We start from the raw sequence: 144,179 nt of genomic DNA, 5'->3' as shown, positions 1-144,179 counted from the left end.
CATAAAATTGCATTCAACATTCACAGATAATCCACCACAGCCAACCAATTTTCTGGCTGACATGCACTTAGCTGTTATTCCCAAAATACACAGAAAATGGCAGCAGAAAAGCACTTTTGGAACATTTTTCAAGTGACTGCTGACCTGGACTGAGATGTTATTCCCAAGATGTTCACGAGATGGCAGCAGAGAAGTACACTTAAAACTTTTTTTTTCCTGTTCTTTTTTTTTTCTTTCTTTTTCTCCATATCCACAGCTAAACTTATCCCCAGGTCCCAGGGCAGGGACCCAGAGCCCATGAGCAGTGGAACCTGCTGTAGCAGCTATCTGGGCCAGACCCTAGAACATTTTTTTTTTTTTTTTTTTTTGCATTTTTCTGAAGCTGGAAACAGGGAGAGACAGTCAGACAGACTCCCGCATGCGCCCGACCGGGATCCACCCGGCACGCCCACCAGGGGGCGACGCTCTGCCCACCAGGGGGCGATGCTCTGCCCATCCTGGGCGTCGCCATGTTGCGACCCTCTTGGGTGTCGCCATGTTGCGACCAGAGCCACTCTAGCACCTGGGGCAGAGGCCACAGAGCCATCCCCAGCGCCCAGGCCATCTTTGCTCCAATGGAGCCTTGGCTGCGGGAGGGGAAGAGAGAGACAGAGAGGAAGGCGCGGCGGAGGGGTGGAGAAGCAAATGGGCGCTTCTCCTATGTGCCCTGGCCGGGAATCGAACCCGGGTCCTCCGCACGCTAGGCCGACGCTCTACCGCTGAGCCAACCGGCCAGGGCCGACCCTAGAACATTTTTTAAAGTGACCATATTGTTATTATAAAGCAAGTACTGCCTGACCTGTGGTGGTGCAGTGGATAAAAGCATCGACCTGGAATGCTGAGGTTGCCAGTTCGAGGCCCTGGGCTTGCTCGGTCAAGGCACATATGAGAAGCAACTACTACAAGTTGATGTTTCTCTCTCCTTCCCACTGCTCTCTCTCTCTCTCTCTCCTCTCTCTAAAATAAATAAATAAAATTAAAAATTAAAAAAAAATAAAGCAAGTACTATACCATTGAACTTCAAAGGATTAAAATTATATAAAGTATATCTCTCACTCTTATTGCAGTTAACCTATAAATCAATAACAAAGGGTAACAAGAAAATCTTTATATTCAGAAATCAAAAATATACTTCTAAATAACCCCCAAAATATATCACCATCACAGTTACAAAATAATTTCAACAGAATAATAAAAATACAACTAACCAAAACTTATGGGACAATGTGCATTCTTAAATTCAAACATTGGAGAAAAAGCTGAAAATTCTCAAGTTTTGTCTCCTTCTTAATACCTAAAACACCTTCTAAATACCTTAAATCCACCAAAAATAGGAAAAAAGGAAATGTGCATATAGAGTTGTCTAGAAGGGTATACTTAAAAAAATAGCTGTTTACTCATTTTGGAATAATTTAACTTTTTTGTATTATTAAAGTAATCTGCAACAAAGAAAAACCAATTTCATTTTGGGAGAAAATGTAGTAGAGAAAACATCTACATTTAAAAATAATTTAAAAATAATGAGAATTTAGACTGTTTTAGTAACACCACCAAGAGCCTTCTGCTTTTGGGACATAAAACCTTTTTCTAATTATTTAGCCCAGTTGGGTCCAATTCTTTTTTTTTTTTTTAATGAGAGAGAGAAATAGAAGAAGAGAGAGAGAGCGAGAGAAAAGAGATGAGAGGCATCAATTTGTAGTTGTGGCACTTTAGCTGTTTATTGCTTTCTTATATATGCCTTGACCGAGGGCTCAAGCCAAGCCAGCGAAACTCCGCTCAAGCCAGTGACCTTGGGATCACGTCAATCATCCCACGCACAAGCTGGTGACCTCAGGGTTTTGAACCTGGGTTCCTTGGCATCTTAGGTTGATGGTCTATCTACTATGCCACCACCAGTCAGACAAGGCTGAATCCTTATTACTCAGTCAGGTTCTGTATATGGTTCCCCAAATACACTTTCTTCATAGCCTCCTGTTGACAACTCTGGTCAATTCAGGCTCGTGTGGGCTGTGCTCTCTGAAAGCCACCCCTGGAAGAGCTCCCTGCAGCCACACTCTGCTGCACAGTCTGCCTTGTGGCCACAGCTGATGGGATGGGGGAACACGGATGCAGGGCAGAGCAACCCCGGGTGAGAAGCAGACACAGACAGATTGTTTCAGGGGTTGGATTGGTGGTTGGAGATTGTCCTAATTTCACCTGGAAGTGGGTGTTCCTGTCATTGATCCCATCCACTAGAGGGGAGGACACTGCTACTGTGCAAAAAGGGTCCAGGGGACATTAGTGCTGGTCCCAGGGTTCCCAAATCCCAGCTGTGCCCTTCCCCAAAACTGAGTCAGCCCTGAAATTCCAAAACAATGACCTTCACCCACTTTCGTTTTTTTCTGTCAGTTCTATTTGGGGCATTTCCGTCAATTGCAACCCAAGAGTTCCCAGCAAGCGCAAGCTCCTGGCCTTGTCATGAGGCCATGGTGAGAGTGCATGCAGCATGGAACCCGTGGCTGTGGGGACTTCAGTCTCCGTGCAGAAACCTAATTTAATCCCACTCGGCAGCTCTTGGTGAGGAGCCACCTGTGTGCCCAGACTCTGCCCAACAAGCTCGCATAGCTTGAAGAGAGTCTATTTGTCAAAGACCCACCCAGGGCTAGAATTCCGGACTTTCTCCCATGACTTTGTTACAGTGACATCAGCAACACTCCAGGACCTCTCACAGAATGACAATGAGCAGATCCGGAAACCCCAAATAAAGCCCACTGTACACACTGGTCAATACCCATGTTAATCGCTGTTCCTCGGAAAGAAATACAAGCTTCTTAGCAGTACACATTAAGTCTTTTATTAAATTAAGGTTAACACTGTATTTGCTCTGTGGGTTTCCTCTTCGGAGTTGTGGATTCAGCCAACACCTGTTGGGTTACCCAGCTCACAGGGACAAGTCAGATGTGTACTAAGGGGGAGCAGAATCAAATGGAAAAGTATAAGCTCAAAAAAATTTAAGGCAAATGTTACTCCCGTCACAGGGAGTCAATCAAGCAGATCTGTGCATTTCAATGAAAATATATAAAATTACTTGTCAAAATAATTAACATCGGTAAAATCAGAACCCATAGCTTATAAAATACCTATGCAGGTTTGACAAAAGAGACCCAATCATGCCATCGGCTCCTGGGACACATGGACACAGGGACATCACCCTGGAGAGCAAGTCTCCACAGGAGCAGCGGCCACATGGGCTTCGATAGCTATTCTGTGACCTGGGACGTGTCAGGTGAACAATTCTGGGTAAGAGGAATCAATGGTCACTGAGGCACCTTTGCTCGCCCCCAGACGCCTCCTGGGGACCCTCATCAGGAGGCTCTGTGTCAGCTGACGGTGGGCGTTCCGACCATGAGAGCCCTAGAGAGACAGGCAGGCAGGAGGTGGTGACAGGGGGACTCGCTCACTCAAAGGAGAATGCTTTGGGAAAGAGTGTTACAACTTTTTTTATGGTTTGGACTCAGAAGGAGTGAGACACATTAGATGAAAGAAGTACAAGCAGAGGGCTGAAACCCAGAAGCGGAATCCGCCCCGAGAAACTGTGCTACTGCATATCACACTGAGTTCCACAAGCCAAAGCCCAGCAGATGAAACAAGAAAGCTACAAAAAAGCCTTTTTTCCCAACATCCTTAATCCTGCACATCTACTGTTTTGTTTATGATCAATGTCACAAGAATTAGTCTTAGAGTTTATCAATAGTAAAGGACATCTGGTTCTTGATGGCATTCCTCCAAGAATCCCGCGTACTTGCATTCAAGTAACCCCAGGCCAGTCTCCTCCTGTCTCCAAGTAACCCCTGCTCTGAAGTTAACTATTGTTCATATTTGTGCAGGGTCTTTCCCTTCAAAAGAGAAGAGCCTCCCCTTCGGGGTCTAGAAGCTGACTTTCTGAGCCCCTGCAGCAACTTCAGAAGCCACTGACTAGGTAGAAATAGATGCTCTATCCCAAGGGGTCAGATGCTTTACCACTTCACGCCCTCAGAGCTATCTCATTTACAGTTTGATCAAACCATCCCCCACACCGCTCTGTGGCGGCTGGAGGAGGCGGCGTGGGGCTCACCCTTTTTTCTGCCCACACAGCCAAGGTCTGTGGGCTGGACCTGGTGGCCGAGATTGACAAAGTTACTGCTCAAAAGGCCGGGGAGAGAGTGATGTCTGAAGCTGTGTCTTGACTTTTCACTTTGGTCTTGAAGGTTTCAGTAAAGTCTTGGTCCCAAAGCCACCTTGGAGCTGGCACTGTAGACTCCCAGGATGTGCATGGCTCCCATCTGGGTTTGCGAGAGAATGCAGCCAGCAAGAGGAGTTTGAGGGTGTCGCTGCCCCAGAAACACCTCATGAAGGCCCCTCTGGTCTGGGTGCCCTGAGATGCCACCAAAGGACTTGCTCCTGGGAGGGCAGGGCTGGCAAGTCAGGACGCTGCCTGGAAACAGGTTCTGGGCCTGTCTGGAGGCAGGTGGATGGACAGACAGATGGGCAGGAGTGGCAGGTCCCTCTGCAGGTGCAGAAGAACTGAATGAAGAGCTTTTATTCACTGAGCTGGATGGATCTCACCATTTCATAGAACATTTCATCAGCTGGGACCCCGCCCCCCCCCCCCCCCCCCCCCCCCCCCCCCCCCGAGAGAAAGTGTCAGGAGCCGATCAGCAACTGCTGGCTGACAAGGTCACAGCAGAAGAAGATAAAAAACTGCTGACTGACAAAGTCACAGCAGAGAAGACCAATGGCTGCGGGGTGACAAAGTCACCGCAAAGGAAAGGCACAACGATACTTCCCCCTTTGACTTTTTGAATTAATCTGGCCTTATATCCCCCCTTTTTCTGGGTGTGTGCTATTATTTATGGCACAGGGATAATAATACCGTGCTTTCCCTGTAGATTCGTAGTGATTTCTTTGGAAATGAGACAGAGGGTGTGAGTTCCACAGAAAAGCCTGTAAGCCCCTTGAACTGGGCTCATAGACATAAGAGGCTGGCTATGATATCCCTCGTAAAGGATTAAGTCTGTAGGAGAATTCTTTCTTAATCATGTTAGAAAGAATAGATTGTGACCTGTGAATGGGTAGGAGGCAGTGGCTGTGCACAGAGCACCCTTCGGCCTTCACTTAATTCAACATTTTTCCTCCCTAGCCTTTTCATGTGATAGAGTAGAGAAACATTCCTTTCTTCTTATTTGATCTGCAGATAGTGGTACACTCTGAGAAGAATAGAGTTAGAACTTAACTAGTGTTTAAATACAATAAATAAGTAATATTTGACTAGACAATAGTATCTTAGGTAAGGTATAGTAGAATGGCCCATTGTGTGGTCTAGGATGAGAGCATAGTCAGCAAGAAAAGAATGTTTTACTAAGAGAATTGTCTTTTGACTAAAGGCAATTGCTAGGCTTTCTCAATGAGATGTTCTCATGAGATTTACATACTTTCCAAAATTCTGTAATAATGAGAAAAATGTAGGGAAATCCATGGAAGTAATAACAGTTAATGTCTTGTGTTGCTGCTGGGCTATCTTGCAAGTGCATTCTGCATATCTTTGGGTGAAAGCTATTCTTAATGTTATGTTAATTTCTTTAGAGGCAAGCCTTTTAGAATCTTGTGAGAAAAAGTAGGACACTGCATAAACTCAAGGCCATTTACCTGAGCAAGCGGTGGTCCATTGTTAGTCGTCCATTGTTAGTCGTCTGCTAAATCTCTCTCTGCCCCTTAACTCACAACAGCAGTAAAGTTAGTTAACTTTTAGAACTAATACTCTAAAAGCTTTTACTGATGTTGTTATCGCTATTCAAGTTATTTTGTATTTTGAATGATTTGCTACCTGGTTTGTGATTCATAGATGTAAATTAACTGTTATCTGGAAACATGCAAACATAGTGAAACAAAAGCAATAATTAACACCATGTGATTGTAACTCGGTGTGTGTATAAAAAGGGAGCTATACTAGCATTTGGCAGAGATGCCTGGCAGTAAATGCTAACCAGAGAATAAAGAGAAAGAAAAGAATTCGGCTCTCTCACTCGATTTTCGCCGACGCCGTCTCCTCCTGTGGGACCCCTGGATCTCCCCCGGGGCTGGACCCCGGCAAGAAAGGGCACATGTCAGACTTGGGGAGCCGTTTGGTTGTTCCAGGCACCCGATGGTGCTGGCCCTGGTGATGTGCTCGGCCAAGCCGGCCAAGGGGACACAGAGGGAGGGAGGGTGGCACCCAGGTCAGCCCTCACAGCCATCCCTTTGACATGTGACTAGCCCAGTGTGGCGGGGGTGGCACATGGCACACAGGGGCTCCTGCTGAGTCTGGGAGACAAAGCATTCAAGGGGCCTGAGGGGCCAGACAGGGGGCAGTGTCAGTGGAGCCTCAGTGCTCACATGCACCTCTGTCCAATAACGGTGCTAAGGGTGGGGGGCTCAGGAGGGGGACTGGGGGAGGCAGCATATAGGCTTAGAAGGGGCAGGGGAGAGCCATGCAGGCCAGCCCTGCCCTGCCCCCTGGCATTTGAGACCCTCCTGTGAGCATCTCACTGTCCTGGCTGAAAATGCAACCTGAGCACGTGACTTCCTACACGGGGAACGTCCTGGCCTTTGAAGGATCCCCAAATGGATCACAGGTCTCCTCTGAGTTTGTTTTCATGGCCTACACTTGCCTCCCAACCTACTGAGAGAACTGGGGCTATCCCACATCAGCGTCCTCAGTTGACCCTCAACCGTGAGCTCTAGTCAGACACAGACCCTTGGCCTTCTGACTTGACCTCCAAGGTCAGGCCTGTCCTAGTGGAAGTCACCATATGCAGGCCACCTGGGGTTGAAGGCATGAGAGTGGAGTGATACAAAAACAGAATCGTTTTTAAAAGGCACTCAACAAACCATCCAGCAGTAGCTGGGCTGTGGCGGGGATGTGTCTGGTCAATGTGAGCGGCCTGAAGGGAAGGGAGAGACTAGAGGAGGCCCAAGATGGTCAACCCAGGGAAGAGAACATTTGCCAGGAGTTTAAAATATACACATACAGACTGGACTTCAAAGCCTTCTTAGCAGAAAGAAGAATGTAAGATAAGTCATTTTTTTATATTGACGGTAAGCAAGTCTGCTTGGGGATGTCTTTTCTGCATGTTCTTTTCCTTCCCGTTGTGACCTGAGGCCAGAGGGCTTACTCCTGCAAGGGAAGTCCCACAAGTAACTCGGGGCAGGGTGCATCCATCACTGACGGGGAGCTCACTACTGCGGCAGGTGTGGTTGGTGATGCACGGGACCCCTAGCTGCATGAAGCTTTGCTTTACATCGGCTTCTGTTCTGCTGAAGCCCTCACAACTCAGGCAGTTCCCGTCAACCCTGTGTGGGGACATGGGTTCCGGCCACCATACAGGGAAGAGGCCCATCTGCTCCAGGTCCCTACCCTCCAGACCAGTGCCCTTCACTGTGACTATGTTCCCCACGATGGCCTGGGACCCTGGTCAAGAGCCTACACACCCTTCCTCTTGTCTGACCACTTTCTTTCCTGGGCAGGTGAGGACAGTCTGGCCAGAGAGCAGAGCATCCTCGAGGCTGACTGGCCTCGGCTTCTGAAGCTCCGTCTGTTGCACCTGGACAGCCCCATGCACTCATGGGGCTCTGGATGAGGCTTCCCCAGGGATGTGACAAAGCTGATCCTGGAGCTGGCCTGGGGACTGCTGCTCCCACCAGACTGACCTTCCCTGGTGGTGACCTTGGCCTCTCCCCTGAGGCAGGGGAGGGGCTGGGGGGGTGGGGGTGGGGGCAGGAGTGCTCTTTTAATCCAGCTCCAGAAATGAGACCCAGGGCTATTTCTAAGAAGGAGCACCATGTCCTCGGGGAAGGCTGGCACCCTCAGGCCACCTCTAGCAGTTTCCTGTAAATGCCAGTGTTCATCTATCTACGAGTTCCTTGGGACTGTTCTCACAGCTGTGGGATTGAGTTGCTGGGACAGAGACTGGAGGGCCTGCTGAGCCCAAACTGCCTAAACTGCTGACCGTGGGCCTTCCCAGAAAGACTTACCGCCACGATCCTGGGCGCTACCTGCTGCCTTTTCTGAGCCGAGCTCCCAGGGACTGGTCTCCCCAGTGCTCTGGCCCGCTGTCCACCTTCTTCCTGTCCTACTGCATGGATGCGTCCTGACTGTGGCGCAGGTGGGTGTCCCAGGGCTCTGCCACTGAGGTAGGAGCACTGCTGGGCGGGCGCTCAGGTCTGCTTCCTGCCCTCTCCCAGCTACACGGTGCCTGACACACAGGAGGTGAGGCTCTGCCTGCAGGGCGCCCTGCTCTGTGAACGGTTTCTGCTTGCCCACCGCACCCACAGTAAGGGTGAGATGCTGCACGCCTCTCCCCCAGCTTCTGGGGAAGGGGCTGCCGGCCCTGGCTCTCTCACCACCCCTCAGGTGGCACAGGCACCACTGTACCTGGAAGTCAGGGTCTGACTAGGAGGTGTCAATGGGCACATACCTTCGGGACACTTTGCGGGGTAGACCCGGTATCTCCCCTGGGCAGTAGCCCTCGCCACAGGAAGGCACACACTTCCAGTCCTGGAAGTAGAGGTTTGTGGCACAGTGAATACACTTTTCTCTGCTGGGTCCTGAGGGAAATGAAGTAGCTATCAGGGACTGCCCGCCCACCTTGTGTCCTAGGCCTGCTGCAGGGCCTCTGAGAGTGACTGCTGCTCAGCTGTCCCATGGCCACCACCCCAGCAGGACTTCAGGTGCCCGCCATGCATCTGTGCTGGGCTCTCCTCACCCACTCCTGGGAGGTGAGCTCACCCCCATCTCACTGCTGGGGGCGTGGAGGCCTGAGTGATGCTCAGGACAGAGCCTCACGTCCCTCCCGACCTGAGCCATGTACACGGCCATGATTCCACAGGCTTCCTTTCCCACAGGACCAGGCCACGCGTGGCTTCATGTACCTGATATGTGGCCGCACCAAATGGACATTTGCCAGGAGTTTAAAATATACACATACAGACTGGACTTCAAAGCCTTAGCAGAAAGAAGAACGTAAGATAAGTCATTTTTTTTATATTGACGGTATGTTGAAACAACAGTATTTTAGATACATCAGGTTAAATAAGATAGATTAAAATTATTTATACCTGATTCTCTAGAAAACTTATAATGCATCCTACTTCTGTTGGGCAGAACAGTGTACATCAGCGGTTTTCAACCTGTGGGTCGCGACCCTGGCGGGGGTCGAACGACCAAAACATAGGGGTCACCTAAAGCCATCGGAAAATACATATTTCCCATGGCTTTAGTTGCTGAGAAGCCGCGCTACCGTCTGCAGCAGTGCTATTCAACTTGAACGCACGCCGTAGACTGAAAGAGGCCTCACACTGAGGAATCTGCTGTGTGGATTCTGCAGTGTAAAAGATCTGCCTCCTATAGAAGTGCAGATTCCAGCTTTGGAATTTTTCTGCTCTAGGAAAAGTTCTAGCGTGGAAAAAATTAAGCAACATGCTCTATATTTGAGCGGAATCTGCTGCGGCCTCCCATTGCCTTGAATAGGAGAGGAAGAAATGTGTCGAAACTGCATTTCTGCCGTACAGGGGATCTCTCTTCTGCGGAATCCACGGGTCTCCCATTGAAGTAAATGAGACGTGGATTCCACCACAGAAACCGCTGCTTTATAGTGTGAAAGAGCCCTGAAAGATACCATGCTGTGCAGAAACTGCAGTGTATCCTATGACGTAGTTCACACTGTTCTATATAGAAAACTTGCCACTAATCTGGAAAAAACAGATCCATTAGTTAAGCAGCTATTTATGGAGCTATTTATTTAGTGTATTGGTAGCCCCAATACACTAGGTAAGGAGGTCCATTAGTAATAAATATTTCTCAATATATAATTAAATATTGTTTTTGTGATTAATCACTATGTTTAAATTGTTTGATTTGTAGCAACGAGAATACATAATGCATATCAGGTATTTACATTCCGAATAATAACTGTAGCAAAATTACAGTTATGAAGTAGCCACCAAAATTATTTTTTGATTTGGGGTCACCGCAACATGAGGAACTGTATTGCGGGGTCACGGCATTAGAAAGGTTGAGAACCATTGGTGTACATGATGACAGGGGAGATGGGAAGAAGACATTTGATGGGAAAGGTGTTGACAGGTGTTTCGTACAGATGACAGGGACATTCTCAGTGACAGAAGAAATGAGTGGGGGCTTCTGGAGTGGGGTGTGGTAGCCAAGGATGGGTGCGTCTAACACAGCCCACACCAGACACAGAGCAGGGAAACGGGGTCCTTCCTCCCAAGGCTGCCATGGGTAGACATACATCCCAGGGTCTTGGAAAGAACCCAGCAGACGGGCACCAGGAGGAGGGCAATGACCAGACGCTTTGAGACGGCTGATGCAAACCCTGCAGTGACAAAGGGGCTGCACTGCGGTGAGCCCGCAAAGGCTAGACACTGTCTGCCACCAGCCATCCGCAGTCACAGGGAAAAAGTGAATGGAAATATTGACAGAAAAAGTGTTAGTACGCCACAGGCCTGAGTTTTACGGATTCAAGTGCCTATGACATTTGAATGAGTGACATCAGCAATGCTCCTCAATCAACCTGGGCCAGGCACTGAGTCTTAGAAACAAAAGAATATGGAGATAAACAGGCTGCAGGGCAAACAGCTGGGAGCAGCTACTATGCTCCCCTTGCAGGGCCGAGCTCTGTTAGCATCCTGGGGGCGGGGGTGGGGGGGGCGCAAAAAGGCACTTCTCCTCCTGGCTGTGGCTGCGAGGGTGCAGGGGTGCCCACTGCTGAAGGGCACAGCCCATGCCCAAGTGGGGTTGCATGGGCACACCAGGAGGGGCACCTGTCATGCCCCATCTTCCAGGACCCAGGCTATGGCCACTGTGACTTGGCACAGACCTAATTCTCCAATGGTGATGGTAGCAACAAGCTCCACCTAACGTGGATTCTCAAAACAAAGACTGAAGTGCTGGGTGAGGAAGGAAACTCGGGGGAAGACAACTGGAAACACATCTGAGCCCACAGACTCCTGACGTGTTCCCATATCCCGAGTACAAGTGACTCGCAGCACGAAGCCTAATAAAATGGAGGCATTCTTGCTGTTCTGCATAAACACTGTGCTTGGAAGGCATCTGTGCTATCATAATGGGGAATTATAAGACACATAAACTTGCTTATAGAAGTAGTTTCCTTCGTGAATAAAGCATTCAAAATAAGTAAAGATAGGTACACAGAACAAGGGCAATGTTTTAAAGCCTCTTGCCTTCATCACCAGAACTGCCCTTGTCTCTGAGTCAATAACATCGTGTCTAAGACCATGCCTCCCTGTGCAAGTACAGAGCTGCAAACAGGACAGCTCATGAGCAATCAGCAGCCCGCTTAGCTGGGAAACCCAGGCTGCTTACTCTAATAGCACCCTGGTGGGTCCCCGGCAGGTGGCTTGGCTCAGAGTGGAGAGAGGGGTCAACCTGGCATGCCAAAGGTCACAGGTTCAATTCTTAGGGCATGTAGAAGAAGCAACCAATGAATGCAAAACTAAAATGGAACAACTAAGTAAAATCAGTTGATTTTTCGCTGTCTTCCCCCTCCCCATTTCTCTCTCTCTCAAGTCAGTGAAAACAAATTCTTTAATTTTTTAAATTGATTTTAGAGGGAGAGGAAGGAGAGAGAGAGAGAGACAGGAACATTGATCTGTTCCTGTATGTGCCCTGACCAGGAATTAAGCTGGCAACCTCTGTGCTTTGGGACAATGTTCTAACCAACTGAGCTATCTGGCCTGGGATGCAAAACATTTTAAAAAGTATGACATTCTGGCTTTTCTTTTTTTAATCTGTAAAATTGTAATAAACTGTCTGTAACATAAAATTATCATATGAACCATTTTTAATTGTATAGTTCAGTGGCATTACATACATTCACGTTGTGCAGCAATCACCACCACCACCCATCCATCCATCCCCAAATGCTTTCATCTTACCAAACTCAAACGTCATACCTATAAACAGTAACCCATCCTCCCTCCCTCTCGCCCCTGCTAGGGCCTGAGACTTACTGCTACAAAACCCATGGCAGACTAAGAAATCCTAATTCTTGATTTCAAGAGAGTTCAGCCACCCACGCAGGTAACCCAGGTCCCAGGACGGCACGGCACAGGGCAACCCAAGCCTGTGCAGGCCACGGACTCACCCATGCGGAGCCAGCAGGTGTGGTGGCCCTCCCCGGATCTGACCAGCTCGGAATCGAAGCAGGGGCCCTGCTCACACGTCAGGGATGCAGCTGTCCGGTGAGAGGCAGTCGGAAGGGGGAAAAAAGCAGATTTTTACATCCTTTCTGAATTCTTAGTAAATTATGATTTGCCCTCAAATGTCTTCCAGGAGAGGAAATAAAAGTCGCCAAAGCACAGCTTTCGGAGTTGATAAAGATTCTGAGCTGACGAAAGCAGGAAAATCAGTTCTGATTTCAGCAGAGGTCTGGCTGGGAGGGCTGTCCTGGGCCTGATAGCAGGACCCCTGCCTGCAGGAGGCCAGTGGGACCTGGTTCCATCTCCAAAGCCCCAGGACCTGGGTCCTGGTGCAGACGGCCAGGTCCTCCCATTCTCTCCTGGTCTGTGATGGCTTCTCCTCACTGACACTAACCAAACCAGAACCTGAACCCCAAGAGAACTTGGGTATGTGAGGGTAACCCCTGGTGACAGGTGGGTAGTCTCACTGCCTCTGAGCCTTCTGCAATGTTAGCAACACTTATCATGAAACCCGGTGGGGTCCTGCCTCTGCCCTTCACCATAAACTTGAACTCAAATGCCCTCCTGGGACCCAGCAAGTTCTCTCTCTGTAGCTCCCGCCTCACTCTTGCACCTCCAGGGTTCAAGACTTAGGGAAGAATCTGTCACTGGGCCATCCATTCTAGGTCCTTCCTCTGTCATATCCTAGCTGTGCAGCCAGACCCAGAAAAGTCCGCTAACCCTTCTGAATCTCCATCTTCTCTCCTTTTTGTTGGGACAATCATGGCTCCTGCAGAAAGGCTGCTTTGGGGTCTAAATGAGCAAATACTCGTAAGATGTTGGAAAGGGTCTAGCACCCAGCAGTGAGAATGTACGTCAGACACTCTTGACGTCTTCACTGGCAAGAGCACACTGTGCTTGATGCACACACTGAGTGCATCTGCCACTAGACACATGGGACAAGCATTCTGAGTGTGTGAGATGCACCAAATCCTGCATGAGGGACATGGCAGGGGTACCAATGGGCAGCAGACACCCAGAACCCTTTCTCACCATGGAGCCAGGGCCGCTGTGACTGGCAGCGACATTCAGTCCTTAAATGCACCTTCTTTCTGCACGTCTGCCCCCACAGAGATGAGTGGCGGGAGATGCAGCTCTAACAGGGCAGCAAGATCGGAGCCTCCGCTCATGAGGATATTGGGCAATAAAAGGGAGCTTCCTGTGGGTTATAGCCAGCGGTAAGAGCCCTGCTCCGTCTATGTGGCTGTGTTTTCTCCCTGCGACACTGTGAGTGGCTGACCTCCTCTCTTCCATAGCACCCACGGGAACAGAGAGGAGCCACCCAGGACTTCCAGCACTTTTCCACTTGGGGATGGGACCCAGTGACTTGGAATGTGGAGCCTCCCTGACACCTTCAGTTTCCAGCCTGAAGTCAAGGAGCCCTGGGCAGAGGTGACATCACAGCTGCAGCTTCCAGGCCCCATGCTGTGGCCACCTCAATGTCCCTTTTGTCTTCTGGGAAACTGGTTCTTCAATATATCCTGTTACTGCTGCAACCCTGCTGCAACTAACAGGTTAACCTTTTGAATAGGGAGCTTTTTTCATGCTCACTGACCCCTGGCAGTGAGTTGTCTTTTTTTATTTTCAAAAAATGAAATTAATTCCAGTTACAGTTTTATTAATTTAAAATCATGTTTGTTTGATAACCAATTTATGGAAACAAGAAGAACATACATTTGCCTTTTTTTAATTTTTATTTTTAATTTTTTTTTATTTTTCTGAAATTGGAAATGGGGAGGCAGTCAGACAGACTCCCGCATGCGCCTGACCGGGATCCACCTGGCATGCCCACCAGGGGGCGATGCTCTGCCCATCTGGGGCGTTGCTCTGTTGCAACCAGAGCTATTCTAGCACCTGAAGTAGAGGTCACAGAGCCATCCCCAGCGCTCAGGCCAACTTTGCTCCAATAGAGCCTTGGCTGTGGGAGGAGAAGAGAGAGACAGAGAGGAAGGAGAGGGGGGGGAGGGGGGGAGAAGCAGATGGGCGCTTCTCCTGTGTGCCCTGGCTGGGAATTGAACCCAGGACTCCTGCACACCAGGCCAATGCTCTACCACTGAGCCAACCGGCCAGGGCCCATTTGCCTTTTTTTAATGTTGCCTTACACATGTATGATCATATTCTGGATGGTCAGGAGGCACGAGGACATGCATGAACATTCATACTACTCAAAAGATTAAAGAACAACAAGTGTGCACTTGACGGCAGGTGTGCATGTGACAAAAGGTGAGAATGTGGCCCTGGGGGCGTGCTTCTCTCCTGCCTTTACCTCAGTCAGAAAAGAAGGTCAGGCCCACAGAAGCCACTGCAGCAGCAACGTGCTTCCTGAGGAAACACTCTCCTGGCAGAAACATATGAGTGATGCTAATGTCCACATCAAAGGCAGCTGTGAAGACCAGACACAGGTGTACAACTCTTCCTCATGCCCTACACTCAGTAATCCCTCTGTCGGTGCCCTCAGTCCTGGTGACGCCTGGACAACAGGAGGGCCTGAACCTGGCACAGGCAGCCCCCACCCCAGAACAGCATCTTCCTCCTCCATGGGAGCCTGTCAGAAACACAGAGTCCCAGGCTCCACTCAGAGCTGCTGGGTCAGAATCTGCATTTTTTTTTTCCTTTTTGTATTTTTCTGAAGCTGGAAACGGGGAGGCAGTCAGACAGACTCCTGCATGCACCCGACCGGGATCCACCCGGCACGCCCATCAGGGGGCGATGCTCTGCCCATCCGGGGCGTTGCTCTGTCGCGACCAGAGCCACTCTAGTGCCTGGGGCAGAGGCCAAGGAGCCATCCCCAGCGCCCGGGCCATCTTTGCTCCAATGGAGCTTCGGCTGCGGGAGGGGAAGAGAGAGACAGAGAGGAAGGGGGGGGGTGGAGAAGCAGATGGGTGCCTCTCCTGTGTGCCCTGGCCGGGAATCGATCCCGGGACTCCTGCACGCCAGGCCGACGCTCTACCACTGAGCCAACCAGCCAGGGCCCAGAATCTGCATTTTAACAACAGCCTCCGTAACTGGGGTGCACTCCATAGGGTGAGAAGCACTGTTCTTGTCGACCTTCCCCCAAATACTTCTCTCCTTTCTGTTGTTGTAGGGAAACAGCGAGAGTATACAGATGTTCTCCACACCAAAGTTCAAATTTAAAGGAGTCTTTTATTCAAAGCCTGCCACCGCATGGAGACCTAAGTCATTCAAATCATGCGGCCTCGAACACAGTTTGGGGCTAGCCTTTAAAGACAAAATTACATGCCGATGGGAGATGGGGAGGAAGGGAAACAAGCAGTAAAACAAAGCAATGAAACAAGCTCTCTTACAATGTTTATCTATAGGGTTAATTCAGGGAGAAACATTCTGAGAGCACCTGCAACCTTGTGGAACTATCCAAGGCCACAGCCCGGGAAACCAGACTCAAGGCCAGAAGTAGAGAGTCTTTTAGAAAAAACAAGTTCTGCTAAAAGTCTCTTTGTTTTAGAGAAAGTAAGTTCTGCCCAAAGTTACTCATGCTACGAGCCTTTCTTTTCTACATTTCATTGGTACCACTGCCAGTTCTCAGCTTCCTCCGTGCTTGTCCCCAGTGCCTCCATCCAAGCTGCACCCGAACTCGGCCACACCACCTCATCCCCACACGCCCTCGGCCCGGACAGGCTGCCACCTCAGGCTTACCCTGCAGCAAATCATTTATGGCCCCTGACATAGCTCATCTCATTTAATCTTCCTGAGGCGGAGTCGCATCACAGCCCCATTTTACGAGAGAGGGAACAAAAATGACTTTCTAGGAGGCGCATGCACACTTCCCTTCTTTAACACGAAGAACCTGTTTCCGTATCGTGGAAGTGTTCACAGCATCATTTCAAACAGCTACTTGGAGGAACAGGTAATGAGCATTTGGTTGCAGTAAATGTGGTTTGGTTGCATTAAATGGGCTAAACAAAGATTTTAAAGTACTGTATTCCAATAAAAATTATTAGCGCAGTACAGTGTTTTTTAAAGAGGTCGTGGTTGTGCTTGGTAGAAGAAAGAAAAAAAAAGTCCAATTTGGACAGACTCTTCATCTTTACTCTGAAAAGCCTCTCTGAAAATTTGGCTTTCCATGAAAATTGGCAAAACATGGCAAATTATTGAGCAGAAACAAGAGAGAAAGAAGACAGAAACGGGAAGAAGCAGAATTACATTTCCAGTCTCAAGGTGTGAGGCAGGGTCTCACCTGAATCCCTCCTGGCAGATGGTACACTTCTGCGTGTCACTGACGCACTTTTTACAGCGTGGGTGGCACTTTAGGCATTTTTTCTGACCTGGAGGAAAAGACAAGAAGGGAAATGGGAGAATGCCTGTGAATCAGACCTGGGCCCACGAGACTCCAGTCCCCAGTGTGGCTGACAGAGTGGCTCTCACCAGGCATTGTCTCCAGGATGGATGATGCAGGAATAAGGCAGCCACGTCGGTTCCACATTCCCAGTGTCAGATGTTAGGGGTCTCACTTCTATTTTCTGCAATAAACCAAAGTCCTCAGACAACCCAGGAGGCCCTGTGCAGAGGAGAAAAGCTTGGTCCTACTAATTTCAACAGGACAGAAGCCAGTTCCTGGCTGACTGAACAGAGACAACTCAGGAGCCTTTATTCATGTGACAGGGTGGAGTCTAGGGTGCCTCTGAGCTCCCCACAGTGTCCTCCAGGTGTCTTTACTGAACACTTGGTGGTCACGGGCAGAGACGGGCACCATCACCACAGCAGAATGGTGACTTCTTTCACCTTGTTTGAGAACGACCCTCCATCCATTTGACCCAGACGCTCTCTTTGCCTCTTCTTGGGGAGCTGAGTTGGTGAGACACCGAGTGGGTGAGACACGGAGTTGGTGAGACACTGCGTGGTGTCTTGGGCCCCAGAGCCCCGCCCATCTGCTCACTTCCTGGGTCTGGCAGAACTACCCACCTGGCTTCGCTGCTCTGAGTTCAGGACCCAACTGTGCATTCACTAGCTGTGGGCCTTGGCAATGTTCCCGCGTTGTCCCCTGAGGGGTGTGGTCACTGTGTGCTGAGTACACCACAACCGCTAACCGTCTCTTCTGGCCAGTGGACTGCGCTGCATTTCTGGAGGGGACTGCAAACTGTCCATCCACACACACCCAAATTTAGCCCAGGAAGTCTTTCTAGCAGAGCTTCTCACCCAGTTTCGACCACCTAGTGCACAAGCAGGTGCTAGTTCCCCACCCCCCGCTCCGCCCCTTCCCATTCCCCGCCCCCACCCGTGCACACACCCCGGGCTGCAGGGCAGCAGACAGTGCAGACAGATGGCAGCACATCCTGGAGGCCTTCCTCTTTTGATGTCTGAAATCCCACTGACCCGAGAGCCGCTGGCCCAAGCTGCCTCTCTGCCCATCCTCAGTAACAGAGACTGACTTCAGAAGTGAGATTCCACAAACCAGCAGGTTCGTATCGGCATGGGTCCACCTGCTCTGACCACATTAGTGTGAGACTGGTTACGAATCACAGGTCTGAAGGCTCTGATGTCACCACTGCTCCCTCCCACCCGTTTAGGGTTCTTTCTCAGAAGGACTGAGTGCGCAGGGATCAGAAGGCAGGAAAGTCCCACCGGGGAGGGAACCCAGCCGAGGGAGGGGCAGGCTCATCATTTCAATGCCCAGCAACATGCACTTATTTTCATAAGCATAACATCTGGCAGGACAGAGGGTCACACAGGTGTCCATTTCCTGACAGTGGTAGAACCCTTGGCAGCAAGACAGGCACTAGGTTGGACTCCTGGCCGAGCAGGTCTCACACCCTCTGTGGCACTGGCAACAGCGTCCGGTTGCTGTGTCCCTGAAGTAGTCCCAGGGACACACTCATGCACTTCCTGGGGGACCAGGAGCAGAGAGGACCTTTACAACTCAATCAAGACTTTGCTCACACCCTTCCCCCCTGCCCTTAGCACAAGCAGCACAGCCAAAGTCAGGCAGAGGAAGGGCAGGGAGCTGCTGGGAACCTCAGCTGTGCAAGTCCCACCCCCAGCCTCCCAGAACAGAGGCCAGGGGTGATGAAGGTGAAGCCATTCCTGGGACAGCAGAGGACTGGGATAACAGCCTGGAATCCTGCCCTTTCTGTGCTGCCCCAGGGAAGCAGCCTGTGACTGTCGAGTGACTGAATTTTGGAAGATTCAGCACCAGCTAGAGCCCACTCTGCTTCCCTCTGACCTGGAGTCTCCTGGCCGGTAAGCGAAGTCTGTAGCGGGACTTCTCTGCCTGGCACAGTGACCACAGCTGTGTCTGACCTCCAGGACAGGGTGAAGTCAGGCCTGCATCCTGCCACACCCCTGCCTATGCCTTGCTTGGAGTGTGCCCCCATGCATGCCCACACCTCTGCCTGGGCACTGAGGCTCTGGAGACCCCCAGGCATGACGACAACACTGACTTTTATAACAGTACTGGCACCTAAAAAGACATCTGTCTACAATTCCCACGTGGTCAACCTTGGGATGCTCAATATGATCCATTAGTTTAACAAAATAGAAAAATTTATGACCACCAACATCATCATGTTACAGCTTTTGGTTTCTGTCATGGACATAAGTTGCTTATGAGTACAAACCAATTACTAAAACTGATGAAGTTCCAAAGGGGTGAAACTCACTGGGACTTCCTTTTTGGGGCACCACATGAATTCCTAAATGGGGTGGCAGGTGTGCGGGGGAAGAGAACACGGCTTTAAACAGGACCCGGCATGGTGCACTGTGGGTTCCCAACACGCTGCAGGAGCCCCAGCCCTGCTGGTCTGGGAGCTCCCCAGGCTGAGTGGGCACAGTTCAAGCTCTGGTCTGCATTGGGGCTGTCACAGCCCTTGTCCTCACACTCTGGATGGCACACACCTTAAAGAAACAAGTGTATTTTTTTCAGCCATTGAGATACTTTGAGTCAAGTCTAGTCTCCCATGACCCTGTGTCGGGGTCAGGAAAAGCTTCCTTAGATGGTGGTGGGCCTGGGGTCTATAAGGCCACAGGGGAATGGTGGCCCCAGCTCAGGGTGCTATGTCAGAGAGGGTCTGACACTCTAGGCAGGAGAACAGCAGTGCTGGGTGGGGACCCAGATCAGTGGTGAGATGGACACTGTAAGAGACCAAAAGAGAGGCTGGGTGGGGACAGGTGAGGCCACTTTTCACAATGCTGGACCAGCCAGCTGTTCATCTCTATTCAGAGGACAAAGCAATGTGACGTGGGGGTGTGGAGGGTGTTTGGGTAGCTGCTGGGAGCACTGCTGATCCCACAGGAAACAGCAGGAAAGATGGGTGGGTGGGGGGCCAGGCTGAATGTCCATGTGCTTGTGATCGAGGGTGAGGGGGGCCCCTTCCAACCGTCCTCCCTCTTGTCCTCACAGGGCCCCACTGTCTCCCCTCAGGTCCCCCATCACCTCTCAGGTTAACTCTGGGGCTGGGTCTTGCTGTAATATGATGAGACATAGCAGGAGCTTACTGGACACTAGTAGCCTCACCCTCTGGGGGCTTCCCTCTGCACATGCCGCAGGAAGAGCCTGGCCTGAACCTCGGTCACTGGAGGCATTGTCCTCTCCGCCCTGGCCTCACACACATGACCACAGCCAGCAAAAGCTGGTGCTGCGGGGGAGGGGCTGCCCCGTCCACCTGTGCCTGTCCCTCCTCCTCTAGGATGGCACTCAGGAAAGCCTGCTGGCTAGGGGGGACCCTGTGGGCCATTCTGAAAGCTCTTGACACTTTAGAAAGAAAAAAATAACCTTCCATAAGGTTTTAGTTATTGGAGGAGGTGGGAGTGAGTTCAGAGTAAAGAGGAGGTGATCGGCTGACCACCAGCACTGCATGGGATGGAGGCCAAGACAAAAGTCTCCATTATCTGCCATCCACTATGGGTCTCTGCTGATGCACACAAAGCCCTCTTTGGGCTTCTGCAAGGCCTCCAGCCCTTCCCAGTGTCAGGCTGGTTTATTTTGCTTCTCTCCCTGAAGGTTTGCTGTTGATATTTCTAAAGTTTCCATTGTGGGTCTCACTGTGAACCCCTTTTTAGCAGAGTTTGTCCCTGGGGACATTCTGGACTGCACCTCCTGGTCTGTCTGGGTGGGGAGGGAGCGGCATCACCTGGTTCTCGCCCGCCAGGCCAAAGCTCTGGCCCTGTCCCTGGCTCCCGACTCTGTGCTGTTTGAAGTCAGTTCTCATTCAATTTTGTGCTTGTCCATGTCAGCCCAGTCCATTCATGGGGACAGCCTCAGAAATACTGCCTCCTTGCATTGTTTGGGCTGAACACTCGAACTTGACTGCCAGGCTCTGGGCTTCTCGGCCCATCAGCCAGCAGCGGCCTTGCACACACACACCCTCCTTCTGCAGTGATCTCTCACTGAGCCCAGAGTCACAAGTCAGTCTCACTTAATAAAGTCAACATCCTCAATCTTAAGAAGATCTGGGGGGACAAGGAACGGAGAGACCATTTCCTCAAAGGAAAACTGCACGGAAAGCAATCAAAGAAGACAGTGTTTCAATAATTCTTGACTAGCTCAAGTGAGACATAGAAACGGGAAGGGGCAGGAAGCCGCCACACCTAGTATGGATTCTCTTACATACCTTGACCAAACCAGGGAAGTTGTGGGTCTCCAACCTACATCACATCTACCTAGCAACTCCTTCATGGACACAATACTTAGTATTATTGAGACACCAAAGATATAAAATGTACACAAAAATCATGCAAAACATGTTCAAACCAACTTCTCCCTATATCCAGTGTTAGGTCAGCCAAAGGAAGGGGCACAAATCCTTCTAACTTTTCTAAAAAATTTACTCGTGCACCTGTGAACAGATGGGCTGGACGCTGGCGACATCACTGAAGAGCTGCAGGAAGGGGCTCTCTAACATATGAACTCCTGTAGGCATTTGCTGACAGGGAAGGTTAGTGCACTGGATAGGACTGGAAGAGCATATCCTGGTTTGCAGCCTTGGTCACAAAACTATGTTTTTCCCACCCTCAGGCTCCTCCGGAATGCCCTGTCTCAAGGACACCTCCCAGAACTTTCCCAGGGTGGGGGTAGATCCTTAAGGGAAGGGGAAGGTCTGGTGAATGAGATGCTTGATGAAGAAGCTGCCCCAGTGTGAAGTTGGACGAGGGGAATTCTAGTTTAAAGGTGCTTTGGGTTTAAAAGAACTCTGGACCGAAACCTAACACACAGCTTTACACTTCATGAGGAACAAAGGATAGAAAGTATTCAAATGTCCATGATCTACAAGAAGAATGAGACACTGCAGACATCCCATGGTACGGAATGGATGGGTGCTTCCGGTTTAGCAGGAAGACTTGTCAAACATGACTTTCACAGAATACATCTTAGAGCTTGAGAAAGCAAAACAGAGGAAATACTTCAAATAAGAGACCCAGGATTATGTCACTGGGATTGAATCTACACAGCCCTGGAGCCAGGCTCACTGCAAAGTGAACTAGAGCTATATCCCTTTGAGACAGCTGCCACTGCCCACTGCTCCCCTGCTTGCAACTCACAGACCTGCACAGCTTCGCAGAGAAAGCAAAAATGCACTGCTGCGGACCAGTGCAGCCAGTCCAGGTCCAGAGTGAGAATGGCGTGGAATGAAAAAATAAACTCAGAGGAAAAAAAGGATGGGATTGGGATGACTCTTTGTAATGCCAAAACAGCTTACAAAAACCGAGTCTCTACCCAAAACCTCTTTATTTATAGGGCAGAGCCATATGCAAATAAGGAAGTCTTGGATACAAAGTCCCACATCTCCAAGGGAACCCAAGAATTCTCCCAAGTGCAGAAAACCCTCCACCCTGCATAGCTGAAATCAACCAACATCAGAACAAACAAAGGGTGAAAGGAAGGGCATGCAAATTGCTTCTAGCAACTTAAGGAAGCAAGTGAATGAGTACAAATACTCAGCTACATAGCTAATATGGAGGTACGGGGGAAGAACTTAGCCTTTGGCTAAGCCTTAAACTGCAAGGGCTCTGCCAACTTGCAGTCTCCCACAGCACACAGAGACATGGGGCCAGAGATTCCACAAGCATGATACAATCAGAAATGAAAGGGAAAGACGACTTAGAAAACAAAGGTTCTCATGATAAAGACTGCCTTCAGAACATCCAAGTCTTTTTTCCAAACAAAATCAACAGAAGGCAGGCCATTTTTCTCTTCAGAGGTGCAATTTCCAACATGCCCACTAGATGGCAGTAAAAAAAAGGTTTTCTATCCCAGTGGCCTCAACTGTGGAGCTCTTCCCAAGATGATGCACAAGGCATAGAAGCATGCAAAACGTGAGAAGAGATGGCATCCTTGGGAAACAAGAAGATCCCATCACCATAGCTCTGGGACATCTTAGTAAATTAACAAGCCATGACACAGAGCAGATACCATATCCCAAGTCAGGACCCCGAAGACACATCCAAAGCACAGAATATTACTACAAAGCACTACTTATGGTTGTGGGTCTTCAATGTAAAGCTGTTGCCTACACAGGATGCACAGAGTTAAGCCTAAAGGCCAGAGAGGCTGCGGCAGGGACAGACATCAAACCCCTCATGCCAGATTTCCTACATTGGAAGCAAGATCTCTAGCCTACACAGAAACACAACACATGAAGCCTCATCCAAACACACCCAGGACACTGAACACACATAGTCAGAATACAGAATTGACAGGAAACCGTAGACTGCCCTAACAAAAGCCATCTCTGTCACTATACCCAGAGAGCAACCCAGCAGATCCCAGATGCCACATGGGAGACCTCAGACAGATACTCACATTGGAAGCAAATCCATCATTCTGTAACTAATGTATGAATAACTGAATAATGGAATAGATTAATGAACGAATGGATGAATGAATGAATGAATGAATAAATAAATAAATAGAGGAGCACATAAACCTACTTTCCTAAATCCACACAGCAAGCCTCAGAAAAACTTGATAAAACCAAGGCAAAGACAGAAGATGAAGACATCTCAATCAAATCTTCCAAATGAACAGAAGTATCACTTACCTTTGCTGGAAGACACTTCTTTTCTGTCCAGGAGAGCAGTTTCAGGAGCTAGGAGTGTCCCAGGTGTTCATGACATATCCCCAGCTGTTCTCACCTGAGGGAAAAAAAGTGAAGCCATTCTTTTCATCGCATCTCTTATGACTAACACCTAAGTTCACAATCAACTCAACACAGTCAAACACTAGACATCCAACAGTCACTCTAAGAACATCTGGAACAGTACTACATACAAGCAAACATCCAAAAACATAACGGCAAACCGAGGAAAAAGAACAATTTTGATAATAGACAAAAAGGGTATAGCATCACAGAAATTGTTGTAAGGTACCAGAAAGCTGCAAATTAATATTGATATTCTGGAAGGAAAGGTCAGGCTTTCCTGTCCCATCCCTCCTTCAGAGAGAGGAGGGAGAAGAATGTAGAAGTTTCTGACTTGCAAGAACAATGGGTCATTCAGTTTTAAATCCAAAATAAAGGTTAATCTAGAAACTTCTTCTCTTTCAATAGGAGGCAGAATTTATATACCACTTTGCATTGATTGTAGTTCCTCCCCCTTCCTGGAATCTTAAGGGTAAAATACCTCTAGGCTAGTGAGGGAAGATGAACCCTGAAAGATTTGTAAACATCTTTGATTGTGTTACCTTGAAAGTCTTAATGTTTCTGTGTATCCCATAAACAAATGTTGTCAACCTGTGCCATGATGTCATGCTCTCCCCTGCCCGTGTGTGATCAAGGGTATATAAGCAGCCCCTGAACTATTTGGGGACTGCACGATTTGCGTCTGATGCCCTGTGTCAGCCATATGCAGCCAGCATATTTAATAAATCTCCTCCTCTAATAAAACTCTTCAAACCTTATCTGGACTGGGTGTCTCTATGTGAACTCGATGAAATGAGGGACAGTGCCTTTCAGAATCTGGGGTGCGGTACTTTATAACAAAATAAGGTAGATGCTATGCAGATGAATTATGAAAACTGACTCAGACATGACATATTCTTTTTTGTGTGGCAGAGACAGAGAGAGTCAGAAAGAGGGACAGACAGACAGGAAGGGAGAGAGATGAGAAACATCAATTCTTCATTGCGGCTCTTTAGTTGTTCAGTGATTGATTTCTCATCTGTGCCTTGACTGGGGGAGCTACAGCAGACCAAGTGACCCCTTGCTCGAGCCAGCGACCTTGGGCTCAAGCTGGTGAGCCTTGCTCAAACCAGATGAGTCTGCGCTCAAGCTGGAGACCTCGGGGTCTTGAACCTGGGTCCTCTGCATCCCAGTGCGGAGCTCTATCCACTGCGCCACCGCCTGGTCAGGTGACATATTCCTTTTGATTAGGTGTAAGATCAGTGGCTGCTGCCATGGCCATTCAGGTTCCCATTGGATCCAGGTATACAGTAAAAGAACTGTGGAGCCAGAAAATGGTGGGCCATTCCATTGATTAAAATCTCCTAGTGGCAGATGAGCAAGCAGGTAGGAAAAACTGCCTCCTTTTCTTTCAGGGTTCCCAAGCCCCTCAGCATTCCAGACTCCCTGGACTGATTCTCCAGACTCCCAGGCCCCCAACAGTCTCAGCACTCCCCAGACCAAACAGGCTCTTGGAAATACTCCTCAGGCAAACAATAGTTAACAATTGCCCCTCCCCATGCAGGAAGGCAATACTCAATTTGTAATCTGCCGCCCTGAAGGCAAGCACCTGCAGCCTTCCACAGACTACACATACACGAATCTGTCCCAATACACGTGAACAAACCTAAAAAACACGTGTTACAAACTTGTTTGTCCAACATTAGGCAACCCCCCAAATGACAGCACAGGGAAAGTTAGGCAACGACAAACTATTACTTATAGTGTTAATGCCTGAAACTGAACTGACCGCCAAAGCTGCCCTCTTGAAGCGGGAACTTCAAAGTAAGTCTCTCGATTGACATGGAGGGAAACCTTTAGGTTCGCTTTAAAGCTTCCACATTTTATTTAAGCCTGCCAAAACTTTGGATCTTTTTCATCCCCTTACAAACTGTGAAAGAAACCTCAACATCTGCAATAGAAATCAGCAGACGTTGCACACATGTCACAGTCATTGTCAGTCAAGTGAGACAGTCAGTTAAAATGGTTGACACCAATGGTAGGAAATGGCAACATGCACATACCCCCAAATCCAACCTGCATGCTGTGCCTCAGTATTTCCTTCTGTAGAGGACAAAAAAACCTTCCCTTACACCGCAGGGATCTCTGAGCTGCCAATGGAACACAGAATTGCAGGGCTAAACAACTCAATTCAGGACACCCACAGTCAGGGATGCCTCACTTCTATGAAATACACACACACACAGCACACGCAGCAGATAGACATGAGAGGAAGTAGCACAGAAAAAGGTCAGAAGAAATGATAATGGAGGCTACCTTGGCGGCTGCTGAGTATTTTTACAAAAGAAAGCCAACAGAACTCAACAGATTTGCTCTGTAAAACATGTGATTCCTAAATGCCCACTATAGGGCAGCCAAAAAATTTTCCACCAGTGGCCTATACTCAGTCATCTTCCCCAGATACACACTCCATGGCAGCTTGGCAGATTCTGAAAACTATCACAGCCTGAGTCTCAACCCTAACCTTGAGTTTCAAGTTCTAACCCTAACCCTAAACCCTATCCCTGAGTCTTAACCCTAACCCTAACCTTGAGTCTTAACACAAATCCAGACCCAGTGCTAAGCTCTAAGCCCTAAACCCTAAACCAGGGGTTCCCAAACTTTTTTTTTCCCCATTTTTCCGAAGCTGGAAATGGGGAGGCAGTCAGACAGACTCCCGCATGTGCCCGACCAGGATCCACCCAGCATGCCCACCAGGGGGCGATGCTCTGCCCCTCTGGGGCGTCGCTCTGTTGCATCCAGAGCCATTCTAGTGCCTGAGGCAGAGGCTATAGAGCCATCCTCAGTGCCCGGGCCATCTTTGCTCCAATGGAGCCTGGGCTGCGGGAGGGGAAGAGAGAGACAGAGAGGAAGGAGAGGGGGAGGGGTGGAGAAGCAGATGGGCGCTTCTCCTATGTGCCCTGGCTGGGAATCAAACCCGGGATTCCTGTGTGCCAGTCCGACGCTCTACCGCTGAGCCAACCGGCCAGGGCCCCCAAACTTTTTACACAGGGGGCCAGTTCACTGTCCTTCAGACCGTTGGAGGGCTGGACTATAAAAAAAACTATGAACAAATCCCTATGCACATGGTACATATCTTATTTTAAAGTAAAATAACAAAACGGGAACAAATACAATATTTAAAATAAAGAACAAATAAATTTAAATCAAGAAACTGACCAGTATTTCAATGGGAACTATGGGCCTGCTTCTGGCTAATGGGATGGTCAATGTGCTCCTCTCACTGACCACCAATGAAAGAGGTGCCCCTTCTAGAAGTGCGGCAGAGGCCGGATAAATGGCCTCAGGGGGCCGCATGCAGCCCACAGTTTGGGGACCCCTGCCCTAAACTTTAAGCCCTATGCATACCTAGTCCTGACCCTCTTAACCAAACCCCAAGTTTTTTCCTAACAACTCTACCTAGTCCTCCAACTTAACCCCTCAATCCTAACTACCTCATGTTATCACCCTAGGCCAGTGGTTCTCAAACTTTTTAAAGTCAGGGCGCATTTAAAATCCTAAAAATAATTGTAGGCATACTATATACAAATTTCTGAGAAATATTTTATAATAATTAAGTCAAATATTAACGGAAAAATATAAAGTCCAAGTGTGCTTTTATGGTAATTAAATGAAATAAATATGATAAAATTAAATTTATTCTTGACATTAAAAAACATGTTTATGTTACATATTTTGAGTTATGCTTTTTAGAATTCGTAATAAAGAGGGGTTGAAAAATAAAAAACGACAAAATGTTATCTTTTTATATATATAGATATATTCTTAGTAAGATTTAGTAAATTCTGCAGATCCCGGCACGAATGTGTTAAGTTTTTTCATTCTTGTGTTCATGAGAAACATGAGCCTGATATGTCCTAGTGATTTCTTCAATGTTTGGGTATATATTTGAAAGGCAAACTCTCATTTCCTTGTCAATATGTTGAAGAATTCCTCTCTTTTTACTCTTCATTGTGTTGAGTGCAGAAAACCCCCACCATACATATCATCTTAACTTTACACCAAACAAAGGGTAGAAGAAACTCTCCTTCAGTCTTTCCAGGGAACATGGGGGGTAGTGTAAACGATCCAGCACCACAGCTTAACAGCCTTTTGCAACCTAATCAGGCAAGTGAGGTGGGGGGTTGGGCAGACTGTCAGCTTACAGCCAATTCCCCACACCTCTGTCCCCCAGAAATCTAAACTCCAAAAACTCTGTTGGTTTTTTGGTCCCCAACAGACACATATTTCTCTGGAATACCATAGGGCGCACCTGGAAATCTAGGGCGCACCAGTGCACCCTGGCGCACACTTTGAGAACCACTGCCCTGGGCCACGGCAATAGCTAGAGCCCTGCAGTGAAACCAAAGCCTATCCACTGTGATTCCCCTAGCTCAACGACTAATTCTGAATACCCTACCCCTTGGCTAGACCCAAACACACATCCTGACAGGAAATAACCCACTACCAAGATAAGTGACTGAAAGAAAGCCCAACCTTGCATAAATATATAAACACAAAAGAGCATACAGACATTAACAGACTAACTCTAAGCTTGGCCCATCACACTTCCCTTCCATAAGTGACTTCAAACTTCTCACATGCTGCTGAAGGGCTCATGTCAGACAGGCAGACATGGAATTCACCCACAGTCTGTGGCTGGAAGGAATCCAGACATCTGACGACAGATGTAAGGCACCAGACGCAGAGCCCGGATGATGGCTGGAACCCAGACTCGCCCCGCACGTCTGATACTGAACACCAGACAGTGGACCCGGAGGCCAGACCCCTGATGCTGGAAACCGGATGACAAAGTCAGAGTCTGGGCAACAGTCCCTGAGCCCGCACACCAGGGCACAAACTCGGAGACTGAAGGATGGGTTGAAGCCGCGCCCTGAGATGGGTGCTGAAGAGCAGGCAGCAGTTTCAGAGCACGGACTAGTGACAGAAGTGACGCCCCACATTGGCATGTCTGATACCAGACATCAAGCCACATACCTGGAGGCTAGAACCCTGAGGCTGGACACCAGATGTCAAACTCCTAGGCTGCGTGCCTGATGACACATAGTGGAGCCAGAGCTTGGACGACAGATGAAAACTGGACCCCAAGCCTGGACCCCTGGTGCCTCACACCAGACCCTGGACCTGGAGCCCAGTCAACGGACCAAAGCAGGACCCCCAGCCCACATACTAGGTACCACACACCAGGCAACAGACCAGAAGCCCGGGCGATAGACTGTGACAGGAGCTTGAACCAACGTGTCTCGTGCCTGACAACAGGCAGCATGCCTAGAGGCTAACCCCCTGAGGCTGGACACTAGGCCATGCACCGGAGCCCTGGCAACAGATCAAGTCAGATCCCCCCGGGGCCAATATCCCTGATGCTGGCCACCAGGTGGTGGACTCAAGAGCTCTGATGATGGCTCGAAGAGAGACCCTGACCCCAGAAGCCTGATGCAGGACAACAGACTCCAGCCCCAGGGTATAGACTAGGATCTGAAGCCGAATCCCAAACCCCACACATTTTGACCCCAGAAGCCTGATGCAGGACAACAGACTCCAGCCCCAGGGTATAGACTGGGATCTGAAGCCGAATCCCAAACCCCACACATCTTGACCCCAGAAGCCTGATGCAGGACAACAGACTCCAGCCCCAGGGTATAGACTAGACAGGCGTCCCCAAACTACGGCCTGCGGGCCGCATGCAACCCCCGAGGCCATTTATCCCCTCCCCCCCCCGCATTTCCGGAAGGGACACCTCTTTCATTGGTGGTCAGTGAGAGGAGCACTCTATGTGGCGGCCCTCCAATGGTCTGAGGGACAGTGAACTGGCCCCCTGTGTAAAAAGTTTGGGACCCCTGGACTAAGATCTGAAGCGGAATCCCAAACCCCACACATCTTGCTCTGCACACCAGAGCTGGAGCCTGGTCCAAACCAGAGCCAGAGGCAGACTTCATAGGCCCGATGCCAAACACCAGACCCCAAAGCTACACCTACCTGTTCTCTGACTCTAAAGCTGTCTCTTTTCCCATCCCAAACTGTCTAACCTGAATAAAAAGGTCATTAAATCGAAGGAAGATACAAGAAAATGACACAAGATAGAATTGAAGATGACCTTTTTTCAAAATTTTTTATTGGCCTAACAGTAAAGAGAGAGACACAGAGAAGTAGAAAGCAGTAACTCAGTTGATACTCAGTTTTTGTATGTGCCTTGAATGAGCAGCACAAGCCTGGACTGTTATGAGCACTTTATCCATTGTTCAACCATAGTTCACACTTAAGAGGCAATGGACACACTACACACAGTCAAGTGTGGACACACAACAGCAACTCCACTGAATGATGAAGGCCAGTCCTGGCCAGTTGGCTCAGTGGTAGAATATTGGCCCAGTGTGTGGAAGTCCTGGGTTTGATTCCTGGTCAGGGCACACAGGAGAAGCAACTATCTGCTTCTCCAACTCTCCTTTCCCTCTTCTTCCACTATCTCTCTCCCCCTCCCACAGTTATGGCTTATTTGAGCAAGTTGGCCCTGGGCACTGAGGATGACACCATGGCCTAGCCTCAGGCACTAAAATAGCTCGGTTGCTGAGCAACAGAGCAAAGGCCCCAGATGGGCAGAGCATCGCCCCATAGGGGTCTTGCCAGGTGGATCCTGGTTGGGGCACATGAGACTTTGTCTCTCTGCCTCTCATTTAATACTAATAATAATAAAAAAAGAAAGATGAAGACCATTAATACCAACCACTTGCATGCATCCAAAACATCCATCCAGATGGATGAGAGAGGGCCCACGGAGCAGCAGAAAGAGTTGCACTTCCCATCTCCAGCACTGCATTGAACAGAACGAACTCCTAGCAAAATTTAAGGAAGACACAGAGGACTCCATTCTAACAATGAACTTGCCTACTCCTTTCTCCTGAAGAGACTTAAAAACAAAAGAACCCATGGAAAAGATGATCCCTGTACATATATATCCATGAAGTACCCCCTTCACAGACACAGCGAATACTGAATCTGCCAAAAACCGGAATGCAGAAATGTATCATGTACTGAAGGAAACAGATACCAAACAAACATCCATTTATTCATAGCACTACACTTTAGAATAAACAGAAGTTAAAAGTATTTAAATATCCATCATCAACAACATAGAAGAGACATCTGCAACCTATGATGGTCTAGAATGGATGGTGGTAGTGAGAGTTTTGCAGGAAGACTGTCACAACACCAGGGTGGGAAATGGACACAGAACACTTAGGATAGCTTGAGAAAGGGAGACAGATGGAAAAATTCGGAGACAGATGAAAGGATTTCGAGACAGCGCTGGGAGAAAGTCTAAGCAGAGCTTCCATCTGGCTCACTGGAAAGTTCAGTATCAGAAGTGTTTTTGCAGACAAAGCTTCTACCACCCACTTCTTTCCTTGTCACTAGTCTGTGGGAACCTGGACAGCTTAACAAAAAGCAAGCAAATGTGCATGCCTACCTGTAGAAAGAATAGGGAGCGAGAGCTGTGGCCATCCTCAAAGGAAAAGGTGCACTTTGTTGCCTAGTGGAAACAGAAGAATCACAAACTCCACCCACAGAACACAACGACAACTGGAAGAAACAATGAGCATCGAACACATTCATGACACTGCTAATATAAACTACAATGGGGGTATCACAGTCTTGCAACACATTACCAGGAGCTTCAAGACATTTACTGTTCAGGGGTGCTATTCCAAACTTCTCCACTGGAGAGCAGCAAAAATAAATCTGCTGTTTTGACCTGCAACCTCAATGGAGAAGTTATGTCCCAAGTGCACAGTGCATGCCAACATGCATCAGACTGAGGAAAGGGATTCCACCTTGAAAGAGGACAGATCCTGTGACAAAAGGTCTGGGTCCCTGCACCACACAAAGAAATCGTGAAACAAAAGACAGTGCCCAGTAAAGGCTGACACCAAACCCTCAGCAAAAACCATGGATAACACTTAAAAGCACTTATCACCAACCAGGGACCTCCAAGCCAAAGGTCTATCACCAGACACGGTCTGGCCCACAAAGAGCAAACACAGGAAACAGGGTGACACACAATGACATGGAACCCTTAAAAGCAAATAACAATTATCAAATAGCAAAACCAAAACCTCACAATAACAGGAACATAGACAACTCAAACAAACCCACGCACAGAGAGGCCCTAATCAACAGAACAGTGCCGCGATGCATGTTTGTCCAGTGAGCACATGCCCTGGGCATAGAGCTGAGCTTTGCACCCAGAATGCCATAGGCACAGTGAAGTTGGGGAGTGAAACACAAGACTGCAGAGGACACCTGCAGCAATTCACAGACACACTCACACTGGAAGCAAAGGCAACATCGACCAATTAAATAATAAATGAATGAGCAGAAGAATGTAAGCAAATGGGTAAACATATAAACTTATATGCATGCACATAAACATAAACGGGAACACAGAGATAAAGAGAACTCTAAACCAGAAACCAAAATAAATGAGAATAAAATAATAAAGTAGAAAAACTTTAATTCATTGCATACATGAGTGAAAAAAATAGGAAAATAAATAAGTAAATAAATAAATTTATTAAAGTTACTAAAGGAATTGACAAATCAGTATCTGATGAACATAGCATAAAAATTAAGACATGAACTGAAGTATCAAGCAGCCAAATCTCTGGGAACATATGTGCAAGCTAATAGTTACACAGAAGAAACTGACAGAACATTAAAATCTCTCAGCTCCATCATTGTGCACATCGCCAAATCAAGAAGGAAAAAGAATGAAGAAAAACATTCCTTCCCTTCCATGACACATTGCCTCCATGTGTCTAGTGCAACACTTAAGTAAAAACATCATAGTTTTGAATCTGCAGTAGACTCATCTTCCTGCCTCCGAGGTGGAAACAGAAGCGATGTTTCTTTTCAGCACTGTCTTCTTCTGAGCAAAGGGCATGGGATCAGCAATGTACTGAATTTTTATGTAGTGAAATCATTTTCAGACAGTGATCCTGCAGGAAACCTTAAAGGCTTATGGGCGTACTCATATACTGCTGTCAAGAGACTGTAAGAGACAGGCCCTTTAAAATGTGTTACTCTAAAGATGTCCATTGGAGGGCACCAAAAAAAGGTCTCATTGCATTTTTTAGGCAGCCTCCACTCAGCCGGGGATTCCGAGGACCACAGCAGAAGTGAGACCATGAAAACTTCTCAGTGAAAGAGAATGGAGGACCCTGACACAGGACATCTCTTTCCTAGCAGGATTGGTAAAAGAATGACCTCGGAAATGACACAGCCCTATCACGTAAGCTATCACTCTCCCCAGAGAACCAGCGTCCTTTCCCAGGAACCCAGAGTCCTAGGAACCAAGCAAACAGGTCCATCTTGGCGTGATACCACTCTCCTGATATACGATCTAAGCCCCCTGAATTAGGAGAACAGAAGACACTCTGGGGCACGCAGAGAGGAACGTACACAGGGGGTCCCGTTGCGCGGGGACGGAGTCAGACCGAGCGGGACCAGGACGCTACCCTGCGGCGGGGACTCTGACCGAAGGGCAAGGACGCCACGTGCACATGAGACGACTGGGAACATGCAGGGCTGGGGGACCCCCACTACTTATTCTTCCGTATCCCTCCTGTTCCCTAAAACCCACCGCCCCGAACAGACGGGCTAGTTCCTCCTTTCTAGAATGTTCAGGGCGTCCTGTCGCTCACGTGCACCATCAAGTTATTTTAACTATTAACCCCGGGAAAGGAAAGCAGTGTCACCTCACAACTCAGCGCAGCAAAAATAAAACAGACCAGACAAAACAGTGTACTGTTTATTCAGACACAATGCCCTTTGACAAAAAAATACCAACTGAAACAATGTCCAAATTCTGTACTCATGGCGACAATGCTCCCAAATGGAAACAGCAGCGGAAAAAACAAATCTGCTCTGTCGTCCGTCGCCCATTCCTCAGCTCCCCAGGGGACACACCTGAGACTCATGCTGCATCCAAACCCCACTCTTAGCGTCCCTCCTTCACAGACCGAAACACAAGTACCCCGAGTCTTCTTAGCCGTTTCCCTTTCCTTGAAAACAGAAAACAACTCATCTGACAAAGTGACGCCCGGTACCACATCAACATAGCAACGAAGACACTTTTTGTTTGATGCATACGGACCCCTCCCACACCAGCATCTAGACAGCGAAGGTATGGGAATTCAAAAGCTCCTTTCATAAACCTCCCCTCCTGCGTGCGGTCAGGTCCTGTCCGCTCCCTTCCTCGGACCTCGGGACCCTCGGCGGTGACACAGGCCGCTCCCACCCACAGAACCCGCGTTCGCTGCTCCCACGCTGCTCAGAACAAGAAAAGCCCTTTCCCCCTACCGCGCCCCCGGGACGCCGGGGGACGAGGAAACTGAGGCGGAGGTGAGCCAGGAGCCTCCCGCGGAGCACCCTCTCGGACCCCCGGCCGCCGCGCACACCGCCCCCGGCCGCATCCTCGTGCTTGCGAGGCTTCGGCTGAGGAGGCTTGCTGGGAGGGCTGCCTGACAGCGGCGTCCCGGGGGTGCGGAGAGCTTCCACCAGGCAGAAGAGGAACTGTCCCCCACCTGACTTTGGAACTGGCTGGCGACGCTGCTGTTTCTTTAAGGGTTTTACATTCGGAGCCCGGCTGTGGGAGGTCCTTCACTTGCCAATATTTTGTTTAACAGTAATTAATGTTGGTACCGGTACATAGACACCAGCATACCGATGGGCACACAACACACACAGGATTTCCTGTGGCTCGTGGTTTACGTGGCTAAGCGAGCAAAATAAAGAAAAAGATATCACTGTACGCTCAGGCAACTGCTATGCAGAAAAGAACAGAATGCTGTCAGGAACAGACACGAATGATCCCGGAACACTTACCTGTCTTGAAAGAAGCGGCCTGGAGACCGAGACCTAAAGCTTCAGAAGTCGGACCCAAGGGCGCGCGCCTGGTGCGCCCGCCCTTAAATCCGCCTCTGCTAGCAGTTAATTTGTTCCAACTGGAAAAGGCCAAAAATAAAAAACAAACCAGCTGTCCATTATTTATCTCCCTTTCCTGCCTTAACCTAGGTTCTCAAACCTTAACCTTTAGGTTCACCTCGAGGATTTTCAAGAACAGCTCAAATAAAGTCAGGGCCTCTTATCTTAAAACAGGGAGATCCGGAATTCCAAGAGAAACACCCAAGTTCACCAAAAGCAAGATGAGGATCTGTTGGGGCTCAATGGGCCCTGCCGGTACCGAAGCATGGGTTTGAGCCTGCAAGGTGGTCCTGGGTGGGCTTCTTTGGAATCCTGCCGCACTACGCCAAGCAATGTCAGCGAAAAAAAACAAAACCTTTGAAACCTGTAAGAATTTTTATTAGTTTATTTGAGCCAAACTATCGACAATTGCCGGGAAGCCAAGTCTCAACCGGTTGAGAAAATGCTCTAGCAAATGGCAGGTTCACCACTTATTTTATTCATTAGAATCAAAGGGGAAGACAGAAGAAGTTACATGAAATGGATTGGTGGTAGATTAGGGATGCAGGGGAAGTCAAAGCAGGGAAATCTCTGGGACTGGGTAAAAAGTAAAAGTGTATATGCCAAAACTTCTTTTACATAGGCGGGAGCAGGACAGTTAACAGTTCACATAACAACAGCAATAAGGAGTCCATTGGCTTCTGCTCTGGTGGGATGTCTGGCCTGATCGAAAAGGAAGATGACCCTTACATCCCAAAGCCATGTTATCAGGTGCATTATCATAGATGCAAAAGACAGCGGACAGGCTTGAGGGAAAGCAAGCATTGATTGATCTCTGTTTAGAGGAAGCTTTTCCCTTAGGACATGACTAGTCACCATAAACTGCTTTTAGTTAGAAAGGTTTGATTTAGACCAACTTGTGTTTACCTTACTTTCCTGAGTTTGCAAGGCCACCACGTAGGCTTTCCCTGAGCTTGTAGGTTCGTATCTTGATTTATAAGGAAAGTTTTTTTTCATCAACATTGATGTAAAACAGAGTTCCCTAAAACATAAGCATGCAAAGAGATTCAAAGTGAAAAAATGGGAAAAGACACATAGGTGGTGCAAAAGTAGTTTGATAGTTTCTGGTTACATGCACTCAGTTTTTAAGTTCAAAATGTACACCAGATAGGCCCCGGCCAGTTAGCTCAGCGGTAGAGCGTCGGCCTGGCGTGCGGGGGACCCGGGTTCGATTCCCGGCCAGGGCACACAGGAGAAGCGCCCATTTGCTTCTCCACCCCCCCTTCCTCTCTGTCTCTCTCTTCCCCTCCCGCAGCCAAGGCTCCATTGGAGCAAAGATGGCCCGGGCGCTGGGGATGGCTCCTTGGCCTCTGCCCCAGGCGCTAGAGTGGCTCTGGTCACGGCAGAGCGACCCCCCGGAGGGGAGGGGCAGAGCATTGCCCCCTGGTGGGCAGAGCGTTGCCCCTGGTGGGCGTGCCGGGTGGATCCCAGTCGGGCACATGCGGGAGTCTGTCTGACTGTCTCTCCCCGTTTCCAGCTTCAGAAAAGTACAAAAAAAAAAAAAATGTACACCAGATAGCAGCAGAGGAAAAAACTTCTGGTGACTTTTACTTAGCTGTTATTTTCAAGATGTCCACAAGATGGCAGCACAAAAATAGTTTGTTTTTTTCCTAGACAGGTCTCCTGTGATATTGATCCAAATATGTGCAAAACAGAGCAGCAAACGCCTTGGCTGGATGGCTTGTGTAGAGCAAGGGGTTGCGACTGCCGTGGCCATGCACATGCAGGTTCCCATTATATTCAGACTGACAGTAAAGAAACAATGGAGCCAAAAAATGGTGGGCTGTTTCTTTATTAAGGTCTCGCACCAGCCGAGTACACACACAGGGTTCCCAAAGTCACTGACACATTCTCCGGTTCCACAACCAGGAGAATCTTCTCCAGTTTCTCTTAGAATCACAGGCCCCACCAGTCTCAGCGGAGCTCACAAAGCCCCTCACCTCTGGTTCCCCAGCTTCTCCTCTGCACGCTGTATTCTCTCTCTGCTCTCACTGCAAACATGGCTTCTCTCCTCAAAACTGGCTTCTTTCTCCCTGCCAAACATGGCTTCCTTTAGCAAACATTCGCAAGACGATGGCCGTTCCCCATCAGGAAAGTCATTTGCAATTTCACAGATCACATACCTGGTGCTGCCCTGTGCAATTTTTAACACTAAAAGTGAGCAAACTCAAATAATACAAATTTTACAAACTCATTCGCCCAACAGCTCTATTGGTTGGAGCATGGTCCTGAGATGCAGAGGTGGCTGGTTCCACCCGTGGCTGGGGCACATGCAGGAACAGATTGATGCTTCTCCCTCTCTCTCCCTTCCCTCTCTGGATTCAATAAAATAAATAAATAAATAGAAAAAAAAGACTCACATACAAAAAATAAGGCAATGGCATTGTCCACTGCATTATGTGAGAATCCAGACCTGGTAGACATTCCTATTTTAAGATTCACATGCCTCACCTTACCTATTGCTCCCATTTGCCAAATGAGACAGGGACCATTGTTATCTCCATTTCACAGGTATTTGAACTAAAGACTGATTCTAACTTAGTTCAAAGTCCAGAACTGATGGTTCAAGATGGGTCAGAAGAATGTGTACTCACAGTATCCTGGACAAATTTAGCAATCCAAGTAGTCCTTGCAGCCTTGGGTTGAATATTATACTTAAATTTTTTTTTAATGTTTTTAAGAAAACCTGCACATAACCTAATGGTCCAGCTTGCCGTGCTCTCACCCAAGGTGGTATTTGGGGTGGAACTTGGGTAGGAAACGGGACAGGATAGGTGGGGAAGAAGGAGGTGGCCTGGCCCTTCCCAGGTGCTCAACCAACAACAGTCCCATTAAGAGCGCCCTCCCCACTTCTACCCCCTCCCTCTCTGATGGCATTTTAAAATCTGTTCTTCAGTCCAGAGCACCGGTCTGCTTCTACCCATGTGTGCTTCCTCTGAGGCCTCACCTGACAGGAGCTTCCTGGAGGCTCAGAATGAAGTCTAGAGCTGACTTCTGGCTCCACCACCTGCAAGCTGTGTGATTTCAGCCAAATAAATAAAAATTCAGTCTCTTCATCTGTCAAATGGGGAGAACTGCTCCCTCTGGGGTGGCTGTGAGGATTCAGGAAAGTGGTGCATGTTAGCTCCTGCTGACCATGTGACCAGCACTCTCTCTCCCTCTGTCCTCTTTTGGCCCATGCCTCATACGACATTCCTATCAGTCCCTCCTCTCTGCAGCCACCACCACATGGCCTGTGAGACCTTGGGGCTTAGGATGGCTCTCCTCTACCCTGTCCTTGCCGTTCCCAGCTGACATCCAGGCCAAGAATAAACCGTTGTGGCCGAGCACCTGAAGCCCAGGCTTAGCCGGGGACACCCTACCGGTCCTTGCACTCTCACAACCTCTTCTTTCCTTGGAGACCACAGTCCAAGGAGGGACACTGAGGGGCCACTTGAAAAGGGAAGGCATCCAAATGAAAAAAGCAGAAGGACTCAGTGCCAGAGGCAGATTAAGGTCAGTTGAGGCCCCCAGTGCAAAAGAAAATACTGGGCACCTTACATTAGAAAAAAGTGTAAAGTTGGGGTTTTGAAGGCCCTTCAGAAGTCAGGGCCCAGGGAGTGTGCCCAGTGTGCCCGCTCTTAAATCCACCTCTGCTCAGTGCCTATAACCTCCACCATTATTATGACTTGCCCTTGGCCTTCCCTGGAAGCAGAGCAGCTATGGCACAGAGGGGCCGGACCCACAGGCCAGTGGGCTCTTTTCCCTAAACTCCTTCCTGGCATCCAATTTGAGATCCTCAAGCTGTAGCAATAGTTCATATGACCTTACTGGGGTCTCTGTAGAGATAGGACTCTCCAACCTATTAATTTTTAAAAATTAATTTTTAAAGTTTTTATTTATTAATTTTAGAGACAGAAGAGAGAGAAAGGCAGGGGAGGAGCAGGAAGCATCAACTGGTAGTTGCTTCTCCTATGTGCCTTGGCCAGCAAAGCTTGGGGTTTTTAACGAGCAACCTCAGCATTTCCAGCTTGATGCTTTCTTCACTGCAGCACCACAGGTCAAGCTATTTATTGATTTTAGAGAGCAAGAGGAAGGGGGGTGGGGGAAACAAAGGGCGAGAGAGAGAAACATTGATTTGTTTTTCCACTTATTTAAGCATTCAATGGTTGCTTCTGACATGTGTCCTGCCCAGGGATCACACCCACAACCTTGGCATATTGGGAGGACACTCTAACCCACTGAACTACCTGGCCAGGGCTCCACCCTATTCATTTTGTAAGTTGGCTCTCAATGTGCCAATGTGGCTTATCTGTGTCCATGGTTAGGAACTGGGACACCTTCCAGTGTACGATGACCTGGGCCTCCTTTACTCGCTCCTGCCCAACTGGAACACAGGGGACAATGAACTTCTGAGGACACAGTGGATTCCTGAAATGGGCCATCAAGCTAAGAAATACTTGAGCTTTCGTGCTGATTAAGCTTAAGCTAAATAGAATTTTGAAGCTTTTTTCTAAAACAGGCTTTCTTAGATTATAAAATATAATGTGCAAGTTCCTTATCTCTCTTTCTCTACCAACAGACAGATACCTGTCTATAAAAACAGAACAACCATTACTGACAGACACCGGACAGAAGCCACAGACAGACTCAGGACTCCAGACAAAGACCCTACGTTCCTCCACCTAAACAACAGACCCCAAATCAAAAGTAGAACTCTGGGCCTCAGGCCCCAAACCAAACACTGTTCTCCAGACCCAAGTCAGACCCTGGAACCCAAATGCCAGACACCAGAGACGGATACAAGAACTTGGACACCAGATGCCACACAGCTAGAAACCAGGACATGGAGACACACACAGAGGGGCCCCACACCCCCGATGCCACACAGCTCAATATAGATTCAACCACAGATCCCATAGACTGGATCCACATCTGCAACCAAAACGCCACAGCCAAACTCCAGACATGGAGCCGGACAACGAACCCAAGTGTCCACACGACAGACGCAGGAGCTGAACTAGATCCTCATGATGTGAACACAGCTGGGACTCAATACAGAAAACTCATGACTCTCTGAGTCCAAGCAGCTAGCTTCTCAGACATGTTTTCATGCCAGTGTAAATGAGGGAGCACTACATAATTCCACCAAACCCTACAGAAATGAACCACACTGCTGACTGAACAAAAATAATGGTAACCCTAGCTGGCAGGTGTCCGTGTCTCAGCTGCAGCACTCTCCTGAAGTTAGTTTCTCGGCCTTTATCTTCACATGCCCAGCTCATTGATAGTGTGGGGGATAAACAAAAAACAAACAAACACATTTTCCTTGTACCTTGTAAGTTCCAACAGCTGTGGTAATAATCAAATGAACTTAATCAGATGAACAAGAGATACTCAACATATAACACATGCTCAAGGTGACTGCACATTCATACAAAACAGTGATGTAACGAGGTCCTCTCACAGGAAGAAGTCTCTGCCTTGTGACAGTAAGGGGTCGTGCCCATAAGCTCTGGGTCCTGTCATTGCGGAAGGTGTCTCGCTTGACAGGTAGTCCTGTCACAGTGGTTCTGTTCCCTGTGAGCACAGGAAACAGGCCCACCAGAGAAAACGGGGTGGGAGTCCTGTCACATCAGCTCTGGAACCTGTGAGTGTGAGGAGAGGTCCCTCCCCAAGAGAGTAACGAGGGTGTCATGTCATTTTTGATCCACGTGAGTGCAAGGAAAGGTCTTTCCCTGAGAGCATAGGGCATCCTGTCACATCTGCTCTGCTTTATTTGACGGTGTGGAAGGGTCACAACTGAGAATGTAGGGGGTCTGGGTTTGATCACATCGGCTCCTGACCCTGTGATGTAAGAAGGGGGCCCTACCATAGGAGTCACAGTTCGGCAGGGCTGGGTCTTCTGACTGGTGAGGGGCCCCAACCTAGGAGGGGTCACGTGAGCTTTAGATTTTTGTCTCCGTGGAGAGGAGTCCCACCTGAGAGAGCAGTGAGCTTTCTCCCACACACTTTGGTTCCTACCATTATGGAGACACAGACTTCGGGAGCTGTGGTGATGGGAGGCGCTTTGGACATTCACTGTGTCCTTGCGACATGACAACAGCAGATGCTCAGTAAACAGTGCTGTTTGGTGCGCTAGATGGCAGCAGAGAAGGCATTCCCTGCCGCCTGCACCCAGTGTGCGCGGGGTTCTGCTCAGACAGCGTGGGCAGTCCGGTCACATCGGCTCTGCCTCCTCTGAGTGTGGCCAGGGGTCTTCCCTGAGGGACTATGGAGCCCTGACACATCAGATCTGACCCTGTGATTGGGGGCAGGGGTCCCACCCAAGACTAGGGGGTCCCGTCATGTCAGCTCCGAGTCCTCTAAATGTGGGACCAGTAAATGCTTATGTAAACAGAACAACAACCCCCCCCCCCTTCTCTCTCTCATCAATAAACATTTTTTTAAAAAGCTGAAGGCCTGGCAACTGGAATTGGCTGCGGCTGACGCCGCTGGACCCTGCTGTCTCTTCCTCTCTGTGAGGGAAACGGGAGTCCAGACACATCACGCGGCAGCTCCGCGGTGGTCCTGGCTTTCATTCCATTCCCCTTCCTCCCGCTCTCTCTTTCTCCATGACCTCACCACACCCAGGCTCTCTGTCTGGAGGCCTCAGTCCTCTCTTACTGCACCCTAACTCTACCTTAGGCCGCCTTACCCACCTCTCCATAGCACCCCTCCCAGCAGCCCCGTCCCCTCCCAGCCACAGGCCACAGGCCACAGGCCACAGCCCCTTCCCTTCTCACCCCGGGTTTCTTCAGCCCCGAAGTGACAAGGCCGTGCTGCTTCCACCTCCGCCTGCATCGCACCCCTCACCTGGCCAGCGGAGGCCCTCCTCTCAGCCCTGCCAGTGCTGCGCTCCTTCCCCCACTGTCTCGCCCCTTCCCTCCCTCACCTGGCAGCACCCTGTCACTTATTTCTCTCGAGGTTCTTTGTCTGGACATCACCACTCTCCCATCAACGTTCCTTCCGTAGAACCTTGGCATCCTGTGCCCGGTCCGGCTTGACACCCCAGATGACTTCTGCCAGCACATGGGCCCACATGCACACTGGGTATCGCAGGTTTCTGCCTCCTCTGGGAGGGAAGGCGGGGCGAGACCGGCAGAGGCTGGGAGAGGCTGTGATCTGAGAAGTGCTCCTGGAACCTGGCGGCTGGGGGTGGTTTCAGGACCAGTGAGCCCTGACCTGAGCTGAGCAGCTGGAGCAGGGCTGCCTGGCAGCGGTGTGGCTGGACTCATGCTGGCTGAAGTGCACCCCTCACCCCAGAAACCCCACTACCTCTCACAGGCTGGTGAGAAGCCACGTCCGGGTCTCTCTCCTCGCCCTTGACCTAAGGACACCCTCTGCCCGGCACAGACCTGCTGGACCCAAGAAGAAGGAAGTGGCTCCAGGTCTCTCCTCACCTGTTTCCGGAAGCCCCAGCTGCCCGTGAGATGCTGGGCTGGAGTCAGGAGAAACAATTCTCCTCCAGGTCTCTCCTGGCCCTTTCCTAAAGAAATCCCTCCTGCCCATCATTCTGGCTAAAGCAGGGGCGGAAATCCAGCCCCAGACGACCCCTCTCACCACACAAGCTGGCTAAGGCTGAGATGCAGAATCCTGCTCATGGTCTTTGCACTGTGCTCTTTACACCCTGGCCCAGGCAAGCAGGGAGAATTCACTGGCCAGTCTCTCCTGGCCCGTTTTCCCATGAATCCCTCCAAGAGATGCATGCAGAGGAGATAAATATTCATCTCTGGATCTCTCCTCATCCCTTAACTGAAACATCTGCTCTGCCCTCACATGCTGACCTCAAGCCCCCATAGAAAACTTGCCACAAGGTCAGCTGCATCCTTCTCTAGACGTCTCCTCTTCTCCTCTATGGTTGCTGGGAATTGGGATAGAAATTCTGCCTCCAGGTATCCCTCACCCCTCACTCCAGGACACCAGACGTCAGACATGTGGGCCCAGAGAACAAACCTCTCAGGGTCTCTCTCCTATCATTTATAAAAGTTACCTTTCTGGAGTTTGGAACACGCACTCAAGCTTCGGACTTGGCTCTCCTGCCCAGAAGCCTGTGAGGTTAGATCTCGCCATACTCAAAAAACTGAGACCACAAGTAGTGTGCTTCCGAATCTGCTCTGCACTCTACAGGAGGGGCTCACAAAAAGTGGTCCCGTGGGAATAGCTTATCTAATTTGGGACATGAGGTGTGTACCTCAGAGATAGTCTGGGTACCCTTTTTGGGTCCTCACAAGCTGCCTGTAGCTGTTCTCCACTCTCGCTCACCTCAATCCCCTCCACTTACCTAATATCCCCTGGACCACACTGCTCACTTCGCATTTAGATTCTGATATGTGAACAGAAATAGAGCCCATATCCACTAAGAGAGACCCCACCCAAAGTATACGAAACATCTGGGAGAACAGTTATTCTGCTACAGACGATTTCCTCACCCTCCTCTCGTTTCACCCCCTGCGCTCACTAGGTCCACATGGAGGAGGCTGGAGGACAATAACTACCTGCTCGTAGCAGGCTACGCGGGGAAACTGAGCTTCCTCAGAGCCCCTACACCTTTTTCTCGCTCCCTCTCACCTGGCCATTGGGGAAGTTGATGGGGAGGTTTCACATTCAACCAAACAGAAGAGATGGTCATTCCAGAGCTGACTCACTCAACGTGTCCTGACTATAACCCCCAGATTGTGAGCAAATATTTCCCCCATACCAGTACACTGAGACCTGAAGGAGAACACAGAAAGCACTGTAGTCCCCCCTATTCGTCAATGGATAACAGTTTAAATTAGTCCTCAAGCCTCAAAGGTTAACTCACTACATTAAAAAAAGGGGGGGGTGTTCTACATTTCCAGGTCGATCATTCAGGTTCCAGAATTATCTGAGCTCCAACTGTCAGTGATTCTCACCCCGGGTGGATGGTGGCCTAGGGACAACCACAATGTATGCAGACACTTCGGATTGTTGTGTACCTGAGCTGAGGGAGGGTCTTTTTTTTTTTTTTTTTTTTTTTTGTATTTTTCTGAAGCTGGAAACGGGGAGAGACAGTCAGACAGACTCTCGCATGCGCCCGACCGGGATCCACCTGGCAGGCCCACCAGGGGCGACGCTCTGCCCACCAGGGGGCGATGCTCTGCCCCTCCGGGGCGTCGCTCTGCCGCGACCAGAGCCACTCTGGCGCCTGGGGCAGAGGCCAAGGAGCCATCCCCAGCGCCCGGGCCATCTTTGCTCCAAAGGAGCCTTGGCTGCGGGAGGGGAAGAGAGAGACAGAGAGGAAGGAGGGGGGTGGGGGTGGAGAAGCAAATGGGCGCCTCTCCTATGTGCCCTGGCCGGAAATCGAACCCGGGTCCCCGGCACGCCAGGCCGACGCTCTACCGCTGAGCCAACCGGCCAGGGCCTTAATCCATTCTTGTATGTGCCCTGACCGGGGGTCAAACCAGCAACCTCTATGCTCCAGGACAATGCCATCTGGCCCGGGCTGGTTTACATTTTTTTAGTATGTCAAACACAGTTTATTGTGAGACTGCTGCTTATGAACTATTGTATTGTTCCCATAAGAACAACTGTAAACATCCTTTGGCTCAAACCTGTAGTATATGGAAACAAAGACTAACTGAAACTTATATGATACAATACAGTACACTTGAGGGCAAAAAAAGCATTAATATAAATGAATAGCACTTCATATTACTGACTATGATTGACTAGCAAATTTGCGCTTAATAATATAAATCCCAGTTATACAGAACAGAGCTACAAGAAAAAAGAAACAATTTTATGATCATAACAAATTTAAGACAATACCTTTCCCCTTCTGGACTGAGAATGCCGCTTGAAGAACCAATAGATTCCCACACACACAAAAAAATCAGTAAGGATACACAAAAAGTTAGCAGCAGCACCTTGGATTCAGTGTTTGTGATAATCCGCTGTTATCAGCCACCTTTCCTGCGGACCTGCACTGAGGTGTTATTCCCAAGATGCACACGAGGTGGCAGCAGAGAAGCGTGCTTGGAACAATTACAAGTGACCATTCTGTACTATGTAACAAGCTCCAAGAAACTTTAAAGAATTTCTTGCTCTCATTGTATTTAATGAAAAAATCATGAACAAAAAGTAACTTAAAAATTCTACTATAGCCCTGGTGGAGGAGTTCATGTAGGTAGAGTGTCATCCCAATACACGAAGGTTGTGGGTTTGATCCCTGATTAGGGCACATACAAGAATCAACCAATGAATGCATGGATGGGTAGGACATCAAATCCTTCTTTTTCTGTCTCAAAAATCAATCAATATTTTAAGAGTTTATTTTATTGATTTTTAGAGAGAGGAAGGGAGAGAGACAGGAATCTTGAATGTGACCTGACTGGGGGATCCAACATGCAACCTCTGCTCTTTGGGAAGATGCTCCAACCAACCTAGCTATCTGGCCAGGGCAATAAAAAATATTTAAAAGTGATAAAATACACTTCTAAATACCTCCTAAAATACATCAAAATAGGAGTTAGATTGGCTCAGCGGTAGAGCGTTGGCCTGGCATGCGGGGGACCCGGGTTCGATTCCTGGCCAGAGCACATAGGAGAAGCGCCCATTTGCTTCTCCACCCCCCCTTCCTCTCTGTCTCTCTCTTCTCCTCCCGCAGCCAAGGCTCCATTGGAGCAAAGATGGCCCGGGCGCTGGGGATGGCTCCTTGGCCTCCGCCCCAGGTGCTAGAGTGGCTCTGGTCTCGGCAGAGCGACGCCCTGGAGGGGTAGAGCATCGCCCCCTGGTGGGCGTGCCGGGTGGGTCCCGGTCGGACGCATGCGGGAGTCTGTCTGACTGTCTCTCCTCATTTCCAGCTTCAGAAAAATACAAAAAAGAAAAAAAAAAGGAGTTAGAAATTATTTGAACTGAATAATAATTTTAAAAACTACATAAAAACCCATGGCAACAGGCAGTGATAAATCCATACCCATGTTCCTTGAAGAAGGACGGTTTGGGGGCAGCTGTGAGGGAGGTCACTACCTCACTGCATGTAGGCACTCTCTAATCTAAAGTGCTGGGACCGGCATGTACCACAGAATTCACTTTGGTGAACAAACAGACATGACCATGGAGCTTACTGTTTACTTGAATAGAAAATAAATAAATCATTTTAAATAAAGCGTTGGCCTAGAATGCTGAGGTTGCTGGTTCAATACCCCGGGATTGCCTGGTCAAGGGCACATATGGGAGTTGATGCTTCCTGCTCATCCCCCTTCTCTCTCTTCTCTCTAAAATGAATAAATAAAATCTTTTTTAAAAAGCAAGAAAATAATTTTAAAAAGAAAATAAATACATCATTTTAAATAAAGACAGGGCTATGAAGAAAAACAGCAAAATGTGGTGACAGAAAAATGGACAACCAGGGAAAGTATGTCTTTAAAGAAGCAGCATGAAAACTGAGACTAGAAAACAGGGAAAAGCCGTCCACCTTGCAACATGAGGATGGCAGAGCCAAGTGGACAGACGCCTCCCCCGTCCAGAGGCACAGGACAGGAGACACCTTGGAGACTGGGGCATGTGATGAACCACTATGGGCATCTGAAAACCACTGCTCCTTCTCATTCCTTGCAAATGACTCTTCAATAATAACTCTCTGATAATGTAGCAGAGAATGAATAATCTTAGTCATTTACTTTACAGAACTCACCATCTACAGATTCCCTCCATGAGATTGTGAACATTTCCAGATGATGAGTTCCTCAGATGGACTGCAGGGGGTACAATTCCACTTACATAACACTGATTTCTAATCTTTTTTATTGATTGATTTTAGCCAGAGAGGAAGAGAGACTGGAACCTTTTTTTTTTCAGGGACAGAGAGAGAGTCAGAGAGGGGACAGAGAGACAGACAGGAATGGAGAGAGATGAGAAGCATCAATCATCAGTTTTTTGTTGCAAGACCTTAGTTGTTCATTGATTGCTTTCTCATATGTGCCTTGACCATGGGCCTTCAGCACACTGAGTAACCCCTTGCTTGAGCCAGCGAGCTTGGGTACAAGCTAGTGAGCTTTTGCTCAAACCAGATGAGCCTGCGCTCAAGCTGGCAACCTCTGGGTCTCGAACCTGGGTCCTCTGCATCCCAGTCCGACGCTCTATCCACTGCGCCACAGCCTGGTCAGGCGAGACTGAAACCTTAATCCGTTCATGTATGTGCTCTGACCAGGAATCGAACCAGTAGCCTCTGCATTTGGGGCCAATACTTCACCAATGGTAACACTGGTTTCTAGAACACAGTTTGTGCAGGCCCTGAACTGTTGAAAATACTAAGAGTTCTGTTACTATTGAATGTAATTATTTTTTAAAGATTTTATTTATTAATTTTTGAAGGGGGGGGAGAGAGAGAGAAAGAGAGAGACAGGATAGGGAGAGTGAGAAAGAGGGGGAGAAGCAGGAAGCATCTACTCATAGTAGTTGCTTCCTGTATGTGCCTTCACCAGGCAAACCCAGGATTTGAACCGGTGACCTTGCGTTCCAAGTCCATGCTTTATCCACTGCGCCACCACAGGTCAGGTTTATGTAATTATTAGTGAACTTACAATCAACAAAATAAACTGTCCTACCTCCTCACATTACTACATTCTTTCATGTGTTTTTTAACCTTTGACTATCTACAAAAGTTTTTTAAATTGAGCCTTTCCCTAATCTGGTATCCACGAAACGAAAAGGACTGTATGTATTTTCATATGTACCAGGAAATTAGCTTGTAAAAGATATTCTGTAAATGTTTACTGATGATAACTGGAGGTCTATTTTATTATTTACATCTTGATTGTGGGTCCTTTCCATGTTCCTTGCTTTGTGTACCCAGGTGAGTGGTTCTCCTGCCATGTATTTCAGGAAGCTCTTTGACCCACATGGACCAGTGTGAGTATTTCTGGGACCTTGTCACTTTGCTTATTTTTAGTGCAGAGTCCTGGAAATGTCCCTGAGAGGAATATTTGAAAAAGAAGGTATTTAGAAACAGACCTGGTGGCACAATGAGGACACTGAGTGGCCTCAAAACTTGTGGTGGGTCTGCTGTGTGGCACAGACTGACGTATGGCCCCTCATGGTGCCCTGAGCTCCAGGACCAAGGTGGGCCGACAGCATCTGCAGCATCACTCTGTCACATGTCATGCATTAGATGAAGCCATGCCAATCACACGTCTGATCCACACTGGCTGGGCCAGTAGGGTGACAAAATGATCTCTGGGTCCTCAGCTTCAGGTGCAGGGTTATGTGGTCCTTAGCACAGGTGACTCTTTAACCCATTAATACTGCGTGTTTCATTATTGGAACGGTAGGGACGTGGGAGTTAGTGATATCCTACTGCTCAAGGTCACCACCGAGGTCTAGTTTTTCATGTTTGCCCCTGAGGGTATGTGTGCTCACACGGTGCACAGGGTTGGTCACTGCTGCAGGGACCGGCATTCTGGGAACTTATCCAAGAGAAATGTGAATTATCAGAAAGTTTTTGAAGAATCGAGTTTCAAAAATTTCAACCTCTGACATAAATGGGTGAATATCTTAACAGCCATTTTTGACTCTACAGCTTTGTGACTCTGGAATGCCCTCAGGAAGAAAAATTTACCTGACTTAAAATATCACAAATATTGCATTAACTTCTATGTGAAAGTATAAATGCAGTTGTTAAAAAATCCATTTCCCCTAAATAAAAACGTATTTACTTTCTGTTTCTAATTTTAAAACCTTGAGCCCTAGAATAGTAAGGTAACAAGACATGGAAATAGCCATTCTAGAATGAAAAATAATACAAATTGAAAGGAGAGTAAAAAATGACCAGACTAAGGCTGAGAAATTCAGGAATATAGTCTCTTAGATATTTATTGTAATCTCCAAAAATTAAAACAAGATAAATCCAAAGAACAAAAACCACTTTCTATATGGAATTCACATACAAACTTAATACCTAATATAGCACATACAATTTTTGCACACTTAATTTCAATAAAGAGAATTAAAACTTCACAATGTGAATACACTTCATAGCTTTAAACCTAGACGAGAGCCCCTGCCAGCACACGAAGAGTCATGATGTTTGCTGCGCAGCGGTAGTTTTTAACAAAATGTCAGTCACTACATGAAAGCATTTAGCTGTTAGTATTTTCTCAAGAACAGCTCCACAGTGCAGTCACAGAGGAGCCCAAACTGCCCGGCTACAAGGGAAAGTCTTCCTCTGTGCACCTCCCAGCGCACTTCATGGGCCACACAGGACTACAGAAACGGCTCTGGGAGCACAGCTGCCTGCCTGCTCAGCACCGGATGGAACAATGCCTTCTGGTCCAGTGCTTGGGAAAAATGTCTGAATCAGCTGTTCTGATGTGGCTCTAAAGCAGTTTGTGTTGTGTGGCCGTGTCTGGGGCTGCTCAGGGAAATATGATGATGCCACAGCTGTTCGTCATGGGGACAAAGAGAGAAACAAAGTGGGCAACTTGATGGCTTTCAAGGGGCCAGTCTGGCTCTGCGGGGAAGAAGAAGGGTTTCCAGCTGCGGCTGTGTCATCCTTCAACTCACAGAACGTGCTGTGACCATCCTACCCATGCGCTGGGCACCATCTCCTCACAGTGAATTCTTTCTGGGATCATGTCTGACATCTTTAATGGGGTCCTTCTTGACTCTGCCAGTGCTGAGAGGCCCCCTGTTCTCTGTGCTCCTGCGTCCTTCCTGCCATAAGTCAGCACTGGCCGTGTGTCCCAGCTTCTCCCCTTCCTTCTCTAGCCGTCAAGATCAGCACTGAGCACATGGCATTCAGGGACTAACTAAACACACCCTTAAATCATCATTCTAATGTTGACTACCTGCTTACATTTTTCTCTTTTAATTTGGCACGAAGCCATCACTTACCACCTGACTTCTTCAGTGGGTTTGAGAGCTGAGTATGAATCTCAGACCACTCGTCCCCAGCGGGAGCCCAAAGCCATTTAACATGATTGGCACATCCTCACGTTAGTTTCAGGCAACTGCATGGAGAGAACTGAATGAAGGCTTCACACGATGGACAGATGACCATGTATCTAAACAACTGCTCATCATTTTGAGTGAATGACTCAGCTTTTCTGAGGGTGTCACAATTTACCTGCTGAGTAAGTAAAATGGAAAAGCACAATATGAAGATGAATGCTTTGCCTTAAAAACTGAATAGCAAATAGGAGTTCGAGGTGCTTGACCTACTTTAAACCTCACATACATAAAGAGTGTTTTTCAATCCAGCAACTAGGCCTAATGTCTTGATTTTGCGTCTCAGTGAGGTTCTAGGCCACCAACTGTGGGATTAACAAGGGGGTTTCAGGGCGAAGGTATGAGTCTAGAGTCTAGGATGACATACCAAGGTGACGTGAGGAATCTCACTTTCCTCTCTCTCGTATCCCTGATGTGGACAATTGAGAATTCAGGTGAACATAACATCAGCTACACCCTAAAAAGACATGATTATATTAGTAGTTCCAGGGTTGACCATGTTAAATTTGCAAACAAAATATATACAAGGTTGAGTTACAATAAAATATAGAAACAATTACAAGAGTGAGAATTCCTAGTAGACAGAACATGTGATATAACATTTCTGAAAAAAATAACAATAACTTTTTCTTATGTGCATATATTTTCTTAGGCATCTCAATTAGCCTCTCAAAACAGGCTAAAAGAGGATCTGAATTAAACAAGAAAACTCCTATATAAAATAAACAAAAAACCATTCTGTCTTTGAAAACAAAATCCACAATTCTAGAAGGCAAAATTGTCATATATTGGCAGATACTAAATGTTTGGTCTTATAGGAAATAAAGTACTTTGAAGTAGGCACAGAGGGGTTTCACATGACACCGGTAAGGTATTTACTCTGTAAATTGCACCACTAAACAAATACAGCTACAGGAAATAATGTGGATAAGTCACGCAGCCATCCAAAGCATCTCACACAGTCATTATAATCCAATCTCTCACTAGTTTATATACACTGAGTAAGTCATTAAATATTGCACTTATTGGCCCATGAACCCTCAATTCTGAGGTGTTGAAAATAGAAAAAACATCTATTTTTTATAACATATTTCATGCAACATTTAAGACATTTCAGTTCCACAAACACCATTAAATAGTTGTACATTTGGACAGTCCAACGGCAGCACATCACGTCTGATATTAACAATATATTAACAGGAATTACAGATTTTTCATTCAGCACACACCCTAAGGATGATGGGACTAAGTGTGGAACACCATCATAATGACGCGGCAGACAACCCCAGAGTTCACGTTTCTGGGGCATATGAACCACTAGACGATGGAAGTCATGCTTACTTCCCTGAGAGGCCGGGTGTCTGTATGGCTCTCAGACCATCTGTGTCTTTAAGGATGGCCTTGATGAACCAAAGCAACCCCTGGCCATTCCAAACACGAATGTGGAAACATTTTCCTTGAAAAATAAAGTCACAGCCAACTCTCAATTGTCCACGATGAAGAAGAGTATGAACACAAGTGAATGAAATAAATGCACAGGAAACCCCAACCCCATTTCAGCAAGTTGTGTCTGGCTGAAACCCCACCGGTGTCAGTGTTGACAGGAGGGAAGTGGTGAAACCCCGGCGTCATTTCCTAGTCCTGGTCCTGTCTGTCCGTCTGTGAGGTCAGCGCTTTGAAACACTGAAATGATAAATGTCAGGAAGGACAAAGTTTGATTTGTCCGCTAGCTAGACAGTCCGCTCTAAACATCTGAGCTCTGACAGTTTTCAAATAAGTTCTTTTGTCTAGAAAGTTTGCAAAATGTATTCTTGTTCTATCGTCTTTTAAATGGGAATTAATTACATGCACAGACACACACATCAGTGTGCAGAATCCATTTCAAAGACCGTTTTAAACAACTGTGCGCTGCAGCTGGAATTCACCCAGAACTCCCTCTTTCCTCACACTGAGCCAGCACGGTGTAAAGACACCCCTTCCTGAACAGGTAGGGGTGTGTGTGTGTGTATGTGTGTTTTGGGAGGGCAACACTATGTTTGTGGCCCTAGTGTAAATACTTTAATCTACCAAAGGGAAGTATTATTTGACTAGAGTATCAAGCATTTCTGTAGAGATTTTGAGGAAAAAATTACATTTATTTATAAAATACCAACAAGAATCAGCAGATATCGTTTAGTGAATACCCCAGACCTGTGCTTGCCTCTCAGGGGAGACTGTATTTCTAGAATCTGGAGCCCTTAGGTGCACTGTGGGGAGAAAGATGCTTTCTTTTCTCTGATTACAACCTTCAACTTTTACCCAATTTGTTTCAATTCATTCCATAACATAAAACAGGGTTATGTCTTAAACTGGCTTTGGTCAAAATTCACCTAAAATATAAAGGACTCTAAAAAGCTGAGCCTCGTGGTTCAGCCCTTCAGCAAGACCTCACCCTTTCCCCTGTGAACTGGGAAGTGTGGACAGGACACAACAGACAAAGCCTCATGGAGCTGCGGAGGCTGCGTCCTCCCGGCCCACGGGCCGCTGCTCACCTGGCGCCACGAGCACACAGGATGCACCCAGGGAACAAGAGTTCCAGGGGCCAGTCTGCAAACTCTGATGGACAGAGGGTTCTTATGACAGAAAGACGGCCCCCCCCCCAGCATACCACAGCAAACATACCTGGCGTAGGATTTCAATACTATATGACAATTACAACAAATACTTTGGGGTCTACAGGATTTTAGTCATGACTTTAAGAGTTACCTGTCACATGCAGCCACTACCTCGGCCCTGAGATAATGTGGTACGGTCTGGAGACACTTTTAATATCATCCCACCAATGCCACACGGCTGGCTGAGGACCACCCAGCACTCGGACACACATCGGACAGAGTGTGTCACCATGAGCCACTGACCACTGACTACTCTGCCCCAACATTAATGCAGCTTCATGGAAGTTCAAACGGTGGACTGTATTTTACTCTAAATAAAGAACAAAGTGTACCTGAAAGTATTCTCAGCATAGATGTACTTAAAACTGGAAGTTTAAATTGGTTCCTGAAAAATAAAAAATGTGCCCAACACAAAAGCTATCATCAATTTGGACAAGAGTTAGGAGGCTGAAATATATGTTTGTTTATGGAGTATATAGATGTCTGGTATATTTTGGGTTGTAATTTTGTCAAATTTCTACTTCCTATTTATGATCGCAATGCTGCCGCTCTCTGCTACGACTGGGGCTTCATCACACTTTCCCATCTGAATGCAAGTCTTAGCACTTGTGTCCTGGCAGCAAAGGGACACAGAGTTCAAGGAAACCCAGTGAGGAACTGGGAGATGTCAAAAGCTCATCAGCGTAATAGCACCTGTTCAGTGGGGGCAGCAGCCATGAACTCACTCCGTGTCCCAAAGCAATTCTTCTCGTGAGCCTGCAGGTGTGATGCACTCGTGAACCTGCCGTGTAGGCGCACCTCCTGCACACGTCCCCATTCCTAGAGGCTGCAACGCCTATCTACTCCACGATGACTATTTGATAAAACCATTTTCAGTCCAATTTTTCAATTAGGAGCAAAAGAAATGTACCCTAACCAAAGCTCTTGGATGTATTCACTTGAAACAATCAAGGGTTGTTTCTAAACATAACTGGCAGGAGGCGGTGAGGTGCTGGGTGTCGAGAGGAAGAGAGATGCATTGGAGACACTAATTAAATTGCGTCAAAGGCAAAAGATAGATGTCTAAAGTTTACAAACAAGTACGCAGTTTTAAGGTATCTTGATCTTTTGAATAGACATTTAGTTAGGCCGTTAGTAAAAAGGACCTGTGGTTCCTTAGGCTGCGGGTGGGGGGTGGAGAGAATGGAGGTGTCGTGTATGTGTGCATGCACATCTGTGTGTGTGCGTGTGCGTACACATTGCTACAGAGGCTGAAAAACCTTGGAACTGAAGTGCTACACTTTATACGTGATATATATTGATGCCAATAAATAGAACCTCATTTGGTTAACCCTGGGCTTGCTCCTCTTTGCCAAATTTGATTTCAAAACCAGGATCTCCTGATGAGATTAGGAACTGAGACCTTTCTCTTCCCATAGGGCTCACAGCAGACCCACGGGCGCTTGTGCACTCGGGCTCTGTGGCAATCCTCTCTGGAAACTTCTCACTCCGTAAAGTTCACACCAGGGTGCTGGTTTCCACACCGATGATCAGTTAGGAAGGATCCAATTCCACGAAGGTTTGGAAAATGGAGTTTTCCAAATGTTCCTTCGCAAAGACACTCAGAAATAGTCTGATGACCTGCCCCCGACTGGCACAATGTATTTCAGTTCTGGTGTGTTTGACACTGTAACTCTGGTCTGAGGCTCAATTCATCTCAATAATGATCAGTTCTCCAGGGAAAAGGTTCACAAGAGAACAAAACTCAGCTACCCTCCCTCACCTTGCTCCTCAGTTGATAATAATACATATCAAGGTCCTCTGAAAAAGCCATCGCTGACCTCTGACTGTGGATGCGGGAGGGGGGCTGCCAGAGAGGCCAGCAGGGTCCTCCTGCTCCACTGCTTCGTGGTGAGCTGTAATGTGACCCTACCAGCTGTGTCATCTACACGGCCACCTTCTGGTCCAGGGTATGAAAATGTTATAGGGTCATGCAAACAGGCTTCAGTTACAAACAAATTGGCTTTGATGCCTCTGCCGTCTCTTTCCCTTCACTTTTAATTTCTGTGATTTTTGAAGCTAGTTGCCTATGGAAATCTAATAAAGCATTAGTGTTTTCTTGTCTTCACTAAGCTAAGGCCTGCCTTGTGGTGTGCTGAAGTAAAAATTTATTACCAGTTAGCACATCTTAGGCTAAAAGTAGGAGAAGTAATGGGTGTGCTCTTTCCTGTATTTTCATCTTCTAACTCACTGACATTGCACACGACCTACTTACTTTCTGACTGTAGGAAGTGTTCTCCAGAAATCTGCAACATACGTATGTTTTCCTGTTGACATCTTTGCTTAATAAAATCACACAAATTCTTACTTTCGTGGGAAGATTTCCTATCTCTGAAAATCAGAAAAACATCTTTACTACAATCAATGCGGAAGGGTAAGTCCACACGATGTGACTGTCCTCCTACTCCACCACACCATGCTGGACGCCTCCCGGCAGACCCCACTGTCAACAGCTAGGCGGGGACGTGACACCAAGTTCCCTGCAGTGCAGTCACGGTGCCTACTGAGAGATCGCTGTCACTCTCAGATCAGCACGAGTCTGGGAAGGAGGTGGGGGTCCTACAGCTTGGCCTCCCTCCTTCTCTCCAAGTGTTGTGGCGTCCCGAAGTGTCCCCGCTCAGCTCCGGGGCAGCGGAGTGATGGAAGCATATTTTACAGCCTTACAGAAGGGGACATGCTTCAGAATTATGAACAGCTGGATTAAAAAGGGTTAGAGAGGAAAACGGTCTTTTTCTCAAACTGGGAGCCACTGAGATGATGTTTAAATAACTTCTAACCAGGTAAACACTTGGCCAGGTTGAGAGAATGGCGTGGTCAGGAAGCAAGCCTGTGTCCCATGGGAAGAGGAGCTTGGACGAGCTTCAACTTAACTTCCCTCCAGGGTTGGTGATGGTCCCAGAAGGTTGTGGTTCTGGTGTGTGTTACCGGGTGGGGAGGGGGCGCGGGCTAGCTAGTAAAGCGACAGGTGGGGGGGGGCTCTGGGGTCAACATTATAAAGCTACTCATACACTTCCTTGTTGGTCAAGACGCCTGATGCATGACCTTCAGCAGAGGTCAGTCAGGGTCCTTAAATGCCCAAAATGGCGGTGGCATCAGTAGAAAGAGCAGGCCCAGGCTTGGGTTGGGCATTCCTTATTTAAACATCCAAACCAAGATCACTGCTTAAATCTAGCTCCAGTCAGGTAAATACTAATCTTGTAGGAAACTTGCAAAGGACTTACATACAGCATTTCATTTTCTTTATAGTCAATAGTCTCCTCAGTTATTAATAACACTGAAAAATAGACACAATTCCTTTACAGCAAACTGGCCAGAGAACTGGTGATTTACTCAGAAAATGTGTGTAATATGTCCACTTGATTTTCAATTAAGAATGAAGCAAACCAGGTGTCCTGAGATCTCCCGGCTCTCTTCCCAGCACAGCATTCCTGGGTCGCCGTCCCTACCGGTGATGGGCACGGCGTGAACCCATGGCACAGAAGTCGGCAGTAGTGGAATTACAGTCTCAGGTCCCAGCGGTCACTTCAACCGAGAAGAAATCTGAAATGTAAAGGCCTTAGAAGACAACAAATCACATGCAAATACCAGAGGTTTGTGGATGGGGAGTCCTTAGAATTTAAGATTACGCACTCGCCACATATCGGCACAGGGAACCTGCCAGAATTCACTGCGTGTCCAGCCCTGGACATCGCAGAGCTCCCGCAGACAATCTCAGGCAGGAGGAACAGGGCTGTGACCTGCACAAAGACAAGACCGGGGCCAGAGGACCTAACAGCCGCAGCCGGGCTGCGCGGGCGGCGGTGCGTCCGTGAGCCTCGGGCCCGGCTTGGCCGCGGGCGCGTCCGCGTCTGTCTCTAGACTCTCGGACATTTTTTCGCAGATGATGTCCACGAGGCGCTCAAACGTCTGCTTGACGTTGACGTTGTCCTTGGCGCTTGTTTCAAAAAACTCAAACCCTGGAAGAAACAGGAAGCGCACGTGGTCACTTCGTGCCTCTGCCGCGGAGGGGACTGCCAGGGTTGCGGGCGGTTCCGGGTCTGGGTAGACACAGAGCATGCGCGGCTCGGGGCTCAAGTGCTATGGACCCTGCCTCTCCACCTCCTGCCCCATCTGTGCCCCCCGCCCGGCATAGCCTGCTCACCCCGGCCTGGTTAGTGGGGTCACACTAAGCATCCCAGCGCTGATTTGTCCGTCCATCCCCTTCCCCAGCCCCGGGTACCACGAGGCCTCTGGGACTCTGTTCTGGGGCTGGTGGTACGAGGTGTCTTTTTCTCTCCTATTTTGGATTTTACCAAAATGATTTGATTTTCTTCATTAATTTGAAATTTAGATTTTTCCGTGCAGATTCTGCTGCGAGAGGGACCAGCAGATGCCGCGTGACCCAGCTGTCACCCCAAGTCCCCCACAGAGGGTTGGAGCGGCTCTGGCCACTGTTAGTATCTGCACGGGCGCCAGGGGCGCCCGCGTGTCACCCTCTGGGGATAACTTTCTGAGTGAATTGGCTTCCCCGCCCCAGGGCTGTGCCTCTATCTACAATGACTTCCCACGAAGCTGGTCACCAGCAGCCATGCCTCCCAATTCCAGGAAGGGACACTCTGATAAATTTCCAATGAGCTGTGAACCACGGGAAGGTATGGATGATGCAGGGGCAATTTCACACGGGCTGGGGCGGGAGCAGCCAAGGATGTGCTCTGGGCAGCCGCCCCCCATTGTCTGCATTCACCTTTCCCTGGCCACGCTTGCCAGTCAGTTGCCATGACAACCTATCCACTAGACCAGCCAGGATTGCTCTGGTCCATTCAGGGGACATTGATTTGGGAAGCATTGGGCTGAGAACAGAAATGCTTTCCTAATACACTCTGAATTCTACACCCTGTAGGTCTTCTGGGCACATCTGGCCAATCTCAGAGAGGCCACATGGATGCAGAATGACTGAAATCATGTGATTTTGTCCAGCTCCTGGGGCGAAGGACACAAAATAGACTAACATTTTGCATCCACGTCAAAATACCTCTGATAACCAATGGAGAAGAATAGAGAGTCCAACCAAATGCCAAGCAAATACTACTTAAGAAGGGAAACAAGAGGACTCAATGGAGGAAAAATGGTCTATCATGTAAGTGGTGCTGAGAGAACTGGATATTCACATGTAAAAGAATGGAACTAGACCCTTATCTTACACCATTCACCAAATTAATTTGAAATGATGTAAAGATACAAATTTAAGACCTGGAATTATAAAACTTTGAGAAGAAAACATAGAAAAAGAGCTGCCTGACATAGCCTCAGCAATGGTGTTTTTTTTGGCTATGAGACCTAAAGTACAGCAACAAAATAAACAAATGGGACCACATCAGACTAGAAGCTTCTGCTGAACAGAAGGACCATCAGCAAAGTGAAAACACATCTTACGAAATGGGGGAAGACGGTGAACTATCTACCTGATCAGGGACTAACATCCAAAACACACAGGGAACTCATGCACTCAACAGCAAAATCCACAAGCAATCCAATTAAAAATGGGCAAAGAACCTAACAGACATTTGTCCAAGAAAGAGACATGAATGGACACCAGGTACATAAGGAGACATTGCCCACCATGACCATCAGGGGAACAGAAATCAAAACCAGAGAGACATCAGCTCACACCTGTCAGAATGTCTATTATCAGAAGGACAAGAGAGAAATGCTGGCGAGAATGTGGAGGAAAGAGAACCTGTCACTGTTGTGTGAATGTAAGCTGGGGCAGCCACTGTGAAAACCACTATGGAGGTTTCTCCAAAACTTAAGGATAAACTACTACATGATCCAGCAACTCCACTTCTGGAAATACATCCAAAGGAAACAAAAACAAAAGGAAAAATAGCAGCATTATTACGATTGCTAAAACATGAAGGCAATCTTTGTCCATCCATGAATGGGTAGATAAAAATGTCCTGGAGATATACAATAGACTATTATTTAGCCATAAAAAATGAAGAAATTGTGTCATTTGTGACAACATGGATGGTACTTGAAGACAGTATGCTAAGTAACATAAGTTAGAGAAACACATATACTGTATGATCTCACTTATATGTGGAATTTCAAACAAGAGCAAAATAACCAAAACAAACCTGAGAAAGAGATCACACTGTGGTTACCAGAGGCAAGGGTGAGGGTGGCTGGGGAAGTTGGGGGAAGGCAGTCAAAGGTACAGACTCTCCGTGATAAGTACGTTAGCGCTCAGGATGTGATGTGCACCATGATGACAGTGGTGAACACTGATGTGTGCCGTGTGTGAGGAGTTAGAAGACAAACCCTAAGTGTTCTCGTCACAAGAAAACACCTTCTGGGAGGGTAGTTATGTAAGATGTTGGATGTTAGCTACACTTATTGTGGTAACTGTCTCACAATATATGTAAATCCAATCATCATGCTGAACACATAAACGTACATACTGCAGTATGTCAATTATATCTCAGTGAATCTGGAAAAAATGTGCCGCAAGGCTGTGGCTGGCCAGGTCACACAGGCATTCTATCTCCAGCTGACCACTCTCCATCACTCTGGTCACTCTGACACAAAACACTCAGCCCCCGTCTCTGTTCTCATTGGGAAGGGAAGATGCACAGAGAGGCTCCCTGTCTGGAGAAAGGAGACAGCCTCGCTGTGGTGAGCCTGAGCTCTTCTCCGTGGAGGCGGAGACCTCCCACAGAGCCTCCCCTCCCCTGTAACTGTGATGCATCTGTCCTTCTGAGAAGTGCTTACATATCCTGATGACCACCTTCCACCTGAGAGACAAACTGTTCTTCTAGCACAGTCCTTGTCACGTGAAGAGTATCCTGTTCAAATATCTCTAACCGATCTTTTTCAACTTTGAGAGATTATGGAATTGTTCACTTAGGCCAGTCTTATTGAATCAGTATTTCAGGGTTCACAGACACAGAATGTGCCTCTTTATCAGTCAGTCTTCACAGTTCTCACACAGAAGCAACCCTACTTGTAGGACTCTATGCCCCTCCTTCACCCTCCACGTCCACCTGTTCTTGTTTTCCACCCCCGATAATTTATGTATTCATGACATTTCTCTGTGTTTCTGCGAGGTCACAGTTCAGTTCCATGAGAGGAGATGTATGTTTTATGATCTTTAACAACATTATCGGTGTTCAATAAATATTTGTCAGATGAATAATCAAAATAAAAAGGTCATTGAATGGGAAAAGAAGGGGAGGCAAATTTTACAAGTTGGAAAGCCAACAAAGTGTAGGAATATCTATAATCGTCAGAACTCCTCATGCATCTGTGCTGGGCAGGGGAAGAATGCAGAGCATGGGTCTAGCTTTTAGGAATTCGTGCACATGATATCATGACATTTTGAATGGAGAAGAATAGGGATATGTGTCTGTTACGTGCTTTAGGAAGAAATAGTAATGCAATTTTACACCCTTCAAAACTGGATCCTTTTGCCCTGGTCAAATAGCTCAGTTGGTAGAGTATCATCCTGAAACAGAGGTTGCTGGTTCGATCCCTGGTCAGGGCTCAATGTTTCCTCTCTCTCTCTCTCTCTCTTACTCTCTCACTGAAATCAATAAATAAAAATAAAAAAAAAACTGCATCTTCAAATAATTAGTATAAAACAATCACTTCTTTCTGGAAGTAATCTTGGTTTCTCTGCTGCCTTTGTATCTCTGACTAGATTTTTGGGAAACTTTGGAGATTCTAACCTTCAAGCCACTACAGAGCTAAAAATGGTCCTACTGTTCTTTCATCCACAACGTCAGGGCAATATAAGTCCCTTCCCTTCAACAAATTTCTTTCTTTGTTCTTACTCTCCCTTAAATTATTTTTATTTTAGATAACTTTATATCTGCAATAAAATCACTCCCAATTTTTTATTTAATATTTAACAGTTTATATTTAAAACTTCAGTTATGAGATTATACATATATAGTTACCATATTATAAATATGATACAAAATAAAAATCTAAAACATTACTACATATTGATAGAGGAGAAGCAGATGGGCCCTTCTCCTGTGTGCCCTGACCGGGAATCAAACCTGGGACAATCCACACGCTTGGCCTACGCTCACCACTGTGCCAACCGGCCAGGGCTATGGATAGGTATTTTGAGAGAGAGCTAGAGAGACCATGTTCACATAACTTTTATTACACTATGTTGTCATAATTCTTCTGTTACTATCAGTTGTTGTTAGTCTCTTACGGTACATACTATAAAATTAAACTTTGTCACACGTGTGTATGTACAGGGAAGCACATAGTTTATATATATTGGGGTTCTACTATATGCTGTTTCAGGCACCCACTGGGGGGTCTTGGATAAGGGGATGACCATAGGGCATGTCTTTGACACTACCATGCTTGTTCCTGGAAAGTAAGGTTGGTTGTCACTGTATTCCCTGAACTTGACACACTGGAAACACCAGTAAATGGTTGGTGAATTAAATTGAACTGGCAAGGGCAGTGGCCATGCAAGAATTTTAAAGGGCTCAGCTACAACTTGGTTCTCTCAAGCACCCTCACGAGCATGAGCAAATGCTACATGCAAACAGCTACACACAAAGCAGAATTAATAGTAACCGAATCGATAGTGTAGTGACTTTGAGCCATCTGCCAAGATATGGTGTTGACATTTAAAAACGTCCACAGCCTCTGTGTGCGTGTGATGGATTTCTGAACAATGGCGCTCACCAGCCATTCGGCTTTTAGAGCCTGTCCTCAGACCGTGAGGGCGTCCTTTCTTCCCTACAGCGCTCCCGCGATTCTTTGTGGAAGCATGGGTCGTCATGAGACAAACCACATTAAAGGAGGTAAACGACCCTCTAAGAATTCACAAGTGTCGGCTGCCATGGCAACTGCTAGCTTTCATGGAATAGAGAGCAAAGAATCAATTAGAAACCACTAAAAAACTTACGCTGGAACACAAAGCACTTCTGCCCCTCAAGTTTAGAAACTTCCCTAGGCCTCCAAACCACGTGGAGGGTCTGGGCTGTACCAGGCAGGGGGAGTGTAAGGAGGGGCACCTCTGGATGCATTTCCTAAGACCCAAGTAATTCTTTAGAAGGGGAAAAAAATTAGCCAATTTCTGGCTTTTTTTCACTGATGACATTAAACAAGTTTTGGCTCTGATCTAAAATTCTTTGAACCAGTGTGTGTGTGTGTGTGTGTGTGTGTGTGTGTGTGTGTATGGGGGGGTAATTTACATCCCTGTAGAAGTTTTTCCCCATGTGACACACTCGGACTAGTAAAAAAATACAGGGAGGGAAGAGACAGTCTCAGGAAGCCACACTGATCATCCTCTTCAAGGTTTCCTTTCTCTTTTTGGGGGATTCACTATCCACCATCCTTAACTTACTAAGGTGCTTGGAGGATTAAGAAAAGATTGCAAAGTTTTTCAGACATTTTTGAAGACCTTGTTAAACTGACAGAATGGGGACAGGCCCTATGAACGAGATGATAGAGGTTCAAGGGCAGCCAGAGAGACCAGACAACAGCTGAGTGACTACGTGCAGCTCTGAAACCATTTGGTGGAAAGATGACCTTTGGTCTAATGAGACTCATCTCGTAAGGAGATGGTCACACTGTCAGACTGGGCTGTGCAAGTTCATTTATGAGATGATCAAGTGGCAGAGTGACCCACTGAGAGTTGTAACTCTTCATACGGCATTTTCAAATTCTATCCTGAGGCCCCTTACTGGGTCCTAGGATCACTTTAGTGGATTGAGGCCATTATTTAAAAGAAGAAGAAATAACTGGATAGAAAATGTCATAATAAACCTCATCTAGAAAGAATAACTGGGTTTTGTTCTCTCTGTGTATAGACATACTGAGTTGCATTTATTATTGTAGGTTTTGGGCAGTGAGGCTGGAAAGCCAAATCTCTTCAAGTCTTACGCTGCCACTTAACATGTATGCTCTCTTGTTTCCTCAGCTCGCTCACCTCTCCCAGCTGCCCTGCTCATGGCACACACTTCCTCTCCAGGTGTCTGCCTGCGTTGCTCTGCGTCCCGTCCCTCCCCATGCCCACACCTTCTCCTGGTGCCTCTCCCTGCTGCCCTGCCCACCGCTCCCCTCTGGCCATCCACCTCTTAGGTCATCACTCATTGCCCATTATTTCTGCTTTCCTGTGTCTACCTCTAGTCCCCCACTTGGTGAAAGCAACTCGGGCCTGGGGATTGTGGACACACCTTTTGTGGCCCCTGTGATGTTTGACACACTGCAGGGCATATAGCAGGTGCTCAGTAAAAATGCTTTAAATTATGAAATCAAGGATTTCTCCAAATGCACACGCCAGCGCTTTTCTCTTTAGATACAGTGTTTTCTGTCTGAAAGCCTGGGCCATTTCTAAAGCTCTGTCATGTCTACCTGTTATCACAGCTCATCTCATCTACAGGACTTGGTGAAGTAGACATCTGATACTCATTCTTGTGAGATGAAGAGAATAAGTCTCTAGAGTTTTGTAATGGAGGATTGTATGTGGTTTCCCAAGAGTCAGATTCTGTAATGTGACCTATTCTGTGCCATCTCCTCCTCCAGTGGAGACTGGGGAATAGCACTCACACAAGAGGTCAAGGTGCCCATTCGATGCGCACTCTGTGTGGGGAAAACCCTGATACACAGCAGGGCAGGCATGTCCTGTTTCCCCATGGAATACGAACTCGAATATTTTGTACTAGATAAAGTTCTGGTCATCTATTTGCTTCTGTAATTGTGCTGGATCCTAATGAGGCGACAGACTGTGGGAGGAAACCACTCCTTGCTTGTGGAGAACTAGCTGGGCCTCTGGATGGTATTGCACACAATTACAAAGCTCTCCTTCTTGGTAATTTGCTTCTTACCAAGCTGTTCTCCTAAGTGTTGGCCTCTCTCCGTTGAGATGACACGCTCGTCTTCCATGTCACATTTGTTCCCAACCAGGATAACCTGGGCATTATCCCAAGAGTATGTTTTGATCTGAGTTGACCTAAAAAAAGAAAAACAGGCAAAAAAATTGATCAGAGGAAAGTGGAACATAAAATGAAGAAGAAATATACCTCACAATGATGATAATAGCAAAAAATGACCTAGTTTGGAAGTATTTAGTTCAGTAGAATTTCACCCATTAGCTACACGTCAGGGATGGCCTGGCTTGAAGGTGAATGCAATATGGTGTTGTACTGAGAACTCTTCTGGGCCCTGGCTGGTTGGCTCAGTGGTAGAGCATTGGCCCGGCATGTAGAAGTCCTGGGTTCAATTCCTGGTCAGGGCACACAGGAGAAGCACCCATCTGCTTCTCCACCCTTCCCCCTCTTCTTCCTCTCTATCTCTCTTCCCCTCCTGCAGCCGGCGCTCCATTGGAGCAAAGTTGGCCCAGGTGCTGAGGATGGCTCCATGGCCTCTGCCTCAGGTGCTAGAATGGCTCCGGTTACAATGGAGCAACTCCCCAGATGGGCGAGCATCACACCCTGGTGGCCATGTTGGGTGGATCCTGGTCGGATGCATGCAGGAGTCTCTCTGCCTCCCCGTTTCTCACTTCAGAAAAATTAAAAATAAAAATTATATATATATATTTATAAAAGGAATTCTTCTGTATTTGGGGCGTTGATATCACTATTGCTTCTCCTTTTCCCTCCACCTCCTTTATAGTCAGAGTGGCCAACCATCCCAGTTTGCCCAAACTGTCTCACTTTTGTGAGTAAAGGTCCCCTGTCCCAAGAAACCCCTCAGTTCCAGGAAATCCTAGATGGTTGGTCACTCTACACCCCTTCTTCACAGAAAAACAAGTTTCCCTCATCCCTGTAACTACTTAAAACACTAAGTCACTTGGAGCCTGGGAAATCTGGAGGTACTAATTATTTTATTTTATTTTATTTTATTTTATTTTAAAGAGAGAGACAGGAGGAGAGAGGGAGAGGGAGGAGAGAGATGAAGTTGTAGTTGCTTCACTTTAGTTGTTCATTGACTGCTTTCTCATAAGTGCCTTGACCAGGGGCTCCAGCTGAGCAAGTGATCCCTTGCTCAAGCCAGAGACCTTGGGCTTAAGCCGGTGACCTTGGGACCATGTCTATGATCCCACATTCAAGCTGGATCAACCTGCACTCTGGCCAGTGACTTTAGGGTTTTGAATTGGGGCCTTCAGAGTCCTATGCCAATGCTCTATTTACTGCACCACCACTGGTCAGGCATAATTATAAAAAATGACTTATAAGAGCCTGACTTGTGGTAGTGCAGTGGATAAAGCATCAACATGGAAAGCTGAGGTTGCTGGTTTAGGACCTTAGGCTTGCCCGGTCAAGGCACATATGGGAACTGATGCTTCCTGCTCCTCCCCCCTTCCATCTCCCTTCTCTCTCTCTCTCTCTCCTCTCTCAAATGAATAAATAAAATCTTTTTAAAAATTACTTACAAGATATAATATACACATGGTCTTATATTTTTAAGAGAAAAATGCCAGATTGATTAATATAAAAATTAGAATAGAATAGGCTGATGCTTTAAGTGACGATAAACAGGATCTAGAATTCAGAATAAACTCCTGGTGTGAATCATGACACACATGACCACCTTTCTACTTCACCTTACATAGTAATTATGAGCATTAATATTTGTGGGTAATATTTTATCACTTTAATCCTTAGTAACTCAGAGGGGATGTTGTTCCCATCCCCATTACACAGTTGAGGACAATGAGGTGTGGAGAGGCTACATGACTTGTCCAAGGTCACTCGACTAGTAAGTGGCAGACCTGGAAGTCAGACCCACAGCACAGCCCTCAGGCCTGGGCTCTCGCATGTGCATCCAAATGACGGAAGGCAGGTCAGAGACGTGGGTTTTCTCCAGCCCTTCGGAGCACTTGTTATCAGGAGGAGGACAGGAAGCATGTCTTTGATCCTCCCTTTATATTGTCAGTGTTCTTATTTGAGGACAGCCATCTCCAGTGGAGAAGACATACTACTCAGTAAGTGGTCAGAACAGAAATCAAAATGTTGAAAAGCTGAAGGCAAGATAAAAATTTAAAGAAAGAGGATGGCAAAGTGTGAAAAAGAGAGGTTTCGGGATGTTCTTAGCAGCACTTTTCAAATCCTTCAGGAGTATTAGGTGGGAAATAGTGATGAGCTGTTCTCAACATGCAAAGAGAAGAGAAAGCAACAGCTTTAACCAGCAGCAGGGGAGCTCTCAGTGAGGTGTGATCGCTGTCTCCCCTCTGACGAAAGAGGGGTGCTGAGAGGCAGGAGGGCCCCGTCCCCGAGCACCCCAGCCCCAGGCACAGGCCTTCAGAGCAGACGAAAGCACCTGGTGCTGTAACCTGGCTCCGCTCAGAGCGGCTTCAGCTTCCATCACACAGGTTCACACCCAACGATCTCTGTTCCCTCACCTTCACAACATGTGAAATGTGTTCAGCCAGTTGAGAAGGAAGCTCCAACACAACATGAGTGTGGAGCTCACTCTTGACTCCCCAGTGTCGGGGCCTTCCCCTGGAGGGCGGCTGAGGCACCTATGCGGTCGGGCGGGTCACACTCCACTCTCTAACCTGCCAGCACCTCTTTACAGACACGTCAGTCCCAGATCGGGGAGTTCTTCCTCCCAAGTCCAGCTCAATTCATTTTCATCCCTACAATCTAAATATTAAAAATCTCAAGTTTTGTCTCCCATTTGTATCGTAGGATTGGGAGAAAGCTCCGCCGGCTGGGGACATGAGAGGGTCCCCCTTCCACACAGCGCCTCTGTGTCCACTCCTCTGTCATTTGATGTATTTTGTAAAATTTCTTATTTGGGGGTTGTTTTTCTTTCTCATTACAGACTCTCTTATTTCTTTGTTGGTTAGAGAGACACATTTAATGAAAGTGGCTGTCACCAAATAATATACACGTGAAAAGATGATTTATTTCTGAATCACAGTGGAAGATCCTTTGGGATTTACTGTTGAACTCAATAAGATTAATGGAATCAGAAGCAATAGGCTGGTCACCATGGTAACTTAGCAAGTGGCAGTTTGCACAGACCTTGCCCGCTCCTAGTTATTAAAAATCTGCTGTCATTTACTAAAAACAAAACTGAAACCAAAAAACAACCTCTCTCCTCTCTCTGTATTATATATTTTCTATATTTTTATATATTTTCTCTCTCTTTCTACGCACACACACAGGTTTTTTTCTGTTTTTGTTTCCTATTATGAGACGGTGGGAGAGGAAAAGAATTTTCCTATTTTACACATAAATGACTGAACTCTGCACAGAATAAATTAAGTTCCCATTCCTTCTCTCATATAACTGATTTCCAGTGAGCTCAGCCTGTTCTCACAGAGCCACAGGGCATGGTGCTCTATCTAACACACCCCGCGTGCCAGGGGACCTCAGTGACCCTGACAGCGGTTGTCTCCGGGGTCTAACCTAGCCGCCTGTGGGGAGAGGGCTTCAGAGGAGAAGAAAGCCACTCAGCAGAGGCTCGCAGCACTGGCCATGGCAACCCTGGTCCTCACACAGCATCTGTCCGTGCACCTGTCCATCTGTATGGCTCGGCCGCACCCCAGATGCCAGCTGCTCAGCCGATGGCACTTGTGAGGCAAATCAAGCTGCTGCTGACCACACAGGACGGCCTTTCAGTTATGTTTTCACTGATTTAATAATTTATTTATTCAGTTCTCCTTAACACTTACAGCTTTGCAAAATGACTCCAACTTAGAACAATTAAATCAGAACCTCCAAGGACTCCACCACTGGAATTAAAAAATGGTCCCTCCAGTTGACAAGCATGAGCACCGACTCATACACACCTGTCCTCCTTCCCAGTTTTTAAAATAACCTGACAGACACATAATCAACCTAAACTGAGCAGCAGTAAGGAAACAAAAATAGGAACATCTAATATCCAACAACTCACTTATGCTACAGTAATAGCATTAAATTATCCGCGATTAAATGTTCTCCAATGTTTTTTATTATTATTACTATCATTTTTTATTTAAAGAAATAGATTTACACTGTTGGATAAAATTGCTATTCTCACTAAAAATTCTGATAAAAAAAAAAAAGCTAAAGCAAAAAATAAACATCACCAGAAATTTGCGTCCCCCAGGTAATAGCTACTAACACTTTGGTGAAAGTCTGACCGTGTTCCTGAGCTCACTAGTCACCACCTCCTTCGTGGTCAGTGAATAACCGTTCTCGGCCCTGCTGGCTCAGGACTGGTGTGCGGATAGGAGCTCTGGTGAGCGGCAGCTGGTAGGACTGTGGTCCCCATCAGCCCTGTTGCGGGAGAGATTGGTCCAGAGGGTGGTGGCTTTCTCGGGCTTTCCCGGAATGGAATGAGCAGCCAGGAGATGTCCTGCTGAGGTCCACGGAGACGCGCAAATCTCAGCCAAACCGTGAAGATCCCAGTGTAACCTGAGTCCACGTGGCTTGGCTTACCAGCCTAACCTCTCCTCTGGCTGCCTTCATTCCTCCCAACTCCGATGTAGATTGGGGATTTTCATTGAATGTTCCACACACGCTGCATTTTTCAACAAGCTGGAGTTGTCACTGTGGGTGGGTGTAGGTTTCATGAGGCCGACACCTAATACAAATTTGAAGACTAGGTTAAGAAAAAAATGAAAACTACAAATACAAAATTCGGCACAGGTGAGTTGTAGCCGATGCTGGTGGTTGCTATCTGTACCCCCCAGGCCTTCCCACATCGGTGCCGACCTCCAGCTGCTGGTATCTGCAGTCCTTTGCCTTTAAAGTCTTCTCCAAGAAAGGCCACTCCACCATCAGGGTCAGTCAAACAGAACAGCGAAAACTCCCCAGGAGCCAACTTCAGCCACACGAACCCCAGCACCTCCAGGCACTATTCGGCTCGAGTGACCCATCCGTGGTCCAAACACACCTTTCACTAGCGGCCTCCACTTGCAGCTCACTCCCCACCCCCATGGCGTTTTCTGTGCTCCCAGATAAACCACTTGTATTGAATTCTGTCTCAGAGCCTCCTCTCAGGGAGCCAAAGAGACACTTGAAGGGGCTCGTCTGAGTGAGGGGTTCAAAGCTTACGAGCCAGGTTCTGGGCTGGTGGCACAGGCTGGAAAGCACTAGTGTTAGAGCTTAAGGACTCCTTTCTGTTGGTAGTTAAACTATACCTTGACATTGACTTTGGAGGGAGTGTTTACACCATAAAATTAACAAATGCTACAGGGCAGAGATTTAAGCTTCATTAGTTTCGCAAGAAATCTACTCGTAGCCTCATAAGTGCCTGCACTTCTACAACACGTTCCTGAGCCCTGGCCAGTTAGCTCAGTTGGTTAGAGCATTGTCTCAATACGCCAAGGTTGTGGGTTTGATCCTCAGTCAGGGCACATACAAGAATCAACCAATGAGCATAAATAAGTGGAACAACAAATCGATGTTTCTGTTTCTCTATCTCCCTTTCTCTCTCTCTAAAAATAAATAAAATAAAACACATTTTGTGTCTCTGTGTTGGGCTCACCTAGTCTTGCACACACTCCCCTGTGTCACACATGCCCTGCACCTCACTGCGACCTCTCACTCAGCTCTGTCCCCTGACTGCAGGCTCCATGCCTGTCCATCACCACGCCTCTAGCATGCAGCCAGCTGTCTGACACAAGGAGCATTCTCAAATAGTTACTCTGAATTAGTGATCAGATAAAATCAAACAACAGACTGAATGTGACAAAAGTGCCTGAGGAATTCAGTGACCGGAACACAAGCAGGAGATAAACAGCACGCAGGACTCATCAGGGATGTGAAGTCCTAGCACCACACCTTGTCAGCACACATGGCCAGCGGAGCTTCTCAGACCTGTCCTGTCCACAGCAACCAATGGGGCACACAGCCGCTGCTGCCATCCGGCCTGAGAGGTCGCTCTTCCCTCTGCTCCAGCACGGAGTCAGGGTGGACGCTCAGGCAGTGCGGCGGCACATGGAGGCTGCTCTGGCGGGTCCTGGTCCATCCCGCAGATGACAAAGCTGAGACCCACGTGTGAGTGGTTTTTCTCAGATAGGACACTGTGCTGTCCCCAGGGACAACCTCACAGAGTCTGACAAGGTGACCTGCTTCTTAAGGGTGATGGTGAGGGCACAGACTTGCTGGAGGGTGGGCTGAACTTAGACTCAGCATCTGTTTCCTCCTCACTCAGCCATCTGAAGTTTCTCCTGCCCCTTCCCAGCCCCTGGCCGAGCAAAACAGATGTTCCACAAATGTTCAGCCACAGCTTGACTACGAGGTTCGCATGACAGCCAGTCAGGACCAAGGGGGAGGGGACTTCCTCCTCCTGTGGGGACGGAGGGTCTCTGGGCAGGGGGGATGAGACTACTGTCTGCAGGACTTTGGAAGAGGAGCTGCAGGAATAGGAGAAGTGGGGACTAGGAGGAAGAAATGTAAGCAAAGGAGAAATGAAGCCGAGGACTGGTACCCCCTTTCTGAGCAGGGAAGTAAGAAAACTGGACACACAGCCTCCATGCCTCCAACACCAGTGACTGGGCTGAGAGCCACTGTCAGGACAGACTGTGGAGACGAACATGGGCAGAAAGGATGGCTGGGCTGGCACATTCTCCAGCCTGTTCCTGCCTCTTGCTGTCCCTGACCTAGTCCACACTCTCTAGAGGGCACCTGTCTGTGCCTCTGTCTCTCTCACACACGCACACGTGCACAACACTCACACTGACCTTTACAACAGTGTTTCTTTTGTCATGTAGAGAACTCTGACCTCATGAAATCCTGAAAATATGAAAAGGCCCAACACTCCATAGCTGACCTTCCTGCTGGAGAGTAAGTGCGACTCAGTCAGACTGCACACGGGGTCAGGGGTCAAGACCAGCATAGGCCATGCACACAGAGCACAGCCCTCTTGTAGGTCTCAGTTGTGCAGTGCAGACGGGCCTCATTGACCCCATGCTCTGCTTGGTGCTCAGATTCAGTCCTGGTCACACTTCATTCACATCCCAGGGGACACACCAGGCCATGGCAACACCACTGTGGTGGGGCAAATTCCAGAAGTGCACCGTTCAAACTGGCGAGGAGGGCAAATACAACTGATGAGAGCAACCCACCAACTAAAGAAGATGCACCGCATGAGCTGTGGACGTGCATTCTTTTTTCCTCTAATTTTTCCACTCATTTGAGGGGGAGCAGGGAGAGATGGGAGAGGGAGACAGAGTAGCATCAACTCCTTGTTCCATGTAGTTGTTCACTCACTGGTTGTTTCTCCTATGTGCCCTGACCAGGGATCAAATCCACAACCTCAACACACTGGGATGATGCGCTATCCACTGGGAAACCTGGCCAGGGCCAGGTACATTCTTGAAGGACATACCTGTCCACTATCCTCACTTCAGAAAAAAACTGCCCAAGATCACCAGGTTTGAGATCATCACAATACAAATAAAAACAAAACGGCCAATCAACTCTAATAAAATGTAACACACACATGCACACACATGCGTGCACACTCATGCACCCGTGCGTGCATGGATACACACACGCACACACACACATCCACACCTGCACACAGGCACTCATGTACACACACAGAAAGAGGCCTTTCCCATCAGGGGAAGCACTCGTTTCCTGAGCAGCACGCCCAGCCCCATCACTGCCTACTTTCCCCACATCGTGGGGGCTGCCTTGCCCGCTGGATTCCAACAGGAGATGTGGTCAGGAGCTGGAACGGATTGGGGAGCAGCTCGGTGCCCCCCCCCCCCTGCTTCCAGCGGTGGCTCCTCTGAGAAGGGCAGCCGCTCTGCAATTCCAGCTCTTGGCTCACCGGGTTCGGGATGCCCCCTCAAACCCAAGCAGCTGAGCAACGGAGAGGGGGGGATGTCTCACTGCCTCTAGTTACTGGGATGAGAGTTTCTCTGTGGACAGCCTGGCCAAGGTCTGTCTTCCGTGCTGGACCCTGGCATGCTGTTAGCCTCTGAGCAGTTTCCACGCAGGAAACAAACCTGGGTGCTGAGTAGTACCCCCAAAGTCCCGACCACTTCATCTCCCCAGCTGCTCGGAGGCCTCATCTGCCTCAGCAAGTTGGAATGGAAAACACTAAATGTGATGTAACTAGAGTTTCTCCTGGAGTAATGTATTAAGTCCAGAGAGATAACACTTAGCGTATGTCCTCAGTGTGAGAACAGAGGGTTACACAACAGGTCTTAGTTACTATACAGGGGGCACAAGCCAATGAAATAAATTTAAAAAGAAGAAAAAAAATATTTATCTACAAGGAGAGATGACTACCAAGAAACACAGGAAAATACAGGCTATGTTCAGCAAAAGATATTTAGCCAGAATTCTAAAACCCTCGTCTTAACTGAGGTATTTGATATCACCATAGCTGGCTTCAGCCAAAACAAATATAATTTGACAAAATATGATTTAGCATTTTTGTGACTTGGGCATCCAGCGCAGAGGAAGCTGCAGAGGGAATGAACATTCTCAATGGGCCGCCGGACTCCACAGAGAAGTCCAAGAGCTTGAGGACGAAATTAAAGACCTCAGGAGTTGTCTGTGTCCCAGGAGATTGGAGCTAACACCCCAATCAGACTGCTGAGTGTTCCTCCCCAGTCTCTCCGCATGCTGGGTTGGCTTTGTAGGGAAACCTGCCAGGCATCCTTGTGCTGATAGGTCACTGGGTCAAGCAGCCCAAATATACTGGTTTCATTTCTAATTTCTTAGAATTGCAACACAATTCAGTAATTTATAATGAGATGAATAATAAAATGACTCCAGATGAATAATAAAATGAAGAGATGCTACTCCATTTGGTTTGTATTTGACTCAGACTTAAGCCCAACCATTTTTCAAAGGTTTCTGTTTAAGGAATTATTTTTTTCTACCTGGTGGGTCCTCTATTTGTTTGTTGTGGTTTGTTTTTACTGGGACTACAAATGATCTTTAGAAACAGGTCTGGTCATAACCGCAGAAGGCACTAGGTTTCCCTGAGTGTTAGCAACACAATCAACCCTCCTGTTCTATGAGCTCAGCAATTCAGTGATCATAAAAATCCTGTCTGCAGAGAAAACAGCGGCCTGTAGAACATGCAGTGCTCACGGCTTCCCCACCCTCACGCAGGGGCACTAACCACGAGAGACACTAACATTAGCAGCTTCTCTAGCAGAAACTTGCTGGCCCAGGAGTCAGCAGGGCAAGGTTCCACACAGTAAAAATACAGAGTGTGCCCAGGAAAGGCTGGTGCCCGTGCACTTGCAACTGTGTGCATGGAAGAAATACTAAATTCCGTGGGGTAGAATGCCAGCCGTTCCCAGGCAGCATGGGCTCAGCTGTTTCATCAGGTGGACAGGGACAGGGACAGGGGCAGGGACAGGGGTAGGGAAAGGGACAGGGGCAGGGGTGAGGAAAATAAACATTTCCTGGTGGGAAGGGGGCTGGCCGATGGAATTAATAGCTTAAAACCCTGATTACATTTCCCTTCTCTCTACAGAACTGCTAATGACACCATCAACCAGCTATGAGCTTTCCTCCTGTCTTCCCAAAACACTGTCCAAAAACAGATCTGGCTCCCTTCCATAATTCCAAATCCAAATCCCAAAACTAAATGCTAGTAAAAACACAGGGGCTTCTGCTGGGAATGCAGGACTGCTGCTCACGCCTCCAAACAGCAGCTCTCACTGGTCCTGGTTGTACTGACAAGAGGCATTTGATGAGGTCCCTCTCATGTGCCGGGAGAGTATGTCACCATGCAGCAACATTCATGTTACAGAAAACTCCCAAACACTGGTCACAGGGTTTTGGCAATATTATTTAACGCGTGGACACAAACAGGCCTTCCTGAGATAGGGACTGTCAGATCCAATTGAAGCACCTATTATGTGATTACTCCCGTCCTCTTCACCAGACATAATAGATCACTGTTTTCATAAACGGTTCAAGTCTATAAAGGAAGGGGTGGTGGGTTTGAGGAAGTGCCCTACCCACACCTTCTTCATTTCAGGCCATAACAGGGTGAATGCACCCACACTCGGGGCATGATGCTGCCTTGCTTGGGGCTCCCTCTCTTGAACCTGGCAGGGTTTGTGTCCTGAGATGGAGAAGTCAGAACTGAGTCAGATCCCAGCATTCCACAGATGGGCCTTAATATCTGACGTGAGTAAATTCTAAGTCATTTCTTACAGAAGGAAGTGACTGTTCTTTAAGCAGACAGCGGGGGAGGAGGCCAGTACGCGCCTCCATGAAGCCAAGCCCACACCCTCACCTCCCAGGGAAGGACCCTCATGAGCTGAGAAACTTGGGGAAGTAAATGGCTGTCTTTTTGAAGACCACTTCACATCGATGGTGTTCACACTGTCCCAGGGCCAAACTCATGAAGAGATGACAGAGTCAGGTTTGGACGCTGAGATCTAGCAGGTACTAGCTGAGTGAACTCAACCTGTTTCCATTTATGAAAAAGTGGAATTAATAATAAGTAAAAACCATTGTTCTAGATTAGCTATTTTCAACCTTTTTCATCTCATGGCACCAAAAATTACTAAAATTCTGCAGCACACCAAAACTATATTTTTTTGCCACTCTGACAAAAAAAAAATGAAATAGGTACAATTTTGACTCAGACTGGATGGCTACTGTGTTGGCTGTTGTCATTCTTTTATTTGACAGTCTAAGAGAGAAGAGGTCAGTGCCCCTGACTAAATAGGTAGTGCACATTTTAAAACTCTGTGCGGCCCTGCAGTCGGAGACCGCTTGTCTGGGCCTCTGCCCGCTAAGCTGTGGTTGGTCCTGGAGCTCCCGAAGGCTGAGTTCCCGGGGGGCCTGGGGCTGCTCCTTCCCTAAGAGACTGCCGGTGAGCAGTGTTCATGGTGCAGCAGTAGCTCGGGATCTGAACAATTCCAGGGAACTGGAGGTTCTGGAAAACCGGGTTCTGGATAGTTGAGGGTTTACTCCATTTATACATAGAAATTTACTGGGCATTTCTTTAAGTTTATTTCTAAAAAGTGACTACTTCTTAAGATCTGTGACTCAGGAATCAGGAGTTGACATGTGAGACTCCATCCTTTATTTTTAATTCTTGGTTCCTTCTGGTCAGAGGAGGTGAACCCCACAGCTCAAGCAGGAGGCGCCTCTGTGCAGAGGGAGCTCCAGGGGTCACCCTCTTCCTCACACATTTCCACACGCACAGAGGGGAGACAGAATTCTCACCAGAGCAGATAACTGTCTTTGTTCTGCAGCTAAACATCAAGCTTAGAATAACTAATGGAGTCAATGAATATTTATGAATCTTGAAGGAAGTTTAAATAAGCTCAAAGCATCCTATCAACCACGTTTCCAATATGAACAAAAATTTTTAAATGACTCCTTTCCAGTCTCTCAGGCCCAGGGAACCGAAACTAGGGCTCTCACCATGGGGAGGGGGGCGCAGCCCGTTAGCGACATCCACACGGGGAGTGAATCTCATAATCTGGTCTTCGGCAAGCTGGCATATGAGGGCATTATTCAAACACCATGCTGTGTTTACACTGGTGAATATTCTGCATTTGGAGCAGCAGAGCAGTGTAGACTTGGGAGCTCAGTCCTCACCCTGATGCTGTGATATCTCGTCCTGCGGGCACTTCCCTCATGGACAGGGAAACCTGCAGACACCCACCAGGACCAGCCAGCGCGAGTCCCACTGTTGCACACGGGACAGCACGGCAAGGTCTCACGGGCTGGGGTTCCCCGGAGTCTCACCCCAGAGAGCCGCCATTTAAGATAGCCCCTGCAAACATGCCGCACAGACCCTTCTCTCCCTTCGCCAGTGGTGGTTTTGCAGTGGGGCCTGTGAGTTTTCTGCACTTATTCTACCCAAAGTAGTGCTTAAACTTTTTTTATTTTTATTATTTTTTTGAGAGAGAGGCACACACAGGGCCAGAGGGGAAAGGAGAGAGATAAACATCAATACTTTGTTGCAGCACCTTTGTTGTTTATTGATTGCTTCTCATATGTGCTTTGACTGAGGGGCTCCAGCTGAGCCATTTACCCCTTGCTCAAGCCAGTAACCTTGGGCTCAAGCTACTGACCATGGGCTCGTGTTTATGATCCCACGCTTAAGCTGGAGACCCTGCACTCAAGATAGCAAGCTTGGGGTTTCAAACCTGGGACCTCAGTGTTCCAGGCTGAAGCTCAATCCATGGCGCCACCACCAGTTAGGCCTCACAGCTTCATTTAAAAATACTAAAACAGGATGTTTAATTCAGCATTTTGAAAAAACAATGAAATGTTTCACAAATACAAGGTCAGGCCAGTCAAATAAGCTCTTCATTCTCAAATATAACTGAAGCTGGAAAGTCTCTACCCCCTCACGTCCTGGGGCTCTGTCCAACCTCGTGCCCCTCCCACCAATCAGCCCCCAACTTCTCAGCCCCAAACTTAAAGTTCTGATTACTCTTCATAGATCTGGCTGTGCCACATGCTTGACAGCTCGTCAATCGTTCAGCAAATGTTCACCGAGTATTTCCCAGGGACCTGTGGCAGACAGCAGCCTCTGTCTCCTCTGACCCACACTGTACAGCAGACCCACAAGCACAGTAGTGGTAAAGAGATGTGTGTGGCAACACAAATTTTTGTTTTCCTAAATATAGCACCTTTCCTAGTTTTAAATCTTACTTTGAAATGAAGACATGTGTTACAAGAAGCTGCTATAATAAAAAGTGTGTTTTACAATAGGAAACAATTTCCATATATATTGAAAGAACCCAGAGTGGAGTCTTATACTCAGCTAATCACCTTCGAGAGGCAGCAATCTAATTTCTTCTTCTTTCCCAAAGCCTTTTTAACCACAAAGTTTCAATGATTTCTAATAAGTGCTTCTCGGAGTCTCTGTGTCCGTCACAACCTGTGGCTGAATAAGACACTTCCCCAGCCAGTCTCTGGGGGCAGCTGCTGACACACAAAAACCATGAGTAGGCCCAGTGAGGACCTGCTCAGCGCGCAGAGAACGAGGTGTGCCCCACAGGCTCAAGCAGAGTGACAAAGAACAGGGAGGGCTCTCCCTGAAGCACTCCCAACAGCAAGAAGCAACGGCTCCCTAGTTTTCTAGTCCCTTCTTTCTAAACCTCCCAATTCCTTCCTGGTTACATTTTCATTTCCACACTCTGGCCTGCAGGCGGTGGGCCCTTCCCCAAGTGAACACACGTGCAGCTGGGGAGAGCGAGAGAGGACTCACTGAGGACCTGCCCCTCACATGCATGAGCACAGGTGCGGAGATCCTGTGACACCATTAGGGCAGAACACAGGAACAGTGAAGAAGAGAGACCCTGGGAATAGAGCCGAGCCTGCGAGGTCACTCTACTGCAATGCCTCATGAAATAAAACAGTGGACAGACAAGTGACGCTTCACACACAGGTCAGCAATGGACTGAATAACCATAGCTTCTAGAGGGACTAAAGAATTTGATTTTAAAAAAATTCTCAAGCTTAAAAGGTTATGATTGTGATCATGGTGACAGAAGCAGAAAGTAATTAGTAGTAAAATTAATAACTAAAAACTTTGTTCAGCAAAAGGCTAAATATAAAACAATGGATAGATATTTCTTTTTTTTTTTTTTTCTTCATTTTTCTGAAACTGGAAACAGGGAGAGACAGTCAGACAGACTCCCGCATGCGCCTGACCGGGATCCACCCGTCACGCCCACCAGGGGCGATGCTCTGCCCACCAGGGGGCGATGCTCTGCCCATCCTGGGCGTCGCCATATTGCGACCAGAGCCACTCTAGCGCCTGAGGCAGAGGCCATAGAGCCATCCCCAGCGCCCGGGCCATCTTTGCTCCAATGGAGCCTTGGCTGCAGGAGGGGAAGAGAGAGACAGAGAGGAAAGCGCGGTGGAGGGGTGGAGAAGCAAATGGGCGCTTCTCCTGTGTGCCCTGGCCGGGAATCGAACCCGGGTCCTCCGCACGCTAGGCCGATGCTCTACCGCTGAGCCAACCGGCCAGGGCTAGATATTTCTGATGAATAGGACCAACTTTATCAGAACAAAGCAATAGAATTTAATAAAAATTCTCTCTTTGTGTATAAATAGTTAAAAGACATCCCAGTGACCCCTGTCCCCTGACAGACTTCAGTCACCTGACAAGGCCTGGCCTGCGCCCCCTTCCATGATGGCGGAGATGGAGCCTGCTCTGCTCCCAGGTCCCAGCCCCAGGGCTGTCAGGTCAGACTGCCTCCCGAGCACTCTATTCTCTATGCGTCTGCTGCTTTTGCTAATTTGTCAGCTAATTCCCCAGGCCTAGCAGGCTGCATGCTCCACACAATGGACGCTGGGAAAATGCTTGTGTAGTGAGGAGAAAATTCACATGAAATCAGACACTCTGAAACTCTTTAAGAATCATGGTTATTCCATTCGGGGCATTTTCTAAGGAAAAGTGGGGAAGGGTAACATGTAGGAATGCAGTCCAGAAAGGATGAAACAGAAAAACAAGTGGATAGGTAAAAAGTAAAAGTCTATTACATTATATTGTGAGTGAGGCCATTTTATGGAGCAAACAGGCCTTTAGCTCAACCAGGACAGAAGTTAACTCTTTGCGCCCAAGTTCTCCAAAATGAGTGGCCTGAGTGAGCGGGTGGGAAGCTCCTTCCAGGAGTGATTCTGGAAAGCCAGGCCCCTTCTGTCTCTAGCTCCACCATCTTGAGCTACGCCAGGCTGCTACATCGCTCACTGAAAGAGGAAATAGGGATGGAGCAGCAAACTCAGGTGTCACCACTGTGCCAGCGTAGCAGTCGGCAGTCGGGCTAGAAGGGATCACAGGCGCCCTCCTGGTGCCAGAGAAGCCGATGTCCCTGAGCAGCCTTGACCTCAGAATATTTCCTGCAACTCTTTCCAATTCTTTCCAAGTGGCTATCTGCACACATTTATATACATGTATTTAATTATCTGTGTACACTTAAGTTCTGAAAGATGCATATGCATATTCATGTGCACACACACACATATGACTTAGGAATCTTATGGAAACACAATGCTGGCGCTACAACAAGCCAACAAGGTTAGTGGTCTGACTCCTCCCAAGGACATGTTATCTTGCAATTCCATTCCCCACAAGAGTAATGGTTCCCAGACCAGTGATTCCTAGACCAGTGATGCCCAGACGAGAACCAGGCAACACTCAAAACGTGAGTGTGGTTCCCGTCAGCTCACAAAACAATCTGCCCAGGGAGATAAAGACACAGTGGTGAGGATGCCGCTGCCAAGGGCAGACAAGGTGACAAAGCCTGGCAGGGGCTGATGCTTAAAAGGGTCACCTGTGTATCCTATGAGACTCGAGACTCGGCGGCTCCAGCATGCTTTGCCCCAACCTCAGTGTGAAGAGTGCGGTGTGCCCAGTGGCATGGAGAGGTCCTCATCTCCCCACGAGCAAGATGAGGCTGCCGCAGAAAACGTGGGCAGGTCCCACCTTCCTGTCGCTCATCCACACAGAAGTCATGTCACGACCACACACAGTCACAATGAAAGCTTCTGTTGTTAAAACATGACAAGTATATTTTTTGAATGTCTGAAAAAATTAAAAAATTTATTTAATAAGGAGGAGGGTTGGACTTAGGCAATAACAAATCATTTGGAGCCATTTAAACCCTTTTTTTTCTTTATGATCTTGAATTTAATACTTGCAGTGATTAAAAAATATTTACTGAGCACTTATAAAGCTAATGATTTGATGTTAAATATAGTTAGGTTAATAGAGTTTTACTTTATGTGTCCCGAGCTGAAAAATGTAATAATTCTGTGGATGAACAGAAGGGATACATACCCAACAGAGTGATCAAGTATCCACACAAAATAACAGAAATAGAATGAGTTGCTGTTTTCTATGTGGAAGTTTCCCACCTCAGCCTTTGGAAGCTCATATGCTTTTGCCAGAAATAATAAACATTTTGACTAAATAATAGATGCTTTTGGTTACCAGCTGTGACCCAGAAAAATGCGAGAGGCAGATGGCAGGAAGCAGTGAAGGGGAAATTTAATAGAAAAATGTTAGAATGTGAGTGATTTGTTTTATAGGACACTCAGGGTGTCTATAGATCTCTAAAGAACAGGGTCACCTGATAAAATATGGGATGCCAAGTGAGGTCTGAATTACAGAAAACACTAAATGATTTCTTAGTGTTAGCACTTCCCCAATATAGCCTGGGAATGCTTATACTAAAAATGTGTTCATTATTTATCTGAAACTTAAATTTAACTAGACAGTTGAGACTATTATTTGCTGCATCTGGGAACCCTACTAAAAGCTCCAGTTGAAGCCTTCAACTATTATCATAAAACATGTCTGTTGTTGCCTAAAAATCTCATTAAAAACAGATTTAGTCAGAACAGTGGTAGAAAAACGCAGAGGGTTTCACTGTAGGTGCTGCAGTGTCAGAGCGCATCTGCTCACGCCAGTCAGCTCGGGAGGATGAGAGGACGCGAGCTTCTCTCCCAGTGAGAGCTCTCCAGCCTACGGCTCTAGTCCAGGTCCCTGTCCCCCCCCCCCCCCCCCCCGGCTGCTACCTGGTTCTTGGGTATCCTATTCTGTATTCTGCATATTAACTATTAAGCTTACAGAACTAATCAAGCATTTTATTTTTCTGGTCTAGAAACAGCAATCAAGGAAATAAATACAACAGTAACCGGTAACTAATAAAATATCTTTATACTTGCAGAGTGTTACAGTTTTTGAATCCCCTTAGACTTTGTGAATATATTTGGTTTGCAAACCACCCTTGTGGAATTTTCTACTTTAGGAAGATGGACATGAGATTCTCTCTTTTTTTTTTTTTTAAGTGAGAGGAGGGGAGATCAAGAGACAAACTCCCATCCGCATGTACCCCAACTGGGATCCACCTGGCAACCCCCATCTAGTGCCAATGTTTAAATCAACTGAGTTACTTTTAGTGCCTGAAGCTGACGCTCGGACCAACTGAGCTATCCCCAACACTGAGGGCCGACGCTTGGACCACTGGCTACAAGAAAGGAAGAGGGGAGAAGGGGAGAGAGGAAGGGGTAGAGAAGCAGATGATCGCTTCTCCTGTCTGCTCTGACAGGGATCAACTTTCTAACCACTTAGCCATCCATCCAGGGCCAAGATTTTTGATTTCAGAGGAGCCGTGTGACCTTCCTACACAACTGCATGGGTGCGGGAACAAGTCTTGCTCCCACCCGGCTGGCAAACACGCATCTCACGGTGAGCCAGCTGCTGTGCGAGGTGGTCCTGAGTCGCAGGGGTGCCACCGTGGCTGCTAAAGAGAGGCCACACATCTTGAACTCAGGCTACAGCAAGTAGTTCTTCTAAAATGTCATAAGGATGTCCACGCGTGTGCACGCCTCTCTCACTCTTGGAAGTTAGCTGCTTCTTGATTCATAGATCCAGTATTCAGCAGGACACTGTCCTCTCCCCTCATTGTGAGTCTTAGTTTCCCTCCTTCCCGTGGGTGACCAAGGCCCTGCAAGGTGATGGGGACGAGCAGTCCGCTGCCTGAAATGCCACAGAATGGTGCTCATGTCAGGGAGGGTGGTGCCGGGCCTGTGAAGTGTTTTTGTTCAGTTATTTGCTTCTCTTGCCTCACCAAGAAACAAAAAGATTGCTATTTACATTCATCATAAGTCCCGTGGAAACGAGATCAGTTTGGGGTATAAAACTCTCCTTCTAAAGTGCAAATATTCCCCATCTGTGCTAGCAAATCAGTTTTCAACTTACATCTTTTGTGAATTGTTTGAATCTGATTAGTCCCTGGGTAGGAGCAGTGTGGTTAGCTCACAGGAGTTATTTGGAAGGAGAAAGCCTGTGGAAGGGAGAGTTTGGACAGGCGAAGGCTGCACAACCATTCACTTTCTCATCCATCCATCCATCATTCATCCATCCATCCATCCATCCATCCATTCATCCATCCTTCATCCATCCATCCATCCATCCTTCATCCATCCATCCATCCATCCATCCATCCACACATTCACTCATTCAAGGACTGACTACTACCTGAGTGCCTGCTGGGTATGAGGGTCTTTGAGAGATCTTCGGGTAAGAGAGGAATAACTCCAACTCATATTCAATTGTCAGAAACCTTACAGCCTAATAGAACAAATGCACAAGGGAACCATGATAACACATGGCAGGATGAAACATGTGCCCGTGATAGGCAAGGGGAGTCCCCATGAGGCACCTGCCCATGACCAGGAGACAGGAGGAAGGGAGGATGACTGACATCCACTGAACGCCTGTCCAGTGGTGGTCTCAGCGCAGCCTCACAGAAGGGGAGTGTGAGAGGTGAGCTCCAGAGGAGGAGGACCCGAGGTCTGCAGTAGGGACAAGACCCTTGTCCTGAGGGACAACAAAGGCAGTAGGGAGCAGCACACCTCTGAGTGATGACCCATGGCCTGCTGTGATCGGAGTGAGGTCATTACCCACTTCCACTTTCACTGTATACAGCAGCTAGGGAGCTGGGGTGAGGGAATCAGAGGGTGCTAGCATGCATGCCCCACAGGTGGAAGGGGCCAAAGACGGCTTCTGCAATACTGGCCTGGTGACTAGGGCCTGCATGTCTACCTCCCCAAAGGACTCAGAGGTATGGGGGAGCAGGCTGTGATCCACAGGGCACTGTCAGGCACTGTCATGGTGACTGCCGTGCAGACCCCTCTACTGACAAGCAGAAAAGCAAGCCCTGGGGGTTGGCGCCAGGTGCCCCATCTGCAGTCCGGGCAGGTGGAGATCTGCTGTCTGACGCTCTCTGGGCCAGTCAAGCCCTTCGTGTCTGCACCACACTGGATTTTAGAGGGTCTGTACTCATGACAATCAACTGTCAGGTAAGAATTCTTCCCGTTTCAAAGACAGGTAAGGCAGAGAAGACCCGTGGGATTTCCAAAGTTACATCTGTGTGGGATTTGTCACGTGTGGGATTCAGGTCAGGATCTGGAATGGCCAGCAGCCCAGAACCACCCCCTACCCCTCCACCACCCCACCGTTCTGAGGGAGCCCATCCTCCCTGCCTTTCCCATCCCCTCCCTTGACCCCCTTGCCATTGGTTTTAAATTGAGGAAACATTTTTGAAGGCAACCTTTCCTCTTGCTTAAGGAAATTTCTCCTAAAATAAGCTGTTTTATCCAGCTACATAAATTAAGTCAATTTTGGTTCTTTTCAAAACATATCATAAGGTCACAAGATTCTGATGAAATTCTGTGCTCTAGCAATTTAGAAAGGGCTCAGCTCCAGAGTGCAAGCTGTGAAGACAAAGATTTACATAAATTACCATATTAATACACGTTTTAAAGTTACCAGTTTGTGAAGAACAGAAAGATAAGAAAATAATTTCAATTCCAGCAGAGCTCCATTTTCTCACATTGCTTAAATCTCTGACAAGCAATTAGGACATGCTGGGTGGGGGCCACAGCCTGCCGCACTTAACTCCTTGAATGCCAGGTAATAACTCCATCAAAAATGTCATGTTTTGGATCAAGCCCAGTGCAATCCACAGAATTCAGATTGAGGGAAGAAGGCATCTGATCAAAGACAGGGTCAGGGATGGAACAGGATGCAAGAATATTTGTTGTTCTACTGTTTGCTCCGAAAAAGAAGAGTGTTTTGACATGTTGACGTCTGCATTTTTTTTTTAAATGTATTTTTTTAGTTTGCTCACTTTTTTTTTTAGATTTTTTTTTTATTTTTATTCATTTTTATTAGAGAGAGAGAGGAGAGAGAGAGAGGGAGAGATAGAGAGAGAACAGGAAGCATCAACTCCCATATGTGCCTTGACCAGGCGAGCCCAGGGTTTTGAACCGGCGACCTCAGCATTCCAGGTCGACGCTTTATCCACTGCGCCACCACAGGTCAGGCTTTTTTTTTTTTTTTTTTTTTTTGCGCAGATTCTGTCTTTATTTACAATATACTTAAACCGCAGCGATGTGCTGGCCTCGTTAGCAATGGGACAGCTGATGGCAGGGCCGACCCCGAGGCTGGTGGGTGCACCTCCCGCCCAGGACCTAGGGCTGCAGTCTGGATGGTTTTACACTCCTTCAACCCCACTTTCCACAACACTCGGACGCTCTCCTCAGACAGTGGACGTCTGCATTTTGATGAAGGCTGCATCCACATGACCCTGTCACATTGGTCTTATCAGTATGTTTCACTCCAGTGGCATGAAACTGATTTGAACAGCTGCATTTGGGGAGCAAACAAGGGCAAAAGTGGGGAGGATGCCAAGGGCAAGGGAGCATAGTGAGAGATAGACCAGGGATCCCGGTGGGTGTCAGTGTGGCAGGTGAACACCCCTCTCTTCGCCTGTCAGGTTTCCTGATGGGGTTTCAGGAATGTTTCCACAAAGTGGTCTCCACAGGAACACAACACAATACAGTATTTGAAGCTCTATTTAGTCAATCCATATTCTTCAGCATCCGGTTTCCTGTGTTCTGTGATGTGCACTAGAGACTGGCACAATGATGTGTGATTATTTATGAATAAATAGATGAATATCGTAAATCAAGAATCTGGTTAGTCTTTGTCCCCAGTTCTGAGAAGTCACCTCTAAACCCTTGATTCTTCCCAAGTGACTGCAGTGGCTGTTCCGCGTGGTGGGTCTCACAGAGCACATCTGGTTATTTATGCTCCTGAGGACTCAGAATACAGAGGGGTAGCAGTGCCAGGAAGACCAACCGTGTGGTTACATGGTTGGCTTTTCATGTCATGTGATATCAGCCACCTCAGGAGGATCAGCCGTGTGCTCAATGGTGTGACCAATCCTGCCAGGCAGTGAAGCCCCAGGGACAACGCTGGACAGCAGAGATGGGTGAACGTTCCTGGTTGTCAGTACTCTGCGTAGTCACACATCAATGTGTCAGGAGCAGAGTGTGTCCCTGGGGATGACAGCAGCTTCCTGTTTGGAATCCTTCAGATTGTGCCGTATGTCTCTCTTTGGCTGGTTCTGATCTGTATCCTTTTGGTATAATAAAACTACAGCCTGACCAGGCAGTGGCACAGTGGATAGAGCATGTCAGCCCGGGACACAGAGGACCCAGGTTCAAAACCCTGAGGTCGCTAGCTTGAGCGTGGAATCATAGACATGATCCCATGATCGCTGGCTTGAAGCCCAAGGAGGCTGGCTTAAGTAAGGGATCACTGGCTCAGCTGGAGCCCCCCGGTCAAGGCACATATGAGAAAGCAATCAATGAACAACTGAGGTGACACAGCAAAGAATTGATGCTTCTCATCTCTTTCCCTTCCTGTCTGTCTGTCTCTCTCTCACTAAAAAACAAACAAAAACTACAGTGTAAGTATAACACTTTCTTGAACTTGTAGGTCATTCTAGAGAAATCAAATCTGAAAGCAGTCATGGGAAACCCTGAATCTGTAGCCATCTGGTCAGGAGTGAGGGTGGCCCTGGGGACCCCAAACTTAAACTTGTGTCCGAAGTGAGGCCAGCCTTGTGAAGGACGGTGCCCTTGACCTCAGCTAACTCTGGGCAGACATACATTTTGATGACTACGCAAACACTTTCAACTGCTAGAAGGACTGGTTCAAAAGTTGTTTCGGAGCCACTGAGGAAACCACTCAGGCCCTGGGACCCTCTTCCCTCACCTGCCATCCACTGGCTGTTGCTTTCCTTGTGCTTTGGGAAGAACAAGTATGTACAAATCTGATATTTATAAACAAAATTAGGCCACAGGACACAACACACTTGAAATGAGGACTGTGAATCAAGAACGTGAGCCTGAGGGCCTGGAGACCAACATGGAGTTGGCCAGCACATGTAGCTTCTCCTTCTGAGGGTGTGGCCCCTGCCCTTGCTTTGGGAACATACGCAGGAAGGGAAATGCAGGTGACAGTGCTTCATGGGTCTGTCTACAGTTAATGGAAACACACGCCGTTCGCCACGACCGGTCTTCTCTAATGTGCTGTTTCCTACTTTTCTCTTTTGAACAGTTTCCTTTAATGTCTATTTATTTATTTGGGGGTGTGGTTTACCAGTGATAATTAAGATAATTATCTTAATGAATTGAACTGCAATGACAGATGACAAAGTCTACCCCCTTCAACAGTAAAGGAACAAATTGGGCTCCAGAACCCTGCAGCCAGAGCAGGGACCTCACCGGACAATAGAGCCACAGGGCCAGAGGGATCAGAAATTGGACCAGGACCGTATTGATTTAGACCTGGGAGGGCCAGCCTTCCTGCACATTTCATGACACAGTGCTGAGTGCACATTCATGTGCTGCCTGGGCAGTTAGAAAACAGGACAGTCACCTGTGTCAGGAGGAACTCAATGCAGTCACTGAGGGGGAAAGCAGATTTGGGGAGGCCACATTGTCACATGATGGTGGAGCTGGAAATATCAAAGGGCCCAGTGAGCCATGAGCATGACTGTGCATTTTCAAAGCCCAGACTCTGTTTTTACGTTGGACCCTCACTTTCCCACAGGTTTGCTTCTAAACAACCACCAACAATCCACCCAGGAACTAGGCTGAACACCCAGGGATTAAAAATGAGCTCTAATCACAACCTCCTTCCATGAGGACTGAAGTGACAGGTATAAATCATCATCCTTCACAACAAATCTCCCCAAAGATAAGCAACGAATTTAAAAGAAGGTCTATTAAAATAAATAGAGGCCCTGGCTGGTTGGCTCAGTGGTAGAGCGTCAGCCTGGCGTGCAGGAGTCCCGGGTTCGATTCCTGGCCAGGGCACACAGGAGAAGTGCCCATCTGCTTCTCTACCCCTCCCCCTCTCCTTCCTCTCTGTCTCTCTCTTCCCCTCCCGCAGCCCAGGCTCCATTGGAGCAAAGTTGGCTCAAGCGCTGAGGATGGCTCTGTGGCCTCTGCCTCAGGCGCTAGAATGGCTCTGGTTGAAACAGAGCGATGCCCCGGATGGGCAGAGCATCGCCCCCTGGTGGGCATGCCGGGTGGATCCTGGTCGGGCGCATGCAGGAGTTTGTCTGACTGCCTCCCTGATTCCAACTTCAGAAAAATAAATAAATAAATAAATAAATAAATAAATAGAAACCAGGAAATCCTGTGAGTAATTGCCAGCATTTGCAATAAATACTGTGACACAAAACTGCACAGAGGAGTCTATTTTCAGGGAGCAAGGGAAGCAGGATGAAGAGCAATGTGTTTATAAAACGAGAGTCCAGTCCATCATTGCCCTTGACCTCCCTACAGCCTCCCCTGAAAGGCGGCAGCTCGAGGTGCAGTTCCCGCCTTCCCTTTGGTGCCAACACTATGGGGTATAATTCCCATTTGCAAAGGCCACAATCAAAAGGGTCCCTGTCTCCCCTCTGAACAACACTGCACTAGCTGCTAACACTGCGTCATGCCTCAGTCTTCAAACCATGTGCTAGTTCTGGGTCACCAAGAAAGAATCTCTGCAACCTGGGATTACAGAAGGAAAGGACAGTGCAGGGTGAGCTGTGTGGAGGGAACGGTGCTCTGATCTCTCCGGAAGGAGCTGTGGGGCAGGAGCATCTGCCTCTGAACATGAACTTGAGGTTACACCGGGCTGTCTTTCTAAGGGAAGTGCTCTGTGCCTGGTCAGAGCAGTAGCAAGAAATGCAGCCACCAGGCTCCAGGGACAGGACAAAATCCTGGATGCCCAGGGTGAGTGGTGGTGAGACTCGGGGCCACAAGCCGGTGCTCTGACCCTGTCCCTGTCCCCTCCAAGCTGTGACAGACCAGAGTGTGCAGCTGAGAGGACCCTAAAACAAGACCAGGACACCTGGACAAGGGCTCAGACGTGCTCACCACACTCAGGTGTTAGTGCCAGGCTGACGCTCTCTCATTTAACATGAGGTCACCTTTCTTACTATCATTATACACTTTTGGAGAAAAAAGAGAGAAGATTTGAAGGTGAAACTCCATCCTGGCTATGGTGCCCTGAACATCACAGACATAAATTATCCAATATTGGTGGGAGCCTTTGTCAGACTCTTGGACTCAGTCTGTTGGTTTTTAAAAATATCAGTCTGCTCACCAGATTCCCTGCCTTAAAAGCACCATTGTATTTACAGTTCCTTGTTGTGTCAGGAAAAGTAGGATGTAAATGGAAGGTGGGGACGTGGCCAGAGACATCCTCCCAGCAGGTGCAGCTGCCAGTGGCCAGGCCGTACTAGACAGAAATACAGAGAAGTCAGGATGGGCAGATGCTGAGGCAGGTTCAAGTGTGTGGCAGCATGAGTGGGCATTGGAGTCTTGGTGCTGGAAGTTTGGAAAGAGATCGGACAACCAGTCTAGCCTGCACGCCCCCAGGTCACGTTCCACCTGAGACCAGGGCTCCTGGTCCACAGCCCATCTGAGATGCATGTCAACAACAGTAAAAGCAATATTGTTGGTGACATCATGTTGCTAGAACTACTTACATCTACTTGGAACCTGTCTCTCTAATAAATCATTTAATTTAGTTCTTAATTAAAAGCTATTCAAGGATTGAAAGCATAGAATACTGTTTTCAAAAAAGTATTCAGAGTACTTGTATTTTCCCAAAATTATGGAGCTACAAAATGACTCATCTTCACTTTGCAACCCCAGTTCTCTCCTGAGCACTCTGCAGGTGTGAGCCGACGGGCCCAGCGACTCAGCCCACACACCTGACTAGGACGATGCACATCTCGCAGCAGGACAAGACAGGAGCACATGAGGCTTCAGAGCAGCTTCCAGTGTGACTCCCCATGTCACATCACAACATGCAATCGACCCAGATAACCTCGGAGACGTGCACATTCCATGTGTGTCTCACTCCTTCCGCAGGGTTTCCTGAGTGGCCCCTCAGAGTCATGCCCGGGCCTCGTCCCCAGAGCCTGGGCCCCACAGGGACACGGAAGTAATAGCGCGCAGCCCTGATGTGAGGTGTGTGTTCGGGGTGCTGCTGCGAGAAACTGCCACAGGAGCAGCTGAACGAATGTGGCACCAGACACTAACCACAGGGGAGGGCAGCCCAGGCACAGGGGAGCAGACACAGGAGCTTGGTCCGTGGGGCTGAGGGGGCAGTGTCCTGCAGAAGGCAGTGCTGGTGTCCAGAGAAGGGATCCCAGAGGCACGAGGGAAAGAAGCTCAGGAAGTGGGAGGACTCTACGAGCATAACAGCATAAGGTCAGCACCTGGCTCCAACAGGGTGGACACAAAAGAAGCCCCCGAGGCCTTTCAGAGAGCAGGAGCTCCCACTGCACGAGACAGAAAATGATCCCGGGGAAGAGTGAGGTAGCACACACCTGGGCCCTCTCTCAAGTGTTTACCATTCGGGTTTGGGTCATGTGAGGCCACAAGAGGTCTCTATGCTTGGACTGTGTTTGCCACGCCTCTCCCAGGGGCTGCCCTGCTTGCTCCAAGATTTGTCTGCTGTGTTCAAAAGCTCAATAAGGAGTCTGGAGGTCTTTTGGTATAATGGCCACCTGAACAGCTTCCTCCCACCCCTGCTAGTGATATAACTATGTAGCAAGTGCAGCAACTATGACCTGCTGAACTGGAGTTTTCCAAACAGGTCTTTTTTCAATGACTGTATAATTCTGTTTTTCTTACGTAAACATTTTTCAAGGTTTCTTATGGGTTGATTTTTTCAATCAAAATAATGTCTAAAATGTCCATTTTGTGCCAGATACCATGATAAGTGGGCTACACAAGTCCTTTCCCTACAAACACTTTATAATGTTAGGGATTTAGACAAGTGTATAATTGAGAGTGACACAAACTTGAATGTACTTAATGCCACAGAAGCACAACAGGGGCAAGGTTAAACCTTTGCTGGGGGAGGAGGAGGGAGTAGCATCATCAACTTCAGACTGTGTCCCTGAAGTGACTCTGTATTTCTGCGAGGACATTACAGAGCCATGCCATCCTTTATCATTCTCTGCATCATCAAAACATTGCACATTGGGTCAATGTGGTCAATACACACAGTGGATATTATTCAGTCTTAAAAAGAAAGGGATTCTGATACCTGCTACATCAGGGACGAACCTGGAGGACACTGCTAGTGGAGAAGCCAGTCACAGACGACAATCACACGTGACTCCACTCACGTGAGGTGCTAGAGTCATCCTCACAGAGATGGAAACAGAACAGGGGTGTCAGGAGTGGGGAGGGGAATGGGAAGCTACCCCCATTACTTAATGGGGACAGAGTTTCAGTTTTGCAAGATGTTGAGTACTGTAAATGGATTGTAGTGATGTGTGCACAACAGTAAGGATGTATTTAATCCCACTGAACTGAGGTCTTAAAAATGGTTAAGGCTGTAAACTTTAAATTATGTATATTTTATCAAAGTAAAACTTTAGAAAATAAATTTATCTAGGATTGTACTGTATTCAGAACTGGAAAAAATGAACAGACTCACAGTGCAATACAGAGGACAGATGTGATCACATAAGAAGAGAGTCAGCCGGGCTTGCCCTGCGGGAGCAGAGAGGGACGCTGTGTCCTGGGGAGGAAACGGTGACATCTTCAGAGCTTCAGAGGTCTTAGGACTGGACTTGAAAGGCCAACAGGAATTTAGAAAGATTACAGAAGGTATTTCAGGCTGAGGCTCAGAGGCAGAGAAAGGGCAGAGCATCTGTAAGAAGAGAAAAGTCCTGTGTGGTTGGAAGAGGCCCGTGGAGAAGATGATGTGCGTGTGATGTGTGTGGAGGCTACACTGTCCACCACAGAGAGAGCTTGGAGTTCATTCTGAACCAATGGTTCAAACCAGAATGGGCTTCAGCATCACGTGTGCAGCTCTGAAATATATATATGTCAGTATCTGTCCCTGGAGGTGTGGTTTCATTCGTCCAGAGGGAGCTTGCTGTACACTTCCTCACGTTGTCAACACCCCAGAGTGATTCAGATGGGCTCCCAGAATCTCTATTATAGATAATAAGATATTAAAGTTTCATTTTTAAGATGAGAAACATGTCGAGGTTCACTTAGCTGTGATGGCAACAGGGATGGGGACCTGACAGTAAGAACAAGAGAGTAAGTTGCTGAGGCTTCTAAAGAGCTCATGACAGTCTGGTTGACAATGGCATAGGGACCCTGGAGAGAAACAGATCTCAGACTCCTGCACGTGGCATTGGTGGGCTGTAAGGGGTGGGAGAGGAACAAGTCTGATGTAGTCTCAGTTTTTACCCAGGACACCGGTGCGGCAGGATCCGTGTACTGGGACTGTCAACACTAGTGTGGGTACCAACCTTCATCAAGGAGTAAGTGCTCAATACACATTATTAATTTGGAAAACCCTCATAAGCCAAGTATCACACAATTGTGGATGAACAAAAGTAAGTGAGTTAGTTTATGGATGTTTGACAGATCTAGGTGTCTGGGGATCCAGAGGGGGAGATTGCAAAGAAGATACACAAAGCAGAGGGTCCGTGAAAACAGACAAACAAACAGGTCTGCCTGGGAGGCAAGACTGTGGAGACAGGCTCTGTGATGCGGTGTGTTTTCATTATTAATGAGGTGGCAGCGAGCCACGGCTTGTGGGCCCGGGTCTCCCCTGATTGTCAGGTGCATGTGAAGGCCCTAGAGCATGGCAGGACGGCCTGGTACAGAAAGAAATCTAAAGGGAGAAAGACCAGGCAGAGGTTCCTATGAAGACAGAAGCAAAAGACAGTAAGACACTGACTGGTGACAGTCACAGAGGATCGGAAAGGCAGGAGGGGGCTCAGAGGATATTTGGGAAAAAAAAATGCACCTGAGGCTGGGATGCTGGACGTCAGAGCTGGATTCAGGCTGCACCCAGGGTGACAACATGCGTGGTCGCCATGAACAGAAATCATAATGTCAACAAGGGAAACAGTTTCATGTGAAGGAAATTTTGTGTGATTCAGAGGGGCCTGCAGGATGGCAGGTGGAAATGTCACTTGGAAGTCTCCGGTACAAGTGATGATGACATATGTGAGTAGGTGGCACAGCCCAGGGGACACAGAGAGTCTGCCCACTGGGAGTGACATCAAGGAAGCAGAACAAGGAGCCGTCCTAACATCCTAATGAGAAGTTCTGGAACATGCACCCTGACCCCAGGGCCTGGCCCATTTGGTGTTAATGAGCTCAAGGTACCTTCGTGTATCCTCAGGGGTCACATCACTCCCATCAGAAATAGGCGAGAGCTGGGAGCAGACAGCCTCTGGGACCCTGACATGTGGCACCCACCTGCCTCGGAGCCGAACCTCCAGAGAGCACAGTGTCAAGGAGAAATGACCACCCCGCTGGCATGCGGAAGCCCGAGCCTTGGTGTCACCACACTCCTAACTGAACACAGCTGTGGTCACTAACTGGAAATGCTACTTGTATCATGAACTAAATCTTCCTCTAGATGTGTGTCTGTATCTGTACTATTTCAGTCCGTTCAGGTGCCAAACCAGTTGGTATTTAATTGGAATTGTCTTGAGTTTATGAATTTATTTGAAAAGAACTGGGATTTCTACAATATTTTTTACTAAAAAGAAGGGTACTTAAGTCTTCTTTTATGTCCCTCAGTGGAAGATAGTTATTTTTTCATATACATCTCAGGCTTGTCTTTTGCTTTGTAGCTATGTATCTCCCTTTCGAGTTGCCACTGTCGATGATACTACTATTTGCACTGAAAGTGTGAGGGTGGGAGCGTGTCTGTGTGTAAACAAGAAAGATGTAGATACTTTCTCAAATTAACAATTAACATAGAAAATAATCCAAAGCAAATTCAAGTTCTGACCAACATGAGACCTTTGCTGAGCTGACTACATGTGACAGCACCACCTGGATGGGACTCCACGTCAGACCGCACAGTGAGGACGTGCTGCTGCTCCGTACGTGAAGGAGCGCTGGCCGTGACTGCAGGGACGGCGTGGGGTCTGTTCAGAGCTGGTCTCACCCGCAGGAGCTCCATCTCCTCCTAGCACCACACAGAGTTTGAGCTACACCCTGGCCTCTCCCACAGGTGACCAGCTGTGGCCAGCCCGGCTGCTGGACTCATGGGCACAGCCACCGGCTGCCCGTGTCACCTCCCAGCTGGACACACAGGCTGAGGCAGCGCACCCCATGCAGAGGGCCTTCAGACAGCGTATGTAGCCAGGAGCCAGGAAAGATTTTGGTTTGATCTTTCCCTTCATCCCAGTCCTTTGAAACATTTCAATTTAAAGAAAAGCTGAATACTACTTAAATCTAAATAAGGGGTCAGCAAACATTTACTGTGAACAGCTGGATGGAAAAAGTGTGGGCTTCCTGGGCCCCTGGGTGCCTGTGCCCCATCTCCACAGGGGTCATGTGGACTCCTGTTCAGACATGGGCACGTGAACCTGGCCCTGTGCCAGCTCAGCTTCATCTACAACCAGCGGTGGGAGGGACCGGGTTCCTGGGCCAGACGGGCCTGTGGCTCCGTCTCCAGGTCCCTGTCAGACCACAGGCTGCCCAGCCATCGTCATCTATGTGTGAAACAGCACACACAATGGGCCCCACAGAGCAAGGAGGACAGGATGCAGACTGACATGAGCAACGTATAGAAAGTCACAGTCACTTCTGACCAGCCCTGAGCTATGTGGTAGCACGCCATACCGCTGCTCCACGAAGGACGAGCAGGGCAAGAGCATGTGACACGCACACATCACGTGGCGGCATGGCCACAGTGAGGAAGATCAGACCTGTGTGACGACCACGAGGGTCAGTGCCAGTCAGTGCCTGCGCTCACTCACCAGTCCTGTACCGCGTTGAAGGACTCCTCATTCGTGATGTCGTACATCAAGATGAAGCCCATGGCCCCGCGGTAGTAGGCTGTGGTGATGGTCCTGTACCTCTCCTGGCCAGCCGTGTCCTGGAAATAACAATGACAATCTCTTTAAAATAAGGCAGTGCCTCTGTGGAAAGTGATGAACGATTCCCAAAGCCACCGTACCAGAGCCTAGCTGTACCACCATGTACAGCTACATCTCCTCTTTAGTCCTGTGTTCCTAGTGATGTTCAAAGGGCAGCTCTGCAAACCAGGAAAATCTTGTTTTGGGGTCAAGATCCAGCTCAAAGTCCCTCCTGCATGTTTCCCTCCCATTAAGCAGCATCTCACTGCAGGGAATAAAACAGAAAGGAAGACCACACATAGCAAACCCTGTGGCTTGTGTACAGTTGAAAACTGGAAGAGCACATTAGGTCATCCCTCATGTGTCTACTGTCCGTCTACTGAGTACAAGCCCCTGTGGGGCAACAGGTTTAGGAGAAGGTTTCTGCGTTTAAAAGAATGCATTTAGTCTCAGTTTATTCAACTGTAGGGTGAGATCATTTTACCTTCTTTGTGAGGATGTTTGATTCAGACAGACCCGGAGTCCCTGCCTGTTGCTTCAGGAGCTGGACCCAAACCTCTGTGTGCCCAGTGTGCTTGTCAGGGTCACATGGAACATGCATGTGAAAAGCCTGGCACACAAAAGTGGTCAGTAAACAGCAAATACTGGCTGTGCCTGAAGTCTGGGGCGGCCAGGCTGACATGGGGCAGGTGGACAGCCGCGTGCACACCGGGCACAGGGTTGCAGAAGAGCTGGCCTGTCCCAGGTCAGCTCAGCACCCCTGAGACCACCTGTGTGTCACAGACACTATGCAGGGCAGCTCGAGAAACTGCCCCACGGCTCCATCAGCCTCGCAGGACCAGGGACATCCTGGGCCCTGCACCCCACCTGCTGACGGGGCTCTGCCTTTGTCCCGGCACCACAGGTGCTCTGAGCCCACTCTGCACAGAAGTGTTGTCTTCCTTTGGACTTCAGTCTGGACCCTCTTCTTCCTCTTCTTCCCCTTCTCCCAGGGACGCCTCCTTCGTACACAGCGTGCACCCCAATCACCGTAAGACTGAACAGCCTTAAAGGGAAAGCTCTTGTGCTGGGTGGCCCAGGAATAGATCCGTTATCATTGGATGAATGGAGCGGCTCTTGGGCCACTCTGGGGACGGGCTCCTGTGGGTACCCAGCTCTGCTCCCACAGGATCCTCTCTGACTGACAGTGGGAATCTAAGACTGTTGCATTTCCCCTAACTGCGGATGCGTAGTCTGTTTGGCCCTGTGGTTCAGAGTGGGTGACTGAAGACTGAAGCAACCTGCAGGTGGTTTGGGGAGAACACGGAGCTGTGAGATGGAAGCTGAAGGTCGGCCAGGGCGAACTTCTCACAAGGGAGCTACGACTGCACTGGGGTGAACCTGGTCAGAAGGGGTTTACTAGATAATATTAAGGAAGTAAGCTTCCAAAGGCAAGACGAAAATGTGGCAGTACCCAAAATAGCAAAAATAGAGCCAAACCAGTGGTGAAATCCTTTAGGACGCAGCACCAACGGCAGAAAACAAAAAAGGAAAGTATAGATTTCACCACATGCAAACGTGACAATTCCCTGAATACAGAAAAAAATGTCATAAATAAAATGGAAATGATATACAATCAAATGATAAACTGAGAACCATATTTGCATTATACAGAGAGACCAAAGGTTAATATCATTAAGACACTAAGTGGTGTTAGAAATCATTAAGAAATATATTAAATATTCTACTATTTAAAATTATTTGTAAATAAGCACATAGTTAATTATTTTATTTATTTATTTATTTATTTATTGTATTTTTCTGAAGCTGGAAACAGGGAGAGACAGTCAGACAGACTCCTGCATGCGCCCAACTGGGATCTACCCGGCACGCCCACCAGGGGCGATGCTCTGCCCACCAGGGGGTGATGCTCTGCCCCTCCGGGGCATCGCTCTGCCACGACCAGAGCCACTCTAGCGCCTGGGGCAGAGGCCAAGGAGCCATCCCCAGTTCCCGGGCCATCTTTGCTCCGATGGAGCCTCGGCTGCGGGAGGGGAAGAGAGAGACAGAGAGGAAGGAGAGGGGGAGGGGTGGAGAAACAGATGGGCGCTTCTCCTGTGTGCCCTGGCCAGGAATCGAACCCAGGACTTCTGCACGCCAGGCCGATGCTCTACCACTGAGCCAACCGGCTAGGGTCCATAGTTAATTATTTGGTAAAACAGTTGAACCCCAAGCACAATAATAGAAATGCAATGCTGAGAAGTTTCACACCAGATAACAGAAGTTACCTAGACACTATTTACATAGTTTTTGTTCTTAGCTTGGAATTCTACAAACATGAAAGTGTAGATACTAGAGATGAACATAGATATCATAAACTGCATATAATTGGGACAAATACACAAACTTATTAGGCAGGAAGAAGCCAATCTTGAGCTTATCTGGATATTCCTGGATGTGTGTTGGATTCAGTTAACTGTGTATCCAACTGTGAACTACAGAGGAAAGCTAGAGAACAAATTCCCAAAGGCTGTGCGTGTTTAGAAAACAAGGTACATCAGAGACTGTGTAATATCTTAGCTCTTTGGGGAACAGATCCCTTATAACTAGTCATTCAATTTAAAACTTTCCCACATTTGACTTGAGTTCAGATTTTCCAATTACTATAAATTTAACTTTCTCCCTATTATTGTTTAACTTTAAATGACTTTCTCTTTGTCCTGGTAAAACGTCATTTTGGCATTGTTTAAGTAGTGTTCTGACAGGGTGAGGACCCCGTTCCTGCTGACCTGCTGCACCATGACAGCTTCCCCAGTCCCTCCACACAAGAACGCAGCCAACGGAGCGGAGGAGGGCCCGCAGGTGATCCAGACGGCCTGTCAGGATTCCTTCAGCAGGCGCTGATACTGTGCTGAGCTGTGACGTTGCCTCTTGCTTTCTGGCCTCCTCAGTGGTAGTTCCTGTCTCAGAATGTTAATTTCGTTTTGATGGTAAGGAAACCAGTGCCAGTGTTACCCACACGTCTATTCTACACTGTGAGTACATTTATCTTTGGAGGAGCAGAAATCAGGTCCTGTTGTATTATGATTGAAATGTTACAGGAAAAAACATGGCAGGATAGCTATCATGTATCACAATTTAAAGATAGAGACAGGAGGACAAACACAGCTTTTAAGAAAAATAAATAGAAGCCATCAGATGGCACGTAAAGGAGCAAGACCCAGAAACACAGCCTGACTGGAGGTGGCGGTCACATGACCGCTCTCAGGGGGAATGAAAGATGCAGACGAGGCCCTGGCCGGCTGGCTCAGTCAGCAGGAACGCTGTCCTGAAACAACCAAGTTGTGGGTTTGATCCCATTCAGGACACACACATGATGCAACCAATGAACATACAGCTAAGTGGAACAACAACTGAATGCTTCTCTTCTCCCTTTTTCTCTCTGTCACTGTCTTCCTCTCTCTCTTAAAAGAAATCAGTCAATTAAAAGAAATACAGAAGAAATTTCCTCTCCAAAGGTCAAGGAAAAGAGTAAAACTAAGCCAATAGAATAGACTAACTTAAGAGTTAAAGTTTCAGCTTTAGTGATGGCCACTTTTAGTCACAATAGGCCTAATGATTACTGCGAATACAAAGCTTTATTCTAGGAGCTGGAAACATGAAAGGGCCTACATGACTTCACGAGGCTGCAAGCAACCCACCTCTGTGCTCCAGACCCAGGAGACGCCCAATGGTATCTAAGTCCCAAACAGAATGTCCACTGATGAGGACGCAGACAAAGAATTACTGGTGGAGATATATGAAAAGATGCTCATCTTCGTTAGTTATTAGAGAAATGCAAATCAAAACTGCAATGAGATACCACCTCACACCTGTTAGATTAGCTATTATTAACAAGACAGGTAATAACAAATGTTGGAGAGGCTGTGGAGAAAAAGGAACCCTCATACACTGTTGGTGGGAATATAAAGTAGTACAATCATTATGGAAGAAAGTATGGTGGTTCCTCAAAAAACTGAAAATAGAACTACCTTATGACCCAGCAATCCCTCTACTGGGTATATACCCCCAAAACTCAGAAACATTGATACGTAAAGACACATGTAGCCCCATGTTCATTGCAGCATTGTTCACAGTGGCCAGGACATGGAAACAACCAAAAAGCCCGTCAATAGATGACTGGATAAAGAAGATGTGGCATATATACACTATGGACTACTACTCAGCCATAAGAAATGATGACATCGGATCATTTACAGCAAAATGGTGGGATCTTGATAACATTATACGAAGTGAAATAAGTAAATCAGAAAAAACCAGGAACTGCATTATTCCATACGTAGGTGGGACATAAAAGTGAAACTAAGAGACATTGATAAGAGTGTGGTGGTTACGGGGGGAGGGGGGAGAGGGAGAGGGAAAGGGGGAGGGGGAGGGGCACAAAGAAAACTAGATAGATGGTGACAGAGGACAATCTGACTTTGGGTGATGGGTATGCAACATAAGTAAACGACAAGATAACCTGGAGTTGTTATCTTTGAATATATGTATCCTGATTTATTGATGTCGCCCCATTAAAAATAAAATTATTAAAAGTAAAAAAAAAAAAAAGAATTACTGGTTGGCAGATGAAGAAACTCTAGAAAAATCTCTGGACTGCAACTTTTATCTAACTAGCTTTCCCCTAAATTCTAAACCCTTTGCCTACCCTCTTCTTCCCTTTATAAAGAAGGTTGGCTTGAAATGAAATGTGTAAACAGGTTTTAGGGTACAGAGCCACTATCTTCTCAGGTGGCTGGCCATCCGAATAAAGCGCCCATAAAGAGTCAATCCTGTCTCTCCTTACTTGGCTGAGTGCTGACAGGCAGCATGGACGCCAGTGTTCCCAGTTTCAAATAAATAGACAACATCCTGGCTCTGTATTAGGCTGGGTATTGAAATTTCACAATTACAAACTCATTAGCAATTTCTCTCCTATGATACCAGGAAGAAAAAGAAGTCAGAAAAACACTTCACTAAATTTGGTACTTACTAGTGATGATAGAAGGTCCTATTTGAAAGACAAGAACATTTTATAACAGCAACTGCCGCCAACGTCATCGAATGGGAGCAGGGAGAAGGAAGTGGAGGAAAATGGCCCCTCTTCTTATTGTGGCTCCACATCCTAGCTGTGCTGTCCCCTCCCAGCTGAGTCCCATAACTGGGAACCTGATGATTTTCTATAAACACAGGCTTCCAAAATTGGAGACCACAGTGGGAATCTCTCACAGAGAAAACACGGATAAAATGTAACTGAAAAAGAAAACTTTTTTCCATGAGAGCTAGTTTTCATCTCCCTTTCTTTTAAATAAAATAAGATCATTTTAGTTGGTTTAAATATTTTGATTATTCAATCAGGTTTTTAGAAAAATTTTTTGATTTTAACAATTGGTTTGATTAGCAAATACTTGAATATCTGTCAAGAAAAGAGCTGTGAAACTTAAAATAGCAGCTTTATAAGGAGTCGCTAGAAACATTTTCAGTTTCAGGTTTGGCATTTTTGTCTTTGCCTTGAATTTTTTCTCTATAAAACACTTTATTTTTGGCCCTGGCCAGTTTGTTCAGTGGTAGAGCATAGCCTGGTGTGTGGATGTCCTGGGTTTGATTCCTGGTCAGGGCACACAGGAGAAGCACTCACCTGCTTCTCCACCCTTCCTTTCTCTTCCTTCCCTCCCCAACCCTGCAGCCATGGCTCAACTGGAGTGAGTTGGCCTTGGGCACTGAGGATGGCTCCAGGCCTTTGCCTCAGGCACTAAAAAAAAAGACTCAGTTGCTAAGCAATGCAGCAAGGCCTCAGATGGGCAGAGCATCGCCACCTAGTGGGCTTGCCAAGTGGATCCCTGCTGGGGTGCATGTGGGAGTCTTTCTGCCTCCCCGGCTCTCACTGAATTAAAATAATTTTTTTTCTTTTTAACTGCATTAAATACATTTTCAAATCCTTTGGAAGTCATGCAGAGAGAGGATGCAGTTTCAATACTGAGGAAATAACTTTCATTTGTAAGGTCTAGGACTGTGATGCCGAACTATGACTATGAGTGCTGACACGTGTAGCCATTTCGATGACACGCGGCTGCATACCAGAGAAGTATGGGGCCACATGCCCAGAAGGACGTTTCATCCTCAGCTCCTGCATGGCCAGGTATAGTAGCCGAGGATAAAACATTTGCTGTAGTGTAGACACTCTGTGCTGGAGGTCTGTAGGCCAAAACAAAAGAACTCCAGCACAGAGCGTCTAGTTCTGGGACTTCCGGGGCGTTAGGGGATCTTAGAACTCACTTCCGGCCAGCGGAAGAGGGAGCAGTGGAATGCCGTAGGGGGACGCATCTCTGGGGGCCCTGTGGTTGCCATTACCAGCAATCACATAACCACAACAACCATCATCCAATCTACTGTTCTGGGGTGTTGTGAATTTCTAATTGACCATCATTACTGAGATAAGTGAGGGGGAGGCTGGGAGAAGCGAGGGCCTATGCTATGGGTGCCGTTTCCCACCATTAGAAATAGCGACAGCGGCCCTGGCCGGTTGGCTCAGCAGTAGAGCGTCGGCCTGGCGTGTGGGGAACCCAGGTTCGATTCCTGGCCAGGGCACATAGGAGAGGCGCCCATTTGCTTCTCCACCCCTGCCTCCTTCCTCTCTGTCTCTCTCTTCCCCTCCCGCAGCCAAGGCTCCATTGGAGCAAAGATGGCCTGGGCGCTGGGGATGGCTCCTTGGCCTCTGCCCCAGGCGCTAGAGAGGCTCTGGTCGCGGCAGAGCAACGCCCCGGAGGGGCAGAGCGTCGCCCCCTGGTGGGCGGAGCGTGGCCCCTGGTGGGCGTGCTGGGTGGATCCCGGTCAGGCGCATGCGGGAGTCTGTCTGTCTCTCCCCGTTTCCAGCTTCGGAAAAATACAAAAAAAAAAAAAAAAAAAAAAGTTCACTAAAAAAAAAAAAAATAGCGACAGCCATCTTAATTTACATAAGATGCAACTTGCAGAATTTCAAGACTGCATCTGGGCTCAGGTGTTTGTCGACCTGAGGTCAAAGCTTGAGAATCTGGAAAGGTGCCGCTTGGAGAATCAAGAGGAGTGCCACTACGAACAGGAAATTTGGAGTGCCTAGAACCGATTACCAGACACTTTTAGCACCCTGAAAAATATTGCAACGGCTTTACTTACAATTTTTCCCTCTAGGTACTTTTGTGAGACCTTATTCTCAGTGTTAAATAATATCAAAACCAACAAAAGAAACAGATTGACAGATGAAGTTAGTAGCACTTGCTTAGGCTTGAAGTGTACAAAATACCAACCTTCAATTGAAGATTTAGCCGATGAAATTCAGCAACAAAAAAGTCACTAATAGGCAGGTTAGTTAAAGAATTCCTCCTCCCCCTCACTTATCTTAGTTCACGGCACCCCACACAAGCTAAATAATATCAAGACCAACAAAGGAAGCCAACTGACAGATGAACAAAAAAGTCACTAAGCAGGTCAGTTAAATAATTAGTTTTTGGTATATTAAATACAGTTATATATTACAATTATATATTTTTGTTAAATATCGTGAAATTATGGTTTTTTTCTCGAAGTGACATACCACCTGAGTTATGCTTGGTTTTTTGGCGAATTTTGACACACTAAGCTCAAAAGATTGCCCATCACTGGTCTAGGAAGTTATATTGTAATTTGCTTTTTTGTTTTGATGGCTACTTTTCTCTGTATTTGATCAAACCGAAGGTGGAAGTAGCCAGTAGTAAAGAAGCATAACTCAAATATCATCATCACAATGGAAATACACTTACTGACAGAAAACAGACTGAAGGACAGACAATGCTTGTATGTGACAGAGCAGGTATTTCATAATTGGAGAAACCAAACCAAAACACATTGCTGTTAACTGGTCAACAAAAGTAATTTAAATAAGTTAAAGGAAAGGAGATGTAACAACCCACACAGAAAGTCACTGGACAGGGAGGATGCAAGACTGCGACCTGACGTGATAGGTTCGCTGGCCAGTGAGCGCCCAGAGGCACAAGCATGTGACATGAACTAAACCCTCAGGCATTTAGCACTTGAGTGAAAAGCAACCCTTTCACTTGCACATTGTTACATTTACCTGTTGGAATTATTTTAATTATCAAAGGAAGATGAAGTCATGTTCAATATGTAGACTATATAATGGCTGATTCATTTATTCATTCATTCAGTAAACCCTTAGTGAATGCCTGTTCACTTAGAGACTGTGATGGGTCTGTGTTAAATGCATTTTCTCTATTCTAGACACATTACTGTATATTTTAAAATTCTACACATAAAAGCATTTCACTAATCAGAGTATCATATTCCTTACATGCCTATAAAATATTAGGTAAAATTATAAAAATATCATTTCTAAAGGACCAGACAGGACAGCAATTTAAAATCGCAAATGATACCACACCACCATCAACCTAGCGGTGAGGTCTGATTCACACTCTTATGGGCTATATTGTGTTCCCAGAAAAGATGTGCTGAAATGCAACCCTCAGGACCTGTGAACATGAGTTGGTTTGGAAGTTGGATCTCTGCAGATGGAGACAGTGGAGTTCACACTGGATCAGGGCGGGCCCTGACCCTACCGCTATGGTCCCTCTAGGGGGGAAACAGACATGCAGGGACCACACGATGGCTGAGGCAGAGATTCTAATGATGCAGCCCCAGGCCAAGGTGGCTGGTGGCACAGGGGCTGGGACATGTCTGGAAGCAGCCCTGCCCCGGAGCCTGAGCAGGAGCGTGGCCCTTCCAACTCCCTCACCTAGCATCTCGAGCTCCCAGAACTTCAAGATCAAAAAGTTCTGTAGTTCTGAGCTGTCCCTTCTGCGGCACTTTGTACAGCAGACCCAGCCTGTGATCTTTATGTCAGGGCAGAAGCCACATAGACCTCACAGCTTCCCACACACCCGCTCACCACTTCATCAGAGAATGTAGAAAAATTAAAGGTAGTTTATGCACAAGTCTAACCTAGTCTCACTATGTGAATTCATTAAGGGTGTTATGCTAAAATGCACTAATATATTTCATTTATGTAAAATTAATTGTTCAAAAATAGGTGAGGTGATATACCTTACTGTTTTAAAAAGCAGGTCTTTACATATATACTATATATGGATGTGCATATATATTAGATCTGTACATACATACATGTGTGGTTACTAGAAATACAGCAATGTTGGTTGACAGGACAAACACTGCATATTGCTTCATCCTGAGATTTCACCCCAGATGACCGAGACGCTGGGCAGAGAACTCTGGTACAGGTGGGTGGAGGCGAGACCTCCCACAGAAGCAACGGAAGCCTACTGGTACACGTCACTTCTTTTGTACGATGTTACTTCCTCTGAAGGTGCCTTTATTTTGTTTGCTTCCATAATGAGGCAGGCATAAAGCAACACTGAACGTTGTCTTATAAAAATAGTAAGCTGAACAGGATGCTTACATATTTTATGCTTTCTTGTCGCATATTTATTTTTGGAATGAAATAACTTTATTTCCTTATGGCAGTTAATCTTTCGTTAAAACAATTTATCAAACCTTTTTCCCTACTGATCTTGGGCAAGCAGTTGGTTTATATTCACATACACACACTTAGGTGTACGGGCATTTGTTAAGTCAGCCTACATTTTAGAAAAGAGCATTAATAAACCTCCTCTGAGCAGTCTTCCATCAGTGTGAGTGTCCTTCATCCCTCCTCTTCACATCAGCTGATTTTATTGATCACATTTTCTGGTCATGATGTTTAGCTTTGAAGCACCCAGACCTTCACTGCACAATGGCTTTCACTTCTGACTGAACCCCAGTGAAAGGAGCCTGAGGCAGAAGGATGAAAGAAGACCTATTATTCCTTGCAGTGTTGCCATGGCAATCCATCACCCTGGAGGAGGGGAGCAGTCGTGTGAAGCTATTACAGGACCTTTGACCCCAATGCCAGTGAGACCCTAACAATTGTGTGTTTCTGCTCATGAGAGTTGGAGACATTTTTCAGTCGACATTATCTAAATATTCAGGTTATTACTGTTAATGAGATTTACAGTCAAAGCTGTGTGAAGGGTTTTTATTCATTTTATATAAGGGTTTGTTTTCTAAGAGTGGTTAACACAAAGGCAGAGAAACACCGTTTTTGCTTCCTTCCTAATTCATCTTTCTGACACACTTCTTCCCAGTGGGACTTTGGTCACGCTCGACTTTGTCACACTGGGGCACGCGTGCTCATACCCGGCAGCAGGGTTCTAGCTGAGGCAGGCAGGTGGCTGCTTTCTCATCGATGCACTCAGAACGCTCACATGCATCAAGTGCCCTGTTTGTCAGGGTGGTGGCTTTTGAGGATCGTCATGGCCACCCTACACCAGGCAGCGGACCCCATGCAGACCTGACAGAGGGGAGCTAGTGCTCGTGGGTGGGTGAAGGGAAGTCTGTGTTGATGATGGAGCTGCTCTCCTGTGCTGTGCAGGGTCTGAGCCTGCAGAGCTGGCGGGGGTCGGCAGAGAAGCCAAGAGAGCCGTGGCTCCTGTCCAGTGGGGAGAGCTGTCTGCCCTTTGTCTCCCGGCCACCATCCACTGGAAACCCTCTCCCCAGGACATGGCCACCCCTGGGAACGCAGCCATGTTCAGGATAAGGGAAGAATAATGTTAAATTGGCAATGACAAGGGCATTTTAAACTAGATTCAACAATACTGAGCTTCTTTTTTTGGTTATATTTTAAATTAAAATTGTTCATTTATTGTGTTAACATGGATTCAAGTGTTCAACTCAATATAACACCCTCACCCCCCAACAATGTGTTACCCATTACACCCCCTTTGCCTCCTTTCTTGTCTCCCTCTCCCCATCCCTCTGGAATTTGCTGTCCTGTTGTCTGTACCTGTGTGTTATGTATATATAATTTCACTAATCCCTTCACCTTCTCTGACCCCATCCTCTTATCCCCTTCCCTCTGACAGCTGTCCCTCTGATCCCTGTGGCCCTGCGTCCGTCTCTATTCTGTTCCTCAGTTCACCGTGTTATACTGAACTTCTTTTAGCACACTTTATTTTTTAGAGTAGTTTTAGGTTCACAGGTGATACAAACAGACACAGGATTCTCCATTTTCTCTCTCAGCTGCAGTGTCTGGAGGAGGGGGAGACAGAACAGATTCTGGTTTCTTCCAGCGTAGGGTCTGCAGTGTGTCATGGGAGAGAGCAAGTGGAATCTGTGGCCCTGGGTCAGGTCATTAAACCCCTCACTTTCCAGCTAAAATAAGGATAACAGCATCCACCTCCCCAAGGCTGTTGTGATGGTTGGCTTCTTTATATACTTGGTGAGCAATAAACTGGACTTCCTGGTTTTTTTCTTTTGTTTTCCTTTTCCAAAGCAGCAATGTGTGGAGCTAAGAACAAGGATTTTGGTGTCAGAACACCTGGGTTCCCACTCTGGCTCCGAGACTCACCTGTTGTGTAGCTCTAGAAGTATCACCTACCCAATCTGAGCATCAGTTTGCAGACTGCCAACATGAAATCAATACCTAAGCCCATCTGAATTGTGTGCTGCAAATGAGAAAAGGTCTATGTAGCTACAAAATACTATGGGTAGTGTCCTTGGTATCAATTGCATTACTGATAGTAACAAACTGAGCCTCGCATGTCAAATCCCAAGAGAAGGTGGCTGTTGTGTGCACCTGGATTGCTCAGTAGAACATCGGTCCTCACTTACCCCGTCCCCGAGGGACAAGAGGACATAAAGATGTGTGTCCTTCGGAATCACCCACAGCCTGTGCACCTTCACGTTCTCTCTCCACAGCCCTGACAGAGATGAGACACACGAGGATACCCTGCCACGGCTGCTGCTGGATCACACCTCCTGGTTATAAGGTCTCTGCAAGTCTTTGTTTCTATGATTATGTTGACGTCACTGAGACAAAAGGCCTACAGTTACACCATGATTCCCACAAGCTCACCATGCGTGGGAAAAGAATTATTTCACAGAATGTATTATGTCCGATGAGTAAAGTCTCTGAAAAGCACGGGAGACAGCGAGATGACCACGCAGAAAGCCGATGCCCGTGAGAACAGGGCAGGGACTTCACTGGTGCTCATACAGGCGCTGGCTGTGCTCAGGGCACTTGTCTCAGTTGAGGGACGCAGTCGGGAAATGGCCTAATATGTTTGGTAGTTTTTAAATAAATAAATTTCATCTTAAATAATTTTTAAAAGTATAATAAGATATTATATCCAAATGAAATACTTACACATCGAGGGCAATGTGAGGTGCTCAGTAGTGTTTTACAAGTTGTTGAGTTGGCAGGAAATATTAAGCTCCCTGCCTGGCTTTCGGGAAATGCCCTGCAAACCCAGGCCCTTCACAGCCTGGGGAACCGCTGTGGCTCCACGCTTCTCTATGAAACTCTATAGTTTTTTTTATAAAGCAGAGTCACCCAGGCCTCCTGAGGTCTATGGTAATTGCAAATAAGCCTTCATGATCACAGGGCCAAGAAGATGACAAACTCTGGCTTTCTGCCTACGTTTTTGGTTCTGCTGAATCCATAGAAAGATACCTCAGGCATCATCTAAGAGATTCCCCTTCTGCCATTTCTGCTCAGAAGTCCAAGGCGGAGGTCAGAGGCCAGGCGCAAAGTTAGGTTGTGGGGTTAACGAGAGATGTGCCTGTGGAAATCAACTCAAGGCTTCATAAAGCCTCAGAAGTCTGGAGAGTGACTTCCTACATGCTCTGATGACATAATAGTCTTCTGAAAGAACGGGATGTGGCTCTTTTTATATATCTTCACTCAACACAGGACTGGACTGATGTGGGGGCTCCCTGGCTGTAGGGACTGGGGAGGCGGAAGCGGAAGGGTCAGCAGAGGGAGGGAGCTCCGTGGGAACTCAGCCCTTTAACTCTGTTACTGTGGGAAACCCAACCACAGAACCCAAAGAGAACAAAATCTAAACAAGAAGCCAAACTCATTTAGAACTTGACAGAATCTAAACCTGGGATATCATTTACAGAATCCATTCAACCTGAATTCTACTTGGGGATTAAATTTTCCTCTAAACCAGAAAAAGATTTCTAGGCGTCATGACAAACAAACCAACCACATCATGCCCTGATCAAATGGCACAAGCTGCCCTGGCCGGTTGGCTCAGCGGTAGAGCGTCGGCCTAGCATGCGGAGGACCCGGGTTCGATTCCCGGCCAGGGCACACAGGAGAAGCGCCCATTTGCTTCTCCACCCCTCCGCCGCGCTTTCCTCTCTGTCTCTCTCTTCCCCTCCCGCAGCCAAGGCTCCATTGGAGCAAAGATGGCCCGGGCGCTGGGGATGGCTCTGTGGCCTCTGCCCCAGGCGCTAGAGTGGCTCTGGTCGCAACATAGCGACGCCCAGGATGGGCAGAGCATCGCCCCCTGGTGGGCAGAGCGTCGCCTCTGGTGGGCGTGCCGGGTGGATCCCGGACGGGCGCATGCGGGAGTCTGTCTGACTGTCTCTCCCTGTTTCCAGCTTCAGAAAAAATGAAAAAAGAAAAAAAAAAAAAAAAAAAATGGCACAAGCTGACTGAGTCGTTGGAAAGAAGGCGGATGGGCAGTGTGGTCAGAGTGTGTAAGACGCTCAGACATCAGCATTTGAGATTTAAGAAGAAAGGTATTGAATGGACTAAGATTATTATTATTATTATTATTATTTGTTTTTTTCCATAGTGAGAAGCAGGGGGAGGCAGAGAGACAGACTCCTGCATGCACCCGACCGAGATCCACCCGGTACGCCTACCAGGGGGTGATGCTCTGTTCATCTGGGGCATTGCTCCGTTGCAACCAGAGCCATTCTAGCACCTGAGTTGAAGGCCATGGAGCCATCCTCAGTGCCCAGGCCAACTTTGCTCCAATGGAGCCTTGGTTGAGGGAGGGGAAGAGAGAGATAGAGAAAAAGGAGAGGGGGAAGGGTGGAGAAGCAGATGGGCGCTTCTCCTGTATGCCCTGGCCGGGAATCAGTCCTGGGACTTTCACATGCCAGGCCAATGCTCTATCGCTGAGCCAACTGGCCAGGGCCTAAGAACAGTATTATTGTTGGGGAAACAAAACCCATGCATAGAGCAACATTCTGTTCTTATTTTTCATAGTAAAACATTACCCAAATCACTGCATTACAAACAGACCAAGCAGACCGAGAGTGTTTGCCAAACAGCCTGGTGGCCATGACCACATCTCTTCACTTTAACTTTCACTGACGAGGTGTCGCTGGAGGGGTTGCATGAGCATCCAGCCGTGGCTGTCCACTTTCAGGACCAGGAGTCCCTTATGGACTGGGCCAGACAAGAGCACTTTTCCTTCCAGGTCCCTGGACTTGACTGCAGACTGAGCAGATGCTACGTCTGCTGACCCCTCTCCTGAAGGAAGGATGGAACTTTTCCAGCTGAGAGCCCCGCCCAAGGGTTACAGCTGTGCCAGCAGGGTCAGGGGCTGGTCCGTGTTCTTCATTCGCTCACACACGCCCCCCCCCCCCAGCTGCAAGTCGCTGCGCAGCATGAGGAGCAGGGAGAAGGCGAGGCCGTGAGGCTGGTTTGCACAGAGCCATCACCCTTCCCAGGACAAAGGGACGACTCCACCCGAAGACCAGCTGCCGAGGACCAGATGTGGGTTGGGGTGGGGGGCGTCTTCCCTTTCAGAACCAAGAGCCATAGATTCTGATGCAGCGCAGAATCTATGGTGGTCTCGGAGAAACCAACACAGGGCAGGGCTGCCCCTCACTTTCAAGGAACCTTTAGGAGACTGACTCCTAGCTGGTTTATTTATAAGTGCCGTGCTCTCACTAATCAAGGAGAATGCACTCCTTCCCGGCACACTGAGGCACCTGTGTGCTTTGCTCTTCAGAGCCCACCTCTCTTTCCAGGTGGGTTTAGTTTCACTGGCTGACAACAGTGAGCACAAAGCAAAACCACCACCTCCTCACTGGCTGCTGCAGGTCAGCGAGGAGGGGGCACCTGGCTCCGGGTTCTCACCGTTCACCCCAGAAGGGTTTGGCAGTGCAGTCTGGGGACGGCGCTTTCTCCGAGCACCGCGGGCATCCTGGCACTGGTAGTGTGACTGAGGCTGGTCTGCATTCTGTATGCAGACCGCTCTGGATAGAGGGGTCAGATGACACAACCACGAGATTCCAGGATGGAAGCAGTAGATGGTATCAAAGCTGTAAACACTGGGTATTGGAAGGCTCAGTGTTTGACAACCACAAGTAGAGAAGTTGCTAATCCGTGAAATGACAAGGAGCTCAGATTTTAGACATGTGGTGTTTTAGCCCCAGAGAGGCTCTGAAATCAATCTGTAAGGAGGTTCTTGTTACATTAGAATCTGCTCTTTCTTCTAATAACTTCTTGATGACTGATTTTCTGCTTTTCCTATCATGTAAGTTTCAACGGTTCTCAAAGGGGGATCAGCCATTTACCTATAAGTAAAGTTATAAATTTGGGATGGATACCCGAAGTGAAAGGTTAAAAATATGCTTATTCAGAGATGCTCAAGCTCTCTCCTTCCATGATCACTGACTGCCCCACACCCTGCGGCTGGCACGGACTAACTGTTCTTACTCAGTGAGACAGTACCCCTGACACAAAAATGTTTCTGTACTTGGTATTTCCTTCACACGTGTTCCTAGATCACTCAGTTGTTGGCACTAGATTATTTTTAAAAATCTGTCTCAAACACACCTGAAGCCACTAGAGAAACATTATAAGACTTGCAATGTCATGATTTCATATTGGAAGCACCAAAGATACAACGGCCAGCTCCTCCTGGAAGTGAGTGGACTGTGGGCCCCTGGCAGCATGAGGCGAGAGGGGCAGGTGGTTAACCCAGGATCTCGTGCAGCCCAGGCTCCTGATGGGGAGAGGAAGTCTGCAGGCACGGGCACTGAATGTGCAAGATTTGATTTGCTCCATTTCCAGAAACAAGTTAAATTAGTTTAGGAGCCAGAGGGCCCTTTCCGGACACAGGCAGTGAGGGAGACAGAGCGAGAGCGAGCTGGCAGGTGGGGGGCCAAGGTGCTGGAGGGAAGGTCACTGTACTGGAAGAGCCTCCAACGTGAGTCTGGGTGACACTCACTCTACTTCGGAAACCTAGCACCGAGAGACTGAGGCTCCCCCCAAAACAGGATTCTCTACAACCGTATCAACTTTCACTGCAACACATATTTATTTTATCTTGGGTTCTGAATTCAAGTACATCTTACCTCCTTTCCTAATAAATAAAAAATCCAAATGCCACAATGTCAAACTTACTATCAAATGTCTAAGAGTTCATTAAAAAGGCAATTCTTTGTAGACGTACAGTGACCCCCCCACCACACTGTTGCTAAGCTCCTGACAAAATAGTCTGGTCACATGTGATGGACCACTGCTCCCCAATTCCCACAATGGCACTGCCTCTGGGAGAGAAAGGTTGCTTTGCTTAATTACAAAGTAAGAAAATAAACACCCTTTATGATGTACAGCGATTTTACCAGTAAGCTTTTTTCCAGTCTAAAAGCACTTTGAGAGCAGAGAATCCCTGAAGAAGTATCTTTTCACCTAACATGATGTCACAGCCAGTAGTGAGAACAGTGAAGACCAAAGGGAGAGTGAGGGTCGTGGTGACTGTGAGAATAATAAGTCACGACCAACTCTGCTTCCACGAAGCTGGCTCTGAACACGCTGCTGCGTGTCCCTCGCTAGGAACCTGCTGCCTCCTGCAGTCACTTCCTTGGGCTCTGATCTGGCAGCATGGTTTCTCACAGTGTTAATCAATGGCAGGCACAGCATGTCCAGCAAAGCAGCTGTCTGTGTGTGCAGTGGTCACACTGGAAAGGTTCCAGCAGGAAAGAGAGGGAGAACTGCCCCTTCAGATGCTGATTGCCAGCACCCAGAACAGTTCAGATCCAGTGAGGGTACCTTCATACACTCACGTGCCCCTTTCTCAGGACTGCAGCTCTAAGAGGGTCCAGCACAGATGCACTCAGCACAGCTGGCTTGTCCATGGTTTTGTTTGATTGTATCTTGTGTCTCAGTAACTCTTACGTTTACAATAAATGCTGCTTGTATGCCTCTATGCTGTGCGCTGGACTCCAGAACCGGTTTATCGGCCAGTGGTGAGTTTGCTCCCCCTCACGGCTCTGCCGTTCTCTGGCCTGCTCAGCAAGCGCCTGTCAGTCTGTCCCATCCATTCCCTACAGGCTCCCATGAGTGACACTGCTGTGCGAACAGCATGCGTCTGTGTCGTGACGGCGGGTCTCAGAGCTCTGCAGATTTTGTGTTTGGGGTGACATTCTGCTACTCTATAACACTAGATTACTTTTCACCTCACTAATCAAGAGAAGGCTCTCCTTCCCTGCAGACAGAGAGGGCCATGCTGCTCATCCTACCAGAGCCCCTCGCTGCAGCTTGCTGCTCCGTGCACCCCAGACGCCAGCAGGCAGACTCAGGAACATGGCGGCGCACGACAGGCAGACTCAACCATAGGCTGTTAGCAAGGTTTCATGGCTCTGCAGTTTTCATAATCGTGCTAAAGTCTGGCATGTTTCTCTTGACACATCAAAATGTGTTTTCATAAAGAAACTGGTTTCAGGGAGTGTCACTGTAAATAAGCAAGGATTAAAATGCCATGAAAGGTGATTGAACCATGGCTCGGAGTAAGTGACCCGCCCTGCTGGCATCACACTCCAGGATGGGGGAGGGCAGGCTTGGACCTGGAGTCAGAGCCCTGTCAGGGCCAGGCTCTGTCCTCCCCACACTCATCCTGAGACTTCGGGCAGCTTCCATCTCCTTTCGAGTGTCCTTGTTTGTACAGCGACATGACAGAATCGCTCAACTGTAATGGCTCCTGATTCTAAAGACTTAAGGTTGAGTCTTTCTAAGGAATTCTTGGGAGAATTTATATGAACACATACTGTAGGCCCCTAGAAAGCTGTTTGGCACATCAAATTTTAAGAGTTTTATGAAATTCAGTGCAGTGATTCTCAAATGTTTTATGCATCTCAACCAGTGAAACTGGCATTTCAGGGCCCCACCTTAGGGACAGGCGCAGGACAACAGGGAAGCCCTGGAAATTCCAACGCAGGTGCTCTTGGGCCACAAGGAGACTGAATGTGGGGCTTAAAAGAAATAAAGCCATTTCTTCAAAATCTGGCTTTAATCCCTGGAAAAAGTGCCTCTATAGCAGGGGTAGTCAACCTTTTTATACCTACCACCCACTTTTGTATCTCTGTTAGTAGTAAAATTTCCTAACCGCCCACCAGTTCCACAGTAATGGTGATTTATAAAGTAGGGAAGTAACTTTACTTTATAAAATTTATAAAGCAGAGTTACAGCAAGCTAAAGCATATAATAATAATTACTTACCAAGTATTTTATGTCGGATTTTTGCTGTTTGGCAGAATAAATCTTTATAAAACAACTTACTATAGTTAGATCTATCTTTTTATTTATACTTTGGTTGCTCTGCTACCGCCCACCATGAAAGCTGGAACGCTCACTATAGTGGGCGGTAGGGACCAGGTTGACTACCACTGCTCTATAGAATGGTTAAGACACAATCATTCCAGGTCCTGGCTAGTTGGTTCAGTGGTGGAGCATCGGCCCGGCGTGTGTGGATGTCCAGGATTCAATTCCCGGTCAGGGCACACAAAGGAAGCAAACATATGCTTCTCCACCCCCCCTTCTCTCTCTCTCGACTCCAATAGCCATGGCTCACTCAATTGGAGTGAGTTGGTCCCAAGCACTAAGGATGGCTCCATGGCTTCCACCTTAGGTGCTAGAATGGCTCCAGTTGCAATGGAGCAATGCCCCAAATGGGTAGAGCATCGCCCCTTAGTAGGCTTGCTGGGTGGATCCCTGTCAGGGTGCATGTGGGAGTCTGTCTCTCGGCCTCCCTTTCTCTCGCTGAATAAAAAAAAGACATAATCACTCAAAATAAAGACTGCTTTTGCCCTCAGAAAAATGATTATGAAAGAATAAACTTCATGCTATTCATCAGAGTTCAAATTTGGCTGTGGTGTCCAGTCTCCAATCACCCCTCTCTCCTCTCATTAAACATCCTTCTGTTTCTTCTCCTTGTAGGAGTCACCTTTAATTACTATCTATGCTACATCTGTAAACCCAACATAATAGGCTGCCCTGGATTTTCTGTCAAAAATTTCTGGCTGTAACCTATATTCACTATCCAGGTCAATGTCAAGACTGTTCCCCACAGGTTACAAATTCTATGGTGTGATCCTAGTTTTTAAAAAATTAAGTGTATAGATCTACACATCAAAGAAGATTAACTCAAAATGTATAAATATCAGCAGTTATGTCTGGAGGGTTTATTTATAGTGGGTTTTATTTTCTGCTTACTCTCCTGTAATTTTAGTTTTTATAGAGACTTGTTTCTTTTATGATGTTTCCTTTAGAGGCGATGGGGTGTGTACGCGGAGAGAGAGGGAGTGAGAGAGGAAGAGAGAGAGAGGAGGGAGTGAGAGGGAGAGGAAGAGAGAGGGAGAGAAGAGAGAGTGAGGGAGGAAGAGAGAGGGAGAGGGAGAGAGAGAGTGAGGGAGAGAGGAGAGAGAGAGAGGAAGCGGGAGAGGGAGAGGGAGAGAGACAGAGAGAGAGGGAGCTTGGAGCGCAGCGCACACAGCTGCACAGGGCGGCACCCTCTGCAAGAGGAGGTCCAGAGCAGCTTCTGAAGGAGGCAGGGAGAGGGCAGAGGGCGTGGGAGATGGGCCTGTTTGGCACTGACCGGGAGTTTGCACAGACACACTCAAATCCTACAGAGCAGCAGTGTCAACTACTTGCACCCACTAGGGGGCCAGAAACTCCGTGAGGTCGGTCATGACCAGCATTTAAAAACTGATAGGATATAACAGAAAATGACAGAATGCATCACACAAGTGCCCTTTTTGCAGATTATAGTATGTGTCTGAGGCTGTGTGTGTCATGATGTAAAGTATGTTTCGTACTGTGGGTTGTGGTCAGAAAAGCTTTGCAGCTGTGACGGAGGTCCAGGAAGTCACAAGAGCCCCATGGGGACAATGGCAGAGCTCACACTTTGCCAAGCGTCACTGTCATTCTCTAGTAAAGATTCTAATATTAACTTATACATGTATGAATACGTAGTGTATGTAACTTATACATAATGTGACTTATTATAAAATGGCCCAAAGAGAGTCACCGGACACTGGTGGTGTTCGTGTCTCTGGATGGAATGGTGCTGTCACCTCGGTGTTGGGACAAGAACAAATGTCACGTGTTCTAATGGCCACATTGCTGCCCCACTTCAGCGGATGTGTCTTGATGACAGTGGCTAAACTTCTGGCTCAACCCCCCCCAAAATCCCAACAACCAGCAAAAGGTGTTACCTGAGCTTATGATTCATTTCCAAACATAACATTAGCCTCGTCTTTCTTTTTCCCTGAACATTATTTTCTAACTAGCAAATATAAACTCACATTTCTGATAAATGATACATCAATTTATTACTTTTTGATAAATGCATAATCTGAGTATTTAAGCATACTTTGAATGCTGAGCTTGGAGTTTATAAAATACTGCAATAAAAAGGCAAATGTCTATAGTTGGGGATTTAAATCACACACAACCTGACTGTCATGACCGTACTGCACAGGCTTTGGTGGGTGTTAAGTGTCCAACCATTTGGGTGCATTCCCATGCTGGCTGTGACACGTGACTATTCAGTGGGAGCAGTGCAGCAGCCTGCTCCTGGGTACTCTGACCTTGACAAAGTGTCTCTGTGCTACGTTAGCACAAGTCTGGATGTGATTCTCCCGTCTGAATGTGCATGCACCATCAACCCCAGCACACTCGCATTTGTGAAGAGAGGAGAGAAAGCAGTGAGTATTTGTGATCAGGGTGTTTCTGGGACTTCGCTGATGTATTTTTCCACTGACATCAGAGGTGAGCAGAGATTATATAAAATCTAGTCCAAAACGAAATTGTATAAATATAAATACATATTTTGAGATAACACATCCACAGTGTGCTCCCTGAGTATCTGTGCGCTAGGCACAAGGCGGAGTGATGGACACACACATCAGGCCCGCCTGTTGGGGCTGCCAGATCCCTGGAAGACACTTTGTACCAAGATGCCCCCACGCACACCAGTCTCTGAGATGTCTACCACATCTGCAGACCACACTTGATCCCCGTCCATCTGTACCTTTCCGTCAGTGTGTTCAGAGGCTGCTAGAGGGTCGGGTGGTCCCTGCACCGTCAGTGCCCAGTGTCTGCAGAGGCCACAGAGCAACGTGCCCGCGCCCTTCCCTGCTTCTCTCCCGGCCTCCCCCTTTCCTGTGGACACGGCCAGTACGCACCAGCAGACACCATCTGTGTCTCCAGCACGCTGATTGTTAACGCTCTTCTCCGTGTGGAGAAAGAAACCTCAGTCCATTTATGAAGAATGTAGAGCCAGCCACACTGTGTGTTCACCGCAACGAGTCTTCTAAAACTACAGTCTTCCCATTGAACTTGAAATACAACCCAAGCTCTTTCATGATCAACAAGAACCCACGTGATGTTCACTGGCCGACCCCCTTCATTCCTGCCAGGTGGACCCAGAACAGCGGCTCGTGGCCCTGCAGAACGGAGTCAGGAGCAGCCCTGTCTCCAGCCTGAGGCTCGGCTGTGTCTCGCCAGGCTGTTCCTTCTCAGAATCTGCATTTCAGCACACACCCTCCTCAAAAGTAACTCACCTACAGGAACCTGCTCCCAAGTCCTGTTCTCCCGGTGCTGAGAGTGTGCCTTACTCACTAGACCACCACCCGTCTCCCTGCGAGGAGGCAGCGCGATGTGGAGGCTCCCCGTTTGTCCTGAGCTCCCTGTTCCCATGATCTGCGCAGAGGAGCACCTGGCACGTAGGAGGGGCTCGGGAAATGCTGGGAAGAATGGAAGAATGAGCCCGAAGCTCCCACTGGAGCTAGGATGACAGGGAAAGACGACTTGGAGCCCACAGCACAGGGCAAGGTGTAGAGAGGAAGATGAGGGACACAGGACAGTGGGTGTGGACACTCGACCTCCAGGGAGGGTCAAGGAGGAGAGAATCAATTGTCACGAATGAAAGGTGGCAAATCAGTAAAAAGCGAAAGAAGTAAGAAACAAACTCTAAAACTGTTGGCTTTGAACAGTGTCAAATCACAATAGCTTTGTTAAAATAAAACATGAAAATTTACATCATTCAACCAAACGTGGATGAGCATGACATTTCACCCCCAAAGCTGAGACCATCAAACATACAGGCTCTTCTCTATAAAAACTGTCATTTGCTTGTGTTTTCGCTTGTTTGTTTTGTTTTTTTGTGATAGAGACAGAGACAGAGAGAAAGAGAAACACAGAGAGAGACAGACAGGGACAGACAGGCAGGAAGGGAGAGAGATGAGAAGAATCAATTAATTGTTCATTGATTGCTTTCTCGTATGTGCCTTGACCGGGGGCGCTCCAGCAGACCAAGTGACTCCTTGCTCAAGCCAGTGACCTTGGGCTCAAGCTGGTGAGCCTTGCTCAAACCAGATGAGCCTGCACTCAAGCTGGCGACCTTGGGATTTTGAATTTGGGTTCTCCACATCCCAGTCTGATGCTCTCTATCCACTGCGCCATCGCCTAGTCAGGCTGCTTGTGGATTTCAATAACCCAAGTTTCTAGTGAAACACGAGACATTCATGCAGCTGTCCCAGACCCTTCCAGGATGGCCAAGGGAAGAACCGGGACCCTCTTTGCATCCCTCCCATGAGCGGCAAGACAGGCCCACCACACAGATCACGTTTAAATTCCTCCTCTGTGGCGGCAGTGACGCCCACATCAGTTCTGCATGCGCCCCGTGCGGGGTCAGTGCGCACAGCCTCACAACCCAGTCCTGCATTGCAGTCCAGGGATGAGAGGACACAGCTCAGGACAGGGCACAGGGGTTCACTCGTCTTCACTCGTCAGTGCAGCTGCCATATTCACAACTTTTAAATTGTTGTAACACAGACATATAAAAATTACATGACAAAGAGAAGTATCCATCTACTAAAAGATTTATGAATCAAAATAAGCCAGATCTGTGACAGTAAATTAAAAGTAGCCTATCATGCAGAGTGTGTGGCAGGTATAAATGTGCTGCTCACAGTACAGTAAACATTTCCTGAGCTGTCACGCCCAGGACAGGGTCTTTCACAACCAGAGACCTAGATTAGCACATAACGGATCCTCAATAGATTTTTTTATTTGTCTGGGGGAAAATAATTGATTATAAAAGGTCACCAGCCTGACCTGTGGTGGCGCAGTGGATAAAGCATTAACCTGGAATGCTGAGGTCGCCAGTTCAAAACCCTGCACTTATCTGGTCAAGGTACAAATGGGAGTTGATGCTTCCTGCTTCTCCCCCCTTTCTCTCTCTCTCTCTCTCTCTCTCTCTCTCTCTTTTCTCTAAAATAAATAAATAAATAAATAAATAAATTTTTAAAAAAGGTCACCAGTTCCTAGATCTGTATCTCAAGGTAAGTTACAGAATCTGCAAACTTGATAATCTCATAAAAATGGAACCACCGAGGTCTCAGTCGTGCTTGATACCTGGGGTGCTCCTTGCCAACTGCCCCAGGGCAGGACGGCGACTCCCCGCGTTGGACCTTCTCCCACATCTCCCACATTGCACTGCTGCTCTGAACACAACTCAGACTTCCACGTACTGACGCATTTAATAGTGACAGAAAACACTAGAAAAATGCAGGTGGTGTCCGTCATGATTAAGCACGTGGTCAGTGGTACTGAGACCAGGGCTGGCAGAGGCCAGCATTTGAGTCTCACTGAGAGGTGATGTTGGTACATCACAGCATGGGGATCGCTGCTACTGCTGCAGATCCTGCAGGTTACAAAGGATAGGAGACAATCCGACTCTCAGCAGGTCTGATTTGCCTAAGTCAATGCCTTCACGACAGTGACAAAGTATTAACCGAATGTAATGTGCCCTCCGAAGCAAAGACACCATTCATCTCGGGGGAACCAAACACCGCTCACAGAATGATGCCCGATTCTGCATGACCCTACTTCATCCAAACATTCAAAGCTGCTCTATATTTCAGTTCTGAGTTTCCCTGCTTCCTTTATGTTGGAGATTAATGTTTTTCAGACAGGCAGACGGCACCTCGGTGACAGAACCCAAGCACAACAAGGCCCACGGCCTGTGGTGGCTCTGGCCCCCAAGCATGGAGGATGCGTTTCCTACCAGCTCAGCCAGAGTCAGAACTAGAGACGGGACGAGAGAGGAAAGACCGCCATTCAGAACGGTGGTGGGGAGAGAGACGGAAGACCGAGAGAATGTTGGTGCTGATTCTGAGGAGACAGTAATCCCTCTGCCTTTGGCCCTGCTCACTGTGACCTGGCACACCCTCCACTGGTCAACATGGATTCCAGACGTGCACAGTGCAGACCCACAGAAAACAGGACCCAGTACAGCCCAGTCCATGGGTCCATTCAGCCACTGCCAGCACCAGGCACGCGGCGGACAGCTGTGCTGACAGTGGACACAGAAGACATTCTTAGCAATGGTGCTGGTTATTCTCAGTCTTCTCACGGGGAAGGAATCGTTCTACACAGCCATTCTCGAGGCTAAACTACTTTAAAATTAGAAGCAAAATAGTATTGTCCCCAGCTGGGAAATATTTTTTTATAATTAAAAAAAACACACACATAAATGTCTCTCCAATATATTCATTACAGCATTAAACATACAAAAATAAAAAAAGAAGCAGTGTAAATACTTGGAATCTCTACAATTTTAAAACGTTTGATCTGAGTATCATAAAAATGATAATACAAGAACGTTAATGTAGAAAAGGAGGACAGAGTTATTACTACTCATGGGATCCAAAGTCTGTAACTACCCAAAGGAGCGATGGTATGTCTAAAAGAGTTCATTTCCAGGCAGTAATGACCTTCAACAGGAAGGAAGGGTGACTTGTCCGAGAAAAATGCCATGTTTCTAGCAGCCATTACAACACTTTACTTGAAGGAGGACTGTTGAAAACCCAGTTATCCAGATTGTGGCCCCAAACCCTGTGCAGTACATGTGGGGAGCAAGCCATCAAGTAGGGACACCCCCAGCTCCTCCCTGGACACAGACATCCTACTTGAAATTTGGCCTCAAGTTGGATGCTCTTGTGCCCGGTTGGGCCCCTCAGCCTGGCAGGGGGTGTACCACCCCTGTCGTAACACAGCATGGGCCGTGGAGTGTCAGCAAGCACACCGGCCTGCTGCAGGCCTGGGTCTGGGGCTCTGCCCTATCCTGTCACTTAACCTCTCCACCTCGGTTCCCTCTCCTGAAGGTAGTTCTATTGTGGGCAGCGTAAAATTAGAAATGATTAGAACCATATCAACGTCTGCAGCCCATCCTGGTGAAGGTCACGATGGTTTTCTACTGTGAAACCATTTGCTTTGCTCCTTTTGAAACACATAGTTGGCTGCGGTATCAGGACAGAACGAGAATATGGATGTGGTCTTCCTCCTGGTTCCTGGCACAGAGCCCCTGCAAGCCCTGGAATGTCATCGTTGGTGATTACTCTTAAGTCCCTTTCCATCATTCCAGAGTTCACACTACTGCGGTGACTCCTGGTGGCCCCTGAAAGGTTCCAGGATGAAGACTTTTGCCAGAACAAACCATGTAATCAAAGGGTGGATCTTTCAGCCCTACCCCCAACCTCCTGGATGAGACAGGTACTGAAAAACAGGTTAATCACCAATGGTCACTGATTTTAATCAACTGAGGCCATGGAATGAAATGTCCATAAAAGTCCTAAAGGAGGCCCTGGCCAGTTGGCTCAGTGGTAGAGTGTCGGCCTGGCGTGCAGAAGTCCTGGGTTCGATTCCTGGCCAGGGCACACAGAAGAAGCATCCATCTGCTTCTCCACCCCTCCCCTTCTCCTTCCTCTCTGTCTCTCTCTTCCCCTCCCGCAGCCGAGGCTCCACTGGAGCAAAGATGGCCCGGGCGCTGGGGATGGCTCCTTGGCCTCTGCCCCAGGCGCTAGAGTGGCTCTGGTCTCAACAGAGTGACGCCCCGGAGGGGCAGAGCATCGCCCCCTGGTGGGCAGAGCATCGCCCCCTGGTGGGCATGCCGGGTGGATCCCAGTCGGGGGAGTCTGTCTGACTGCCTCTCCCCGTTTCCGGCTTCAGAAAAATACAGGAAAAAAAAAAAAAGTCCTAAAGGATGAGGTGTGGAGCACACCTGGGTGGGTGATCACACAAGGTGCTGGGAAGGTGACAACCAGAGAGGACATGGTGGCTGCACCCCATACCCTCCCATACTCTCTCCTATGCTTCTATTCTGATTAGCTGTTCTGAGCTCCATCCTTTACAATTAACTAAAGATAGTAAGCAAACTGTTTTCCTGAGTTTCTGAGCTATTCTCGCAAATCATCAACCATGACTGGTGGAGTTGTGGAGACCTCCAGACTTGTGATTGGTCTCTGAAGTGTGGGGAGGAGGAAGCGGTGGAACTAAGGACTTTAACTGTGGGGTCTCAGCTAATCCAGGGAGCTAGTGTCAGAACTGAAACAGATCGTAGGATTCCCAGTTAGTGTCGACAGAATTAAAGAATCGCCCGGTCTGCCAAACCCACACATTTAGTGTCAGAAGTGTGGTGAGTAGAAAGAGACTGTAGAATAGGCTGAGGTGACCGTGGACATTTTAATAACTTATTCACACATTAATATAAGATAATAAAAATACTGTAAGCTGGGTCAAACAGTTGTTTGGCAATCAAAATGCAATGAGACGACAAACTGTCAACGTCAAATACTTTCCCACATTAATGACTTTTTGAGGTCGTTAAGCAATAGAAGCTGCACACCACTGAGTATTTCCAGAACACTCACTCTGCATGAAGCAAAGTCCTAGAGCTGTCACAGGAACCTATACAGAGGCGCGCCACCCTGCCCTCCTCTGCACACCTCAGTTCACTGAGGTTGTTCAACTCTTCCATCTCCTCCAACATCCCAGAATGAATCTGGTAAGACTGCCATCCTCTTAGAAATAGCACTATACTTAAGAATACTTCTGAATGATAAAGTCAAAGGTACTAGGCCTACTTCTCCAAGTTCTCACCTGAGATGTAACTTGACTTGGAAGACTCCAGAGTCAGAATAAGCAAACAGTAACAATCTATTGTGAACCACCTGTGAGCATACCTGCTTGTTTATTTGCATCTTTAAATTTTACCCCTAGGAGCTTTAAAATATGTAAAGGTCATTCATGTTATATGAATATTTTAATACAGGGCTCTTTTATTTTAAAAAGTGTTAAAATAGGCCCTGGCTGGTTGGCTTAGTGGTAGAACGTTGGCCTGGCGTGTGAATGTCCTGGGTTTGATTCCTGGTCAGGGCACACAGGAGAAGCGACCATCTGCTTCTCTAACCCCCTTCTCTCTCTCTCTCTCTCTCCTCCCTCCTGCAGTGATGGCTCAATTTGTTTAAGAGAGTTGGCTGTGGGCACTGAAGGTGGCTCCATGGCCTCTGCCTCAAGTGCTAAGAAGAGCTCCATTGCAGAGCAACAGAGCAAGGGCCCCAGATGGGCAGAGCATTGCCCCCTAGTGGGTTTGCCGGGTGGATGCTGGTTGGGGCACATGTTGGAGTCTGTCTCTGCCTCCCCTCCTGTCACTAAAACAAAACAAAACAAAACTTTACCCCAAGGCCTGTCTTTCTTTCAACTTGTCATATTTGAGGAGGGATTTTCATCACTGGTCCAAGATCAGTGTGGCACCAGCAGCAGGTGGCAACAGAACTGTCTCAGAAGGTGGAAGTCTCACCTCTTAGGAAATGCCTCTTTACAGCTCAGATCAACTTCAGTGGCGGAGGTGAAATGACCAGGAAAAAGGGCCTAAACTAACTGGACAATACTTAACCAGTGGACCTGTACTTTGCTGCAATACATAGAATGCTTCGTACCCAATCATCTACTGTAATCAATTTTTCGGTCACTTCATCTCTCATATTAACTTGAATTATCTTCAACTTGTTAGCCACACACATTTTTCTCCTGTTTCTCACTTGCTATTCTAAATTTATCCCAAGCAATTTAGTTAAGGACTCTGGTCTTCTGCAGGGCTGGTCAGATGCAGGAAGCTAGCCAAACGGTTTCAAAACTTACTGGGAGAACCTTGTGCTTGGGGGAAAACCCTATTTTAAAATATGGATTTTGCTTCACTTGTTTTGCTTTACTTATGTAGATTAATATAACTATTAGAGATGAGAACACAAAGTCTGTCTAGTACAAATGATCATGTTCAAAGTTACATCTGGGGCTTTTGGAAGGGACTAGACTTAAGCTTTCTCTACATTTGGTTGTTTATCTTCTTCTTTAACGCCCAGGACAGCTGCTTCCTGTGGCATAAAAGCGAGACCCACTTAGCCTGTGTTGTGGGTCAGAAAAGCGGTGTGGAGGGTTCACAACCCTACTCAAGGTCACAGGGATCATAAAGGCCAAGCCAGACTTCCACCAACACAGCAATCTCCAGATTTTCTTTGTTCTGAAGACTTGTTAAGAAGCATCACTTGACAACAAGGGATGATTTACTCCCCACACCTCAAAGAGGCTTCGCTGGACTGTCTCGGACACAATGTCCCCAGCAAAGGCCCCGCAACGGAGGCCATGGAGCCTGGAGACAGACAAGGGGATGCTCTCCCTCACACACATGTGTGTTGAAGCACACTCAGAGTCACTTACCCAGATCTGAAGCTTGATTCTCTTCTCATTTTTGAATACAGTTTTCACTTTGAAATCGATCCCGACGGTGCTGACGAAGGCGGATGTGAAGGAGTCATCCGCGTAGCGGAACAGAAAAGATGTTTTGCCCACGCTGCTGTTGCCGATGATGAGCAGTTTGAACATGTAGTCAAAGTTCTGGTCGGAAGAGTCTTTTTGGCCATACCTGGCATCTTGGGCAGAGGCCATCTGGTGGAAATAAAAGAGGGAGGAATCAGTCTACCCCTCGACGTGAAGCTCACAGCCAGAAACATGTTAGACCACCGAGACAAGGCTCCCGTCCTCCCTCCCTGCTGAACCGGACAGCACACTTCCAGCTCTCCCAGCGGGTGGGGGTCTGCCACCACTCAGCATCTGGAGCCACACAAAGCCCCAGAGGGGCATCTGTTAGGGTCACATGAAAACAGACTAGGAGGACTGGCTAGGCATGTGGGCTCTGCAACTTCCCAGTCCTCGTGACAGAAATACCAGTGTCCAAACAGCAGGATGTTTCTTACTAAAGAATGTGAATTATCAATCTCTCATTTTCTAGACAACCACCCAAAGCATACATATCTCTCTTCTATCCATTAATATCACATGAAAACAACATCCAAACATACATGGCAGTCTCTTTCAAATTAAAGAGAATAATGATGGAAAACACATATGGTTCAAACCATGTGCCAGGAACTGTTAATTATTTGACCCTCACAACACCCTCTGAGGTGGGTGCGTTATTTTCATATTAGAAGGAGAAACTGAGGCTTAGAAATATCACGCACCGTGCTCAATTGCAAACAGTGATATGCATGGGGCAGGATTTGGTCCCACCCTCCACCTGTCTCACGCACGAGGAGGGAACCCTGCATATCTGCTCTGAAAGATGATGGTGAGGGATACCCTGGGAGATGCGCCTTTGAAGAATCTGCTGGGATTCAGGCCTTGGCTCCCCACTTACCAGTGTTGCAAGCTTGAGTTTGTTATTTTTAATCGGTGCACCTCACCTCCCTCTCTTACGTGAAATGGAAAAAATTATGCTCTAACTTGGAACGCTTGTGAAAATAATACTCACGGGTTGCCAGTTCAACCCCTGATCAGGGCACATACAGGAACAGATCAATGTTCCTGTCTCTTTCTCCCCCTTCCTCTCTCGCTAAAATCAACAAACATTAAAAAAAGAAAGTAACAGTCATGTGGAGCAGATATGTAAAAGACCTAGCATAGCATAGAGAATGATCTCTATTATTAATTATAAATGCTTTATGTGGATGTTGATTTCTCATTATTTTTGATAAGCATCCTAACATCTGCCAACAATTATGCGTTATCACTTCTAAGTGCCACTTGGCCCAACAAAGAAAAGTCACAGGCCTCTTCCTTGACACCTGTCCTGATGCAATGGGTTCTTTAGCAATCACTATGCTGTCCAGTAAGGTAGCCACTAGTCATATATGTCTACTTACACTTAATTAAAATTAAATAAAGGTAAGTGGTCAGTTCCTCTGTTGCATGAGTCACAGGTGGTCAACAGTCACTGCACTGCACAGGACAGGCACAGAGCATTGTTACAAATATAAAAAGTTCTAGGGAATGGGGGTATGCTAGATGGCCTTTTTTCATTTCCCATAAAACCTTCTTAATAATTTCAATTTTTCTGTTGGGTGACAGACAGAGAGAAGCCCCAGCAGGGAATGGAGTGCTAGGAGCAGTCAGAGCGCTCAGCCTCACCTGAGACACTGGTTGCTGACGTCAGGGGTGTGACAACAGAGGGAAATGGGAAAAGGAGACGGTAAGATAACACGTTCCCTTTCTACAAGTCCCTATTGCCAGTAAGAGGACAAAATTATATGTATAAGAATAAGAGCACAAAGAAAAGCTGTATATATTATATCATAGAATTTAAGAACAATAAAAATTCTGATTGCACTTCACACTTCCTTAATTAAGTGCAAGCTTCAGCATTTCTGTCTTTAGTTCACATGACCACACCTTGTCTTCAGGAGGCACAACCTGTAACAAGCGTTTGCCAATGTGCCTGTGGGAAAACTGGGCCACTGAAATGGGCAGACAGCACCATTGTCCTCTCTGGTTCCGGAGTCCACGTGCTAAGATGAACCTCCCCCAACACAAGTACGAGCCAAGGACAAAGTCAGGACTGCAATTCTTGACTTTCAGTTTAAACAATGATGTCTTGCTTTGATGACGCCAGATGTCCCAGAAAGCCAGGTAACTGCTTTGTTTGGCACATTCCTACAGACACAGTCCTTTAAATAATTAATGTCCACCCCCATGGAGTGACTGAGTTCAACAAGGCCTGCAACGGGCCTTTTCTGAGATCCCGTCACCTTCTCTGTTGTGAACCAGCCAGATCTCAGGCTCTGGATGAACAATAGTTGGCTGAGCCATCGTCAGGTTTCCACAGCTGTGCACCTGCCCTCCTGCCAGCCGGCCACACAGAGCACACATGACCCTAAGCTGGTGATGTCCGAGTCCTGTTGCCGAGTTATGGTTGCCTCAAAAGAAAATGTGATAAGCTCTCTGCTGATATATATATCCCAAGTCCTATTCCAAAATAAGACTGATTCCAAAACCTGTGGAAATATAGACATCTTCAATATATAGACTTTTAAATATAATTGTGGAGATATGCATGGAACGATCAGTGGGGCTTTCTCCAATGAGAAACTGAATCTGTTCAACCTCCAGGCTGAGGCTGTGTTGGCAGCAAGGAAGCTGGTGGGCACAGAGGTGCCAGGGCAAGGTTAGAAGGGCTGCTGGTGTGTGAGCCCAGATCCCTGATGGATGGATCAGAGAAGGTTGCTGACCCATCTCCCAATTCAGGGAGATTTTTTTTTTTTTTTTTTTTTTTACTATTTCCTGATTTATATTCCCAATAAGGTTCACAGAGAGCCAAAAAGATGTGCATTGGGAATGTATATGTCTTATTAAACTTTAGAATAATAAATAAATCCTGGCTCAGAGGGTAGAGAAAGAGATGCCCTAATATCTTGCTGATAACAGAAATGAAGCAATCCGACAGCAACGTCAGAGGGAATCAGACTCTTGCTGTGTGAACTTACCGACACGCCTGAATATTGAGTTGTGTGAAGATTTTAAAAATTTTCACAGAAAAATATAACTGAAATTTGAAAGCATGCATAGGCATGAAGTAACCTCCCACAGAGCAAATCTAATTTCATAAAAGATATAGAAAAGATAACCCTTTAAATTGCATTAATCTGAATTCATTTCCAGAAAAAGAGTTGAAAAGGCTCTCCAGGCAGCGTGACTTCCCATGTGTCTCGGGAGCCTCCCCCAGCACAGGGCCTCTCAGCAGGGGCTGGCCCTGCTCACGGAGGGACAGAAAGCTCACCGGGCTGTGAAGCAGCCTGTTTTATTGATAAACAACTGCAACTGCTACAGATTTTTCTTAGCTTTCCGTGAGAATTTCCTCCCCTGTCGCTTCTGCCTGTGTGTTCTGGATTCTGCCTCTGATTCCCCTCCCATCTGAGAGAACCTCAGGGGTCTTGGGGACCAACCACGGCCCCACAAGCTTTTTCTCCTCTGGCTTGGATAATCCCAACTGCTAGGTTACAGTGGACATTCTCCTGGTGTCCAAGTCCCATGCATGGCTTCTCCAATTGGTCACAAGATTCCAGGCATTTATCTTGTCAGCTCAGAGTAAAATGAGACTATTATATCCAATCAGACCTGACCTAACAGGAAGTCTATTGAAAGGCTTAGCACCTTTTCCACATTAATGGTTAGACACACAGGTCTCCGCTATCCCCACTCCACATTTGGGCAATTTATTTGTTAATGGAAGTGTCAATCTTTATATTGACTCTATTACATTTTCTTTGGTTTGATTTGCAATTTAATTCTGACCTGATCATTTTATGTCCTTTCATCAAAAATTTGATCAATATGAATTTAATACGTATATTTATTTTAGACACTGAGCAAAATGCTACTCAGATTATAGACAAATAATAATGAATTTCTAACCATGTTGAATATCTAAATCTATGCCGGAGGCCTCTACGATGTGTCACTAAGGACTGTGGACAGTTAGCAGCAAACCCTGAGCCTGGGAGCTGGGGCTGTGGAAGGTCTGTGCTGTCCCCGTCCTATGCCTGGTTCCATGGCAGGGGGACAGGTCATGCACTTGGCTGATGGACCATGTTCTACTTCAATTCTCATTTCCCCATAAGTCCTGCTGACTAGAGACCAAATTGACCACCACTGACTAACAGATGCAACCACAGATGACTCCAGAATTTTTGACATTTGTTTTTCAAAATCATGGGAACAGCAAATTATTTTTAAGGAACCCCTGGGCACTTAAGAATTTAGTCTTATCTAAGCCATTTTGTGGCTATAATGAGAAATACAAAAATAAGTTATTTTAAATGTTCTGTGTTCCAGCTCTTCTACCGATAACAACCCAGGGGCAATGGGAAGAAAGAGGGTAAATGGCCCAGAAAGGGAAATGCAGTTTTTTGACAGAACATATACATTTGACGTGCAGAAATACATAAAGTAGTTTCAAATCTCTGTTGTTGTTACCTGGGGAAAAGGATAGAAAATATAATAAAGATAATTATTCTGAGAGCTCCAAAGATTTGCAAGGAGGAAAACATTAAACATTAGGATTTCCAAGCATCTGCCGTCCAGTCCTGGCGGCCTCTCTTGGTGGAGTCTGTGTCTGTGCAGTGTGCTGCGCCCCTGCTCCTCTCGGACTGTGAGAACAGGACGCTCCCCGGCAGCTGGCCGTCTCTCCATGTTTGCTCTGCAAGAGCCCATTAGAAGCAGTAAAACGCTTCTAGAGGCACGGCAGGGGACGGGAAGGGCCAAGGCTTCCTCAGGAGGCCCTGAGTACGGGCAGCAGAGCATGCTTCTGTCTCCCTGTCAGAGGACCACATTTCCATTTCATGGGGCTCACAGGGGAATGCACAGGATGGCATGCCAAATTTGGCAGAGCTTCACGATCAAGTCACGTGTCTTCAGGGTATCCCTCAACGACATCTCCCAGCACTCCTGCTGCCGTCTTTGGACCTCCAGCTCTCACATGGGACTCTCAGTTCACACAAAGCAGAATGGAAAATGCCTGAGGCAACGGCCCTATGAGCACTGTGTGCTGGGTCACCCCGTCCTACCTGTCCCCAGGTGTCACTGAGTGTTAGAGGAACACTTTGCTCTGGGTGTATTTTAAATGGCTGCTTCCCCTCTGCCTACCAGACATGTGGGGGAATTTTTCTCTCAATTTACTGTGAGGACTTGAAGGGGCTCCTGCAGGTAAAGTTCACAACAGTGTGGGACCCCCAAAACTGGGCCCCTGGAGTTTTATCTCCATGTCCACACGGAGCCCCAGCTACTCATGAATTCCAGTTTTAGTTTTCCTGTCCCCATCATGACTGGTTCCGGGGAGGTTTCCATTCCACTGAGTTGTGATTCTTGGTATCGCCTGTCTGCCTCTCCAGCGTGGTGGGAGGGCAACAATTTTCCCTGTGACCTCAGCTCTCGGATGAATCTAAGCAGAGTTGTTACCTTTCACTTTGCTCAGCTCCTTTCTTGTGTGAGAATGAGTAATGTCTGAGCTCCCTACACATTAAACAGGAAACCCCCATGCTCACCCCATGGAACAGGTGTGATGAAGGTGTGGACAGGGAGCTGGAGCAGGGGGCCTGGTGCTCCTGCTTTCTCTCAGCAGACTGAGCTGCGTTACTGTACCAGAGCTTTTCTCCCAGACTCATGAACATGTGGCTCCAAGAGTTCACTCTGCTCTTCACCAAACTAACAGCCTCTAATTCACCCACTGAGGGGAACTGGGATGAGGTGAGAGGGCTTCTCTGTGCTTCTAGAAAACATCCATTCCCTTGTTGAGGAGACGTAGGAGCTAAACCCGCAGCATTTGAAAGTTCATCATGTTGGTGTTGGATCTCCTCTGACACCTAGAGGTAGATGCATACTGCTGGTGCGAGTATAAGGAAGTGAACTCATCAGACCGTGTGAAGACAGTGCCCACTGGTATCCAAGTCCAGGGTTCTCAGCCACAGGGCAGCTCTCTCCTGCTGCGGCCACTGAGGGCTCCCAGAGGCGAGAGCGGAGAGTGGTGTGGGGCTTTGTATGGGGCCCCAGACCTGGAGAGAAGAGGGTAGAAATGTCTGCGGGGAAGGGAGTCCGTGGTGGAGCTCCTCCCTTCAGGGCAGTCCTGGGGTGCGACCAGGACCGAGCCACTGCAGGGTCAGGCCGAGGAGTCACAGCAGGAATGAAGAGAGCTGGGGACACACCATACTTGTCTTTCCCAGCAACTCTGAAGTCATGAGGTGATCCTGGCATCCTCCCCTTGAGCTTGTTAAGTGTAGCATGTGGTCCTTTTTCATCCACACTTCCAAACCATGGCATTTTCTTCTTCATTCCATTCATGCAGGCAGGCCATGAGTAGAGCAATGCCCACTGTCTACGTGCTGACGACAGAGAGGAATTACCTGGACACTCTGGAAGAACTTGGTGGGTGAGCAGTCTGCGTATTTGCATGTCCAGACTACGCAGGTCCCTAATCTGAATGACTTACAGCAACACTTTTCTAGTTATAATCATCCCAGCTTTTCTTTTTTTTTTTTTTTTTTTTTTAATTTTTCTGAAGCTGGAAACAGGGAGAGACAGTCAGACAGACTCCCGCATGCGCCCGACTGGGATCCACCCGGCACGCCCACCATGGGGCAACGCTCTGCCCACCAGGGGGCGATGCTCTGCCCATCCTGGGCGTCGCCATGTTGCGACCAGAGCCACTCTAGTGCCTGAGGCAGAGGCCACAGAGCCATCCCCAGTGCCCGAGCCATCTTTGCTCCAATGGAGCCTTGGCTGCGGGAGGGGAAGAGAGAGACAGAGAGGAAAGCGTGGCGGAGGGGTGGAGAAGCAAACGGGCGCTTCTCCTGTGTGCCCTGGCCGGGAATCGAACCCGGGTCTTCCGCACGCTAGGCCAACGCTCTACCGCTGAGCCAACCGGCCAGGGCCATCCCAGCTTTTCATCCAAAAGCTGCTGCTATTATTTACCATAGAGGACAAGCGCTGTGCAGCTAATAGGAGGATGCTCAAGTCCACAGATGTGCTGTCCGTTGTCCCTTCCCATCAACCCTGCCCTTCAGGCAGGTGTTCAGTGAATCAAACATTCAAAAGAAAAACCATCATCTCTCACTAACACCACAGATAAGAGTCACAGTTTGCTAACTGGCACATTCTTTCTTCAAGCTCTTAAAGTCTCCTCAGGTTGCAGCCTTTGGATCAGAAATCGTTCATCAATCATCGATGAGACTCAGACATGCGTCAGGGCCACTGGATGACTAATAAGTAAACCCCTTTGATGAGATAAAGTTAAACTCAAAGCAGCATACTAGTGATGAGAGGCTCAGTGCCTCACCTCTGAAAGTTACATTATGATTTGGATTTCTAGGCCATAAAGGTGGAGAGCGTAGGAGCACAGAGACTCTGATCAAGGTTGTTCTCAGTTAAGAAGCCAAGTAAGCACAGAATGAGATTCTTTTTGGCATGCTAGGCCTAAACTCCTAGTACTGGACCCAGCCCAATCAGCCTACTGGCAAGGGCATGAGGGAAGCGCTTTCCCGTTCACTAGGTGGCTGAAGACCTAGAAAATTCACCCTATGATTTCATTCGTTAGACAGAAAAGTATTTCATGACCCCAGTAAAACTGACATGATGCTTTGAACCAATTTGAAACAGCTTGGTACTAGAAAAAGCAATTTGTTTCTGCAGAGTTCAAGAGGTTAAGAAACATGTTAGTTGGCAAAAGAAAGCAATTGTTAAAATTATTTTATTTTTCACTTTGTTCAAATTTTTGAAAGTGTCATGAATCCCACAATTCTATTTGAAAAACATGAAGAAATTATAGCATCACAAAAACAATGATCTTAGAAATATAATTAAATGATAGAAATTAGAACATAAACATAAATCTTTCCCCAGAAATGTATAAGCAGTAACCAGGGTACGAAGGAGCTCACATTCCCATGTCACCTTTGATGTAAGAAACGCACTGTGCTTGCCTGGTCTACACAACACTGTCCATGCCTCCAGACACACTCCTCAATCAAACCTTTCATCCCCGGAGAGTGCGTCTATCTCTAAGTGTAAAAAGAAGCCAACGTGGAGTCTAAAGTACAATAACTGAAATGAACAATTTCTCAATGGGCTTTAACAACATACTGCAGATGGCAGAAGAGTCAATGAACTCAAAGATAATTGTACAGAAACTGCAAAATTGACAGAGAAGAAAAAAAAGAAGAAAAAATGAGCAGTGCCTCACTGATTTCTGCAAAAGTATCTTAAATCTCAGAAGAGAAAAGAGAGAAAGCCTGACCAGGCAGTGGTGCAGTGGATAGAACATCAACCTGGGATGCTGATGACTCAGGTTAGAAACCCCAAAGTCGCTGGCTTGATCGCAGGCTCATCCAGCTTGAGTGCGGGATCACTGGCTCGAGTGCGGGATCATAGACATGACCCCATGGTCACTGGCTTGAGCCCAAAGGTCACTGGCTTGAGCAAGGGGTCACTGGCTCTATTTAGTCACTGGACTAAATAGACCTCCCCCACCCCCATCAAGGCACATATGAGAAAGCAATCAATGAACAACTAAGGTGCCACAACAAAAAATTGATGTTTCTCATCTCTCTCCCTTCCTGTCTATCTGTCCCTCTCTCTCACCAAAAATAAAACAAAAACAAAAAACTAGGATGGAAAAATATTGGAAGATATATTAGCTACATGTTTTTAAAATTTGATGAAAAACATAAACTTACCTATCTTATAAGCTCATTCAAATTCCTAAGTTGACTAATTATAAAGAAAACTACAACTAGGCACATCACAATCAAACTGTTCCAATTCAAAGGTAAACAGAAAATCCTGGAAACAGAGAAAAAGTGACCTGTGACATACAAGGGCACACTAATATGAAGAACAGCTGACTTCAGATTATGTTGTAGTTCCCAGACACTGAAACAAAGCGCTGAAAGAAGAAATCAACAAAATATTTATATGCAGAAAAATTAGCACCCAAAATTGAAGGCATAATAAAAAAATTATCAGATGAATAAAAACCGAGAGAACTTGTTGCCAGCAGCTCAGCTCTGCAGGAAATGCTGAAGGGGTTGTTCAGGCTGAAGGAGACTAACCCCAGACAGAACTTAGGCCAGATGTGGCAAATAGGTGGTGGGCAAACGTAATACATACACACACATCTTTCATTTCTTCTCTTAATTAAAAAAAATCTATGTTTAAAGCTAAAATGATAAAACTGTACTGGGGGTTTATAATAAATGTAGACAACATATATGCCAACAATTTCACAGATGATAAAGTAAATAAAATTATATTATTGGAAAGTTACTACATTTTATGTGAAATAGTAAAATATTAAGTAGACTATATAATAAGTTGAAGATGCATATTATACCAGGCATCCCCAAACTACGGCCCACGGGCGCATGAGGCCCCCTGAGGCCATTTATCCGCCCCCCCCCCCCCCCGCCGCACTTCCGGAAGGGGCACCTCTTTCATTGGTGGTCAGTGAGAGAAGCACTGTATGTGGCGGCCCTCCAACAGTCTGAGGGACAGTGAACTGGCCCTCTGTGTAAAAAGTTTGGGGACTCCTGTATATAATCCTTAGCATAAAAACTAAAAAATGCAAAAAATCTATAGTTAAAATAGCCAATGTAAGTATTAAAATAAAATACTTTAAAGTATTTAATTAAGCAAAAGAATTCAGGAAGGGGAAACAGAGGAACAAAAAACCCCAGATAGGAGAAATAAAAAACAAATAGCAAAATAAGTAGCTTTAAAGCCAACTATACTGATAAGAAAAAGAATAAAAATTTCAATTAAAAGGCAGAGATTTTCCAAACTGGATTAAAATGCAAGCCCCAGCTGGATTCTGACCACAAGATTCACATTTTAAATATAAAAATACATATTAGGTTGAAAGTAAAAATATGACTATATATCATATATAAAATACCATGAAAGCACTATTAAGAAAGCAAGAATGTGTGTATTAATACTGGACTAAATAGACCTTAAGACAAGAAGTACTACCAGAGATAAAAAGGGCATTTCATAATAATAAAAAGTTTTTCAGGAAGACACAATTACAAATATGTCAGACCTGATAATATAAGCTCAAAATATATAAAGCAGAAACTGAGAGAACTAAAAGAAGTAGGTATGTTGATAATCACAGTTAAAGACTTTAAAACCGTTCCTCAGTAACTGACAGAGTATGTGGACCAAACCCAGGACGGATGGAGATGATCTCAGCAATGCCTACATCACTACAACCTGACTGGCATGTGCAGACTACGGCACTGCCCACTGCAGCATGCCACACACAGTGCACATGGAAGGTCATGAACTGAGACCACATGCGGGCCTAAAAAAAGTCTGAACATTTTCAAAAGATAGAAATCTTAAAGAATATGTTCTCTAGTAGCAATAGAATTTAATAAGACATCAATATCAACAAAAGTTAAAAATACCTAGGTATTTGAAAATTGAACAACATACTTCTAACACTCATGAATTAAGGAAAACATCATAAGAAAAGGGGCAAACAATCTGAAATAAAACATAATGCAAATACTACTCAGAAATTGGTGGGAGTCAACTAAAGTCATGCTTAGAGAAAAACATTTTAAATGTTTATGTTTATTAGAGAAAAAGACATTTAAATTTAGAAATGTAAATTTTTACTCAAGAAGCTCAGTAAAAAAAGGTTATATAAACTAAGTACAAGGGATACATTTATTTATTTATTTATTTATTTATTTATTTACAGAGACAGAGAGAGAGTCAGAGAGAAGGATAGATAGGGACAGACAGACAGGAATGGAGACAGATGAGAAGCATCAATCATCAGTTTTTTGTTGCAACACCTTAGTTGTTTATTGACTGCTTTCTCATATGTGCCTTGACCGTGGGCCTTCAGCAGACCGAGTAAACCCTTGCTGGAGCCAGCGACCTTAGGTCCAAGCTGGTGAGCTTTGCTCCAACCAGATGAACCTGCGCTCAAGCTGGCGACCTCGGGGTCTCGAACCTGGGTCCTCCGCATGCCAGTCCGATGCTCTATCCACTGCACCACTGCCTGGTCAGGCACATTTATCTTTTTAAAAGCTCAAATCAATGAAAAAACAACAACAGAATGTTTACAAAAGCAAAAGTTGGTTATATGAAGATAAATAATATTGATAATGAAAAAGGGTACATAAGTACAGATGCTGGAGAAATTAAAAGATAATGAAAATATCTGAACAACTTTATATCAATAAATTTGAAAAATTAGGTGAAAAACATAATTTATTAAAACTGACCCAAGATGAAACAGAAAATTTTATATATATGTATTATTAGCTGGGCTGGGTTACTACCTGGAGGTTCTGGGGAAGATTCAACTTCCAAGCTCTTTCAGGTTGTTGGCAGAAGTCACTTGCTTGTGGTTGCACAAATGAGGTCCCTATTTCCTTGACGTAGATGTCTTCATTTTCAAGCCAACAATGCTCATGCTTCATTCAAATTTCTGCCCTCCCCTTTGCCACGTCTCACTGAATCCATCACCAGGAAGTATGCTGCTTGCAAAGGGGTCATGTGATTAGATTGGATTAACCTGATAATAATTAATTAATAGGGAATTAATCTCCCTATTTTAAAGTCTGTAATGTTAATTTCATCTGCAAATTTTGTTATGTAACTTAATTTATTCACATGTTTCAGGAATTAGGGCACAGGTATCTTTGGGAGGGAGTACTATTCTGCCTATCATCATATACTAAAGATGATAGATCAGGGATGGATGCATAAATGGATGAATAGATATATATATAGAGAGATGGGGTAGGTTGGTAGATAGGCTGGTAGGTAGGTTAGTAGAGATAGGACAAATAGTTGGATGATGAAGATATAAATATACACACACACACACATATTTAAAAAGTTGAATTTGTAAAAAAGAAAAAGAAAAAATTCCACAAGCAAAACTCTCAGCACCACTGGCTTCATTGATGAATTCTATCAAATACTTTAATACCAAGTATATCTATCAATATACCAAAACAGAAGGGGAAAGAACATTTATCTTGTTGTATAAGGCTTGCATGACTACAATATTATAGACTCATAAAAACATTAAAAGAAAATCATACATCAATATCCATCATGAACTTAAATGCAAAAATCCTCAAACACATATAGTCAAACTGACTCTAGCAGTATATAGAAAGGACAACACATCATGACTACCAGATTTATCTAGAGAATGCCAAACTCACTCAAAAATCAAGTAACATCCAAAAGGATAAAGGAGACAAACCATGTGATCACTCAAAGGTGTAGAATAGGTATTTTACAAAATTCAGCACCCACTTTTAACACAAATACTCTCAGCAAACTAAGAATCAAAAGAAATGTCCTCAATATGACAGGGTATCTATAACAAAAGCAACAACAAAACAACTGGCCTCATACTTAATGGTGAACGATGGAAGGCTTCCCCCAAAGACTGAGAACAAGGTGAGAATGTCAGCCCATTACTTCCACTCAACATCATACTGGATGTCCTAGCCCAGGGGTCGGGAACCTTTTTGGCTGAGAGAGCCATGAACGCCACATATTTTAAAATGTAATTCCATGACAGCCATACAATGACCCATGTACATTACACATTATCCAATAAAAATTTGGTGTTGTCCCAGAGGACAGCTGTGATTGGCTCCAGCCACCCACAACCATGAAAATGAGCGGTAGGAAATGAATGGATTGTAATACATGAGAATGTTTCTTATATTTTTAATGTTATTATTATTTTTTATTAAAGATATGTCTGCGAGCTAGATGCAGCCATCAAAAGAGCCACATCTGGCTCGTGAGCCATAGGTTCCTAACGCCTGTCCTAGCCTGTGGAATAACATATAGGACAAAAAAAGTGAGATCACTGGAAAGGAACTGCTTCTCTTTGCAAATGATATGCTTGTGTATGTAAAAATTCTTAAAGACTAATTTCTAAAAATATTAAACAAAAACCTACCAGAAATAACAAATAAATGTAGCAAGGTCTTCTTACATAAACAGAACAAAGGAGCCCTGGCCTTTGGCTCAGTGGTAGAACGTCAGTCCAGCACGTGGAAGTCCCGGGTTCGACTTCTGGTCAGGGCACTGAGGAGAAGCGCCCATCTGCTTCTCCACCCCTCCCCCTCTCCTTCCTCTCTGTCTCTCTCTTCCCCTCCCACAGCCAAGGCTCCACTGGAACAAGTTGGCCCGCTCCATGGTCTCCACCTCAGGTGCTAGAATGGCTCCGGTTGCGACAGAGCATCGCTCTAGATGGGCAGAGCATCGCGCCCTGGTGGGAATGCTGGGTGGATCCCAGCCGGGCACATGTGGGGAGTCTGTCTCCCTGCGTCCCCACTTCTCACTTCAGAAATATACAAAAATACAAACAACCCTACCCAAAAAAAAAACAGAACAAAGGACAAGTGAAGTCCAGATACGGATCACCCCTGTATTTAATAACCCAGATTTTATCAAAAACTCATCAAAAGACACTATGAAGAGTACGAGTATTCAAGCCACAGATGGGGCAGAAAATATTTTTTAAATTAGTTTCAAAATTATAAAGCTCTCCTTCAAACAAACAGTAAAAAGCCCCCTAACTGGACAAAAGGCTAAACAGACACTTCACAATGGGAGATACACAGATGGCCAGTAAACAGATGAAAATATGCAAAACATCACTTCATCATCAGGAAAATGCAAATGCAAATCATAACGAGGTGCCACAAAACACCCATTAAAGAGGCCAACACTGGAAAGGCCGCTGACAGCACACTCTGCTGAGGCTGCAGAGTCAGCGGAGAGCTCATGCATTGCTGGTGGGAGCGTACAAGGCCGCTATCACTCTGGCTGAAGATTTTACTATTTCTCATGAAGTTAAACATGCACTTACCCTTCATCCCAGCAGTCCTACTTCTAGGTATTTACCCGAAAAAAAAATCCACACACATATTATTACAAAAAGACCAATATGATCATGTTTATTGCCTTCGCCATAATAGCCTAAGGGGAAATCACCTCAAAGTCCACCAACAGGGGAGCACATTTAGAGCATGGCAGAGTGAGACAGCAGGACAATGTCATCAGTGAAACAGAACTGCTGGGAAATGCAACAACAGAGATGACCCTCTGTGCATTATTCTGAACAAAATTAGCCAGAGTCTAGAGTGCGTACTGTATGTTGCACAATATGTTGACAGTGTATGTTTTACGGAACTACAGAAAGTTCTAGAATAGAACTGATGTAAGTGAAAAAAGGACATAAATGAAGGATCTTTTGGGGTTGATTAGAAATGTTCTTTATTGTGGTATTTATTACAAGGTGTATCTATCAAAGTTTATCAAACTGTTCACTTAAGATTTTTGCATTTCAATGTATGTAAATATCTTTTAAAAACTATAAATAAACTGAAAAATGCTAAAAATCTATATAATTCCAAAGAAATCTGAAAGATTTAAACCTCACAGCTCATAGCTTGACTGGTGGTGGCATAGTGGCTAGAGTATCAACCTGGGATAGAATATCAACCGAGGTCTCCGATTTGAAACCCCACGGTCGCCAGCTTGAGTGTGGGCTCATCCGATGGCTCGAGCTCATGCTCTCCAGCTTGAGTGCAGCGCTGCCGGCCTGAGTCCCCCCACCAAATCCCATCAAGGCACATAGAGAAGCAATCAATGGACAACTATAAGTGACACAACTATGAGTTGATGCTTTTTTTTTTTTTTTAGTTGATGCTTCTTATCTCTCTCCCTTCCTCCCTCCCTCTCTCTCTCTCTCTCTAAAAAAAAAAAAAAAAAAAAAAGAATCCCTATCTTAACTTTTCAGTTCACAGTACACTTGGTAATAAACTGTGACCTATTATGATGGTTCTTCTAGTACCTCTGAACCAAATTAATGAATGAAAAAGGGAAAAACATTTAACCACTACAACATTTTTTCAGGTGGCAAAACTGCTTATACTCAGTTGAGTGTCCTTGGTGTCAGAACAATTGCAGAAAAACCCATCCCTTAGCAAAAATAATTGTTCCTTCCTGGAGTATGATGGTGAGGAAAGGAATTTCTAGTTCCACTATAAGCTTAAAATGGCAGGGGAAAATTATGGCTATACATGTAATAAATCCACAATTTCTTGGACTGAAAATGTGGAAATGGAAAACCATTTTAACACAACAGAAGTTTATTTTTGCTATAGGTTAATTCCCTCTCTATCCTCCACTGTCCTTTATAGAGGAAAGGTGGATACATCAGAGATTTGCTCAAATGGAGGAAGCTTTAAAGAAGCTCTTGTTTCTCCAATGTCAACCAGAGGTTTTCCCCATTTCCACAGGGGATGGGAACTAAATTTTTCTTTTTAATAAGTGAGTGGCAGGGAGGCAGAGAGACAGACTCTCACATGTGCCCCACCGGAATCCACCCAGCAACCCTGTCTGGGGCTGATGTTCTGCCCATCTGGGGCAGCTGCTCTGTTGCTTGGCAACCAAACTATTTTAGTACATGAAGTGAGGCCATGGAGCCATCCTTGGGGCCTAGGACCAACTTGATCATTCGAACCATGGAGGGGAAAAAGGGGGGTTAGAGAAGGAGATGGTCGCTTCTCCTGTGTGCCCTGACGGGGAATCAAACCAGAAGATCTACACGCCGGCCAACGCTCTACCACTGGCCAGGGCCGGAACTAAATTTCTGTTTCTTATAAAGACATAGGGATCATCATCGAGGCTGGACAGTGTCAGAAATTCAACAATAATGAAATGCAAGAACACCATGTACTTTTCATGGCTAAGTGAAACAATGATATTTAGACTTCACATCTTTGTAAGTCATTTTTCTATACAGCTTGACTGCTTTTAATATCAATTATAGTTTTTCACCTCAACTTTATCTTCAGCCTATATCTATATTCTTTCTTCAATCCTCCTAACTCTCAGCCAAACAACCTCTTTTTATTTTATTTTATTTTTTTGGCACTCTGCTTCATATGTTTTTCTTTGAAGTTTACTCTGCATTTATAAGATGACCCAAAAAGCTTATGGATAACACTGAAGACTAAGCATTTAGTCTTGAGACAATGGATTCCACTTTGGTCCTGCAACAGTAGGCAAATCTGCAAAAAATTCAAATCCAGAAAACAAAAAGCAGGTGTTTTAAAACATTGGCCCTTCCAAAATATTTGGTTTAGTTTATTCAAGTTTGTTTTATAAACAGAAAATAGAGACAATTTCTCTTTCTTCTGAACCAAATGAATGGATCAATTTATATCAATAGAACCCTCACTTTTTATAACACCCTTCCTATATCTTCTTGGGGAATCCCAAAATAACAAAAGAAAGAATATAGGACTTCTAGACAGAGATCTGGGAGAACCTTAAGTCTATCATGTTTGGAAAGTTATTTATTCTTAATAAGCTCCAGTTATCTTTACTGTAAGTAGTAATGATGACCTCTAGGATTGTTTTATATTTTACTAATACACACACACACACACACCTAGGATTGTTTTATATTTTACTAATATATATATATATACACACACACCTGAATGCAAGGCACAGTGCTTGACACAGACAAAGCACTAAATAAACTGGAATCTGTTCAGTCTGTCCCCTGAATCAAATGACAATTTGTTCATCAGTCTTTCCCTCATCTCATGAGCACTGCTATTGCCCATTTCATTGGCCCTCGAGATTGATAGATGCACTGAATTAGAAGGCACAAAATGACCATCTCCTACATTAAAATTCTAGCCCATCATCTGGAACATTTACCAAATGCCATTCCTGGTTATTTAGTTACAGATACTAAATGTTATTACTGTGTATTATTTTAATAGTCACTATAAAAACATTCATTATCCCTCACTTTGCACCAACTCAGAGAGCAGTATTTTTAAAAAATATACCTATATCAAAAACAACTACCTTGAACAGAACACCAAGACACAGGCACTACAAATGCTTTTTAAAAGACATTGTATAATTTTTAAAAGACTTCTTTGATTTAAGAAAATATATAAGTAAATTAGGAAATCAACAATTAAAGAGCTCATTTTGATTCACATCAATAAAGGAACTAAGTCTTCACATGGGGAAAAGTATCTCTCGGGATCATGCAGCTATAGAATGAGATTTTGCTTGTCCAGAAACCTAAGTAAAATTTGGGAGCATATATTTAAAATGATGATGTTGTTCATTCAGTCTTTAAATGGAAGAAAAAAATGTCAACTGTTTCTTTTGTTGCACTTGCATGTGCCAGTCTCCTGAAATGTGATTGTGCTTTGGAAGTGTGGCTGCTGAGATAGGGCTTGCCACTTAAGAAATAGAAAGCTGTTTATATTTTTTATTCGTCTTATCATTAGATGTTTGAAAACCTGATTATAAGAGAGGATCACCAAAACAACAATTTACTTGTTAAATTGAATCAATGAATGTGCTTTAATTAAATATACTACAAAAAATGGTCTTTGATTCCTTAAAATGTATCTATTACTCATGATAGCATTTGGGCATTTAGATTTTGAAACCTCAAAAATCTAGTCAAATGAATAAAGTGCACCATAAATATGAAAATCATTTCATCCATGAGCAAATTAATTTTGTTCCTATTTTTATATTACTTCTTTATTAAGGTGCCTACTATGTAGTTGATATAAAATAACTTAAAATATTTCCTAAGGCATTCATTTCATATAGTTCTATAATATTTTAATGACCCTCTGAAGAGTCTAAGCAACTCTTGTATAAAAATAAAAATCCAGATGCAGTGTGGTTAAATTTTTTTAGTAATCTATTTTGACAGAAAGACTTCAGTGCCTATACGGTATTGACTTAAATACTAACAATCTACCTTTAAATTCTATTGTCAATGTTTACTTATAATCAAAAATGACTAATTTAGCCAGTTGGCTCCTGGCAGTATCTCCAGTAATGAAAATTACCATAAGCCAATATATCTTGATTGCAACAGCCTGTACCTTTATTGTCTGTCCAGATTGTTTCCACATCAGACTTGAATGAGAAGCCAAGTCACAAACCGAGATATTAGAAACAGACAATGGATCCCTGCTCTCTGGAACAAATCAAATTTTCAATAACTCATAAGGTGATTTGAGGGCTTCCATTGTATAATCTGTCAACAAACAAATTCCACAGACTTGTTTTTCATTAACAGTCCAATTCCTGTATACATTAGTGCACGTAACCTACAAAATAGATGAAAAGAAATAGATGCCTATATTTAAAGTCCTTTATTCATAAAGAAGATCACGGAAAAACGCTTAAGCGGGAGTTAAGGGCATTTATACTGCTGGCCTTGCAGCAAAGGCAGGTTCTCAAGGAGGGACTCACTGCAAATGGTGAGCTCTCCCCAGAACCGGCTCACCAGCTGGGCGGCCGCTGACTGCTCCGCACACGCCTGGTGCTGAGGTCTTGCATCTTAGACCCTTGAGAACAAAAGTTCATCACGACGCTCAGGCACTGGAGTCTACAGACCGGAACAAGTGGGATTCAGGGGCCGAACGCGCAGCAATGGGTCCAACGCTCAGGGGAGCTAAGGGTTTGAAGGCGCAGGGGTGAGCCGGCCTGGGTCAGAGGTGAAGGGCGGGGGTGAGCCGGCCTGGGTCAGAGGTGAAGGGCGGGGGTGGGCCGGCCGGGGTCAGAGGTGAAGGGTCGGGTTGAGCCGGCCTGGGTCAGAGGTGAAGGAACTCCAGGGTGCGCCGAGCCCGCGGTGTTCGCCCCTGTGCGCGGACGCGACCGGGCCCTGACCGAGGACGGGGCTGTGGGGGCTGCCTACCGCTGCCCCTTCCCGCTCGTGGCCCGGCGCCTGGTCCCGCCGCCCAAAGCCTGTGGCGTGCCCGCGGTCACCGAGCCAGGACGATGACACATGCCCCCCGCCCGGACACACAGGCGCGTGCCCGTCCCGGCCGAGCCCGGGAGATGACAAGTGCCCCCCGTCGGGACAGCCCGGTCACAGCCCACGGCGCGGGACCCTCTGCCCGCGGAGCACGTCGGAGCCGGTTCCTCGCGGTGGCCACTTGGACCAAAGGTGCCAGCATGTCTGTCAGCCCTTGGCGCGGCCGCACGCTGCGTCAGGACCTACCTGTACGGGAGCTTCGTGTCTCATTGTTCTCGGCGGTGCCTGCTCTCGGGGACAACAGCGCTGGCCAGGCGCGCGCTCCCCGCTCCGCACCCTCGGGTTCGCTGACCCGCCCGAAATCAGCACCGGCGCTGTCCGTTCTTCAGTGCGCATGCGCACTCTGGCGTACGCGTGTTCCTGGGAATTGTAGTCCAAATTCCGGATCCGTTCTCCGAACCCGCGAGCCGCCGACTACAACTCCCGGCGACCCAGCGCCCAGGTCGCCACCCCTCCAGCGGCGCTTGGCCCGGGCGCCTCTTTCTGCAGGGACTGCTCTCAGCCTCGCCACCCATCGCTCCCCAGGGGCGGGCGGACGTGACCCCAGAGAAAACGGTGCTCCGCTCAGATTTCTCGTTTCCACCTGTGGCCTCCGAAGCCGCACAGTGATTTCCTGGTTAGGAAATGCGCTGCTCGGTGCTCATGACCAAGGAAAACGACACCGGCGCGGCATCTCGACTCTCCACCCTAGACCTGCCGTCCGGAACCCGAAAGTTATCCCGCGGGCAGAGGGGCTGGTGCCGCAATGTCACCCCAAAACGCGGGGAGAAAGCGGCCGGCACACACACGAGCGAAGTGGGTTACCGCACACTCGCGTTAAGAGGGTGCACGCGTTCACAGTTACACATACATGCACACTCACATGCTCACTGACACGCACTCAAACACGCGTGCACAGTCACACGCGCGTACATGCATACACGCACGCACGTGCACACACTGTCTCACAGGCACGCGCATACATACACGCACACACGCGCGCACCCAGGTCCGCACGGCGCGCTGCTCCGCAGACCACGCAGGGGCCGCCTTTCGCTCACCTTTCCGTACAGTTCCATGGCAAGGCGAGGTCCCTGTTCTCGGTGCCACTCCTCGCACAGAAGGCGCAGATACACGCACAGCACAATGGAAGGGTGGAGGTGGGGGTGGGGGCGGGGGTGGGGGCGGAGGGAGAAAACGGGATGCGACACACAGCTGACCGGGACAGAGGCTTCTTCCTTCAGGAGGAGCGTGAAGTCCGGGCGGCAGCGCCCAGAAAGGGCGGAAGGCTCCCAGGACCAGCGCCGCGGGCGCTGCCGCGCGGAGCTGCCCCTCCCAGCCTGGCCCCATCCGCGTCCCCCCGTCCCCGCGGGGCGCAGCCGCGGGCGGGAGCCAGTGGCGCGCCGGGTTATTCACCCAAAGCAGGTCCTGCCAAGGGAACCGCCCATCTCCAAATCCGGGGCACCTGCACAGGATGACACCGGAGACATCATTGCGTTACCCTGTCCTGCCTTACATACAACCTGCTTCTCCCACACGAGTCCAAATGGTTTTCCAATCTCTCCGCTGCACTTTTATTACACTTACCTTTCCCCTCAGTTGCCTAACGTGTGGTTGCCTATGTTCCCTGTACCATCAACAGACAGTTCTCTCTCCGTAACAATAAACGGTCATCAGTCCAGTAATGATCTGCCTTTGGCAAGTGGTCCAAATGATTGTTAGGCAGAGTGGGAAAGGAATGAACTTGATATCAGCACAGAGACATGGAAGTAGTACCTTGAATCAGCTTGAAATTTTATTTCGTTACACAAGGCGTAGAACGGAGGTTCTAAACTTAAATGTGCTTGAGAATGGGGGTGGGAGGTAAATTTATATTCTCGAGGCCTGCATAGGGATTCTGATTCACTAGCATTTTAAACAAGCACTTCAGTAATTCTGATCCAAGTGGTCCTTTGCCATCATTCGAGAAACACTGTCTTAAAAGAATTTACATGTAGGAGTTTTTTTAAAAATACAGACTTTAAGTTAGGAACCTACTATGTCCCATTAATTCAGGATTTTGTTTTGTTTTTGTTTAGGAAATCTAAGATCTGTCTTCTAATCTTGACATCAGTGAGAATGTAATGCGATATCACCTGGGTAAATTGTTTTTATAATGATTCAGAAAATACATTTTAAAATGCTCCCCTCCTAGTTGAGGTGATGTGATGGTTACATCAATTGCATTTAAATTAACTAATAAAAAATAAAATTAAAAGGTAAAAGGGACTCCAGTGTAGTGTTTCATGGTAGCAGCTTATTAGAAATGAGAACTTTGCAATTTTTAAAAGATACATGTAATGATATATATATATTATATATATTATATATTTTTTGGCACCTCATTATATATTTTTTCCAGAAGTGCCAAAAAATAATACTGACACTTAAATGTATGTAATTATTTGGCATTTAATAATAAAAAATCACACAGGTACTTACGATTGGTCTTTCTTCAGAATTTCCTGTAATGTTGGTACTATCATCACCTTCTGAAATTCTCAAAATTCCAAGAGGCTGCTAAATATTACAAATGTTGAACTGTTACAGATGTACTATTCTTTGAAATGTCCATCTCTTTTTGACATTTTACTATATGATATATATACCCATTCAGTTTTCTACTCTCCTCTTATTTGTGGAAGAACCCATGAAAATTTAGTTCTGAGAATACTATTTGAGTTGCAGGAGGTTTAGGGGAACTTAGTTCTGTCCAGGGGTCAACCAAACCAACAAAGATGGACCAGAGCTGACTTCCTCCCTGAAGTAAAAGCAAGAGCACTTTAGCTTTGTGGGAAATCAGGCCATCATCTATGAGTCAAGGTCACCAGATGGCTGCTGGAGCTCCAGCTCTCACATTTACCTTCTGGGTGGCAAGAAGGAAGAAAGATGAAGAGCATCCTCCCACCCTTTAAGTACAGTGGGACTCTTACATTACAGTGCCTAGAAGTTAACCTTATGCTCACACCTCGGTGCAGGGCAGGCTGGAAGATGTAGTCCATATTTAGGGTGAATGTGTGTCCAGCTGAACATCAGAAATTATGTTACAAAGGAGAGAAGAATAGGTATTTGAAGGCAGCTGGTAGTCTCCACCACAGGCATCAGAAACTCTAAGATAAAGATTGATTCTTTTTTCCACCTTTGCTATTGTATTGACATGTAAATACCTATGTAGAAAATTACCCATTCCCAAGGCTGTCTATAATTTAACAACAATCAAAGCCTTAAAATCAAGAAATTACCCGAAAGTTAAAATATTCCTGCTTTTGTTGAGAGCTGGGAGAAAGGGAAGCCTTCTCCACTTGCATATGAATTTGGGGTTAGTTGATAGAAAAAAGGTTTTAAAGACAAAATAATTGTTAATGAAAAGCAAAGGGGCCATAAGTGAATGTCAGGGAGTCTGCAACATGAGCACCTCCCCATATTAGAATGCAAAACAAGTTTCAAGTCCTGAGGTCCAGAAAGGACCCAGAGTCACCTGGATCATTAGAGGGATAGCTGGGATGATGCCTCTTCAAACTTTGTCTTTGGTTTCAGTTTTTTTTTCTTTGTCCCACATCACTAGTCATTATTGGTTGGCTTTTTGTGACCGTGTTTATCTAATATTTACTAATATTCACTTTGATTTTTGTATTTACCTAGTTTACCT

The 144,179-nt window shown here is 47.0% G+C and overlaps 1 protein-coding gene and 1 pseudogene across 2 annotated transcripts; both read right to left on the bottom strand.

Annotated features, from left to right (window-relative positions):
- Positions 1-244: 244 nt before the first annotated feature.
- Positions 245-387, bottom strand: LOC136321186 (small nucleolar RNA SNORA5; annotated as a pseudogene).
- A 47,906-nt stretch (positions 388-48,293) lies between these two features.
- Positions 48,294-141,623, bottom strand: RAB3C (RAB3C, member RAS oncogene family). Of its 2 annotated transcripts, none has more exons than XM_066241087.1 (5): positions 141,553-141,623; positions 121,471-121,698; positions 92,676-92,794; positions 62,980-63,104; positions 48,294-56,094 (listed from the first exon to the last, which is right to left on the bottom strand). In XM_066241087.1, exons 1-5 carry the CDS (start codon positions 141,568-141,570, stop codon positions 55,907-55,909), a joined length of 678 nt encoding a protein of 225 aa, XP_066097184.1. In that variant the 5' UTR covers positions 141,571-141,623; the 3' UTR covers positions 48,294-55,906. The 2 variants fall into 2 exon arrangements, with proteins under 2 accessions (XP_066097184.1, XP_066097175.1); XM_066241078.1 differs by lacking the exon at positions 141,553-141,623 and adding an exon at positions 140,699-140,820.
- Between the last annotated feature and the right edge of the window lie 2,556 nt (positions 141,624-144,179).

This window comes from Saccopteryx bilineata, chromosome 1 (assembly GCF_036850765.1).
Source record: "Saccopteryx bilineata isolate mSacBil1 chromosome 1, mSacBil1_pri_phased_curated, whole genome shotgun sequence".
Lineage (NCBI taxonomy): Eukaryota > Metazoa > Chordata > Mammalia > Chiroptera > Emballonuridae > Saccopteryx > Saccopteryx bilineata.
Note: the sequence above shows the minus strand (reverse complement) of the source record. Positions and strands in the feature narration are given on the sequence as shown.

Coding starts and splice junctions, on each gene's coding strand:
- RAB3C (XM_066241078.1), bottom strand. CDS start 140,722: ATGAGACACGAAGCTCCCGTACAG. Junction 63,105..92,675: donor TTCAACGCGGTACAGGACTG/GTGAGTGAGCGC, acceptor TTCTTTTTTTAG/GTCAACTCAGATCAAAACAT. Junction 56,095..62,979: donor ACACTTAGGAGAACAGCTTG/GTAAGAAGCAAA, acceptor TGTTTCTTCCAG/GGTTTGAGTTTTTTGAAACA.